The sequence below is a fragment of the Vigna umbellata genome, chromosome 4, assembly GCF_029865625.1.
Source record: "Vigna umbellata cultivar VRB3 chromosome 4, Vumbellata_1.0, whole genome shotgun sequence".
Lineage (NCBI taxonomy): Eukaryota > Viridiplantae > Streptophyta > Magnoliopsida > Fabales > Fabaceae > Vigna > Vigna umbellata.
This window is the reverse complement of record NC_142168.1, coordinates 8,449,423-8,586,125: the sequence shown is the minus strand read 5'-3', so window position 1 is coordinate 8,586,125 and position 136,703 is coordinate 8,449,423. Positions and strand designations below refer to the sequence as shown.

Sequence of the window (136,703 nt, the reverse complement as noted above, 5' to 3'; positions counted from 1 at the left end):
AACTGTTTGTGGGGTTGAATGTATTATGAGGGTACTATTAGTGTCTTCATTGAGTGGTGTTTATCAAAAAAATATATTGTAGTTTAAAAACAAAAACCTTAATTTTATTGGATTAAATCACTTTTTAGAACGGGTTTGTATTTTTTTTAATATTTTTATTTGTCATTTATTTCTAATTGAGAATATTGGAATATTCAACTAATAGTTTGAGTGTTTAATAAGTAATTGTTATTTATAACTCTGTTTTCAAATTTGTCCAATTATATAATTCTTTCCTTAAAAATTGACACTAAGAAAAAAAAATGTTTGTTTTTTAATAGTGAATTATTGATAATATTATATATTTTGTTGTGAATTTTTGGCTTAATATTATTGTTTGGTCTTAATTTTTGTTAGCTCTGTTCGAAATGATTTTAATTTTGTTTAAATGTTTAATGTAATCTTAAACATAGTAATTTATGTTCAATTAAGTTCTTTTTGTAAATGCTGTTTAAAAGGTCAAATCTCCAGCTGTGCAATCAGTAAATGACATGTCATTTAACCGCTGACCTGCCTTGAATGAAACATTATGTAGTCAATGAGAGACTACCACGTGGCAGCCCCTTCCCCACCCAAAAAAGTAGGGTTTCTAAATGTAAAGCTTCCTAATGGTTGCTTGTCTGCGATTTGGTTTCTTTCTACTTGTAGGTTTGAAGAGCAGCTTCGTGATGGCTGAAGAAGATGAAGATTGATGAAGAATGGCACTTTTGTGGTGGCGATTCTGCTTCAATTAGCTTTTTCGTTCTCTGTATTTCCCTTTGCAGGTTGAAGACTTGATGGAGAAGATGAGCTCGCGCATGGCTCACTGTCTTGTTGCAGCGGTCATGGTTGTCGTGACAAGATGTTGTTGGCGATTCACGGTGGAGGAAGGAGAAGATAAGATGGTCATGGTTGGGTGGTTGCTGGATGGAGAAGATGAACAACAGTGGTGGCGTGACCATCTGATTAGGGTTTCGAAATGTCTGATGATGGAGGTGCGAAAATGGTGGCTGGTCGTGAGCGTGGCGGGGGCGGTTAGGGTTAGGTGATGGCTAGGGTTTTTGTGTAGGGGGAAATTAGGGTTTCTGGAGGTAGAAGATGATGATGACGTGTCAAGGGTGATGTGTCACTGATTGCACAGCTGGACATTTGGTCACTAACGATTTAAACGGCCTTTGCAAAAAGGATTAAATTGAACTCAAATTACGATATTTAGGATTACATTGAACATTTTAAAAAAATTAGGATCATTTCAAATAAAGCTGACAAAAATTGGGACTAAGAGTAGTATTAAATCCTGAATTTTTTTAAACAATGTGAGAACTAGTTTAAATGAAGGCAAAATACAAAACTAATGAAGTTATACCTAATATAAACATAGCATTATATTATATAAATTAAGATGGTAAGCATATAGTTCTATCTACCGATGTTGAATGTAATAAAAACATTGAGTCGTAATATCAAGTTATACTTGATATAAGCATAATATATAAATTAAAAAAAGTGTAAACATCAAACTTCATTTAAATAAACACACTCTAAACAAATCAAACTTCATTTAAATAAACACACTGAAATAAAATATTTGGTGTAATAAATCTTCTTCATTATAAGTGTCTTTATCTATAATTAGAGCTATCAGTTTTTTTTTTAAGCCCTGAGGCTGACCCTAGCCTCTTTTATACTTAGTCCATTTTTATTGACCCACATCTTAGGGGGCTTTTTTAAAGCCCCTAGCCCCAAAGCCCTATTAGATGGGGGTTGTGAATGAATTAGGGCCGGGTTAGCCCCCTAGCCCCAAAACATCATAAACTCTCACCGAAATCCAACGTCTTTGCTCCCTCCCTCTCCCTCGCCTCATCAACAACTCCCACTTCGCCTCTCCGCCTCCCTTCACCGCCCTCTATGTTGACTCCTCCGTTGCATCCAAAAAAGAACGCTCCCGGAGCACCCGCCAGCTCTCCTGGGTATGCCTTCTCAAATGCCAGCAGTTCGTCGCCTCGCTTGTTTGGCTCTACGGCGGCGTCTTCCACCTAGCCTACACGGAGCACCGCTAGATCGCAGACTCAGCGTTACTGCGGGGCGACTCGTCGCGGCTCTACCATGCGATCTGCGTCTTCCTCGTGGTGTTGATTGTGCTCTTGGGGTTCGAGCTCGTCGCATATGTATATAGCTGCATGTAAATTATTATAAAACAATAATTAGAAAAAGTTAGCAGTAAGAGGGCAAAGAAAACAAAAACAAGAATAACATATTTATAGAATTAGAAACTGTATTATCATCTAAGACAAACATAATCTCTTGATACTGATGAATTTATAATAGTAATACAAAATTTTCCCTTGATTCCTTTTTTATATGACACAACTCAACAACAAGCTGAAATAGAATAAACCTATATTCTAGAAGATCATAATGGAGCCATATTTTTTCCTCTTTCTAAGATCTTGTGACATACAATATAGGGTAGAAAAGTCACAGGAAAAAGATTAATCAATGCCTTACATTTTACACCAAGTCCATATTCAAACACATTCCTTAATTTTGAAGTCCCCACTTTCTCTCATCACATAACAAACAAAAACATTGAATATAATTTCAAATTTCAGAACAGATATTTGTGTATGTGTAGGCCCTGCACTATCACCTCAAAAGCAACACTGATTAGAAGAGTATCCATGAAATACCTCTTTATGTTAACCTTCAATATCAGCCAAATCAATCACCATTCCAACACATCCAATGTTAAATTTAAACATAAAACATAATGTCACATTGAATCATGAAACACATTAAACATTAAAAGACACAAACCTTAAATTAACTATGGAGCAGACCTAGTTGTTATATGTTGAAGAAAATATGGTTGAGTTGTTTAGCAGTAAAAGGATTTTGAATTCAAGAATTTGTCATACAAGTAAGTTTCACTGTTTTGATCATACAAGTAAGTTAATACTGAAACAAAGCACACATAAAAACTAAATTGTTGTAACTCATAATTAACCAAGAATCAAGAATGTGAAATGGCAAAGTTATATGTTCTTGTGAAGAGGATGTTACATATGCATTATGCTAATATGAAAAGTTGTGCCTGCTTTCTGATTTTGTCAGGAAGGAGATTGTCCTCCATTTCCTAATCCTGTCTCAGGGGAAATTAGAGCTAACAATTCAGTGGCTTTCTAACAAGTGAAAACAACGACCGAACCAAACAAGAAAATATGTTCTATGGATTCATGTCTACATAATACCGCTCAGAAAGACCCTCATAATATAAAGCACCCAAGCCACAATAGCAGAAACATTCTCATCACTAAAATCTACATCAGTTGAGCACATAATTTAAACAAGACACCAGATCACAAACAGATAACAAAACTGACATTGAGTCAGTATTCACAGATTCAGACGTTCCAAAAGGACAAAGTTAGGGATGGCAATGGGTCGGGTCGGGCACGGATAGTGCCTACCCGCAACCCGACCCGACAAAAAAAAATTCACCCGCTACCCGCACGGATATCCACTTAAAAAATATCCGCAGGTATTTTAAAACCCGCGGATACCCGCAAATATTTTAAAAATATATATTTTAATAAATTATTAAAATAATTTAAATAGAATTACAAAAAATATATAAAATATAATATAATATAAATTAAATATAAATTTAAATTCAATTTTAATTAAATTTAATCTTGTAAAATATAAATTAATGTTAATTTTAATTAAATTTAACTTAATAAAATATAAATTATATTTTTATTTTTATTTGTTGCGGGTAGCGGGTATCCGCGGGTACGGATAGTATAATACTCGCACCCGATCCGTTTATAAGCGGGTATTAAAATATCCGCTACCCGCAGGTTGCGAGTAGTAACTATTCGCGGATATCAACTATCCGTCGCGGATTTTATCCGCGGATATCCGCGGGCGCAGATTTTTTTGCCATCCCTAGACAAAGCAACCTACGTCTTCTTACCTCCCTCTCGTTGCACATGGGAATCTGAACCAACACCATCGGGAAATCCTCCGAGCTAATACCCACAACATCGTAATCCACACTTGCCACAGACTTGAGCCTCCGAAACTTGATCCAGAAGCACCTCAAGATCAAAACAAAAACGCTGCACAAATTCGCCAGGCTTTGCAACGGTGGCGACAGGTACCGGGCACAGATGTCGACCCACACGGCGTAAACGAAGAGCGTGCCCAGGACGTCGCTGGGACCAGGGTGCCTAAAATTCCACCCCTTGAAATATGTGACGAGCTGGAACCCCAAGAGCACAATCACCACCACGAGGAAGACGCAGATCGCGTGGTAGAGCCGCGAGGAGTCGCCCTGCAGTGACGCTAAGTCCGCGATCCGGCAATGCGCCATGCAGGCAAGGTGGAAGATGTCGTCGTAGAGCCAAACATGCGAGGCGACAAACTACTGGCATTTGAGAAGGCATACCCAAGAGAGCTGGCAGGCGCTCCGGGAGCGTTCTTTTTTGGATGCGACGGAGGAGTCAACGTCGAGGGCGGTGAAGGAAGGTGGAGAGGCGAAGTGGGAGTTGTTGATGAGGCAAGGGAGAGGGAGGGAGCGGAGGCGTTGGATTTCGGTGAGAGTTTATGATGTTTTGGAGCTAGGGGGCTAACCCGACCCTAATTCATTCACAGCCCCCATCTGATGGGGCTTTGGGGCTAGGGGCTTTAAAAAGCCTCCTAAGATGTGGGTCGATAAAAATGGGCTAAGTATAAAAGAAGTCAGGGTCAGCCTTAGGGCTTATAAAAAAAAACGGTCAGCTCTATATAATACAAAGTAGTTGATAATTAAGTTCTTTCTAAAAGCCAATTTGGAAAAAAAATGGGTGTTACTATATGTTTCAAATAATTTTGTAATATTCATGTTATAAGTCTTTAGTTTCGTTCTTTCTGGTAGGTATTTAGGGTTAGAGAATTATTACAAATCATACATAAAATTTTGTAAAAAAGAAAGTCCATGGATTGGCCTAACCATAGGACTTGGGAGTATTTAGTCCTGTGAACTTTTTTAAGAAAGGATTTTTTTTTGCCCCAACCCACATGTACTAGGGCCAAATCCCATTATGTGAGCTTGTTTGATAGTTCTATCTATAATAATATATACAGAAAATTCTCTTATTTTACTTCTTAAATTATTATTTTTTTATCTTACGTAATATTTTTAATTACAATGAAAAACTGGTAATAACAAACGTCAATGTAAAAATAAATTAAAGAACCAACAAAAAACTAAAATACAGTTGAAAGAATGTCCTACATGGATTAAAAAACAGAGTAACTTCTCATATTCTACTTGATAAGATTAGGCTATAATGATTTAGGATTTTTATTTCATAAAATCAAACCTTTTATTACAACATAATTTTAATATAATGTATAATAAATAATATATTTAATTATCTCATTTTTCATTGAATATAAATTTATATAAAATAGAAAAGAATAATATATGTTTTAATTTATAAATTTTTAAAATAATTCTGATACATCATACTATAAAATGTTTAAAGAATAATTATAATGTATTATTCAAAAATATATATAATTCTTCATATGAAAAATTTCAATTTACAAGAAAACATTATAATTAACAAAGATCTGAATCTTTCAATTCACAAGAAAACATTATAATTAACAAAGACCAAGACTAATATAACTTTGAAGTTTTGTCGAAATTATAAGAAAAATACATAAATAAACACCAAATTTCACAGTATCTTCACTCCATTCAGAAATGAGCTGTTTTTAATACAAGCCCACCATAATAAGAATTATTGTTCATTAATTTTATATTTTGGCCTTTTCAGTTATCTTTTTATCAATTAATTTCAAACTTTGATATGATAAGATAAAATAACCACATATTAAAGAGAATAAAAGAATGCATATATGACAATATATATTAAGTTGAATAGATTTATATCTGATATTAATTCTTTTTTTTTTGGATCTATATCAATTCAAAGAAAATGTATATACAAAACACTTAAGTTCTAACTGAATTTTCTTTTTCTTGGAAATAAATTGAAAAGCTTTATACGTGTTTACTACAACCCTATTTGGTACATATCCAGGTTTTCTCCCCCAAAGAAAATCTTTTACTACATAAATTGAAGTCTATTACAAGGATTTTTACAATTTAACAAGAAAAAATAAATTACAACAGTTTCGGCCAGATCCATAAAAAATCACCTGGTTCCAGGTTTTGGGAGAAGATGCGCAGCCAAAAAGTAACTTTAGTGGGTGATGTAACTAAGGTGATGGAGCTTCATCATCTGAAGAGGTATTGTTATTATTATTATATTGGTGGCTCTCATGTAATCCAGGAAGGGGTTGTGGAAGCATTGGATTAACTGGCACAGGGAATTTATGAGCTGAACTAACCATGGTTCTCTCATTTATCATTCCAACTTCTTTGCAGACACGGTCAAGAACTGCTAGAAAGTCTCTTACAACCATGAAGAGCCTGAATGGATGAGCTTCTTCTTTTGACAAGTTCCCATGAAAATACTCTGTAATCTCCTTCACAAGGGAGGAAGCAACACTTTCTTGGGCTTGAATTTTTGGAATTTCTTCCTCAGCCATTCTGATGAATTTCTTCACTGATTCAGTAAAATTCTGACTGCTTTCATCTGACCCCATTGTTTGGTTTAACCGCACAACCTCTGCTATGTTTGCAATTCCTTTGGAAAGCTTTAACACATCACTGCTGAGAACTTCGGAATCCATAGTAGCAGCCTTCTTCACATTTGATAGCTCTGAACTCAGGCTTGATACAACTTGTAGACCAAGCCTCCTACACTTGACATCTTCGTTCAAAGTAGTAGAGCTTGGAGTTTGATTAGTGTCAAAGAGACGTGCACCTTCGGTTCGAATTATTTCTTGTACAACAAAATGCAGTAGAGTGGTTTTTCCATCTGCGCCTTTGACATCAGCCAGCTTCAGAAGAGTATCAAGTTTGAATGCCTCTGCATCCCCACGGTTGGTCCCCACGTTCATGCGGTTCCCAGTTTTAAGTACAGCCTCCAACAGCTTCAAGAACATTCTAGAATGTCGCAGCTCTTCACAGGCAGCCTGGAAAAACACCGATCAGAACATGAAGACCATAACATAATCCAATGTAAACTTTCTAAGTATACTCGGAACATAACTGAATTCTTCTTGGCCTCTTATGAACAAACTATATTGAAATAAATAACAAATTGTAAACATATTTTGCTGGAATTGACATTTCAAATTAGAGTTGTTGAAGTACACTCTATATGTGCATCAAATTCTAGGTTCCTACCAACAAAGACTCGTATCAAATTCAGAACAAGAATGTCCTAAGATACTCCTGAAGAAATGAATAATCAGTGTGAGATTGATTACCTCTAGTGTTTGAAAGGATGTCCTAAGATAATCCACTTCAGACTCAAAACTGGCTATGAAAAGCATTGCCTCAATCCTTTTAAATGCGAAAGGTACATCAAGCACTGCCTTCAAAAATTTCTCAGCGAGACCAAGCTTGGTTGGTGAGTCATCTTTATGTTCCCTCAACTTACGTTCTTCTTCCTTGCTTGGTGCCATTCTTAACAAGCTTTCGAGTAATTCTGTTCCAAGTGTATCAGTAGTACCTGTAGAGAGATGCATTGAATTAGGTGCATCATCAGTACACAAGTACATAATCGACAGTGGTGATTAGAATTATGTTCAATTAAGCAAACTAATCCTTCTGTTGTCCATTTTTATCATTACAAATCCATTATTAGGAAAAGGCGGCTGGCAAATGCTCTTGATAATGAATTGACTACTGAAATTATTCTCTTCAGGGTTAATTTAATGGGTCCGATATATCAATCAATATCTATCGGCCTACCAAAAAAAACTACAGAAAACTATGTCATAACTGAAGGGGTGATGAGAAAATATACCTTGTAAAAGTGCTTCACACACTTCTTCTACAGTGACGTTAAGCGCTTTCAGCAAGATACAAATATTTTGAGACTTTTTAGGATCGAGTACTCTTTCCTCCTGATTTGGCGGGTGAGAAATAGAGTTTGTAGTTGCATCCTTGGCCTTAGGGTTTGGTGTGTTCACTACAAACAACGTTTCAATCATTTTCTCATTCAATCTGCAGCCAACCCAATTCAATGTTACTCAATTCAAGAAAACCAATTGCAACATAAACAACCATTATCAACCACTAAATGTCATCCACACAACCAGGTAAGGGAATTAAGAAATTTTAAAACGAAACAGAATCTTGAAATCTTCGCATCCAATTTGGGTAAAATAGCAAACTGAAATAAAGAACTAGAAGGCTAAAAATCTAACAACCGTTAGAGTTGGAAGCTTACTTAAACGAACTGGACTTCATCTGATCCCACACCATTTCACGTTCAGAGCTTGTTCTCACTTTGTCCCAATGCAGGGCCTTCAGTTTTGGTTTACCAGTCTCTTCAATTTCCCTCAAACTCACCGGCAACTCAACATTGGTTGCTTGGTTTTGCAACACAAAAGGCCTCGAAGGAGGCACCAATTCTGGTGGCCTTGACACCGGTTGACCAACCGGTGTTGACGGACCCGGCGCTGGAACTCCCCACTGCTTCCGCTGCCGTGGCAACGGCGGTGGTGGTGGCGGAGCAGGGCCTGGAATCTCCCAGTGCTTCCTCTGTGGCAAAGGTGGAGGACCTGGAACGGTTCCAATTTCATCAAACGGTGTTGTTATTGGCATTGACAGTGCTGGAATGCTCCAGTGTTTTCTCTGCGCACCAAAAGAACCTGTTCTCAATTCACTGAAAGCTCCTCTTTCGGTTTCCGGCGATGAAAGCAGGGCGGGTGATAAAGGAACCGATGACAAGCCAGGTAACATCAGTCCGTCGGAAACACTCGACATTCTCGGAGACTGATCGAAAGTATGATGACGTGTCACCTTCTCCGGCGAAGAGGGAAGAGAAAAAGCGGAAGACGAAGAAGCATCAGATAATCTCGGTGGTGGAGATGAGGGTAATGTATTTTCATTTTTCTCCAACGTTCCCTCATGCGATGATGATGGTGCTGCATGTGCATGTACACATGCACTTAACACCTCGTTATCACGTTCAGCAAAAACCCTATCTGGTGTTGAGCACATCGAAGAAGAAGAATGCACGTGCTGGTGGTTGTAATTTTCCGGTGATTTCGGCAGCGTGTTCCGATAACCCGAACTCGCCGGCGGCGGCATGTTCAGGACAGACCTTTCCGGCGATCCCGAAGAAGAGGAAGAACACGAGCTAGAGGTCACGCTTCGATCGACGGCGAACACTCGCCTGGAAACTGATCCGGTTCCACCGGAGCCTCCCAACGACGAACCTCTCGGCGAGTAAAATTCGTCTTCGTCCTCCTCCGCTGTCGTGAAACCCGCCTCGTCGCGGGGTGGAGGAGGAGGCGGAACTGAAGCCTGTCGCGCGAGCGGCGGAAGTGGCCGGAGCTCCGGGGATTCCATTTTCCGGTCTCCGTCGCCAACGTCGGCGTCCTCGATCATGTGAGAGTTCGCGACAGTGCCGAGGTAGAGAAACTCGGAGCTTGTGGAGGACGTGTGCCGGAGCTTGCGTGTTTCGACGGAAGTTTCGGCATTGCGGCGGAGTGGGAGGAGGTCAGTGTTGGAACGGAGAACTTTGCCTGCTGGGGAGGGGGGAGGGTTCCGTCGGCGGCGGTAACAGACGAAGGCAGAGATAGAGACGGCGAGTGCGGCAGCGACAACGGCTGCGAGAGCGACGGGAAGAAGTTTGTTGGGGGAGGAATTGGGTTTTGGGGAGTGAGGGAGAATGAGGGAGGAGATATTGGCAGGAAAGGAGGCAAAGGTGATCGGAGAAGGAGGAGGAGGAGAAGAGGGGTATAACGGGAAAAATGGTGATTGTGTTGTTAATGGGGTTGGTGTTGTGGTTGTAGTGGTTGTTGGTACTGGTGTGGAGGAAATGGTGGTGGTGGGGATGATGGATGATGAAGGGTATTTGGGTTTTGGTTTTGAGGTTGAAGGAGAAGGATGAGGAGGTGGTGGTTTTGGTGGTTCAGAAGGAGGAAGAGAGGTCAAAGGAATAAAGGGTTCATGGAGGACCCTTCTGTTGAACAACAAGAGTTGTGAAGAAGACAATGCACATGACAAAAACAGCAACAACAAGAAGAAAGAGGAGGACGCTTGCATTCTGTGATTCTGTGTGTTGTGGTTGTTGTGTGAAGTGAATGGTGAGTGAGAGAGAGAGAGAAAGTAAGATATGTAGTAATGGCAGTGGGGGACTTTTGGTGCAGAGAAGAAAAGAAGAGTGTGTGAAAAGGTTGAATTTATGAAGAGATGAAAAGAGTGTTGCATACAGCTAAGATTCTCTTGGTGGTTCTTCTGTTTCACTACTTGAAGGTTTTGCATTTGCATTTGCACTGTTCCATACTCTATGCAAATGCAACTTCTTCAAAGTGTGGTTGGATTGGGGGGTTTAACTTGAGTGCATGCCACTACAACACAACCCAATCATTGTTTCACCTTTCTCTTTGTCTTTTTTTTTCTATCTTTTTCTTTCCTTTTCACCTTTTGACATTTTTGGTTAATTGGTACATGGGAACAGAGTGACAGGCCACGTTGATGAATATTTTTGCAGGTATTTTTGGTATGCAACATTCAAAATTATCCCCACAATCTACTCAGTATCTCTTACTTTCAATATGAAGACAACCAAAAGCAGTTTTCTAATCTTGAAATTAGTAGCTTTTAGAATGAGTGTTGGGTAGTGTAGAACACAAACAAATATTAGGTATGTACTTAATGCTACACTGGAAATTTAATATATCTAAAATTTTATGATTAGATTTTACATTTTTAATCTAAAATAAACACGAACAGTTTAAGTCATCAGATTATGACCTAAAGGGTTGTTCATTAATTGCTCCCTTCATTTAAAAATAAAATAAGAAATACGATGATGGATAAAGTTAAAGGAAGGTTCCATCATATTTTAATGGTCTTGTTTTGGTACGTGTAAATTAGTATCGTGAATTCAAGCGTTAGAATCTCTACAAACATGTTGAATACGGAAACGAAAATCCAGTAACACGATAATTGATGTTAGTTTTAAAATGGTTATCATAATGGTAATGCAGGGATTATATTAAGAAAGAGAAATGAAATGTGTGAAATTGTAATTTGATTTGACATGGTTGGTTGGTCATATCTCGAAAAACTTGGACTTTCGGTGTTTCTCTGACGCGGCGCATGAATTAAATAAATCTACGCTCCTTAAAAAGAATAGATGGAGGAACAGTTTCTGGTTTGACAAAAAGACAAGGAAAAGAGCCAAAAATATACAAACTTCCCTAAAGTCCGGGGAAACATGTTTCATTAACCATGATAAGGATAGTGCGGTGAAAACTTATGATTTTAAAATAACCATTTTTTTCACTATTTTTCATTACTGGTCTGAGGAAGTAAAGTTTTGAGGCAGTGTGGAGCTAACCAAATGATTAATATTATAAAGTGGCAATTAAAAGTTGGAGTATTTTAATAGGAAGTTTGAAAGAAGGTCATAAAAAGGTAATATTAACATCTTTTAAGAAAGCTTTGGTCCCTTTATTTTTCCTTTAAACAATGAAAATCTAATCAAACAAAATGCGTGTGGATTATAGTGTTTTCTTTTTACATGTGGGGTAGCAGTAATCGTACCTCGTTCTTGTGTGAAGACCAATAACCTTGTGCTATGTTCACCCTTTTGCTTCAAGCTTTAAACACAAGGTGGAAAAAAGATTACCTACTGTTGAAAGTTGCCTCGTCCTATGAAGATAACGACATAGAGGAATGAATGTTGTAAAGCACAGAATATACAGAGTAAAACGTCTTTTCTCTTACTGGTAAAATCCATTTCTGTTTAATTATAATTAAGGATATCTTTCACAAATTTTTAAATCAGTCCTTTTAAGGGGAAAAATGTGAAGAAAAATATATAAGCATCTTCATATATTAAAATTAAGTTGCACACAAGTTAGAAATGAAAGTTGAAAAACTACATAAGAAACTTATACGTTAGTTATTTTAACTCAAAAATTTAATTTTTTTCACTTATAGAATAAAATTATGGAAAAAATTCATTCAAACAATTACATGTAATCATTATAGCCAATATAAGTAATATATTAACCAACCTCTATATCAAAACGTTTAAAACGGAATAGCAATTGATTAAAATAGAGAGGAGAATTCATATAATTAAATACATCGCATTAGTCCCATAAACCGTTTTCTATATATTAGTATTTCTGCCATACAGATGTCAGTGCAACAAAACTATTGTGGCTTTGATGGAGTTGGAGATGATGGTGGCTTCAAATCCGGGTACTGCAAAAGGGAAAGAAAAAAATGATGAGAATTTTTATTTATAAGACATAAAATGTAAAAGAATAGTAGTACACACACTTCACAAGTATTGACGTTTACAGTGGCTCTGTTTCATGTTTTCAAATAATGCAAGCAAATATGTTGATAACAAATGTACTGACAAAGTTGGAATCACTATAGTGTATTCTCCAATGGACCTTTCCATCAGAAGTCACCTAAATCAAGTTCATTCTTAAATTTACATATTGACACCACCAACTGAGGTACAAAATGTTCTGTGCATGTGATTATTTGAGATACAATTTCTATAAATATTCAACACTTGAATGTAACGTACGATTTCTCATTATTTAAAAATATTGCATAACTGTTAACTAGATAGTCATAACTTCCGCAGCTTGAAAGTGGTTGTGAACTTGAATCAGAATAGAAAGAAAATTGAAGAACGGATCAAAAGCACGCAAATGATTCCTCTTTTATTTTTATAGCCAGTAAGATTGCTATAATTGATATGATATCAAACCATCAGATTTACAGTGTTCTTTCCAACTATCATATGCACCCATATGCTCAGAACTGGCTTGGAACTTTTGTATTTCCTTTGTAAATATCTAACACAATTTTTAGACGGTTGGGTAGGGTACTCTGAAATTTGAATTATGACCTTAAATGATAAATAAAGTTGCTGCCACTGCCATAATACCAGTGAGTTGTAGCATAACCGGGTGCAGCTTAAAGGTAAAAAGAACAGGTCAATAAGTTACTCCATCATTACTACCAAAATCAGGGTGGTAAAAGCATGGTTGGAATCCTAGAGGAGTACGAAAAGGCCCATCAAGAGAATCACTTCCTAGGATTCTTTTAAATTCCTGGAAGGAGGGTATTCACTAGTCGATTAGCCTCAAGACACCAGGAGCAACTTCATCAATTCTGTGTCTTTTAAGTTATTCATATCTGTTTTGTTTTGATTTTTTTTTACATTCCTCAATAGCCCACGTGGTTTTGTTTAATGTAAATAGAGGATATGCTAGTATTTGACAGAATGCGCAGGAGAAAAATTCACATTATCATTGAAGAGATTAGAATGATACAAAGCGGAAGCAATACAGGGTTTATATACAAATCAAAGAATGGTAAAGCTAACTCTAACAGTGACAACTGAAAAACAAAACAAGATATCTGTTAGGTTTCATATAAAGAAACCTAATCGATATCCCTCTCAACACACAAGAACAGCCAAAAATACTGTATAACCTCCGAAATATTATTGAACAGAGAAAGAATACAAGAAGAGTCAAAGTATGGGAGCCTAACCTCCCCCAACAGGAAATAACTATCCTGTTCAGACAAACAATAACGAATCCAAAAGCCCTCTCTCCAACTACCAAACTCCTATTTATACAATAACATTCCCGCCCCTTATCTAACTGTAAAACAGTTAGATAACTAACGTTTCTTTCTTCTCTCATACACCAATAACCTCCTATCATTACTCCCCCCCTTTTCAGCAACCTTGTCCCCAAGGTTGAACTCAGGATATTGATCCTGAATAGTTGCTACATCTTCCCATGTAGCTCCCTCCTTACCTCCTTGCTGCCACTCGATCAAAACTTGATGTAATACCTCCCCTGCTTGTTGTATTTGCCTCTGATCCAGTACACGTATGGGCCAGAAGTTCGGTCCCTCAACTTGTAACTCCTCAGGCAACTCCTTTTGTCCCCTTTTGTCCCCCACCGCTTTCTTTAATTGTGAAACGTGGAACACCGAGTGAATTCTGGCTGTTTCTAGTAGCTTTAGCCTAAATGCCACTTGTCCCACTTGTAACACTTGAAAAGGGCCAAAGTATCTCGCCGATAGCTTCAGATGTAATCGGGTGGGCATAGAAACTTGTCGGTGCGGTCTAATTTTTAGATAGACCCAATCATCTACTTTTATGTCTACCACTCTTCTTTTCTTATTGGCCTGCTGCTTCATTAAATCTTGGGCCCTACTCAAGTGAAATCGCAGCTGCTTAAGAGCTTCGTCCCGTGTCATCAGATCCTGCGCCACGGCTTCCACAGGGGTTTCCCCTGGAACAAATCTACTAAATGATGGAGGACTTCTTCCATATACCGTTTCGAATGGTGTGCATCTTGCAGACCCCTGGTAGCTGGTGTTGTACCAGAATTCTGCCCAGGGTAAGACACCATACCAGTTCTTCGGCTGTTCCGAACAAAAACAGCGTAAGTATCCTTCAATAATCCTATTAACCACCTCTGTTTGACCATCCGTTTCCGGATGATAAGCAGTACTCATTTTAAGTTGAGTACCTTGTGCCTTGAATATCTCTTTCCAAAATATGCTCAAGAACAATGGGTCCCGGTCACTGACAATGGAAACTGGGATACCATGTAGTTTAATAACCTCCCTTGTAAATATTTCAGCCACGGTTTTAGCAGAGAAAGGGTGTTTGAGAGCTATAAAATGGGCATATTTGCTCAATCTATCCACAACCACCAAGATAGCATCATGTCCCTGCGACTTGGGCAGCTTTACAATAAAATCTAAACTTATCTCTTCCCATACTGCTTGAGGTATGGGCAACGGCTGTAATAACCCCTGAGGCGACGCAGCCACATATTTATGCTGCTGACAAACGGCACAGCTAGCAACATACTCCGTTATCATCTTCTTCATCCCTAACCAATACAAAGATTGTGCTATCCTCCTGTACGTCCTATATACCCCTGAGTGCCCTCCTGTTTTGGTTTCGTGAAATTCAGCAAGCAGCTTTGGAATCCATATCGACCCCACGGACAACACCAGTCTCCCTTTATAATGTAATCTATCATTCTCCAAGGTGTATGGTGCATGTGAGTTAGGATCCCACTGTAAGTCAGCTATCCGCTTCCGTAATGTCTCGTCCTCCTCTACCTCCCTCAAAAGGTCTTGAAAATTTGGCCAGAATAACCTGGATATTGCCTGTAACTCCTTCTCCTCCGTCTCCCCCTCTTCTCTCCTGGACAGTGCATCTGCTGCCCGGTTGGTTGCCCCTTTTTTATAGACAATCTCGAAGTCGTACCCCATGAGTTTGGCCAGCCAGTTTTGCTGGTTCTGTGTGGTAATCCTTTGCTCCATTAAGTACTTCAAACTCCGTTGATCCGTATACACCTTGAACCTCCTCCCTACTAAGTAGGGCCTCCAATGTTGGATGGCTAGAACTAAGGCCATTAATTCCTTCTCGTATACTGATTTGCTCAAGGAATTCTCCGACAAAGCCTTGCTGTAGAATGCAATCGGACGTCTATTTTGGGTTAGGACAGCCCCTACCCCCCCTCCAGATGCATCGCATTCAATACTGAATTTCGTGTTAAAATCCGACAAAGCTAAAACTGGTGCTGAAGTAATTGCAGCCTTCAACTTATTTATGGCTACCCGCGCCTCCAATGACCATTCGAACCTCCCCTTCTTAAGTAGCTCGGTCAGAGGTTTCGCCAATTTACCATACCCTTCTACAAAACGTCTATAGTAGCCCGCCAATCCGAGAAAACCTCTCAAAGCTTTCAAAGTTCTCGGCTCCCCCCATTCCACGACTGCCTTCGTCTTCTCACTATCCATCTCTACCCCAAGTTCTGAGATCTGATGACCCAGATAGCGTATCTTTTTTCTCCCGAATTCACACTTCTTCTGATTTGCGACCCACCCATCCTGTTCCAACACCTGCAACACCATTTCCAGCTGCTCCAAATGATCTTTCCATGTCGGGCTGTAAACTATGATGTCATCGAAAAATACCAACACCCATTTTCTTAGATACGGCCGCAACAAATTATTCATGGTACTTTGAAAAGTGGCCGGTGCATTCATAAGGCCAAAAGGCATCACCAGAAATTCAAATTGACCTTGGTGAATTCGAAACGCCGTCTTGTGCACATCCCTTTCCTCCATTCTGATCTGGTGGTAACCAGATTTCAGATCAATCTTCGAAAAATATCGTGCCCCCTTCAATTCATCCAGCAGCTCCTCAATTACGGGTATAGGAAACTTGTCCGGGACGGTGGCTTTATTTAAAGCGCGGTAATCAACGCAAAATCTCCAACTCCCATCCTTCTTCTTCACAAGGATGACGGGGCTGGAAAAAGGGCTGGAACTGGGTCTGATGATACCCGCTTTAAGCATGTCCTCCACTTGACGCTCGATCTCGTCCTTCATTAGATGCGGGTACCGATAGGGACGAACATTTACCGGGTCACTTCCTTCCTTCAGCTGTATGCGGTGCTCCTTGCTACGTGTCGGGGGAAGGCTTTGCATGTCACGAAATACCCCATAGTGCGTTTGCAGCAGGCGCACTAATTCCCCTCTCTGTTGTTCCGTCAAATCAGTTCCCCACTCAGGATTTCCCTCTGCCTCCACTACGCACAAACTCCAAACTACCGCCCATGACTCAGCATCCACCATCTTCAAGAGACTTTTTGGCTTTACCAGCTGGCGCGCTAGAGTTGGATCTCCTCTAATCTGAATCTTTTTATCCCCCATTACATATTCCATCGTCATTTTACCCCAGTTCGTTCTCACCTCTCCCAGTTTCGCCAGCCATGCAACTCCCAATATCACGTCAACGCCTCCTAACTCAAACACGTAGAAATCCTCCTCAACGTCAACATTTTCCAGTCGTAGTGTCACTCCCTCGCTAAGCTGACATTATACACGGGTGTATCTGCCACCGATAAGTGTAACTCCTCCGTCAACCCTTTACTGATGTAGTTGTGGCTAGCCCCACTATCTATTAATACCACTACCTCCTTATCTCCAATCTTACCCTTCAGCTTCAGGGTCTTCGTGGATGTTAATCCTTCTGCCGAACAAGCCGAGAGTTCCATCGGCTTCTCTTCCAGATTGGCCACCCCCTCACCATCGTCCTCCTCCTCGTCCTCAGCCAACAAGAGGACTCTCAAACTTTTCTCAGGACAGCGGTGTCCCGGTGCAAATGGACCCCCGCACCTATAACAACGCCCCTCTTCCTTTCGTTTTAGGAACTCCGGGTACGGCAAATTCCTCACTAATCTCCCTCTATTCTCTCCTCCATTCACATTACTTCCCCTAGTCATCGAGTTCGCCGTGACGGCGTCTCTCCGTACTGACCCCGCGACCTCTGTTCTTCCATTCGGCGTCGTCGTCGACCTATTCAAGTCTGCCCGTGTCACGTTTCCCATGGGCCGTGTACCGAACGGGTTAATCTTGAACCCACCCAAGAAACTCCCCTGCGCTCTCATTATCGCATCCTCCACATCTCTCGCAATCCGCATAGCTTCCATCAAATCGGGCGGATTCTGGATTCTCACTTGCCCTTTTACATCTTCCCTCAATCCCGCAAGGAAATAACCAAGCACTTGCTCCTCCGGTATTTCCTTGGTTTGTCCCGTTAGAACTTCAAAATTGCGGACGAACTCCTCCACCGTACCGTCCTGTCTCAGTGTCGATAATCTTTCGTAAACTGATCCTCTAAACCCTCCACCGAAACGATTGATCATCGCTGCCTTCAGACCGACCCAAGAACGGTTCTTCGCTTTCGCTTTCCAAAATGTAAACCAATATGCCGCACTCCCCTCCATACTAACGTAAGCGATTTCCACCTTATCCTCGTCACTCGTCACTTTTTGGATGTCGAAAAATCTCTCGGCCCTGTTTAGCCAACCGAGAGGCTCTTCCCCCTCGAATGTCGGTAATTCTACCTTCTTCCGCCATGGTTTCTGTTCCGTCCCTCTATCGCCGGTTCTCCCATTTTTGTTTCCTCCTCCAACGCGATTCTGATTATCGTTCACCGAACTGTCATCCGAGCTCCCTTCCGCTTGATTTCCACGCGTACCCAAGATCCTCATAATCTGTTGCAGGTCTCGTCTTACTGCTGCCGATTCAGCCTTCATACCTTCCATCGTAATCTCAATAGCCTCCAATCTTGCCTCCGTAGCCTCCTCCATTTTCTCACGCCCCGTCAAACTCCCCACGATTTGGATCCGGCAGGTCGGACCAAATTGTTAGGTTTCATATAAAGAAACCTAATCGATATCCCTCTCAACACACAAGAACAGCCAAAAATACTGTATAACCTCCGAAATATTATTGAACAGAGAAAGAATACAAGAAGAGTCAAAGTATGGGAGCCTAACCTCCCCCAACAGGAAATAACTATCCTGTTCAGACAAACAATAACGAATCCAAAAGCCCTCTCTCCAACTACCAAACTCCTATTTATACAATAACATTCCCGCCCCTTATCTAACTGTAAAACAGTTAGATAACTAACGTTTCTTTCTTCTCTCATACACCAATAACCTCCTATCAATATCTGTAATATCTCTATCAGGATAAGACTCCCAAAGTTGGAAAAAAAGTAAAATAGGTTTCTCAGACATCATACTCATTAGCCATAAGAAAACTTGAGTACTCGGAAAGTTAAAATTTTGGGATTGCGTCACTTCTCCACTCGATTGATAGTGAAACTACTTCTTGACAGTATTTCAACACTACATCAACATACCTCAACTATGTTTTCCTACGATCAGTTGTCATGTTAATCAGTATAACAAAACAATGGACATAAAACACCAGTTGCACCATGCAGTGAGAATAAGCACAGAAGCTTAAACGATTGTTTGGGAAGAGAAATAGAGAGAGATGCATTGAAGTGAAACAATAACAGAGGTATTCTAAGGTTTACAAACCTCTAAGATCTAAACTTTTTATAATACAACTAAAAGATGCTGAATACAGATCCTTAATACTATATATACCTGGGCTACTTGCACACTACTAAACCTAGTCTAATCTTTCAAAGCCTAAATAACCTTAAGGTCAACACCTCATTAAAATATTTTATTCTTGTCATACTGCAACTAATTATTCAGATATCACGATAAATTCAAAACAAAATAAACTGCAACAAATATGTATAACTAGATTAGTGAAGGAGTTGCTCCTGCACCCACCAACGGTGCATTTAAGCCAACCTGATAGATATGGAGACAAACACATCAAACCAAAGTGTGAAATTTGTGAATAAATTTCTGAATAGAATGAAAACTATTGGCATAATTAATATGGCCTGAACATTTATCAGTGTGAACCCAAATACAATACACTTTCGCTACAGTAATAATTTCATAAAACACATGAGCTAAATAACAGTGATGTGGAACAAATTTCAGAAGCATAACCCATCGATAAAGATTAACTAATAGACAATTCCTACTTTAACTATTAAACATACCCTTTTAGAACATGAAGACACGTGATATGAGAGGGTTGAGGATAACATACATTGGGATAAGGAGAGGAGGACACTACAGCATCAGTTTTCACTTCTGGAGTAGACTCTACAGAGCTTTTCACATTACCATTGTCCATCTTTTGGTTTCCAACAGGGGAGATCTCTTGGGATAAGGAACTCTTATTGTTACTATCTTTTTGCTGGATGGCACCATTTCCATTTTTATTGAGTTCCTTTGAAGATTTTACCCTTTTCCTTATATGCACAGAAGGGGGCAAAAAGGAATCCTGTATAGCCTGCAACCATGAACACTCTTTTTCATTTACTTTGAACAAATTTTCTGCAACCAGATTTGTAAACTCCTTTTTGGGCTTCAAGTTTAACTGACAAACTGAATTACCGAAAAATTGATTTCTGAATCCACTACTTAGATCTTTCTAATACTCTATCTTTTATAGCTTTTTAGGTTTTTTGATAGAGACAATGAAGAAACCAACTTAAATACAATTTAAAAGGTTTCCCTAATGTGAAGAAAAAATTTATAGAAGGTAGGCAGATGTTTGTTCTGCACTTTCTGCTCAACAAAAGCAAGTGAAAGAGAAGATAATGGGCATACCATCCAACCTTGCTCGCCTCTAACCCCACCTTTGATTGCATAGGCCTCTTTGAAACCATTCTTAAAGAGTAATTCGGCAACTTTCAGGGAATTATCATCAAAACTACCTTACACTCAAAAGAAAATCAGGTGAGGAATTTTGCAGACATGTATGGTATGGCAGTTAAAGAAATTATATTATTCTCATTAACAATAAGATTCCTTTGTTCTTAGTCAGAGCCATATTGTCAGCAGATTTTTTTCCCCAATCTTTAGTAAAATGTAAAATATGAAGAAAAAGACAACATAAGTGAAATGTACAGACAAAAGCTTTAATTAAAAGAAATCAGCCAATTGAAGGAAAATGAAAAATGAAAAGTTGCAGATGGGCTAAAGATCTCCAGGCACTTTCCCAGCCAGATAACCATGGTTTGAATCGGTCCTCTATTCATTCCACAACAGTATGAGGTAGATAGTAGCTATCAATCAAGTGCAAAGTGAACAGAAATTTTTCTCATTAAAATGAAACCAAGACAAGAGAATAATGGTAAGGAAACTGGATTGCTACCACTCCAAATTGTATGCCCACAGCATTACATGGCACTATAATGTATCTTATTCAAATGGAAAAATTAAAATATTGTTTAGACATTTATTATATCCCGATTTGGGGAAAGCAAAACACAATGTTGTTAATTCATTCACAACCTTAATTGCCCTTTTCAGTTAAATTCAGTACATACTCACTTAAATCATATTCAATCACTTTCACTTAGCATATCTTAAGCTGAATGGACATTTACAGGAAAACACCAGAGCTATTCCAGTATATGCCAAATTAAACAATCCAGAATATACACTTTTGCTCTACACTTCAAAACGCAAACATCGATTTCTTTCCCCTTTACTGTGAAACAGAACTATTAACTAGTTTCCTTTTTCTACTTCAATTATGGTTCAGAATTCAACTTCGCAGAGAAAACAATGTTTCAAACCGCGTGTTCGAGATTTCAAATACCAAATTCTAAGATAATTGCAACATGCAATACTATTCTCTCTCTCTCTCTCTCATTTTCTCTATTTTTAGTTACCTGTCCAAAACACAGAGAACAGTGCTCGACGCGTCCTTGAACCTCCCCAATACCTTCTTCAAAAACTCATCTTCATTCCCACCATCAGTGAACTCAACCTGCACCACTTCCTTCTCAAAAAATTTCAAATTCGGCGACCTCAGAAACCTCAAGCTCTTCCCATCCCTTATGTCCAACAGCTGCGAGTTCGGATCATCGCGGAGCCTCCTGAAGGCGTCAATCGCCGACACGAACTTGCACTTCTTGAAATACTCCTCCGCCAGCGGAATCGCCACCAGCCAAATGAAGGCGCACCCGCCCACGAAAAACGGGTACCGGTTGAAGAAGCCGTCGATGGAAACCAGAACTGACTCAACGTTGATTTTTCCGGCGTCTTCGGCGGCGACGTCAGCTATGCAGGGAAACTGAGTGAAAAGGTTGAAGAGGGTGAATGAGAAGAAGGGTTTTGCTAATGCTTTGGGAGAAGGTCTTTGGGGTGAAGAGAGTGAGATTGAAGAATATGATTGAAAAGGTTGAATAGTGGAGTGTTGAGGATTCTGGCTTGAGAAATGGGAGAAGGTTTTGAAGGTTTTGGGTTTGTGGGGTTTTGGGGATAATGGATAAGGAGAGAGAAGAAGAGAGAGGGAATCCATGAGAGGGTGCTTTTGCAGAGAGACCAACACACACAGATAGTGTGCTCTTTTAGAAGGTTTTCACTATATTCGCATATCATGTTTATAATTTGTATTCAATTTTTACTTATAATGATGTACCGCAAAATGTTAAAAACCCTTTCTTAACAACATTTTCCGAAATATTCTAATATGAGATGTGCTGGAAAAGGAGATTTTCATAAAGTTATATATAACTAAAAACTTTAATTATAAATTTTAATCATATAAATATATATATAATTAATTATTATTATTTTGTTATTATTATTATTTATATTACTATTATTATTATTAGGGTTAAATATGTTTTTGGTCCCTTAACTTTCAGCGAAAATTGGAATTAGTCCCTCTTCAAAACTTTGGACTAATTTAGTCCCCAAACTCTAAAAATGTGTGAATTTAGTCCTTTTAACCAAATTTTGTTAACTTTATTTGATGTTTCAAGTGCGTTTCATGATAGCATTTGAGTTGTTTACACTGTTTGACACATTTTTGCTTCAACGTTCACTGATAAATGCGTTTGAAACATCAAATAAAGTTAACAAAATTTGGTTAAAAGGATTAAATTCACACATTTTTAAAGTTTGGGGACTAAATTAGTCCAAAGTTTTGAAGAGGGACTAATTCCAATTTTCGCTGAAAGTTAAGGGACCAAAAACATATTTAACCCTTATTATTATTAAGATAATCCATTACTATTATTAATATTGATATTATTAGTTGTATTTCCTATAATCCATTAATTTAGTTATCATGATATCAATATCAAAGTGTTATATTTATTTTTGTATGAATTCATACTGCACAATATAATTATATATCGAACAAAATATATTCGTCAATAAATTTGAATTACCAACAAATTTAGAAATTGTTTCTACTTATGAATTTTATCAATAGAAAAATTCATCAAAAAATTAATGATAATGCATATTTCATTTATTGACGGATTATCATCGATAAAATCTATCAATAATATATATTTCACTTATGAACAGATTTTTCTGTCAATAAAATTCATAGATAATGCATATTTCACTTACCAACGGATTTTTTGTCAGTAATTCATCGATAAGAGCTGAAATTTTTCGTTCATTTTTTACTTATGGACAAATTTTTCCGTCAATAATGCATATTTTACTTACTAACGGAAAAAATTGTTGATAAATAAAATATACATTACCAACAGAATATTTGTCAGTAAATCATTTTTCCTCTTTGTCCGCGACACAAGGTTATTTATTTTCTCTCTCCTATGTCTTCTTCATTTTGTGCGAGACAGCAGTTTCCTTCTTCTCCTACATATCAGCAACAATAGAAATCAGCAACGCACTTAATCTTGAAACACGACACACCCGGTAACTCCTTGCAACTCTTTGCCAGTCGTTGTGACATTTCGCACTCAGGCGTTGTCAGATTTGAGCTCACGTTCATCATTGCAAGTTGCTTTAAAGGAGAAGACTCTAAAATCCCAATGTTGTGAGGACACCCACAAACAAAGATCTTCATGTTGTTGAGGTGTCGCTCCAAACCTAGTCCCTCCTTCTTGTGAATAAGGAGGAACGAGGAGTGTCATCTCCACTCCTCGCATAGAGAGTGAGAAAAGAGAAGAGAAAGGAAGAATATGAGGGCTTCCTATAGAACCAAACCTTCAACTGAGAAGAGGAAGAATGCCCCTTGCTCGAGTTGGACCCCAAATGCTAGGGATTTTGATTCGAGAAAAAAAAAACAAGAATATCGACCTTGGATAAAATTAAAAGAAAGAAGAAGGAGAGCAAGGAAGAAGATGAATCAGTTTGCGTTATTTACCGATGAATTTTTCTATCGGTAATTATCGATGGATTTTTCTGTCGGTAATTACCAACAAATTGTTCTGTAGGTAATTACCAAAAGATTTTATCGATAGATTTATCGACAAATTTTTCCATCGATAATTATCAATGGACTTACCAACAATTTTTCCTTCTGTAATTCCCAACATATCAAAAAAATTTGTCAATAAAATTTACCGACAATTCTTTTATTGACGAATTCTTGACTGTTGATAAACCGTCAATAATTTTAATTTATCGAAGGATTTTATGCATTACTAACAGATTTTGGCCCTTAATAATATCAATTTTCTTATAGTGATAAAATATGTTTTAGAAAAAGTTTTTCGTTGTATTTTATCTTTTCTTCTTACTTTATGGCAGTAATAATAATAACGATACTAACAAAGTAATGATGGTGTGATATAATATTAAGTCTTTTCCTTATAAAGGGATAAATGCATATAATGATTTTAAGAATGCAGATAACAGTTAAGAATATCTGAAACCAAACCAATAAGCCCTAACACATATTTACATTAATTTGAAGGGAACGAACTTCACAACCAACTTTTAACTAATTTTAAAAAATATCAGGTTTAAATTTTTAACTAATTTAAATTAGTCAATTATAATAAACACAATTTCTTATGAGTTACCTTTTTCTTTGTCAATTGAGATATTCCAAATTGTTTTAACATGTTCATTCATTAGAGTTGAGTAGCTTTTCTATTAACTTAGTTTTGCATAATTTTTTTACCATTCCAGAACTTTACATACACGTATACAAGGTGTTGTCCATGTTTACCCTTATGTTTCTCTTATAGAGAAGAATAAGAATCTTTGACTAAGATTATCTTCTTTCAAATTTAAAAATTTCACAAACTCTACACCCCTTCTGTGCCTCCTTCTCTCTTGTTTCCCTTCATATTTCATTCTCCATCTCCTTATTTCATTCTTCCTTGCGCCTCCTCTTTCATATTTCATTCTGACCCAAGCTATTATATCATCTGGGATGTCTTCAGACAATATTATGTTCTACAAGATCCTGACAACTCGCCTTATGGAACCCTGAAATAACGGTAACAAACAACATAAATAAACCATCGTAAATATCATCTAAGACAAAAATAATTAGTTTGATTGCATACAACATGTCGAAATTGGATGAAGACCTACAACGAACTGGCATTGGGACCTCATCAGGGATGTGTCGCCGTAGTCGCGAGGCGAGACTAGGTAGGTCATTGCAAGGGTTGGAATGATGTATGGATGGGATACCCTCATAAACCACAGTTGGTATCCCACAACACATGCAGATGGATCATCTACTTCAACGACACCAGCTATAACATGCTCAACATATCGCATCCAACACAAATCCATGGCTTAAATGTCTGGCATTGGAAGACTTTCTGGTGGTCGTGGTATGATCTGCTGAAAACCAAACTATCTCAACACACATTCAGGCAAATGTCGATGAAGCATGTCACTGTGTCGGATCCACCCGAAAAACATACAAATTGCAATGAATGGGGAATAGGCATGTGTGAAATGTATGGGCACCGGATGACCGCATCATACGTCAGCCCATCTAGATATGACCTCCCCTCCATAAGACCCCAATCATGTGTAAGAGGTATGAATCGCGAAGTCTAAGGATCGCTTTCGTTGTAGTTGTCCAACATTTGCCCCCTTCCCATGTTAGGAAGGTGCTTATAGATCCAACTCTACAAAAACATTAGTTAAATTATGTTATACATTCCCAAAATATATCAAAACAAATTTCTAAAATAAATATATACGTCTAGAAGAATGCAATATCCAACTATTTGCTTTGTGTCGGTAAAGCTAGCATCCCCCAATTACCGGGAGATTGTTGATCATTGATGATGTCAAGTGCATCAAAACACAATTTACCCCACTCAATTATGGACAAAATAGTTCATATAGGTGTTTAAACCAAGGTAGGTGAAGTCCATATAAGTGTTTGGCTTGTGCTAGTAGAATCATATAACACCTTAATTATACTACTATTTTACCTTGAATTATGGACATTTTATAAAGAAATAAAATAAATTAGAATTATATAAGAAACATGAGACAATAACTTGAAAGTAAACTTGTTTGGGAAGCTTAGAAAAACGTTGTTTTTGGGACAGCGTAATCGATTACCACGACATGTGTTGGCTAAAATGCGGTAGGACTTCACCTACATGCTGAAAACACTCAAATTGGGTTTTTCATCCACAATGAAGTGGGCAACAAGAAACATGACCAAGAAGTTTCATCTATTAAGAAAATTTTAAAAAGGCACCCTTAAGGACACAACAATGGTGAGGGACTTCACCTACGTTCGTCCAAACACTCATATGGACTCTTTCCTTTTAAGTGCAATGTACTATGATCTTCTCTATGCAATAAACAACACAATTGATGATTAAAATCGCTTATCAATTACTTCAACAATTATTTGCACAAATTATCATAATCATCAATTCAAATCAATTTCTCCATATTTATTATAATTGTCAATATTACTTACAATCAATTTACATCTACAAAATGTTCAAAAATCTTCTTCTATTCTTAATAAACATTGAATATAAACATCATTATTGTTTCAGACCAGTTCCTTTGTACAAAGTTCTTAGTGCACGACTCTTGAAATGTCTGCGTCCAGCTTCCTTCATTCGCGTGGACATATTGTTCTGGTTCATGGGAATGCCTCCCTCGCCTTCAAAGATAGTGTTGATGTTGGCTGCTTCATAAGGGATACTTCCACCAAATTTGGTTTTGAATAAATGACGCACATTCAACTGCATGAAAAATAAAACAATAACCAACTGCCGAACTCAAAATGGAGATAGGTACATCCAAAACAAATGAAAATGGAGTAAGGGGAAAGGAAAAAAGGGTAAATGGAAAATGAGAAACGGAAAATGAAAAGGGAAAAGAAAATACTTTTTTTACCGGAGCTTCCCATTGCTTCACCGGAGTCTCACCAGATTGTCTCACTGGAGAAAACGAAGCTTGCTTCATGAGAGAGAAAGGAGAGAAAGTACAAACAAAATGAAAACCAAAATGCACAGTTAAGAAAGAATGAAAACAAAAATGAGAAAGGTATTTTTAGAAGCGAAATTCATTAACTCAATAGTCTTTTGACACATATACTCGAATTATTGTTAAAATTATGTTGTGAACCTATCGCGCGGTCCGAGGGATAATGCCTCATAATTATATTTGGCTACTGTAAATGTCGTTTGAATGATTTGGGGAAAGCCTACGTGGAACGTTCTACATTTCTAATATTTTCTTCACAAAAAAGAAATAATGGTTTTAGAACGTCACGGCAAATAAACTCTATCCACGCTTATTTTTTTAACCTGTCTTGATTTTCACGTTAAATCTTTACATGCATATTACATATTTCTTCATACGTGTGGTAATACTTATAGTTATTCTCGTATTTATACTTATTTTAAATTATTAAATTATATTTAATTTATTAAAAATATAAATCATTTTACTAAACTAAGTTATTTTTACAATATATCTAATTGCTTTTATCCTTTTATATAATTATTTAATTTTATCTAATTATTATTTAATATTTTTATTTTGTAAATTTCTTCATATTTGACATTGAAAAAAAATAATAATATAATTTTTTAGCTGCAATTTTTATTTTATATAAAAAATATATAGCTAATATTTGAAAAGAGTAAATAACCAATATAAATATAGATATATTTGTCGACCAACAAAGATGAGACATGAATTTCAAGAAAAGAAATGATAAAAGGAAACAAAAATGTTGAAATTGATCCCATAAGAGTGCTTTACACAGTCTTCATTGATTCATAAATAATACATACACTAACCTTGTGTAAGCTTAACAAAAACGAACTCGGAAAATTGCTTGGCCCAAAAACCAACATGCGAAATCTTGTTTATTATAAGTTCTACAGCTGACTCCTGCTTCAGATTCAATGAAAATTTCATCGCATATTACCCTCTCGCAAGACATCGATCATATTATACAATCTCTTCTCGTCCTTTGCTTCAATCTGCATTACATCAAGTAACCCAATAAAGGATCGTATACAGAGAATGGTTAAAGAAAGAACAACTGTTGGTAGTTAAAATTGTTTTAACTCATCAAGGAAATATAAGTACCTTCTTAGCGAGAAACAATACAGCATCCACAGTGCCTTCTGCATATATTGATCTACCACAAACATTATGTTGGAATTCAAAAGAAACCCTGCAACAATGTTTTAAAGGAACATAATATAAGAAGGATAAGTAGTTAGTGACAAGTAGAAATATGTCAAAACATATAATAAAGGAAAGTGAAAATATTAATCCATACGTGTCATCTGGTGATGTCAAATGATACATATGAAATGCATGACCAGACAAATGCTCCTCTGGGACTCCAACCATTTCAAGTTGTTGCCTGGGATCCCTGATCAGTTTTATCTAAAGATATTCATTCACGAAAGGAAAGAAAAAAAATCCAATAAGAATTTGTAGTTCCTATAATATGAAGATCACAATAGGCAACTTGTTGGCAATATAACTGAGAGTTCACGTAATAAGACAACTTAGAAATGGAAATTCACTGACAAGTAGAAAGTGATTAGAAACTAGAAAAAATTCCCATTGAACTACACCGGTAATACCAAGATACATGTTAGTCTACTAAACTCAAACCACACAGAGACGCATACAGTTCAGCCAGAAAGGAGTTTATCTATAGTAAAGAGTATACATGGCTATACAGGGACGAACCATGCAATTTCACCTAACATACCTGATCCATATCAAAAGACACCCCCAGTTTGTTGAAGCAAGAAATTACAGCCTTCGCAGTTCCAGATGCATCAACTTTGCTTGCTTGATGGGACTCCAGTACCTACAATTTTTGACGATTGCATCAGATTTTAAACTTAGAATGTGATATACCAACTTTTGTTCAGAGATAAATCTGTTTGAATACTTTTGTATCATCAATACAGATGATTGTAACTTCAACTTTACTGTAACTCTCTTTCCAATTGCAGACAGCAGCACAATACTCTCTAGAACAAGCATTACCAGTTCTACTAATTAGCAGTTTAAGCACCTAATTTAGTTGCAGCACAGTCATTTCAAGTTTTAATTATTTTAAAAGCATTGCCATTTTATTTGTACAATATGACTATTTGAACCTCTTTTGGTGACGTTAGTGATTTAGTTTCACTAAAAACAGAATAGAAAGATACACGTGGAGGAAAACCATGAATGCCCCCTCCCCCCAAAATAATAATATTTTTGTACTTCCACGTTAGGCTGAACAGAGACAATTCAAACATGGTGAACAGGGGTATCTAAGTGTTCCGAACCAAGCCTTTCCAAACCCCAAAATGTCAATGCAAGTGTTACCTGTAAGGAATACCCTGAGAAGGCTCCAGGAAATTGCTCTGCCATAATTTCCATAGCTGCAAGAAAAGCAACAACCTAAAGGGAACAAATATAGCAACATAAGGATGACAAAATACATGACTGTTAAAGACATGGAAGTTCGATCAAGGTTCTCTCCTTATAATACGTATACACACACACACACACACACACACATATATATATATATATATATACACATACACACACACCTGCTTTCCCATTTGCGGGGATATCACTGCATAATTCTTTGAGTCTTCAACAGTCTTATGCAACAAGTCCCGATCTCCACCGGTGGTTCCCATCACGAAGGGCACTCCAACCTTACAGTATAGCTCAGCATTGCCTTCATATGAAAATGTATTAAAAATAGCTCCAATACTATTACAATCTTCGTAAAACATTCCCAATCATAGATCATAAAATCACAAACAATCCACATTAATGTTATCCATTTCACTCCAATTATAAATATGCTTCAAGATACAATTACATACCATTAACCGCATTAGGTACAGTATAGTCCACAACAATCAAATTTGGATATCTTTCAAGGGCAGATACAAGAGCACTCTCCCTGTCAGAAGGACCATGCACCAAAAACTCCTTTCCACCTATCTCAAAAGTCTGTCCAGACTCCTCGTCACACCCAAATGACACAGGAACAACATTCAGTCCAGCAGCTTCCCCTGCATTAATCACGGCCTTTCCCATTTTTCCAGTACATGCATTAACCTAAACAAAATTGAATTAAGTGCGTGTAAGCTAATTCCACTGTGTTTTGCAACTAACCCCAGTTCAGATAAACTTATCCGCGTCCAATTACAATAGATAAAATATATCCTCATCCCGATTGTTTTAAACTGGAGAATCAGTAACTTAATAAAGCAATGCAAATTGCAAAAGTCGTCATAGTGAATTACCATAATCGGAATACCCGTGTTTTGGGACGAAGGTGGAGACTTTACTAGAGAAGTTTCAACGGGTGTGGCTGACATCGACACTAGAGCGAAAGAACGAGATCTCCTCTTTTGAGAAATAGGAACACTTGTTCTCGCACTTATGCTATTGGCGACGAATGCGAGAGGATTTTGGTGTCTTTGAAACACGTTGGGTGTAGTTTTCAGAATAGATGTTGCCATTGAAGACGAAGAGTGAGAACCTGAGCTCAATTTGGGAATTTAGGTTTTCACTTTTTCCTGCGCTTTCTGAGAAACGATCCTGGTTAGGTTTTACAGAGTTTTTCTCATTTGTCCACCATTGTTGAGGGAGGTGAATGATGAGTAAAATAAAAACATCTGAGAAGTTAAGAAGGCTTTTACTTCATGCAACCCCACACTTTCATTGTGAACCTTCTTAGAATTTTCATAAAGGTCATCTTATCATCACTAAAATAATTGTTGGATTATATGTTCTAGAAAGTTATTGGAATTTCTAAAACAATATTTTCAAAACAAGAATTTTGGAAAGTATAAATTACATTTTAAAATAAGTGTTTTTCGAATGTGATTTCAAAAATAAACCTTTTGAAAGGTTGTAACATATAATGTTTCTAAATGATTTTTCTGAAATATTCTTATATGAAATGTGCTTGAAAAAGAGATTTTCATAATACATAAAATATGTTTTAGAAAAAAAAATTCCCTGTAAACATTATAATAATAATAATAATAAATTTATTATATTTTTTGCTTTTATTTCATTTTTTGTTTTTACATATCTTATTTAAATAAGAAAATTTGTTACATTATAAATCATCACTAAATATAAGAATTACTATTTCATTCTACAAATGAACAAAATGTCAAGAAAAAGTAATTACCATATACTTTAAGTGATGAAATATAATTGATATCGACTTCCATTGTGTTTGGATCGGGGAAGGAATTGTTTATACGATGGAAGAGAGAGTGCAGATTCATCATACGACACTCCCTGAAGTGAGAAGAATTAGAGGGAAAGTCACGTATTACTTTTTTTTTTTCTCCCTATGATTTTAACGTATTTATGGAGGTAAATGATGATGGCTTTGTAGTTTAGTTTGGCTTAGAGAGAGGTTAAGAAGGTGATAAATGATGAAAATGAAGTGTGGGAATCGATTAATCGATTTTAGGAACGAGAGAATTGATTCTCTCACAGTGAAACATTCTTCCAAAATACACAAGCAAATCGATTTCCCTCTCTTATCACAACCACAAAATCAATTCCCTTTATCAATTCACATTACACCTCCAACCTCCATAATCGATTCACCACAACATTAGTGGTTATTTATTAGCAACGTTACATTTATTATAATTAAAATTTTGAATTACAAATTAATATAAATCAGGATAATTTTATTTTAATATACATTCTTAATTTTTATTTTTATATACAAAGTTACGTTTCATCATACAAACATAATTTTATAATAATAACACTCATAATAAATCTGAATAATATTTGTAATTATAAAATATTAATAAATAATAAAATAAATCATAATTATTATTATTATACTAATAATAATAATAATAATAATAATATTATTATTATTATTAACAACTACTCACATCTCATTTAAATATAATCAATATTAATTATATTTTACTTTTACGTTATTTTATGATCAAAACAAAATATAATATTTTACTTTTATCAATTAATTTTTTTTTTTAATTTACCAAATTTCAATCACTAACTTTTATAAACTTTCACCACAAATCTATTAATTTCTCATCATTTTTTTCTTAATTTAAATAATCTCAACTTCACTTACTTTTTCCTTCAAATTCACTCTCTCAAATTCATCTTAAAATTTAAAAACAACATAAAAAAATTTACATCAACATAAGTGAAGAAAGTACTTATAAATATCAAATAAGAAATAATTTATTTTATATTTACATATATCTAATCAATTTTGACTTTATCCATTTAAAAAATGTTTTATTGACCTTGATAAAAAGTCTAATACAAAAATTTTGAGAAATTATCCATTGACCTTTATAGAAAGTCTGATATAAAAAAATAATCATGTAAATATTAATTGAGAAACAATTTTGAATTATATTTTAATCAAAAGAATACCAGCAAATTTAATTGAAAATAATTTATTGATATTAAGAAAAGAAATCATATTTCACATGAAAAACAAAAGAAAAAAACATTGTTAATATTAATGAAAATTAATAGCTACTAAGATGAAGAATAACTGACGTGTATCTAAATCATATAAACTATAAAGCACCTATTTGGATCTAGAAATTCCACTCTTTTGACTCATCATTTAAACACAGATACAGAAGTTCAATAATATGGAAACCAGAAAAGAAAACCCCAAGATTAGAGTGGGAGTAGCTTTGTTTTACAGAATAATAGAAGTAGTGGAAACCTGCTCTTATAAAATTTACAGAAAATTACCAAAACAAAATTCAACACCAGATGTTTTCTACAATATACACTTTTCTGAACTTCTTTCCTGTACAAGATCTGAGTTCTGTACTTCTAGAAACTGTATTTGAGATTCCTGTATATCAAGGTTCTTTCTTCAAATTACCTAGGACTTCTTCCATGCATGCTCTGTAAGCTTCCATGCCTGGAACATGCTTTGCAATGTCCAAGCCGACAGTCATCCATTTCTTCCCTTCTTCAATCTGGCCCAACTTCACTGGCACTGCTGCTCGGTTCCATGAAGTCATGGCAAGCCACTTTCCTTCTTCAATTGGATATTCATCTTCCTTTAAGCCAACCATTATTCTATAGGCTTGCCTGTACATGCCATACACAAGATCATCATCAGTGTCACCCTTGTAAACGCTAGCCATGGATATAAGCTTGCGCATCACAAGAGCAACATTTTGGTAATCTGGAACTGGCGATGCTAGGAAAGATGAGAGGCATTCATTTAGAGCAAAGGATGCTACTTCGTGATTCAACCGTGCTGCCTGTGAGGCAGAGAGACCAATTTGGAGGAGGTGGTAGGGTTTGCAAGCCTTTGAACTGGCAAAGTTTCTCACGTTGAGAAATTGCGACCCTGGGTCATTCAGCCTGCCTTGTATATCATAAGCACAGAAAGTGTATATGAAAAGAAGTTCAGGCTCAATGGTACTAATTTGGTCATTGTCAACTGAGTTCCTGGCCGAATTTGATTTTAGCATCTGCATCCACACAATATGGAAGCAAGAAAATGCTCAAGGGCATTGAAAACTAAAATATAATCTAAAAAATTACTTTGATAGCACATTATGCATCATGTCAATCTAAAAGAGAAATGCATATAGCAAAATGAATGTGGTGCTACATTTTCATACCTGCCCTGCTCTATCTAGCAAGTGTAAAGCTTGCTTGACTTCAGTTTCTGACATTGAAGTCTTCCTTTCAAACTCTAAAGCTATCATTGATGATACAGAAAGCACTAATGATTTGCAAACCATGACATTGCTGTCATCCGACCCGTCGATTAGTGCATAATAATCTGATGCCAGTTTTAAGAACTCAGCTGATAATTCATAATTCTTATCCTGCCCCGCTTTTGTACCGTAGTTCCATGAAGTCACAGCAAACCAATTCCGCTCCCGTCTGCCAACCTCCTCTTTCCCAAAGAAGAAATCGGGACCAATCTCTGATGCTCGAGTATAGGCATGTTTTAAGAATTTGACAACTTGCTGTTCGTTACCTGGTTCTTGAGAGAGGACTGTCAGCAAGGTGCGCACAACTGTTACTTCGGCAGTGGGCATGGACTTTCCCGATGCGTAGAAGTTTAGCATACTTGATAGAGAGGCAACAGCAACAGGTAGAGCATGACATGCAACAGCTTCATGCGCTGAAAGTGAGAGAAAATCGGGTTGAAAGTCAAGGCATGTTGTCATGGCTTCTATTTGATCAATAGCACCTTTGTGGTCATTCTTTTGGAGATAAATTTTGAACTGGGTTAAAACAAATAAATGTCAATGTAAGTTCGCATGTCATTCCTGTTGCAAAAGTGTTTCTATCATCCTAATGAGATGCAAGTGGGGTTAGTTGCAACAAGCTTAAAGCATTACATGTTTGCAAAATAAATTTTAATTAAAATAGATCTTGAATTAAATATATTATGCTAATTCAAACTTCACAGTAAAACAAGACAAGAAGTTAGTTAAGATTTTTTAACTCAAATTCAATTTTATCAATTCATCCAATATTATTTTAGCTGATATTTTAAAATGTTTTTTTATTATTTAAAATAAATCCAAACGTGTAGGATAGCATTATAAATTTGTGCATTCTATGATGTATGCATATACGCAAGCACCAACAAACGATTATTAATCATATTTCAATGTGATTTTGGATAGCTCAACGTGAACTCAAGCATAGGATAGCCTTATAAATTTATCTGCTGCTTTATATACATGCGATACTGAAGCACCAACACATTCTCGGTTAGAAGAAAGTGTACCTTAAGAAAAGCAGAGACAACGTTAGGCTCAAGCTGCAGAGATAGAAAAACGCCGATAATATTTCATATTGACTGAAAATTAATGCAACAAATTCAAAACTGTCAATAACAATACCTTTCCAGCCTCATTGATGTATTCTTGGGCACGATCTAGCTGCAGGAGACCAAGGTGGCAGAGACACAGAACTCTATAGCCCTTTGCTCGAAGTATTCTGTTCTCTGTATCATGTGCAATATACAGCATTGATTTTTCAAAGAGTTCCGCACTGGTCTCATAATCTTTTGATTGAAAGCTATCGGCACCACTGTAGGTCACATTAAAATACGGAGATCAGTAGGTTCATTTGGAGAGAACTTCCTAGTTATTGCAAAACATTACGGAACGCAAATCTGGATCAGGCAAACGGTAAATCCCTCAGCGTGTACATTTTATTATTTACCAAGGTAAAGTCAATAATAATCAAGCCATGAAATATCATATCTAAGAATCAAAGTATAACAACTTGCTTATGTTCCTATTTTGAGTTTGCTATAGGAACTCAACATTAAAGGCAATCTTGCTTGAAGTGCAATCAAGCATGAAACGGGGCCACCTCTTCCAACAAAAATTCAAACCGTAATTAACCAACAACTACTAATCTCCAATGCCATGGTGTCTATTATGTCCTTTAACATAAGATCAACCTCGAAAGCTATGGCACTTAGTTGGCAATTTGACCACCAACAATAACTTCTATTCCATTATATTCAACCACGCTCACTATATATTTTCTTGAGAATACATTTTAGAAGATAAAACAGAAAGATAGCACAGCCAAACTGCTCTAAGTTTGAAGTTTGCACACCCCACGGTGCCACATTGCAAAATTCACAAACTTAAGTATTCAAAGCAGATTAGGAATGAAAGGTTCCAGAAGCTATACCAATTCCACAGAACAGCATGCATTGCCACCCTATCCTTAGCAGCATCCTGTCCTGCAAAGAGGGCCACCACCCTCTCATCAGACACAAGTTCGGCAACAACCTTAGCCCTCACTCTCCCCCCTTCCCCGCCACCACCCGCCACCCTATGCGCCACCCTCACCGCCGCCCCAGCACTAACATGACACCTTCCCAACAGCCCCAAGAACACCCCCTTCGCCGTCTCCGCCCCAGCTGTCCCCGCCGCCACAAAATACGCCTCCACTGCCGAAACCCAAACTCCCTCCGGAATCCCTCTGTCAATCACCATACCCCGCAACTCCCTCTCCGCCTCACCATGCCTCCCCAACCCTAACCACGCCTTCATCGCCAACACCGAAAGACTCGGATGCTCATCACCGCCATCAGCCGAGTCTCTCAAAACCTTCACACACTTTATCACGCTCTCATATTCCTCTTTTTGCAAATGAATCGCAGCAATAAACCTAAGTGCCTTCCACCTCAACCCTCGGATCTCCACCTTCTCTTCCCGTGTTCGCGCTGTATCGAATCCCTTCTCACAAGTCTCCAACGCCTCGTTCATCAGCTTCAGCGCCTCGCGACTCGCGTCCGCGCCGCTGTTCGACAGCACGCGTTTCCCGAACGCCATGAACTGCTTCGCGAGATCCGCGTAGTGGTCGCACGAACCGAAGAGGAAGCTCTTGCTCCGGTTAAGCAGCGCCACCGACAAGCTTGGGTCCTGAACCTCCCACGCTGTTCGGGACCGTGCCAGGTTCAGATCCAGCAACAGTTTTCTCTCTCCAGCGTCGACGATTGAATTGATGTCAAGCTTCGAAACCAGATCAGTGGCGCGCTCGAAGCACTTCGCCGCGAGATCAAATTTCCGAAGGTTGTGCCATATCAGACCGGTCTTGTGGTAGAACGACGCCGATTTTATCGCCGGAGATGGAACGCCGGCGACTTCTCCGGCTATAGAGAGAAGGTCAGCGGCGATGTGTCGGAGTTCGGCTTGACTTTCGGTGGTGGCGGAGGATGAGGAGCGGATGGCGGTGGTGTTGGAAATGTCGACGCATGCGTTCCAGAGGCGGTAACTGAGCTTCCAGATCTGAAGCTTCAACGAATTCGGAAACGGAGCGAGTTGACTTAGCTGAGTCAGACATTGTCGGAGATCCGAGGTGGTAGTTTCCGGAGGTGGTTTATGGGCGGTGAGCGTTTCGAGTTGCTTGACGATTGCTTCGATGTGGGAGAGGCTACGGTTGTTAGCCTCTGTGTCTCGCTGAAGTGGACGGAGCTCCGGCGAGGATATCTCTGCAATTCTCATTTTTTTTGGCGGGCAAATTTGAAAGGCTGGTTTTTCAGTTTTGCCTTTCGTTGTTTTCTTTTTTCGTGAAATTTAACTTTCATTTTGAAATTGCACTACATAGGCAACATTTTTTATTTAATAGAATATCAATGGACGCTAAATTTATTAAAATATATTTTTTAAATTAATTTTTAACTAGTCATAATATAGAAAAACTTAATACATACAGTAATAGCATGTAGAAACTAAAATGCTACTGTTTTACAAATAATGAAAACATTTATTTTCAAGGATGGAGTTTTTAGAGATTTCAGTTTTACTTTGCATTTTAAATCAAACAATCACTTGAGTGCCTGAAACCAAATTTCAATAAATTGTATATGCTATCATATATATATCATCTTTGTTTAATTTTGAAAAAATGAATGAAATAGACACATATGCTTAATTTAATTTATTGTTTTAATGTGTATTGATAGGATGTTATGTTTTACTAAAAAAATGTTGTTACAATGTTTAAATAATACAACATAATCTCAAAATACAAAATTGATTTATTCTATTTATTATTTTATTAAGATAATGGATTATTTATATATTGACCATTTTATCAAATTATAAGATAATCAATTATATTAATTAATGATTAGGGAACTATATCACATTGGTTGAAAGCATAGCTTAGTAAAATTAATTGTGATTCATTCAATGTAGTTTGTATGTAAAATTCATTTAACATACACATATAATAGATTATTCCATATGTTGTATGATTAAGATAGAAGATTCATTTATAAGCTAAAATTATCTAATCAAATATGCATGTTTTAAGTAAGCACTACAAAACATCAACATATAAGAAATTTAAAATAATGCACACAAGGTAAATTATTTTTAATTCATCATATTGTCTTATATGTTGACTCAACATTTAAAAAGATATTAGAAAAAGTTTTTATTAGATATTTCCTTAAATGTCTTGGTGCGTGTTACGTGACCCGATCATATTTTATTGCTATTTTATAATTAAGCTTAAATAGTATTTTGGTTTTGTTTTTTTTTTCAGTTTTTTTAATGTAGTTTTACTTTTATTTTTATTTTTTTAATTTTTATTAATTTAGTTATTTTTTCTAACAAGAGTTAAATAGTTAATATAGTGTGAATAATGTATGTTATATGTTGTTGTCTTATATTCATATTTTGATTTATTTTATTTTTATTTTTTTAAATGAAATTAATTTGTTTGTTTTTAAATTAATAGCAAATTTAATTTTTATATAAATTTTATATTGATATTTTTATTAAAATTTACATTTTTATTAAATATTTCTGAAATTATTTTTAAACCAATTATAATTATATTATTATAATATAATTATTAGATTTATGTGTGATTTCTTTTACTTGTAAAAAACAAGATTAAAGTTGGTTTAAAATAAGGTTTAACTTAAAAATTAGGATTTAATTTTTATAGATGTTAAAAATATGGTTAGAATATAAAAAAAAATCTTTTAATTTTAAACTAACTCTAACTCTATTTGATAATATAATTAGGATTAGTTTAAAAGCAAACATAAAAATATTCAATAAAAATTGTTAATTTTAATAAAAATATTAATATAACAGTTATATAAAAATTAATTTTAGTCTTAGTTAAGAGATTAACAAAAATTGGTCTTTTAAAAAAAATAACTAAATTACTTCTTTTATTTTAATTATGATACTCTTTACCCTTGTATCCTAGTGAGATCAATTTGAGTCACTTGATGGGGTAAGCCTAGGAAATAACATGTTCGTTTCAATTTGCCTTTTGTAAAATGTCTTTTTATTTCTCCTAAACGAGTGATTTGTGGGCAATAACCTATAATGGCAGACAAACCAATAATTTTTCCAACCATAACTTAATAAGAATGTCTTAGTGTGCTCCATGCAATGTGACAACTAATCTACCATGCGTGCTCCAACTGGATAACACGCCATATGTAGGAAAGTCATTAATAGTCCACATCAAAGTTGTCCTTATAAGGAAATTTTGTGTTCTTAAAACATCATATGTCAAACTATCACTTCACAACTTCTTCAAATTATCAATCAAAGGCTATAAATAAACATTAATCATTGACTTGGGATTGGATGAACATGGTATTAGACATGTTAAAAACATGTAAGGTTTTGTCATACACATCTAAGGTGGAATATTGTATGGAGTGACAATCACAGGCCAACAAGAATATGGTGATGAGGATGCCTGAATGTATGGATTAAATTCATCTGAACATAAACCAAGTCGCACATTACGAGGATCATTGACAAATGGTAAATGTTTTCGATTGAAGTGTTTCCAAACTTCCCCATCAAAATGATGACGTAACATTCATTGAGTTTTGTTACTATCATGTCATGTCATGTGTTTTGTTGTTTACATTGAAGCAAACATTATTCGTAATCTTGGAATTATCGGCAAGTAGAACATGAACTTTAATGGAATCAGTTTTTTTTTGCCTTCGATCTACATGCATTGTATGATACCGAGGTTGCCCACAAAATTTGCATTTTTGGTACTATCATTGTCATGAAAAAACATATAGTCATTCATACAACAATCAATCTTCTTGACTTCTAATCCCAACTTATAAACACATATCTTCGCTTCATAACAATTCTTTGGCAATGAATTATTTGGTGGTGCCAGATCTAAAAAGATTCTTGAAATGAAATTCAATGTTTGATTGGGAATGTTTTAATTAAATTTACAAGCCATAAGTCTAATGCATACAGACAATTTCAAATCTGATGACCCTTCAAATACAGACTCACTTGCTTTATTGTAAAACCTACGTGTGTTTTGACTAAGAACATTATTGACCATCTCTTGCATATGCATAAATTGAACCATCTTAGAGGTCTGTACAAAAGTGTTCGAACCTGACGGCTGCTAATTTTCACAAGCAGTTGAGATGGAGGAAATTTTTTCACCATAAAATGTCTAAATGTTGTAATTTGGCATGAACCCTTTTTTGTATAGGTGAACTTTGACCACTCAATCTTTCAAAAATCTTGTACATTTGCACTTAATGCATATGCATCTAATCCTTTTATTAAAAGCATAATATTTATATTGTCGAGCCGTCCGAACAAACTCTTCAACTCCTTTGACAAAAATTTTCTTCAAACCTCTGCTTCCACTATAACAATGGTCGTACATTCACTCACGGTTGTTGGAAACTTCGGTCATGTTCTGTTAGCCCATTAACTAGTTACTCCCAGTAGGATAAACTAGTTATTGTTAGCCCTAGTCTTTATAACTTTACTACAATTTATTCTTCTCAATGAAGAATTGTGTTCATAATACAAATATAATTAAATAAAAAGGGATAATACATTAATAGCATTAAAAAGCTAAGGCCTAACTTGAAAAATTTGTTGTTTAACTTGAAAACCTACTATCTACGTGTTAGGTTTAGGTACTTTAGTTAATTAAACCAATATGTTTCCTATTTCACTAGTTCTAGGCAGTAAAAAGTGACTTGTAATTATTTGTTTTTCTAGGTTATTGGTTGCTATATAACAACCAAAATCTGAAAGGTACATGTCAAAGTTTTTAAAACAAACCAACTACAAAACCTACTAACTAAATGGTAAGAACTTAAAAATGAGAATTAAAACTAAAATTTCATGTAGAAACATGAATCTAACCTGGAAATAATCATGAAACAGTAAATCAAACTTGTGTCCTCATTATATATATATATATATATATATATATATATATATATATATATATAGTTTTGCCAAACGCATTAAACAACATATAGAAGTGGTAAAAAATTCAAGCAAATTAAATGGCCATATATTTTAAATGGACAACACATATAATTTAAATGGATATCTTAAATTCATTCAAATCTGATAGTCAACACACACAAGGTCAGAAACATCATGAGCCTCCTTAACCACATACCAAAATGGTCATAAACTGTACATTTTGAACTTAAAGCCACCTTTATAATCTGAACCGATTTCACACTATAATATAAGCCTAAATTGCTACCACACTGAATAATTTTATCAAAGTTAAATTTGATCTTCAAACTGCATAAACAACCCTTAAAAATTATCACTAGAAATGACCATAATTACTGTTACTTTGGCCAGACCAAACATTGCAACCCAAGGGCTAGACACTTACCCTTTGATTATCCTTTTAGTGCTACCTAAAACCTTGTTGGAAGTTGTAGGAACAAGCCAGAAAATGATCAACACTTTAAACCATGCTAATGCTACTAGAACAACTTTAGAGGCTACAAAAACACTCAAGGATCCCTCTCAAAATGGACAATTAGGTGCCAAAATAAAAAGAAGGATGGAATGAAAGTCAACGACCAAACCAACTCATGCACATATCCATGATGAGGACACAAAACTAGAAATGAGGAAAAGAAGCTACACTATATGTACCAACCTCAACATGAATCTATACAATTAAATACACTTGTACATTGCTGATTAAAGGAAAATTAAGGGAGATTTCTAGTAGTTAATTAAACTACTGTAAATACGCATACTTACAAACTCTTTTGTCTTGGTTCCTTATGAATAAACTATTATTGTTAACATTATGACCAAAACCAAATCAACAAAATGCAACACTTTTCCTTGTACATAAGCAAAGGTTTCACAAGAACTAATCTATGGACCGTTCATCCCAAAAATACGAAGACAACCACAAGGTTCGTAAGCATATGGTTCTACTTAGGAAGAAGCCGAGAGATACACATTCAAAGTGGGAACATGGATAGTCAAACAATTTTTAATCAAAATAAACATATTAAAATCATTGAACACAACCAAACATAATTTTGAAATGCAATCCAAAAAATAGGGTCACGAGATAACTCATTCGCAAAATGGAAGAACGAGAGACTTACCAAATACAAAACTACGACAACCAATAAGGGAGGGGACATACTAAAGGTGGCTATGTAAAGGAGGCTCTGTTATGAATGAGGGAAAGAGGCTCTACGAATAAGGGAAGGAGACGCTCAAGCTAGCTGTGTGAAGGAGGCTATGCGACTGGGTGAGGGAACAAGGCTCTCAATGGAGGAATGAGACTCTATGAGAAAATGGATAAGAGGGAAACTAAAAGATGCGAGAGAGTCAAAATAATGAATATAGACGAGAAAAATTGGGAGGCTGCGAGGGAGTTGAAAGAAGAAGAGAAAAGTGTGGAAAACTAGGAGACTTTCAATGAAATTGATAAGAGGAAAACTAATTTCGCAAATTTATAATCAATTTCACGTAGGTTCTTACCGACAAACATTATCACCATTAATTAAATCGATACCTATAATTAAATCGATAGAATTCGTTAATAAATTTGTCGATAATGAATAATTATTAACAAATATATTTGTTGTAATTTAAATCACAAATTTTATTAAAAAATCTGTTAATAATTATTAATTATCAATGAATTTACTTTCGTTGGTAAATATTAATTGATATATTCAATTATTTTTGTGGCTAAATAAAGTTAACAAACATAAAAATAATTTTAAATTTTTTCTTTTCACATAAAATTTAAAATTTTTCAACTCTTTTAAAATTTAAGAATTTCAATTTTTCTATTTCTACTCAAATAACATACTTTGTCATATAATATTTATTTTTTCTGTAAAAATAAATTATCGTATTTAAATCATATTTCCCAAACACATATTTCTTTAGCGTGATGAAAACTTATCCGATATAAAAGAATTTAAAAGTGATTAAAAAGTTATTTCGTTTTATATGTCTAAATATATATTTTTTTTCTTAGAACCAACTATATAGCGTCATCTATCACATTTAGATACCAATTGAAGTTAAATTTTGAAATAAATTATTTAAACATTATTATATTACTTACTATAAATTAATATATAATAAAATTATTTATCATGATACCATAATGCAAGATGAATAAGATTGAATAAATATATTAATAGAAAAATATACTGTAAAATTACAAATTTAAAATTTGGTTTTAGGTTGAATTTTATTTTATTTCATATTAAAATCAAACATATATAAGTTTTATGTTTGATTTAGACAACTTTTTATTTTAAAATTAAAAAAAAAGTTACATATACCTTATCCATTATCTTATTAGAAAGAAAGTAGAGGATAAATATTTAATATTTTTAATTCTTAATATAATTTAACTTGTAAAAGTATATGATAATGAGTTATAATTGTGTCACGTCTATCAAATATCAGGTTTTTATAGCGGATTATAGGACAATATAACTAATGTTATTTAAGTTATGATAATATATTATTTTAGCTAAAAGAAATAGTTTTTTTTTTCTTTTCTGTTTTTCTTATATATATTTTTAAATGAAACAAATTATTTCACATAGTTTTTAACATAAATGAACAAAAATATGTTTTAAATGATTTTTTAGGCTGAATATTTGAAAATAAGACGAAAACAATGATTTTTCCTAGTTTTTCAAATATTTATATTTTATTCTATTTTTCCTCTTGTATTGTTGTAGTTTAGTGGTAGAGGGTATTTTGGGTACTAAAAAGTGTATAAACCTAATTCTGTGGTTTCTTCTTCCCCCTCACTCTCTTCCTAGCCAAACAGCTGTGTCGCTTCATCACCCGAGCTGGGTGGCGCGTGGAGCACAATTGTCAATGGAAGGCTTGAAGGTCTCGAAAGCGAATTTAACTGTATACATTCACCCTTCAAAGAGCAATCAGGTTTCCCAAGCTGTTCTCCGTGAACTCAGCTCCTTGCTTTTCACGTACGCTTCCAAACCCAAACAAAACGTCACAATCCTTGTCGTCGTTTTGTCTTTAACTTCTCCTATTTCAGGTTTAGCGAAATCGTCGACGGCGTCGTTCTGGCTTACGATGTCAACTCGCTCGACACATGCGCTAAGATCCTCTCCGGCGTTCACCCTTACTTCGGCGTCAAACTCAAGGTCAATTTTTTGCTCTTTTCTCCCAAGCCAAACACGCTTTTAGGTATTTTTTTCTTTTCTACCATCTTTTTTTTTTTAAATTTAAGGAATAAATTAATGAAAAATCAATGCCTCGCGTGAACTGGTAGGATTTGTTTTGTTGGTTTCAGAAGGGAAGGTGGTTAAGCTTACGGAGGATTCCATTCACGTTGTTGTGCTTGGCTTTTCCGCTGCGGTTATAGCAGAGAAAGACATCAGGGAAGAGTTTGTGTGGAAAATGGTGAGTCTGGTTTGGTTCTTGGTTTCAACTTGTTTGAGTGATTAATTATCTGATCACTCTTGCTGATATGGTTTGTGTGGTTCGGATATTGTAGATTAATGAAGGATTATTTAGTGTTTCTGATGTGGTTTAGTGATTAATCAATTAGAGGTGTGTTGATATGGTTTAGCGATCAATTAAATGTGTGTTTGGGTGCATGTTAATTCAATGTTTAATTATTCATCTACCTTCCGTACTCACACTATCTTTATTATTTAGTCTCTCTATATACACAAAAGCTACTGGCAGTAGTCTCTGAATGCACATTTTTTAATTCATTGTAGTCTTTACACACATATTTTGTCCCTATGGTTGTGGATGACAGGGACCGAAACAAGTAGTTTTAGGTTTCGGGACTAAAACGCAAAGATAACAGTGGTTCAGGAACATACTACGTAATTAAAGTTTTATTCATCATTGATGTGGATCAAGTGAAGCTAGAATAACTACCTTTTTGTGTGTTTCGTTCAAATTTGACGCTGGACTATTGGAATGTGTAATTTTGAAAATTGAATCCGGACATTCTTTATTGTGGCAATGATGAATTTATTAGTTCTATTTGTTTTAGTGATTAATCAATGGTGCTGATACGGTTTATGTGATTCCTCTTCCTCTTTGTAGAAAAAAGGGCATGAGGTGTACGCAAGCAGGTCTAACAAGCGACATGTGATAAAGGTCGGGACCATGATACGGTTTTTAGTCAAGAGGTGACATACTGTTAATTTGCCTGGTTAAGACTAATTGTGTAGAACGTATATTCTTTGGAATTGAGTGTGATTTCAAATCTTAGTGAACATTTGTATCAATAAATAGTATTACCTATCCTAGTTGATACAATGAAGACATGCCAAACTGTGCCGGAACGTGTCTCTCGCTTGGTTGGGGTTTACTGCAATGAAGAAACATCATATTTGCAGACTTATATAGGTAGTAATTAGGTAATAGTCATAAGTTTGCACGACTGTTTATAATTGTATGATTTACTGTATCTGAATTTATCAGAAACTCCACAGTTTTGACATATTCATTGTATGAGATTATGTATTTTGGTTTTTGTTTTTGTTGAATGGATTAAAGTGGGCATTGATAGCATCTTATGCATATGCAGTGGGTATCATATAATTGTTCCATGTTAAGTCTTTGCTATTGTTTTTAGGCACATGTATTCCGTATTTGGTTGTTTCTACAGTAGTGCAGATAATAGGAGTACTGTGAAGATTTTTGTTCACAGTAATGAAATTTGTTAGAGACCAGATACTGATAACCTCCTGATGATGAAATTTGTATGAATTGATGGTAATAACTGTGAGTTGAACATTTCATCACATGATAAATTTCAATGATTTATCCTTTTGCAGTTTTGATGAAGAAATACTTCATGTTTATGGATCTCTAATTCCTGATCACACAGGCAGCATTCATTGGTTGGACAAGAACTTAGAAGTTGTTTCCCATGCTGACAGGTTTTTCTTTTATAATGTATTTGTCCAGTCAAAACAATACTTTAAGATTATACTTTCATAGCTGTCTTAAAAATATGCAGGAGTGAAAAGAAGAAAAGAATTCAGCCAGAACGAATAATGCTTGAACAAGATGCTGTGGACGGGGAACTGTCAACCTTGGACATTGTCGAAAAGAGAACAAGTGCAAAAAGGCAAAAATACTTGGAGGAATCTTGAATGTAGAATTGGAATCTTATGTTGAGTGCATTTTATCCACAGGTAAATTTTCATTTTTTAATTGTGGATTATATATTAAGTGTCTAATGCCAAGAAATTTTATGTGAGATGTCAAAGTGAGTCAATTTAGTTTACATGGGTGAGGTCTCCACAGGTGAGCTAAAGATGGGCTTGCTCAGCCCTACTCACTCGCGTGGGTTGACTCACTGAATTTAAAAGAATATGAAAATGATGTTTTTTTATTAATTGTCTTCTATGTATATATGTCTGTGTATAATAACATTGAATATTTAAATAGCTAACCAATATTAAGAGTTCTAATACTTTGAAATTGTAATTATTTTTTATCATGAAAACAGGTCAACCCACTTGTAACCTGGCTCAAACCTGTTTGACTCATGTTAAATGAGGCGAGTTAATTTTGATCCGTAATTTAAAACTCTTCAATTTTCCAACTCTCAACGTAGTTCAAACCCATGCTGAGCTTGGTTAACTCAATGATTGCAATTCATTCTGACACCTTTAATTTTATGGTTTATGTTCTGATGAACGTGTTCCTGCATTAAGTTTTGTACTATTTAAGTTTTTATTTTGTAGTACGGCTATACTTAAAAGTAGAGAGCCATGTTATGTTGAACAAATGCCAGACTCCAGTGTGCTCATTATGACACATTACACTTCTCACCTCCTTTGGAAAGCTGCCCATTCTTTTAACGTCTGAAATAGCAAACATTCTGGAAGATAACGAAAGAGAAGCTAAAATTTATATTTGATCTCAGCAAATTATAAGGCTGTAGTGACACCATTGAAGTTGCGAGCATCCGGCTCCAACCAACTGTACCCAAGGGCAGCAAACATCTTTACTTTTACCAAAGCCTTTAATTTTTCCTAGAAAAATGTCATTTACTGTGTTTTTTTCCATGGAGAATTTTTTTAAAAAATGACTTCAAACTCTTAAAGCTAACATGCTTGAATCAATTTAAAGCTTACATACAAAATTCCAGTCATCTAATGCAAAAAAATAGTTTGCATATTTTTATCAACTCAGTCTGAATAAGAGATCGGATATAAGGTATTGATGAGTCACTTTCAAATCTCTTCTCTTAATACTTAAATACATGAAAATAAACAGATCAAGGGAAGATATAGTGCAGGGATGACATATTGCATTTCCCTACTTTGGAAGTGTATAAAGAGAAAAGTAAAGGGAAAATCAAATATTGAATTCCTTAAATGAACTTGAAATTTGTCTTAGGGGAGGATACGACAATTTTCCTTTATATATTATATTTTTAGTGTTTCAGATTGATTTATGTTTTTATTTTTGTTCTCTTGAGGCCTAAAGGAGATCATTTGTCATTTTATTGGAAATGTAAACTATGTTTCTCCGTATGTCTGCTTTAATGTTGTAACATTGAATATTTTTTTAGCCTTAGTAAAATAATTCAATGTTAAATATAATTTATGCCACACGAGGATGTTGCGCTTTCCTTAGCAGTTCTCTACTTTGTTCATTTTAGAACACCGCTTTGTTGTTCCATTTGCGTTGACCTATTGAAACATTGGTTTGTGGAGTTTCAGCTCAGTATTTTTTACGTTAGTGTTGGCTGCATCTGAATCATAGCTTGGGAACAAGGTTTTATAATTTTGTATAAATATCTAATATCTAATATTTCACTCAATAGATGACTTTAGATTTCCCGTGTTTATGTTTGTGCAACTTTATCTAATATCTACTTTCTTCTCAGTGACTATACTCGTGTGATTGGCATTGCACAATAGCTAAATGTATGAATGCAAGTGTTTGGACCTATCATCTGATGTGAAATGTGTTTCATTCTTTTTTTCAGGACTGGTAACGCAAATTGGCGTCTTAATTACATTGGGATGCTTCAGCATTTAGACTTCTGAAAGGATTCCCGAAGTTTCCTTGGACATAGGTGCACTTGTTTCATTTAGGTCATAATTTTTGAAGATTCTGATGATAATTTACTGTATGATTAAGAAGTCAAAGGAAGTTTTGCAGTATTTTTCTATTGGTAACATAGCTTATTAATTGAATCCTATAGGAAGTGGGACCTATCCATGTATATCACCGAGTCTCGTAATTAGATAGGATGGCATGAATTACGTGGGAAGAAAGGTTGAATGTTTTTCTTGGTTTGATCACATCAATATTATATGCTGAAATTATCCTAAGCTTTTTTTCTACTGGTTTGTAAATTACCATGTTCTCTACTAGCACAAATTCTTCATAGTCTTTTACTTCTACTGCAAATATGATTGCTAATTGTTTTTTTAAACCAACAAATTATAAGTGGTCGAGGAAACTCTGAAATGGATTAGTATTTTAAGACAAAGGATTTATGAGAAAGTTTATGGTCCCGAGTCCTGAATCAACGACTTTCTTTTTCTTTTCCTATTTTTATTTTTGCGTGTCCAAACAATGTTCCCTTCCACCTACTGCGAACTTTCAATTTTCTTGTTTCTACTCTTTTTTCATCTGCCGTGTGAAATGAAAATTAAACAATACTACGAACAATTATTTGAGTGAGCTTTACCTTTTGAGGAAGAAGTTTTCTTTATTCAGTCATGAAGAGAGCATCGTCGATTACTGCTTTAGTGGTCTCCGTTTACTCTCTCTTTGGTTAAAAAGTAATCTAACAATGAAATCGTTTTCTCTTATTAATCACTAAAGAATCTGTTAATATGAATATTATAAAACTGATTACATGTACAATAATGTTAATGGGGATACATAATTTTTAAATGAGTAGTACTATTATCAATTCCGTATCTTTGAATCGTGTTCTTTATTGAAATGAAAACCAGCCTGCAGCTACATAGATTTGACTATGGTTATTTGGTCATGTAACTATTTTTAAATAATATTGATTTAAAAAGGTTATGAAATTAGCACTGTAATAATCTATGAAGTTAGATTTGACAGATAAAACGTGTTTGTGGAATACCTGTTAATATTTGAATTTGATTTGTAAAATAATCATGTCTAAGCTTTTTATTGTCTTAATGTCTTCGTCCTTATTGGGCTAACCATCTTTTACGTTTCTTCTTGCACTTTCATATTTTATATAAAAAGAATTTTCATTTTTCTTAAATTGTGTAATCTGAAAGATAAAGAAAAAATTAAAATATTTTCGGATCTCATATAGCATAATTTCAAAATTATTTGATTTTCAGATTGCATGAGCAGTATGAAAGTTATTTGATTTTCGTTCTGCATAATCTAAAAATTATTTTTAGCTATTAAAGTGTATAATTTAGATGTTATTTTTTTATTCAGATTATAACTTTGAAAAAAAGTAAAGTTTATTTTTTTTGGTAATGGTAGACAAAAACCTAATTTTTTATTCAATAACTGTCCAACATAAACAAAATAATATTTTTATTTTAAAATATAAAGTAATTTAGAATGAATGAACTAAAAAAAGTGTGAAATAAGGTAAAATATTTAAAATGTGCACATGAAAGTTGGTTTTTATATAGAGGAAGAAACTGCTTTGTTGTGTCTAAATGCATGTCGTTGTGAGGAATAATGTGAAAACCCAACACAATGGAGAAGTCAAATAACTTTTGAGTAAGTTAAGATAATCGGTTTGAAAATTGGCATGGTGCCTCAGAGTTCTATGATGCCCTTTTTCCTTTCTATGGATAAACTTAATTAAACATTTATTAAATACTTTTCCTACATTTATTATAAATTATAAGACTAATAAATTGTTATAAATGTAATTGGGTTTAGGAAAAATTCTTCTAAACAAACTCAAACTAAAAACCCTAAATTGTGCTTGTCGAACTCCCGATCCCACACGTCTCTCTATCAATGGTAAGCGATAATTTAACATTATCTAAAATAATGCTCTTAACTTCAAATCAGAGATAGATATGACATCATCAATCTTTACAAAAAGTAAAAATGCCAAATTTTCAACAAAAAGTTTAAGTCAGAAAAAGTTGTCAAATCAAAATTAATGCAAATATATAGAATATGAATACATATTTACATTACATTAAATTCATACTTCAACATTTGATTGATACTTTTGAACATGGAGATTCATCTTCAAAAGCTACAAATTTTTCTTGCCTAAAACACCAAAAATTGTAATTATTAAAAGAGTATAACTTAGCTCAATAATAACTTATTATTTTTTCAAAAGAGGATTTTTTTTTTTTTGGAAGAAAAGAAATTAAAAACAAAAATATATCTTAACTCACTAGTTCCAAATGTAAAAATATTGTCACCCCTTAATGTAAAATTGATATTTTAAATTCTAGAATTTAAACATACTTTTTTAGTTTTCCTTATCGCAAATTATTTTTTTGGTTCACAAAATTAAAAATAATTATTTTATGTTTTCCAATTTTGAAATGATTTATTTTTTTAAAGTTGACATTGTTAAAAAATATGTTGGCCAACTAGCACATTTATAAGGGACTAAATATATTAGTTTTAAAATTTAAGTGAGTAAAATAAATTTTGACTTAAATCTGAAGATTAGAAATATATTTTAGTAATTAAATTAAAAAAATACGTCATTATTTTATGATTAACGTAGCCAAAATTTATCGTGTTAGCTATCATTATGACACCAACAATATTAAGGAGCTAAAAATAGCATTTATGAACGAGGAGAACTAAACATAATTTTTAATTTTGTGAATAAAAAGAAAAAAGAAGACCCAATTTTGAAAGACTTACAATAATTTATGTATACATAACATATTATAGGATTTTAATGTTAATAAAAAATATAATTGAAATATCCTCAAAATATATTTTAACAATACATAATATCGTTAAAACATATCTAATTCTTATTTACTTTTATATATTATTTAGCTAATAATTCTTTTACATTTATAATTTAATGAGTTAGTTTGACAGTTTAAGCTATTAAATAATTTTTCAGTAGTAAAAAATAAAGGAAAAAAAAATATTTAACACTTTCGAAAATAGCTTCTGATTAAAGCTTTTAAAAACTGGCTTATAAGCCAAATTTGGTATTCTAGTTTGATACGCCTCTCCAACACTTTTTTAAATGATTGGTTCCATAAAGTTTTTGAAAAAAAGTAAAAGAAAAATTTGAATTCCACTTTTTTTCTTTTGCTTTTAATTAATTATTTCGTACCTAACTTTACGTCTAGTTTTTGCAATATCTAATTCATTGGTGTTACAAAAATAATAAGAATTAAATAAATAATAATTTTGAAAATTAAAATTAAAACAAAAACATTAATTTTACAAAACAAAAAGCATATTTAAACATTAAGGAAACCAATACTATCACTAAATTTTCTTGAAGGTATTAGTTAAGGAATTAAGAGTTATTATTTTTGCCTAGTGCTTAAAATGTCCTATCCTATGATTTTTTTAATAAAAATATTCTCATAATTTCTTAACGAATGTGCTAACAATATTACTTTCAGACTGACCTTACACTGATGATACATACTTTTATATTTGTTTTATAATTTTTTCCATTTTTGAAATATCATCGTTTCAATTTTAATTAATGAAATTAACTATCTAAAATACTCTTTAAGACAAAACCGCGTTCCACTTATAGAACTCAAAACAATAATTCTTTAATAATTGATACAAAAATATTTAAAATATTTTAATAAGAAAATAAGTCCAGAATGAGAAGAAATGAAAATATATTTGAATCCTAATACACGTCAATTGTTATCATACATATTTATTACTAGAATAAATAGTCTCTTCACTGAAATATTACAATAAAAAATTAATCTAAATATAAAAACTTTATTTTTTTTGAATTATAATAATTTAAGATAATTGAATATATATTTCAATTTTAATAATTATCACCTCCCTGTATTTATTAAAGAGGTAATTTAACTTTTATTCTTTATTTTGTAGATTTAATATAATCCTATTTTCTTCAAGATTAATTGTATATTTCGTATTAATATTACTTTCTGATAATTATTAAAAACCACTAAATACATATTTAATTAATTCAATAATCAATAAAATTCAACATTTTCGTACTAAAAGTTTAATCTTATTTAAAAACAAAATATGAATACTTATCACGCCTGTTTACCTTATCATTAAAATAAAAAATTAATTTTATTATATTTATATATTCGCAGTCTCTTTCATTTTATTTTTGCCTTATGTTTTTTATATATATACCATGCATAAAATCTATAGATATATTTTCCCAATTTTTGATTAGATAAAATTGAAAAAAAATATCATAAAGTTTTGTCACTGAATATTTTTTTGCCCTTCATTCTCAGCAAAAAGCGAAATAGTCAAAGAAAGAAACTCGTTAAGTCTTCGTCTTCATCAATAGTCTACACCTCTCTGAACTTGTACCCCAAAAAAAAAAACTTAGCGTGTTATTCGTTTGACTCGTGAATATCTTCTCTTTCGTGTTCTCATCACAGTTCCTGAAACGCATTCTCACTCTCTTCTTTCCCATCATCACTATATACCGATTCTCTCTCTACATAATTCTTGGTCTAGTCTTCCTTTTGTTCTGTTCCATGTGCCTTGCCCTTTCCTTTGGGCAAAGTGATTATTCCCTGCTATTTCTGAGTTGACTTGTTCAATATCCCAGGTGGGTATTTCAGTGCTCCTGGGCAAAATTCACGTGATTTCTGAATCTGGGTTCCTTCTATTTATGTTTGTGTTGATTTGTGTCAAAAGGGATTTTTTAAAAATGTATTTTTTATGTAAGTTCAGTGGGTTTTGGCGAAGACTGTGAATTTTGTTCTTAAAGGGGGGTGGGGAATAGTTTCCCTTTTTTCCTCTCTCTTTTTTTTTTCTATTCGTGGGTTGGTTGATTTGGTCGGTGTGAATTGTGGACTGCTGAATTGAGTTCATGGTGTTTGTTTTATTGTGTTTCAGGGCATGTATGTGCACTTGTGAGGATTCAAGTGCTATGGCGTGTATAAATTTTACGCTACAGCTTCATTAGTTACCAATTTTGGTGAATTATCTCAATACCTTGTTCTTGGATTTTTGGTAAAGATGGTTGAGGGTAGCCAAGTTTTCAGTTCTCATGTTATTGTTAGTTTCTTTTTGCTGGTTTTCTGTGGCATGGTTTGTGGGACTGATAGTGATATATCCTGCTTGAGAAGTGTAAAGGCAGCATTTGAGGACCCTTTCAAGTATTTGCAATCCTGGGATTTCAGCAACAGAACAGAAGGGAGTATATGCAAGTTCACCGGGGTTGAGTGTTGGCACCCTGATGAGAACAGGGTCTTGAATCTGAAACTGTCAAACATGGGACTCAAGGGTGAGTTTCCACGCGGCATTAAAAATTGCTCAAGCATGACAGGATTAGATTTTTCACTTAACAGACTCTCTAACACCATTCCAGCAGATATATCCACACTTCTTACCTATGCGACAACCATTGATCTATCCTCAAATGATTTTACCGGGGAAATACCTGCTTCCCTCTCAAACTGTACCTATCTTAATACTCTCAGACTTGATCAAAACCAACTCTCTGGTCAAATTCCTTCAAACTTGAGCCAGCTCCCGCGGCTTAAGGCTTTTAGTGTTTCCAATAATCTTTTGACAGGGCCGGTTCCAGCCTTTAAAGCAGGTGTGGCTGATGCAGGAAGTTATGCAAATAATTCTGGCCTGTGTGGTGGTCCCTTGGATGCTTGCCATGCCAACTCTGCAAAGAGTAACACTGCTGTTATAGCTGGAGCAGCTGTTGGTGGTGTGACAGTTGCAGCATTAGGTTTGGGCATTGGAATGTTCTTCTACGTGCGCCGTATTTCTTATAGGAAGAAGGAAGAGGACCCTGAAGGAAACAAGTGGGCAAGAAGTCTAAAGGGAACCAAAACAATAAAGGTAAGCTATATCAATATTATACATGGAGCTGAAAATTCCTTTTATTTCTAGGATTGATCCGTGTTTTAGAAGATTGCTTAGTTATAGAAAGTTTATCACGCATGATGATTTCTTTTTGTATATTTCCATTTAAATTTATGCAGCCAAAGTTAATGTGATTTGAACTCTTGCGTATTATGTGTAACTGTGCTGAATTTGTACACCAGGTTTCTATGTTTGAGAAGGAAATTTCAAAAATGAACTTGAATGATCTCATGAAGGCAACTAATAACTTCAGTAATAGCAATATTATTGGGTCTGGAAGATCAGGAACTGTTTACAAAGCTGTCCTTCCTGATGGCACATCACTCATGGTTAAGAGGTTGCAGGAATCTCAACACTCAGAGAAAGAATTTATGTCTGAGATGGCTATACTAGGGACTGTCAAACATCGTAACCTGGTTCCTCTTTTAGGTTTTTGTCTGGCTAAAAAGGAGAGGCTTTTGGTCTATAAAAATATGCCAAATGGTACCCTCCATGATCAACTTCATCCTGAGGCAGGCGTGTGCACCATGGATTGGGCTGTAAGGCTCAAAATTGCAATTGGCGCAGCCAAAGGGTTGGCATGGCTTCATCATAGCTGCAATCCCCGTATTCTCCATCGAAACATAAGCTCTAAGTGCATCTTGTTGGATGCTGATTTTGAGCCCAAAATTTCTGATTTTGGTCTTGCTAGATTGATGAACCCAATTGATACACATTTGAGTACTTTTGTGAATGGGGAGTTTGGGGATTTGGGTTATGTTGCTCCTGAATATGCAAAAACTTTGGTGGCTACTCCTAAAGGGGATATTTATAGCTTTGGGACCGTGCTTCTTGAGCTGGTGACAGGTGAAAGACCTACTCATGTGGCTAAAGCTCCTGAAACTTTCAAGGGAAATTTGGTTGAATGGATTTCACAGCAATCTGGCAATGCAAAACTCCATGCTGTCATTGATGAATCATTACTTGGGAATGGAGTAGACCAGGAAGTTTTCCAATTTCTGAAGGTTGCATGCAATTGTGTTTCAGAAATGCCAAAGGAGAGGCCTACCATGTTTGAAGTATACCAGCTTCTAAGAGCCATTGGCTTGAATTATAATTTCACAGTTGAGGATGAGATAATGCTGCCTGTAGACTCTGGTGACGCTGAGAACTTAGAAGAACTTATTGTAGCTCGAGAAGGACATAACTGAAAAGGTATGTGTATGTGAGATATAACTAGGCTATGCAATCAATTTTATTATGTAAGTATCTCTTTCCTTGTGGCCCTAAAATAAATGTTAGTGTTATATATATATAGGTTTTATGGTCTAGATCCACTAGTGTCCTATCAATGTTGAAACATCAATTGTTATAATCCTTATTTTTCTCAATTTCCTTGTTCTTCCCCTCATGTTGGCAGATTTTCTTTCCCCTTGAGTATTTTATGAGTTCAATGTATTGAGTTGTGAGTTACTGTCATTATTAGCTATGCCCTCATCTGGATTAAGCATCCAAACCATAAGAGGGTCATCATGCTAAATTTCGTTTTAGATTGCATTATGTGTGCATAGTTGACCAATTATGCATTTAATACCCTTTCTGTTTGTTCCACAATCCCATGTGCATGAGTGGATTTTCGTGTAGGACGTGGGCCAATAGGTACATTCTTGGTCACATTATGTTTTGGCCCGTTGAAGCATGGATGCGTAGATACTACAATGCTTGCAAATGTAAAGAATTAAAAGTGTATGGAATCAGTTATTATTGTGAGAGGTAAAGTCAGAAGAAAAAAATGCTGTATGTTTGAGACTAAAAATTCTATCCAGCTTGGTTCAGCATATGGGAGTATTTGGAAGAAAAACACTTAGAATTGAGCTTGTGAAAATGCTTTATAACTTTCTTAAGTTTTTCTTAAGTTGTTTCATAAAGCTTATTGACATAAAAATAAGCCTTTTTTAGCTTATTGTACTGAGTTTCATGGTTAAATTTATGGCGAAAAGTCTCATGATGAGAGCTTATTGATGAGAAATTAATTAAGCTGTTTAAACAGCTTATTTTGACAACAAGTTTCACAAAATAATTTATTGAAATAGATGAAAACAGTTTGTTGGAGTTCTAACACAGTTTCACTAGTCCAAATAAATTCCTGTACTTTCCTCCTTATCCTATCAAAAAGCATTAGTTGAATCTTGAAACACACACACACAAACACATAAAAGAAGGCCTTAAAAGCAACTAAATTTTGAATTGGCAATCATTGAAATAAAACAAAGAAATAATCTTTATCAAGAATTTGCAGATATTGCAGTGAGAAGAAAGAAAAGAGTATCTATACAGATTCGTTTCTGTCAGGTATCTAACCAAACTTCTCTTCCTTTCTTCCAAGCAATTTCCCCATAACTTTAAAAATCTTCCGTAAGAAAATTCACTGTGTTATGGTTAATTTTTGCTGCATTCTACAAGCCAAATCTGAATCATATCTTGTACACTCCCCACCATTGCTTAAAGCTATCGCAAAAGTCTTCAAAACATCAGTGAATTCATTGTGGATAAACAAACACTTTGTATAAAAAGTATCCTTGCTACAAAGTTAATCACACTTGCAAATAATACGTGTCAGTGCAAAGTTTATCTCATTTGCACAAAATTAGAAGAAATTTCTAATTTCAACAGATTCTTCAAACCATTCTATGCGTGTAGGGATTCAAATTAACTGCACCAATTTGAGCCTAACGGGCATATGTAGATTTCATCAATGTTCCTAACATAACACTACTTTTGAAAAGAAGGCTAACTAACCACTATGCTTTTCTTTGAAATAAGAATAATAAATTATAGTAGCATTTTAAAAGGGCAATCATAACATGTAATTAAAAAAAGAAATCAAAGTGAATGTTGGTCTTGATTTCACACCATTTTCCATGACCAAACAAAGCATATAAATCCAAATGTTTCGATTGTTATGTTTTATTTGCAACTTTCACTATAAAAATGTTCGCTAAGGTTGAATATTTACATACCTATTTCAGACGAGAAAAAGACACATTAGAGCCAAAACAAGCACTTTGGCGCATGAAAACGACCTGAAAATTGGGTGCAAGCAACTATTACTTGACTTTCGTTAAAAACCTTTTAGTTTAACATATATTCAAGGAATGTGACCAGTATACCCTTAATTATCTGCATCATTAAAAGCTTAATTGGGTGATTAACGACTAATTCTACTTTTGGTGGGTCCTCACAATCAATAATAAACATAATGCTCAATGAACATGTGGCTTAAATGATACATGAATAAATAACCTGTGAGGAATATCCATAAAAAAAGTGGTGTTTTCAGGGATTAAAAAAAATCAATTAAAAATGTTTATAGGGTTAGACTAGTTATCTACAAAATGTTTGAATATAAATGAATTATCTTCTGTTAAATGTAGTAAAATATTCAATCCATAACAAGAATTGAATCTGCTGAAAAAAATATATAATCAATTTTAAAGATAATATTTTATCTTTTAAATACAGAACATCATAAACTTCACTCATGATATTTAGAACAAAAAGTTGAACAATGATCATAATATGTTACATCAAATACAATAATTTAAACCTAAACAAAAACGGATTAAAATAGACTTTCAAAGTTCTTTCTAGTAAAAGCTTTTAAAGAAAAGAAAATTGAATAAAAAAATCTAAAATTATTCAATTATTATAAAGAATGAAAGAAAAAGGTAATGTATGAAATCCAATGAAAGGAATAAGAACGTTTCATTATTTGTACACAACAATTAAAAATAAAAGAAAAAATAAGAATAGAAAATAAATCTAATTAAAAAATCTTAAAAATCTTAAAAATCACCAATTCATTTCATAAATAACTCCTTTATCTATGTTTAATCTTGTCCATGAATTTTGTAATACCACTCCATTAATAGTGAGACCACTTCTTAGAATCTATTTACTAATAAACTCTTTTTATACATTGTTTTTTCTTTGTGAAAATCACTTCTATATAGATCCACAGTGTTCATTTTTGATAAAAAAAATTCATTTTATTGATTCATAAATATATTATATCATATCTAGCCCATTCTTAATATTTTTAATTTAAATCAAATCAATTGACCCTTAAAACATTGTTTTCCATTAATTGTTTATAATATTAATTAAACTCATTCTAAAATAGTTTCTCTTGGATGTCGAAAAAACCGACGTAATAACAATCATCGAATGATACTTTTTAAAAGTTTGCCGTTTGCCGAATAATTCTTAATAAAACTATTTATTTGGGTCATTCAATGGAGAGTGCACAAGAAAATATACAAGTAAGGGAAACAAAAACCAACATTATTTTAAGTGACCCCGCAATAATAGCCATTCAATTCGCCAATAAAAATTTATAAAAATTGACCTAAACGTCAATTTAAAAGATATCATTTTATACTAATACACGATAATTTGTAAACATTAATAATTTAAATTATAATTATTTTCAAATAATATTGTTATGAAGTATATTCAGGCTTTAACTCAATCCCACAATTAAATCCACTTATATATTCTAAATCAGTCTTATTTACAGTCGATGTGGAACTTTCAACACACTTCTTTCATGACGAGGTATATACATCTCGAACCGAGACTAGACATTAATGAATGATCGATGAGACAATATACCCACAAATATCATTAAAATAGACTCTAATTTAGCTTGGCTAAATATGATAAAAACAATATATGGGAATGATCTCCCCTATTCTCCAAATCACATTATCAACATTAACTTGACTAAGAAGTTATCTGTGTTTCTCGTTTGACAATTTCAACTTTTTTCTCAATTCTATAATTAAACTTCTTTCTCCCAAATTCAGCAGCTTGAGCAAAAATCTTATTATTTAGTTCTAAGAACTTTAAAACTCAAGCTGATACCATTATTTGAGAGAAAGAAAGTTTAATTATAAAGTTGAGAAAAAAAATGAGATTATCGAATGAAAAATACAAAAAACTTCTTCGTCGAGTTAATGCCGATGATGTGATCCGGAGAACAAGGAAGATTATTTCCATATATTATTTTCACACCAGATATAATATTCAATAGATATAATATGTAAATATTAATTTTAATTTTAAAAATAAGTTAATGGATTACCTGAAGTCAAATTTTGATACGCTGAGGAGCAGCCCGACAAACAAGACCCTTTTGACACCTTCACCAATTACATCATTAACCAACCAACCACAAACCATAATATACCTTTTAAGTAATCATAATAAAGCCAATAAATGTAATCCTTTCATGCAAACTTACTTAATTTTTAATATGAATATGGTATAATACATATGCGTATATAATATAAACATTTTCACATTGACCGATTAGAAAAATACAGCTTAATTCAACCCGGTGACAGAGTTGGGTGACCATTGAGTCACTTCCAGCATAGTATCTGAATGTTCTAACCATTCCCCTCCAAATCCAAAACATATCTATTACTCATCTTACCAAGAACTATGCACTCAATCAACCATCCAAATCTTTAGATGCTATTGTTTTTAAAATCCACAGACAATAAATCTCAAGGAAAATCACCTATTGTGTTGGAAAATAAGTTCTCTCCTCAATTATTTCAAAATATTCAACTACTTTTCTATCTCTCTTTCTCTGCATTCTTACTAAAAGATGATCACTAAAAATACTTTTATTTGTGTAAATAGTCTACCATTTAATTTTATAATCAACTAAATGATGTAGCCATTATTTCCATCTACATCTAGTTATTCAAGTCATCCTTTAATCTCCTCTAACTAGCAAGTACCCCCCTTGAAGAGGAAAAAACAGTGATTAGTAAGTTGGAGACTCTCGCAGATAAAAACAATGTGATTATTAGTTAGAGACTAAAAGACACAAGTAACATGTACTATCACGTTATCTTACAAAAATCACCTAACAAAATAATTAAAACGAAAATGAACAAAATAATTTAAAATAATAACTCAATTAAAAATCCTTACATTTAAATAAAGTCCTTAAAACTTAACCTAAATTAAATTCACCCATCAACCAACTCCATAAAATGACTAGAAGACATGTAGCAAATAAAGTAATAGCTCCATAAAATGACCAGATGACCTGTAGCAAATAAACTAATGGCTCCATAAAACGACTAGAAGACATGTAGCAAATAAACTAAAGCCAACTGACCGATTTCATCATTGAAACTAAACAATAAAATGCAAGAATTGTTCGGCTCAAATTTATCCAGGGCTAACTGACAATGGAACAAAATCTCTCACTATACCACTCCAGCTCAAGATTGGGCCAACACTCTCCTTTGGCATATCATGACCTAGATAATTGTAGTTAAAGTATGCATTTCATTCAGCTAAGTAAACTACATAAATTATACGACTTGAAAAAACACTTGTGCAACAAAGGTAGACCAAATTGTCCTTCTAGAAAATTAAATATCAGCAACAATGTTTCAACTTTCAACTGCTAAATTAATTGGGTATTAACCCATATATTGCAAATTCTTAAAAAGCAATGCAAAATGAACAAAATAGCATTGCAAACAAATCAGGTCTACTTTATTTGTTGATACAGTACTTCCTGTACCACATAATTAAATGTCTGAAAATTTAAATCTCCGGAACTTCGAATGAACAATGCGTAACTGTATGTATGAAAGTTTAATCCTTATGCAGTGGATTCTTTAAGATAAGCAATAAGATCCGCACGATCCTGAGGTTTCTTAAGACCGGGAAACACCATCTTCGTCCCTGGAATATACTGCATAAGGGGATAAATGAAAGCACAAATCAGTAACATGGTGGTGGAAACAAGTTCTCAATGTTGCCCTGCATTGCAATATTATTATCATAAAACTTAATAGCACAATACCCTGACTACATAAGATAACCATCTCAAGATGAAAACAATATATAAAGTGACATGAAATGATTCACATACAGGTTACATAAGCAAATCTCACATTTGTATAATTAATGATTAATTATTAATTAATCTATCGTCTCTTACATTAGAAAAAATTATTTTCAATGTCACCTTACAACATTACCAACTTAACAGCACAATGCCCCAAAGAAAAAAATTTATACATCAATACGACGGTTATACAAGTAGCATGAAGTGATAACTATGTAGGTTAGTGAAGTACATTTGAAATCAAAATATTAATTTACGCTGTACCTTTTTGGGATTGAGCAAGTAATCATACAAGGTCTTTTCCTCCCAAATCACAGCCATGTTTTTGTTAGCGGTAGAATAGGAATATCCAGCGGTTGTGCCAGATTGCCTTCCAAACAAACCATTCAGATTGGGTCCTAAAATGATCAAGTAAATATTTTTATCTTCAGAATATTGCATAATGACATTATTCATGGAGAGGAGACTTCTAAGCCTTCCCTACCTTTTCTCTAAAACAAATGTGTGTAAACGATATACCCTATAACAAAATAAAAGTAAAACAGAATAATTCCGATAAGATAGGAACATTAGATCAGGGAAACCTTCTGTATAGAATATTCAAAGTATATGATTTCTTATCGGTTATAAAAAGGTTTCACCCAAAACGTACACAAATTAAATTCTTATTGCATTCCCAATAATTTCAAACATAACCAATTCATTCGCCTCTTGCTTCTCTCCAGTCAAATCTTTAATAAACAAACCACCTAATTAGAAAAATAAAAATAATTGACACTGGTTGACAGATCAGACTTCAAAAAAACAATTTCAAGATTCCAAAAACCAATCACACATCAAAATAACCTTCAGATTTAACAACGAATTTCTAACACATAAGGCTATGCACGGATTGAAGTCAATAGAGTAATTTTCAAATTCCAACAACAAAACGAAGTTGCTTTGAGCGTAAAAGTATTTTAAAACTCTTACAACCGAAAGCCAAACATACAATAGAATGTTTGAGTCAATATCAATACACAGGAACTCTGAAACCTAAACAATGAAAAATAAAATCCAAATCCTGAGAGTATGGAGCGTTGAGGGCGATGCAAAAAGTGATGAAAAAGTAACAGTGGAACGATAGATCTGAGTGCTAATTAAGACAAAAAGGGAAGAACTAATACGATACCTTGTTTGTGACCGGCACCTTTATCGACGGTGTGACACTGAGCGCACTTAGTCTTGAAGATCTTCTCGCCGCTCTTGGAGTTTCCGGGAGGAGCTTCATCGAACGACGCCATGGATCTCTGCGTGCCGAAGCTTCCAGAAAGAAAACGTCAAATGAAATGCAAATGAAACGAAATGAAGCTGAAATGAGACGATAGCACCACACGCTACACCACAAGGCGGTCACATAAAATCTTTTTAAAACCCCTCACGTTGGAAACAACCTGGCACTTGCCACCTAACCCCATTCTCGAATATAAGAGTAGCTTTTTGAAAACTAAATTAAATAAATCTTAAAATAAATCACAGTTAAATTAATCCCTAAGTTTTTAAATTTCTTGAAAAACTTTTAATTAATTCTTATTTTAAATTAGTTTTATATTATTAAATGAGATTTTTGTTTTTTTATGCGGGTTATTAAAATGAAGTCCGTTAGGTCAAAACGGATAGATCCAATACATATTCAACATGCTAAAAGATTAGGATGGGCTGGGCCATTTTTAAATTAAATTGCATAAAATAGAATTGGCTGTTGCTTCCTGCACCCCTACTATTTTGGATTTTATTTTCCAAAATGTATTAAATAATTTCCTGAAAGATTTTTCTGAAAGACACTCATTTCACTTTTTCCAGAAGCTTTGAAGGGTGCAATAAGAAAATTAATAGGGTATAGAATGTAAAATCCAAAAATATCACAAGCAATCTAATGAGGGTGTTACTCCCTCCACCACCACAACAACTTGCTTCCTCCACCACCCCATTCCCCTTTTACCCTTTTCTTTATTTTTCCATTCCTATTTTACCCTTATTAAAATTTTAGGGTTAATATTATTTAAAATCTCACATGGACATTCATTCTCTTTATCATTCTTCCCTCTTTCTCTTTATTATTTTTCCCAGGTTGTCTCTTACGTTCCACTACCCTTGGGTTGTCTCTCATGTTTCACTTCTTCTTCTCTTTTAAAGATTGAAAGTGGGGAAAGCAATTCATCTTCAGACGTGAGTGTGGTGATGCTTCAAGGTGCTGGTTCAGAGGCGTGAGAGGTTCAGAGGTGTGAAGGTGCGTAATAAAACCCTAAAATATAAACCGTATAATCTTTAATTAAACGGATGTGAGCATCCGTCAACGGATGTCAACATCTGTTTAAAGATTATACAGTTTATATTTTACAGTTTTTTTATATTAATTTTGAAGATATTTAAATAATATAATTTATATTTTTTGATATATTATTTTTGAATAATGGATATAGAGGAAAGATGGAAGATGAGAAACAGATGTGATGGAGTTTGGGTGAGAATCTGAGAGGGTAGGGAGGTGGGTGAGAAGGGGTAAAAAGATAGATTTTAGGGTTAAAGTAAATAATTAGGATTAAAAAGTAAAAAGGTTATTTTTGTAATTATAAAAGATTAGTTTTTTAATTCAAAAAATATGTAATAAAATTGGGGAGGTGGATAGAGAAAATGTGTGGTGGAGGGAGTAACCTGGGCCGGATATGTAATAAAATCCGGCCCGGATTTGTCCACTGGATACAGAAAATTCAAACACAAATATAATATCAACTCATATTGCATTGACATATATGCCCTTTAGCTATTCCCAAGTTAAATAAATATAATGTAAAAAAACATTAAATTCATAATAACCTACAAAATATTCAATAAAATACTATTTCTCCTAAAATTTTATTAAAATATAAAAAATACATAAATTAACCTAGTATAACTTATTATTTTACTCATCAAGTTGACACTTTATAGACAGAATCATATAAACAATCCAATTAACATTTAAAGGTTAATTGACTTATCAAATTCAATCTATTTTTCAAATGAAAACAATACTAAATTTTCTAAAATACTATAATTTTTTTTTTAAATTTTCATTTATAACTTGGACTTGGTAAGCTTAGCTTGTGTTTTGTTTTGTCATTTCCAAAACATCAAAAACAAACTCTCATACATTTCAAAGTTGTAAGGAATCTTTAATACATTGAACCTCCTTTCTCCAAACACACACTTTTATGTCTCTGTCTAAACTTTTGTTTTCCCATAAATATATATAGTATTGGCTATAGTAATATCCTAGAATGTTATATTTCAATTCATTGCACCTATATTTGATAACCAAAACACATTTTAAGAACTTTTTAATGATGCAATTTAATTCAGTTTATGAATGGATTTGGTTCCCCCAAAGAATTTGCTTGTCCTAGATAAGTTAATTGGTAGTTTTTTTTTTTTACGTTTTTAGCATTTTAGAAATAAATTGGTAAAAATAGATAGTCGTGTCATAAATTAGGGATCTAGATTCCTTTGAAAAAAATATAGATAAGTCATCTTTTACAATGATCCCTAATTATTTTTTTTATTTCAAATATAACCTATTTATTCTGTTTAGTATACTTGAAAATGACTTAGTATTGTAATTTTGTTTTAAATTAACCCTGTATATGAAAATAGTCATATGTCTGTTTAAAGGTAAGTTTTTAAATTTCAAAAATACTATAGTAGCAGAAGATAACTGTTATGTCATATATATAAGCAAAAATTTAACTTAAAAAATATTTATAACAAAAGCTTGATTTTTCTAATATGTATAGCCTTCTATATATAAGCCTTCTTTGAACGAGTTTCTTTTGTAAGTATTTCTATGATAAAGAAAAATAAGAAAAAAAATTAAAATTAATTTCTCTATAAAATAAAATAAATCCCGAATTTAATTTGTAAAGTTTTTTTTTGGGCTTTTTTACTTTTATATTTTAAATCACCCTTTAAACGTTCGACTCTCGAATATCCAACGTAAAAAATAATCGGTGACATTTTTCCTAAATAAAACAACCATATAGATATTTGATGTGGGAAACATACTTCTATATACTCATTATTGAAATCTAACAAGTCACTTTTTAACTCCATTTAGACATCATATCCCACCAATCCGACTTTTACAGCCATATAGACGTCCGATGTGGGCGAAACCGACTTCTATATACTCATTTTTGAAATCTAAAAGGTCACTTTTTTAACTTCATTTAGACGTCAGATTCTGCCAATCCGACTTTTACAGCCATATAGACGTCCCATGTGGGGGGAACCGACTTCTATATACTCATTTTTTAAATCTAAAAAGTTACTTTTTAACTCTATTTAGACGTCAGATCCCGTCAATCCGACTTCTACAGCCATATAGACGTCTGATGTGGGGGGAACCGACTTCTATATGGCGGCATTAAAACACCGCGAACACGAGACAACAGTTACGCGCACTTAATGTTCATCATTTTCCTCGCGTTTTCTCTCTATGGGTTACGCTTTTCAGGTTCGTTTTCTCACTTTTGCACCGTTTTAAATTAATTTTACTCCGATTACAACACTCTTTGATGCATTATCTTTCATTTGAACAGATTAAAATGCATTTTCTGTTGGGTTTTGATGTAGTTTTGCTCGTATCCTTGGGCGGCGTTCTTGGGCAACGATTTCTTGCGTTTTGCACTCTCCAATTCTCTCCATTATGTTTTTAAAACCATCCAATACAAAAAAGTACAATACATTCTCTTCAACTAAAATATAAAGTTGTAAACTCGGAACACAGAGCCAGGAGCAACCCGAGAGGCCTTAAGCGAAAAAAGATTCGACGACGTTTTAGATGTCTAATCTATAGTGTCAAACGTCTATATAAACGTCTGACCTATTGGGTCCGACGTCTCATTAACGTCATCCATATAGACGTTGGACAAATATCAGACGTTAAAAGCCCAAAATAACAAACGTCTAAAGTCCAAAATAACATACGTCTAAAGTCTTTTCTGCTGATTGTTTCGAAATTTTCTTTATATTTTTCTCTTCCAAAAGTAATTATATATAAGTTTGTTTATACCCAAAATCATTAAAGAGGGGCTCGTTGCATTAATATTATTGGATTCTTTTTAATATAACTGAAATTTGTGTTTATACAGTAGTGCATGTTAGAAATTCAAGATAAGTTGAAATTTTACGTTTAAATTAAAAATAGTATTATAACTTTTTATTTAGATTTATTTATTATTTGTTGGGGTCAAATATTCTAGTATCTTTTATCAGAAGAAAAAAACAATACACCATATTGTTGGTTTAGAATAGGCATTGATTTAATTTGAAAATTATAAATTCTGATTTAAAAGCTAATTCGCAATTAAGATAGGTAGTTTCTTCTATTTATATACATAATTTAGGTATTATCTCTAATATATCTGAATTGATTAAAAAGAGTGGTACAAGTGAAAGACAAAGAGTAAAAATAGAACAGATAAAGTGAAGTAATAAAATAAATAAATTTAAATTTTGAAAAATAGTTATTCAAATTAAAAGCATAAAGTCAAACTTAATTTAAATATAATTAGACCACTTGTATAAGTTTAACAATGCAAAAAGTTGGATTATCTTTCTATGGTGGTAGATCTATAGCCTACACATAGCCAAGTGAATTTTTTTTTAGTATACCTACTAATTGTACCACAAAATAATATTTAATGAGATCTTCTTGAATTGATGACATGTTCCTCTCCAAGGAACCTCAATAATTGTTTCAAACAAATTACTATGTATTATAATTTCTTTAAGTACGATGAGTCTTATGACAAGACAAGACAGCTATTATCTCACTACATTTGTTTGCAGAAAGTCACCACATATAATACCAGGCTAAAACAATTAGGGTTTGAAGGTTACATATTGCGTCTTCTTTTTTATTTGTTTATGGCATAAACAGTTTCTTCGTTAGAAGCTAAGTTTTACATCAATTACTAAAAAATTATATGTTACCCTTCCAAAGCCTTGAGCCACTACTCCCAACATTTCCATTCGTTTGTGCTTATGCCACCATCATCAACCCCTTTATTTATCTTAATCTAAGTTATCTTTTAATTGATAACAACATTGGTAATGGGCATGGGGTTTTTAATCAAGGAAAATTTCTATTGTTTTTTTAAAGTTCATATTTTAGATATTATGTATTCGAAATTTTGGAAAAAATTATGTGATGTTAAAATAGTTTTGTAATGTGATAAATTTGTGAGAGTTTACATATAATTGTAATTCCATAATAATATATGATGTTGTTAGTGGCAGATAAAAAATTTAGCAGTGTTAAATTAGATTTTTTTGTATGTAAATTATTTTTTCTAATTAAAAAAAGTTTTTATTTTCTCTACTCAAAATAAGTACACATGATAGTAGAATTCAAAAATATATGATTATAATTCACAATCATATCATAAAATAACTATAAAAAACTATCACTAAAATCTTAAAGATGAAACAAACTCAAGTAGTTAAAGTAATTTTTAAGATAAGTTGTACACAAAATAACATACTAATACTAATATAGATCAAGCTACTAGCATTATTCACAAAATAGCACACTAATATAGGTTTAGATAGTAGTATTATGTATAATGACTTGCATGTGCAATGCAAGTCAAGCAAAAAGTCATCTGATTTTAGCTGAATTTTGAGTGTGGACTTTACGAACAGGTAGAAAGATCCTAATGATGCTTTGATTGCTCCTTCTATTTGAAGGGGGTCTCCTCTTTGATGAGAATAAAAGATTCACCTACAAAAACTCTCTAACACTCAAGTTAGTAAGAAAGTTAGGATCTATTATATGAAAGTGATTATCAAGTATCAGGTGTGTAAAACCCCAGAAAATAAAATTTTAGAAGTGATGATGGTTTAAAAATAGCGAGAATAAATTATTTTAATATTAAATGGTTTTAATATAAATAGTTTCATTATGAACGAGTTTTATTATTTCAAAACACAACATCTCCTTATAAATCACTTTTATACAATTCTCTGACTTTTTTTAAAAGGATTCTTGCTCTTTGTTCGTTTGTTTGAAGATAAGAGACTGCTTGAGCAATCCTCGCGACAAGATCTTCAAGTCTAGCCGATCAATTTTTTCTATAAAAGAATAAGTTGGTTTCTTCTCTTTTCTTTAGTTTATTTCTCTTTCATTGCATCCACACCATTTGTGGTTGCATGTGTCATATGAGTTTCCTATGTGACTATCTGATGATCAGTGGCTCTAATGATGTACCTTGATTATGTTTTTATTGTTCGTAGATGCAGATAATATCTTTTGATCTATGAGAGCTGTATGGGGTTCTATTAAGTTGCTCGATTGTTTAATAGGTAAGGAAAGCTAATTATAGTTTTTGATATTGATAATGTTTAAATCAACTAGTTTTGGATCGTCTATAAAGTACTTTGTTGCATTGCTTGATTTGGATTCAAATTCCTGAATTGATTTGCTTATTAGTATCTACATCGTCGATCATGTTTTACTCTCGCACGATTGATCCAGAAATTGAAGAAAAAGTCGACAATGACACCAATGACGACACATCATCAACATACTCTAGATTAGGGATGGAAACGGGTCAGGCACGAATAGTGCCTACCCACAACCCGACCTGCAAAAAAAAAAATCTGACTCGCTATCCGCCCACTACCCGCATGAGTACCCGCTTAGAAAATACCTACAGATATTTTAAAACCTGTGGATACCCCCAAAAAATGAAAAAAATATATTTTATACATTTTTAAATAAAATTACAATATATATATATATATATATATATATATATATATATATATATATATATAACATAAAGTAAGTTAAATATAAATTAAAATTTAATTTCAATTAAATTTTACCTAATAAAATATAAATTAATTTTATTTTTAATTAAATTTAATTTATAAAATTAAAAATTATTATTTTATTATTATTTTTTGCGTGTAGCGGGTACGTGTGGGGCGAATAGTTTCATACCCAACCTGTTTAGAAGCGGGTATTAAAATACTCGCTACCCGTTACCTGTAGGTAGTAACTACCCGTCGCGGATTTTACACGCGGATACTCGTAACCCGTGGAGTTTTTTGTCATCCCTACTCTTGAGCGTCCCTCCCCTTCACAGGTGATGATAAATCAACAGTCGACATTATTACTTGAAAGATAAAGAAGAGTTGGACGATCGGTTGACAGAGAAAAGTTGAAGGCAAAGGTGAAGATGACAGGTGGTAATTAGACTCTGCGAATTTTGATTGGCGCAAGGCTCAAAGTTGCACGCATCTTTCCCTCAACGGTAATAATTCAAAATTTTGAAAATCATTAATCGCTCAATTGAACGGTCCAGAGGCCAACTAGACGAGCGGCCAAGGATGATGTTTCTTCAAAAAAGATTGAACAACAGAAGTTTCATCCCATTACAAACCCCTTTGCTTGTCATGACAGACTCGGGCGTGGGGGCCTATGTATCGTATGACCGTTTAACTGGACGGGCAACCGTCAGTCGAATTCCTCCATGAACCTTCCTTGTGACTAAACAACCATGGAGGCGGACCGAATGGTCAATTGTTAAGAAGATTAACTCTAATGTTGAATACACTAGTAAAAAATAGGGTTTTTAAATCGCGTATTATGTCTCGGTTTTTGAAAACCCGAGACATATAAAAACGCGGTGGCATAAATGTAATTTTGGAGACACTATATGTCTCGGTTCTTTTAAACCCGCGTTTGAAAAGAGTATACTGCACCGGTTGGAAATTAACCGAGGCCTATATTTGCCTCGATTGCTGGGTTTGAGGGTTAAAGTTCAAAACTTTATTCACTTTCACTATTCTTCTTCCCGCAAAACCTCTCAGACTCTCGCTCTCATATCTCGCGCTCTCGCTCTCATCTTTGCCTCCCTCCCTCCGATTTCTCCTCTCCACCAAACCCCATCATCAACGCCGCAAGCACCGCCGTTCAACCACGCCGCCGGCCACCACGCGCAAACCCGCAAGCACCGCCGTTCAACCACGCCGCGACCACCATCTTCATCTTCTCACGCCACCCAAATAAGGTTTTTTCTTCCTCCTCGAGCATCGATAGCTTTCTTCTTCCTTCTCCATGCCACCTTTCGCCTCACCGCCATCGGGAGCCACCACCACCTCGTCGTGTGCGACGGCTTCGAGTGCGGCTTCCACCTCGCCTGCGACTGCATCGCCTCTCGAGTGAAGAGCAAGCGGTGGCCGATCCAGATCCAGATCCAGATCCCGTGCCAGTGGTGGAGTCGTTGGCCTAGCATTCACTTGCCGCTTGCCGTCGGGAGCCGCTTCGCGCTCGCCGCTTGCTGTCGGGAGCCGCTTGCCGTTGACGATTTTCAGAAACTGGGAAATGGGGTTTGAGGCTGGGTTTCAAAAGTATGAATCCTTGGTTTCTTTGATTTTTTTTTCCATTTGTTATATGCTCTGTAATGTATCCGAACTATTATTTTCTGATTTTCTGATGTATCTGAACTTTGATGCTTTGTAATGATTTTCGGATTCTATTTTCTGATTTTGTTTCCATTTGTTATATGCTCTGTAATGAACAACATGAATTCTTTTATCCCAGTGGCTTTTGTTATATGCTCTGTAATGTATCTGAACTTTGATCTCTGTAATGAACTTTGATGCTCTATAATGAATCCCAGCAGGTTCAGCAGTATTTTGAATTTTTTTTATTGAATTTTATAAGATACGGTCTCGGTTCAAAGGAGGACCGAGGCAAAAATTGATCTCTTTTTGACTCGGTTCGCAACCGAGGCATTAAACTTATCCTTTTTACCTCGTCTCTATATGCCTCGGTTGCAGAACCGGTGCCTATAAACGAAATTAACCGGTGCCATTTCCGTTTCCTGTACTAGTGATAACTTAAGATAAAGTGTGATTACCACCAATTGGACTGTAATTAGGTCATTGTTAATCAAAGGCTCACTCCAAGATTTATAAATACAGATTTGAGATAAAGAGATAGGTGATTTGCATTTACTACAACATTAAAATTTCAATTGTCAGATATTGAACTAACATTGGCATCAAAACATCTTTTGCAAATACCCTTCAAACAATACTAGCAAACGAATATAATAGATTTGAAACAAAAGATAACATTTCAGTTCTTTAAACTACCACCTGAACATTGGATGTTGAACTCAATCCTAGACCCAAAATACCAATGAGTCTTATAAAAGGATGATTCTAAAATTGTTGTTAAAAAAAATTAGTTATAGTTATTCTATTTTTCAGCTTAAGTAAGAAATGAGTAAAATTCTATCCTATAATTAAATATTGATAACTATTTTGAAAAAAGAAAACTCCACCGACTCAAATTTATAAAATATAATACAAAATAATTTGTTAAAACATAAATATTCAAATTAAAGCTTATAAATAAAATTTATAATACAAGATATAATTTAGTCAAAAATTTGCTATTGACCTTGAAATGTGGAAAACATAGATTAAATGATAGACAATATTAAACCCTATGGAAATCCATTTTATTTCAATTTTTAAAATTTATTCTTTGGTACTTGTACCACTCCCAGCAACTATACCATTTCAGTAACTCTCTTGGTAGTGCTGAAATCCTTAATTAGCCTCTTATCCTAACAATGGAGGATTCATGGCATAGCTTGGTTTCTCAATGGGTAAACATACTCATTATTATATTATAGTTATTGTATTAGGCTACACTTGAAGCCAATTCTTTTCTCACATTATAGTTTTATGAACTAATTTATGAACAGATTAGCATGGTTCATTTCTTACATACATTATTCACATTTTCTTTTTTCATTTGGTAATTATAGGAAATGGATGATTTCTTCAACCAAAGCCACACGATCCATTGCAATGAAGAAGAGTCTCCGAAAAACATGATTGTTTTCTCTCACGAAAGCAATATTCCATCTTCTTCCTCCCTCCAAAGTAACTTGAACTCGAAAACTTCATCATTTTCTGCTGGCCATGTTTTGGGTTTTGATAACCCTAATTCTGAAGCACATCAGAACCACTCTTCCAAAAGCACGAAACAGAGCCAAAACGCGATTCCAAGAGCAAACAGACAACATCACATATTGGCTGAGAGAAAAAGGAGAGAAGAATTGACGAAGAACATCGTAGAACTTTCCGCCATCATTCCTGGGTTAAAAAAGGTGTGTTCTGTTCCCATTTGAGCTATACTAACTCGACAAAATCCCAAAAAGTCTTTGTTTTTTCAAAAATAATTTCGAGGAATAAAATTTAGGAACACGACATAGTTTATAATATTTCTAAAATACATCCATGAAAATTATTGAAAAATGATATTTTAATATACATAATTTTTTTATTTTTACTTAATATTATTTTCTTATAATCATTTTAGTTATATATATATATATATATATATATATGTGTGTGTGTGTTATGTACCATCCCAAAAATACAGTTTAAAACTATATAAAAGAATAATCACATTAAGTAATTCTTACATTAAAAGAGGAGTATATTTATAGCCGAACGATCTTCCTATACATAACAATACATCACAATGTCATCAACATCAATGTGTGCTTACAAATATTCAAATCATTAAACATAATTAACTTCAAATAATGCTTTACAACACAATATAAATTTTCAAAAACCAACCAAAACACACTGGTAATCGATTACAACAAGCTTGTAATCGCTTACCAGGGTGGTTCTTGCACACTTAAAACACTGGTAATCGATTACCAGTAGCATTTTTGCCTACTACACTGAAGTCGTGCAGGAGGTCATGATTTCAACACTGTGTAATCGATTACCACTATCTTGTAATCGATTACAGGACCCAGAAGTCGTTTTTGGGTGCACGACTTCACCACTGGTCAAATGCACAGTGTGAAATCGTGCAAGCGGAACACGACTTCTTCATTTGAAGTCGTTTTGACCCCTCACGACTTCTCCATTTTAACATTTTGAATTGAATTTGTCTATTCTCGTAATATATGATATATTTTTGTCTATTTTGGTAACAAAGCCATAAGTAGCTTTATGAAGTCAGATTTTTACCCTGATGATTTATACTCATTAAAGTCCAGTTTTTCTAGGTCTAAATTAAAAAAAATTAATAACAAAAGAAAAAAAAGTCAGAGTAATATTTATCAAAATGGGCCCTGCTATCATCAAGAAAATAATAAATGATTTTAAACATAAAGTCTAAACCTACCCCACCTAAATATTGGGCATTTGGAAAAACTACACAAAGTAAATGAGGGAATTCTCAAATCATTTTCAACGTGATAGAAAACCTTTGAGGCACTGTATCGAAAAAGTTATAATAATAATATAAAAAAAATATTTACGTGTTTTCTGGTAACACGGTGTTTGTGCAATCATACATAGCCGACAAGAATGTGGTACTGGAAATTTCTACTACGTGACATTTTTTTGAGTGATTCATGAATTTTAACACGTTTTCAGAGAGACAAGGGCAGTGTGGTACTTGAAGCTGTGGATTATGTGAAACGACTTAAAGAACGAGTGAAAGAGCTGGAAAATAAAAAGAGTGAAATTATGAATTCAAGAAGCCTCACCAAGAAACCAACAAGTGTGGAAGAAGAACTTCCAGAAATGAAGATTTCCGTTTCAGACAGGGAAGTGCTTATAGGAATTTTTTGTCACAATCCAAGCAATACTTTAGTCAAAGTGTTGTCGTTGCTCGATAATCTTCATCTTTCTACGAGATGTTCTAGTGTGTTGCCATTTGGAACTTCAACATTTAAGGTCACTATTATTGCTAAGGTACACAACATTTAATTTTTGAAAGCAACACTGTCTTGTCATGTTTGTTTGTTCACACTTTAAGTTCCCGCTGTTCGCGGACCTTATCCCTGTCTTATATAAAACAAGAAGCATTTAAGACATATATCTTCCCAGTTAAATTGACACATTAAGATGGTAACACGTTGAAGACTTCTTACAATATTCTTCTTTTTCTTTATGATAAACTTTAACCAAAAAGAAAATACTTTAATAAGGTTAAAATTTGTTTTTATTATAAATTTTGATATATTTTAATATTTAAATTTAAATATATATTTAACAGTGGTAATTTTTTTTTTGTATTAAATAATGCTTTGGACTTATATTTAAGTTAGAATGTACCGTCTTAAATGATGTGCCTAATTTAAATATCAGTTTAAAAATTTATTTAACATGTTAAAAAATATTTATACAATTATATTAAAAAAGTTATATTTATTTATTTTTAAAATTTGAAGATTAAGGAAAACTGAAATCTAAATTTACGTTTAATTTTAAAGACTAAAAAAGATATTTAATTATAAAAATAAGTATTTACAATAAAAATGGAATTATTTATATTTGTTATTTGTATTGCAGATGAATGACGAATATAGCATGACCATCGATGACCTAATAAAAGAAGTTGGAGGACGCTTATTGAAGTCACACAAGGTGGTAAAGTGAATCAAGAAGTGGTTTTGGTTGTTAGGAATTGGAAGCTTTTGAAGTGCATTGCCAAGTTTGTAGTTTTTTAGATCTTGAAAGTTGATTTCAGAGGACTATTCAAAATTTGTGGAGTGTTTAAGATTGAAAAATGAAAGAATATGAAACTTTAATTAATTTAAATATTTATAATTCTAATAAAGATAATAATATTTTGATAATATTTTTTTTACAACATTTTAACACTATTTATATGTCATTATGTAATCGGTCTATATTGATGTTTATGATTATTATTATTGATTGTTAAATAATTTTGAACCAATTATAGAATAACATATAAAAAATATTAAAATATTATAAAAAAGTATTCTCAAACTATCATTTTCCTTGATTTAGCTACATTGCTGTAAGCTGGTTCCCACACACCGGAAGAACCCTTCACAAAAGTTTGTACAATTTTCATGTCAGAATTAAATACAACATTGATGGCCACGGAAACTTAACGGGAAATTGACTTCACCGTAGATCCCTTTTCTTCTTTCCTTTTTCAACTGTTTATAAAATATTTTTACTTTTAAAATTTAAGAAAACATTAACTTTTCATGTTTATAATTTATCTAATGTTTAATTAGTATATGTATTTAAACATTTCAAAATTTCAATATTAATAATATTATAATATTCATCACATATTTAATAAACTAAAACACTTAAACAAAATGTATACATAAAAATGTTATAATTATCAAAATATAACTATTATAGGAAAATATATACGAGAAAAAGAAATCCAACAAATCCTTTCACACCTAAGAATTAAAGTATAACCACAAGTTTGTTAAGAGCACATATACATATATTTTCCTATAGAAATATATACAACTAAAATGAAATCTTAATATAAATATTTGCTCTATCTTCTTTTTTTAAAAACTGAGAGAATTCATTATCTGCTGGAAAAAGGTAAGTTAATGTTATTAAATAATATTACATATATAATCATTCACAGACATCAAATTATAATTTACTTTAAATGGACAATTCAGATGTATTGTTATCAAACTATAAAAACCTTACACTTTCCTGATTTTTAAAAATATAAATTAGAACTTGACTGAAGAAAAAACAAGCATCAGAAATTTTAGATAAATGATAAGTATTTTAAGTATAAAACGAATTTCTATTTGTACCTTTTACTTTTGAATATTAAAACAACATGATATTATTATTTAAATACTTTACCAACTTTCAAAATTTTATTTTTAAATTATTATTATTATTATATATATATATATATATAGTGTGTGTGTGTGTGGGGTGATATACAAGTAAAAGAATATCTTATAAATATTGTATTTTAAAATTAAGGAAATTTGTAGGATTAATTGATTCCCAATAAAAAAAATAAAATATATGAAGAATCTTAGACAGTAAAGTTAAAGAAAATACTAAATCAGTGTGGTTTCGCTCTATTCGAAATAGAAAAGTAAAAATGAAAAATAAAAATAAAAGTTGAAATTATTTAATTGAAGAGAAATAAAAAATATACTAGAAACGTTATTTAGTTAAAAGAATTGTTTTTATTATAATTGTTTTTATTATAATATTATACTGTATTACTTTTATTCATATATTATTTTTATCTATTCAGTGTACTTGTATACAGGGTAAAGTAATTTTTTCTTGGTTTAATACTTGGTCCCTCAGTTTGTAAGGTGTGTTTAGAGTTGTCTTTCTTTTTTTCAAAAGTTCACTAATGTTCTATATTTTGCAAAAACGGTTCACGTTAGTTCTTTTTGTTTACGGCGTTAAAAATGCCAACGGCAGACTTGTTCTGCTGGAAAAAACTTGATGATGTATACAATTATTGTTGATGTGGCACTGTGAGGTCATTTGAGGCCAATGAGAAGATGGTACGTGGTAGAACCCTTTCCACCCAAATTTAGGGTTTAACAATTGCAGAATGGACAAGGGCTTTCTCTGCAACTGGAGGTTCTACCACGAATTATCGTGGAAGCAGGATTCAGGTATTCACAACGGCGGCGCGATTGTTGTGCAAAGGAGAACACCATGACACTACGATTCGGTCCTCGTGATGTAAATGAGCTTCTGGATTTATTTTGCGCAAGAACGATGAACTCGCGAGGAGGAATATGCAATTTAGGGTTTCTGTTTCTAGATTTTTGTGTTTAATTTTGCTAAAACTTTTTAACAAAGCATGGAAATATGGTCTTGTGTTATTAAATAATGCAATCAGAGTATAAAGTCCTTTGGGTGAAAATCAAACATGTTTATTTTAGGTGGGGGCAGTAGTTCTTTGTAGGAGCTTGGCGATTGGTTGCTGTAGAAGGGTTTCTCCACTATAATTTTGTTCTTTACAGAAACAATACCCACCATTTTCTTTATTTCATTTAATGATTTCTGTGTTATTACCTATAATGCTTCTTGATTGCATCAAACTTTTCCCATCTACTGGATTTGTTGAGAGGGGAAGTTTGGAGGAACGAGATCAAAATTTTAGGAAAGGGGTAGAGGAATGTCGTATTAAAAAATGGATGCTAAGATTGCCATTTTGGAGAATGAAATGACAAACCTCAAGACAACTTTAGCAACAATGTTGTTGATGGTGGAAGAAAATCAAAAGAAATGGGTGTTAATGCTGGAGTGGAAGAAAATGGATGCTCCAATTGTGAAACCCTAATTTTGAGTGGAAAGAGATATGCCACATGACATCTTTTCATTGACATCAAATGACCTTACACTGTCACGTCAATAATTATACACGTCATCAAGTTTTTGCCAACAGAACAAATTTGTCGTTAGCATTTTTAACGGTGTAAGCAAAAAGGACTAACGTAAATAATTTTTACAAAATATAGGACGTTAGTGAACTTAAAAAAAAAAACAAGTTTAAACACACCTTAAAAATCAAATAACCAAAATAGATATTAAACATTTTTTTCTTTCATGAATTTTCGTACTTTCTTGAGTTTGGAGCCAGACTACTCGGCTCCTTGACCATTGCACGTGATCATCTGCGCCCTCTTGATGTGAAAACATCACTGAAACAAAACAAGTAAACAACACGCCAAGCCAAAGCAATGATTTATAGAATCTTTTATATCCAAATGAATTTTCAATCTTATTTTATTTAAACATTTTTTTATAAATAGCATATCCTCTTCATTCATTTTTGGATATATACGAAAAACCATGTGTTCTAGGAAAGTAATTTTCCTTTTCAATAGTCCTATCACGTTAAATAGTCACATATAATTTAAGAATTGAAATTTAAATTGTTTAAATATTTATTTCCTTTTTTATTCTAACATCTTTTAATAATAAAATCGTAATAAATTTTACATTTCAAAATAAATAATATTTTATATATATAATGATTAATCCTAATAATATAAATTACTACAAAAATAATCATTAATGTTACTTTGTTTATGTTGAATAGAAAAAAAATCAATTTAAAAATGTACTTTTTTTATGAGTATTCAAATATAATATATGTGAAAAACTCCTATTAAATTAGATTTAAAATTTTTAATTTACCGATAGAATTTCCTTATTATAGACGAATATGTAAATCAATTTTTTTTTCTTGTAGTGCACATCTTAATTCTTGTCAAGTCTAATGAGGTTGAAACATCCTATGTATTTTCTTAATGATTTTTAGCAAAAGTTTCCTTTTACTTTTGTCTTATAATGAAACTTACGTTTGAACCTTTTTTCGCAGCTTATAAGGTGAAGAGGATATTCCACTTTTTAACGAACTCCTCTTTTTGTTATTTCTCCCTTTTACTTGATAAAAATCCTTTCGTTTTTTGTCACATAATTAACCGATCGATATAATCTATTGCCATTTATATTTACATTAAATATAAAAATAATTTAATTTAACAAAAATAATTGAAACCCATTTATTGCGTAGATGAAATTTTAATTTTTTTTTTCTCATTTTGTTTTTTTAATATAATTAAGTTTGCAACCCATTTTAACAGCTTTAAATTCAACCCACCACTAGTTAAATTTTCAGTCAACCAAATATATATATATATTCTGAATGGTATACAGTCCGAGAAGATTTTTGATGCACTAGCACGCATCACAAACTAACTTGCTGCATGTCATACACATTCAACAGATATTCTCTCAGATTCTTCACTAACTCATCCATGTTCATTCTGCATTCCTCATCCATCTGCATAATAATAACACAACATTACAGATCATGCATTTGCATGATTAATCATAAGGGTGCATGAAAGGTGTTTGATATATGTACCTGAGCAATGATGTGGATTATAAGAGTACAAGTGCCAAATGGTAATACACTGCTACTGGTTGGAGAGAGATGCAGCTTTTCAAGAAAGGCTAGTATGTTGCAGACTGTGTCCTTTTGCTTCTCACAATGGATTCCAATCAGTATTTCCTCATCTAGGACTCTTGCTTCAACCTCAAACAGTGATTCTTTGTTGCTTTCACTGCTATTGCTCAAGCTTTTCTTTGAGCAAACTTCAGATTTTCTTACCAATGTTGATGAATGATGTACTACTCTTTTCTCACTGTTTTTATTTTCCAATTCTTTCACCCTCTCTTGAAGTTGTCTTGTGTAATTCACTGCTTCACGAAGTACGTAAGCCTTGTCCATCTGTAAAGTTACACACCAAATCTTACCGTTAATACAAACTAACACAATTTTTAAATATTCAACTTCTTTGTTGATATTATATTATATTATATTTTTTTTAAGTGCTTTGCATCTCAAAAAGAACAATAATGCATTTGGGACTTTAATTATGAGGAAAATATTTTTTTAATAATTTTTTTTCACAGCTCTTTTACAACTACGTATATTATATTTTATAATTGATTTATTTTAAATATACGTATCATTAAAATAGTAATAACTGCTCTAAAAAAGTTGTTAAAATATGTAGTACAAGTGTACCATGAAAACTTTATTTTTTTCTTTACTCGGGTCAGGTTTTGAATAAAATATATTTCCCATTTGCAGTGATAATAATAGTGAAAGTGCTCCCCAATTGCCCTATTCTGCCCAATAATTAGTGTAAAATTGTAAATAAATAATTTCAAAATTAAAATTAAAAAGACATTGACAAAATAATGTCGGGACAAGCTGTTGAAAAGGGATTCCATACCTAATCAAGCATGAGCGAAAAGCACAACAATTATTTGGAAAGAACAATAAAATAACCTTTTCATTTGTTTTATTATCCAAAAGTTAATTGATAATACAGGATTACCGTTTTAATGTTAGACAGTAACACATCTGAGTTTATGTACTTTTCTAAGTCTAAAACGTGTTAATAATATTTTTTCCATTCACAAGATGTGTTGAAGATATAAAAGAACATATCAAACTATTTCATTACATATTTTATCAATTTATATTACTTCAATAAAGCTAATTTAATCCCTGCAAAAAGAATACAGAGGAAGATGAAGACAAAACGCAAAGTCCGAGAAATAAGAATTATCTTACTATTTCCTTATTAATATAACAACTAGACTTTTCATTAAATGAGTTGACTCGAAAAGTAACAAAACAAAATAGGTCAATCACACTATATATATATATATATATATATATATATATATATATATATAAAAGAAAATGCATGATGAAACTAATGTTAATTCTTATAAGAAAAATCAGTGTCTTCCATGGATCAAAAGAAGATATTTCTAACCAACACTGGTTGGCAAATAAAAAACAGAATTATTTATTAAAAAATGCAAATAAAAACCCATTAAATGTTTTTAATATGCATTTCAATGAAAGAAAATCAGTTTGAATTTTTAGATAATACTGAATGTTCATGATATAGTAACTGACCCTCTTGAGTCCAGGAATGGTGGCTGAAAGTGCTATGATGCTCCCTGTGAGTTCCTGTCTCCTTTTCCTCTCAGCAATGATGTGATGCTGTGTCTCACGAGACCTTCTAGCCCTCTTTCTTGGCTGAGCCATGACAGGTTCAACCTGAGATCCATCTTTCACCACAGCACCACCCCTTGTACTGCAAGATCCCTGCAGTGTAGAAGGCTTATGTTTTGCGATTGGCTCAGCAGTTGAAGTATCAAAAGAGAGAAGGTATGCTGCTGCTGATGATGATGGTGGTGGTGGTGGTGATGTTTTCAAGGACTTGATGGAGTTGGAACTGTAGCTTTTCTGCAGAGTGTCACCCATTGCTTCATCAAATGACACGCTGCTGTTGCTGGGACTGTTGTTCTCTCCTTCAGGTGACAAATTCTGTGGCTCCTCAAGGATCTCTCTCAGGAACTGTTGCTCATCAAATGCATCATACTCTTCCATTTCCTGTGACAACTATGAACAAAAAGTTCTGAACTTTTTCCCTGGTTTGTTCATGGATATATAGCAGAATGCATACTCAAAAACCCAGAAATTGAAACTAAATGTGGTTGAAGAAGGCTTTACCAGATCGGAAATCCAGTTCTCCAATGAATCCTCCATGTTTTATGGATCTGAGAACTCCTTTTGTGTGAACCTCTGTGTTTCTGTGAAGCTGATAGCAGCACTATTGCAACTTCTGTATCAGATTGCTGTGACTGTAACAAGGTTCAACTTTTATATATACTACTTGTATTCTAGGATGATTTTTTATTTTTTATTTTTTATTTTTTATTTTTATTTTTCTCACACCTTTCATGCGATTATTATGTATTGAGAAATTTATACTCGTTTCAAGCATACTCCAGTTGACTAAACAAGTTGTGCATTTTATTATATTATTTACATGGTTTTCATTTTGTGGCAGGTGGTGTAAAACAAATCCTTAAAGTCAAAAAATTAATATTTTATAACATATTTAGTCTTAAAATAAAAAAAAGTGCTATTTTAATAATTATACTGATTTTTAAATTGTAACAATTTAAAATGTAAATACAATTTTATAAAGGTGTGAATTTATCAGACATTATGATGGAAACAAAATTTATGTATGATGATTTATGTAGAGGTAATGTCACGTGATATAAAATAGAATGAAATCCTTGTAAATCCCTCTTAGTAGTAGAAATTATTTATTGGTTTTATTGGTGACTGATTTCTATGATGCAAATATTTTACTACCTTTATATAGTATCTTGTTCGGTAGTAAAAAAATTAAAAATAAATAAATTTAAAGTATAACCACAAGATAAAAAATAAAAAATATGTTAAGTTTATTATGATTTTTGCACGGTAATATGTTATGTTTAGGTTTATTATCATTCGACAGGTTTTTTTAGAATATAGATAGGTTCTTTAGATTTTTTTTTAACTGGATTTTTATTTTTGTAAAATTTACATGGTACATTGATGTTTGTTTTTTAAATGACGTGGCAAGTTGTTAGATAGCTAAGTTTGATGTAAAATTTTGTTTTTCTTTCAAATTAAAAAAATTGAAAAAAGTTAATTGAATTTAATTGCTTTTTAAAATTAGTGATTTTCACCTTACATCAGTCACAATCCTTCATCCTTAACTCTTTTGTGCCACTATTTTTATCTTGTATCAGTCATCATTAACATCGTTCAATTACCATTTTTATCACCTTCGTCACTAGAACTGCAAAAATCTAAAAAAATAAGGAAGTCACTATCAAACTCGTCTTTTTCCACCAGAATCACGAAACTCAGTTCGTGTCGCCATAAAAATCACCACAACAAACCAAATCAAAACTATGAATTCATCATCCACCTTCACCCAAACCATCGAAACACAACAACCAGTCATCATTAACACCGTTCAACTTGTTGAGGTACAAACAAAGTCTCATATCGGATAAAAAAAGAGTTGGACATGAGTTTATGTACACATAGATACCTCCATTGTTAAGAGACTTTTTGGAGTGGTACCAAAAACAAATCCGTGAAAGCTTGACCCAAAACGGACAATATCTTACCAAGTGTGGAGATCTATGTGTATATCCAACTTTTCCAACACAACTACCATCTTCATCATCCTCGCTACTAGAACTACAAAAATCCGAAAAACAAGAAAATCACTATCAAATTCGTATTTTCCCACATAATCACGAAACTCAGTTCATACCGTCATAAATATCACCATAACAACTCAAATCAAACTATAAATTCATCCTTCACCTTCACCCGAACCACTAAAACAAAACAAGCCAGTTAATATATAGTTTTTTATATATAAAAAATTATTATATTTTTTATGTATTTTAACTCATTTTTTTTACTTTTTGTCTTTTGCAATCTAGTAACTGTAAATGATACTTTATTATTTTTATTTACTTTCAGTCAAATATCTTTAAAAGTTATTTTTTATTTTTATTTATTTTCATCCCATGTATTTGATAAAGAAAAGATTATAGTAATAATGAAAATTACATGAACATTTCACGTGTCAAATATTTCAATAATTTTTCTTTGCATTTTTAAATCAATGACGCCTCACTTATTATATATTTTCTTTTTAAATATTGTCCACTATTTTCTCATAATCACAATGATGATGATATTTTTATATAGTCTGACATCATTAAAATAAAACATAATTAATATAAAATTTATAAAATACTTTTCATTATTTTTCAATTAAATCAGTCATTGTCCCTCTTTTGTTTTTTTCTCCCTTTATTATTGCACAAGATATTATATAAATTTTAGGTACGGACAATGTAGTATGTGAGCTAATCAGTGATAAGAATACATTATTAATCGCCAAAAATGGAACTTGTTGTTGGATCCAAGACTCAGACCACTATGACAATTATTGTGTGCAAAGTGCCAAAAAGTATAGTTTATTTTATTTCTCATAGGAAAATGAGTGAAGCTTTATTTTATTTTATTTTTAACTAAGTTGGTTAAAGTTCACTGTGAATCGAAATTATGAATACGATATATATATATATATATATATATATATATATATATATATATATATATATATATATGGGTTTACTAACACGCGTACGCCTGTTTTTTAGGTGGTATATTTTAGCAATGTGTATCGGGTTTTAGTAAATAAAAATACCCTTATATATAATGGATTCTAAGTTTTAAGATTAAGGATATTTTAATAATTTACATTCTCAAAACTAAAAAAAAATCCAAACACTTACTCACCTCTCTCATTCACTTACTCACCTCTCTCATTCCTCTCAATCCTTTCTTTTTCATCTCTCTCACTCCAACATTTTCTCTGTCATCTCTACGTAGTCCCAATTGAAAAAATCAGAAACATTTGTCCTCAAACAATGCCTTTGTAAAGAGTTGAGTCATTAACATATTAACCTTCGCAAAGGTTCATTCAAGATCTCTTCAATTTCACAATCTTCACTAACCTCTCTAATTTCATCATATGCACATGTTGAATCATCATCTCTAAAAAAAACCCTCCAGGCCAATTACCAGTTCCTTCGGATGTCATTATCCTTGTGAAAATTAAATAAAATTATATACGACAAAAATTATAAAATGAAAATTCATTATAAAATCATTTTTTGTATTAACAACTAGTGTTTCTGATTTTTTTCCAGGCCAATTACCAATTCTTTTGATGTCATTATCCTTGTGAAAATTAGATAAAATTAGATAAGACAAAAATTATAAAATGAAAACTCATTATAAAATCATTTTTTGTAAGAAATTGTTTAACAACGAGTATTTCTGATTTTTTCCAAGTCAATTACCAATTTCTTTATGCTTGTGAAAATTGGATAAAATTATATAAGACAAAAATTATAAAATGAAAACTCATTATAAAATCATTTTTTGTAAGATTGTTTAACAACCAGTGTTTTTTGACTGAGAAAGATGAGAGAGAAAGGGTTGAGAGGAATGAGAGAGGTGAGCAAGGTTTTTGGGGGTTTCTATGTAAATTATTAAAATACCCTTAACCTCAAAACTTAGAATCCATGATATATAAGAATATTTTTGTTTTATTAAAACCCAGTACACATTGCTAAAATATACCAACTAAAAAACAGGCCTACGCGCATTAGCAAACCTCATATATATATATATATATATATATATATATATATATATATATATATATATATATATATATATATATATATATATATATATATATATATATATATATATATATATATAATAGTGGCAGTGGTTTAAAAATAATAAAATTTAATTATTTTAATATTAAATTGTTTTAATGTAAGTAGTTTGTTATAAATAAATTTTATTATTTTAAATATATCATGTTTTAGAAATTAATTTTTTAAAGTTTTTTTACTTCAATATAAAGGTTATATAGCTTTTTATTTATCTATTTATCTATTTGAAGATCTCGTTCGAGTGATCCTTACAGTGAAAATTATAAGTTTAATCGATCAGTTTTTTAAATAGAGTAAGTTGGTTTTTTTTGCTTATTCCTTTGGTCAGTATTCCCTTCATGCTAGTCATTTTTGTTTTGCATGTGTCGTTTGAGTATTTTATAAGACTATATGTTGATCATTGATCATAACGGTATACCCTGATCATGTTTCTGTGGTTCGTAGGAGCATATAGGGCTTCCTGTACGTTTGAAATTGTTTTAGGCTTCTTAGAGATGTTAGCAAAATCAAGAAGTATGGAAGTTTTGGTGATGCCCAAATCAAGTCTTAAATATTCACTTTGCAAGAAGACCTTCATGAATACTTGTTTTTCATTTGTGCATGTATTTGTTTTCTCAAACATGATGCCATGTATTTTTATAACTTTGGGCCTCTATTAAACTATAAAGAGTTGCTTCCTCATCCACCCCAAGTGTTCCCTACATCTCTCCACTATTTTTTTTATTCCAAAAATACCCTAGGTTAATTTAACTTTTACCATTTAATTTTATTTATTTTTTTAAAACTCTAAATCTCCCTACACCCCTTCACTTTTATCTTTTTCTAATTGCACACAAACTACTCTTTGGTATCACAAAGAGTTGTGTTTAAACTGGTATCAACAAAATAAAACTAACTAATGTAAAACTTGTCAACTTTAAAATAATGACTAGTAGCAATAGTTCATTTGTAAGAGAATGACTAATAACAATAGTTATTTGTATCGTAACATATTTTTCTGGTATAAATATATTATCTCTACTGCTCAACCATGTTTCCGTATCCATGACCTTAGCTTTTAAAAAAATCTAAAATTATTTTGTTGGTGCTGCTGCCTAAACCATGGAAGCCTCCGCTGCCTTCTCTCTTTACACGCGAACACCTTTTTGGGGTTTATCCAAGATACCAGTTCTAATACTTATCCCTGCCTATGATAAGCCTTATTCAATATTATATGATATCTTGTTGAGAATTAAGGAGTGCATGTTTGATGGCCATGGAGAGTGCATTTCCGAAACAGATAGAGTGTTTGGAAAAAGGGTTTGATTTCACATGTGATTTCCGATTGAGTGGAGAAATCGTTTGTGAGATGTGGTAGAGATTAATATAAATGAAAATTGGCTTGATGCTCATTATCTATGCAATGACTTCTTAATGAGAATATGCTATATATCTAGTGATTGATGCACCCTTTCTCGTGACTTCTTCATACAATAAAAAAAAGTTTTCGAATCGGATGTCGACATCCGTTTGTCTTTCAACGGATGTCGATATCCGTTCACGGATGTCGATATCCGTTCACGGATGTTGACATCCGTTTAAGAATCTAATGCATATTCAGATCCATTTAAATATTACTAAAGGATAAAATAGGAATGGAGAGGTGCCAGGAGCACTGTGTGGTGGTGTAGGGAGTAACTCTCTAAACTATATTATCAGCTTCATTAATTAAAATGCATTACATAAAATACATTAATATTACAATTACATTAAATGCCCATACAACAAACACATCAACAAACACATCAAGTACTTTACTATTACAATTACACAATTACATTACATTAATTTTTTACAACAAATGATGGAAGTTTAATCAATACAATTACATTAAACACATATAATAAACATCATCCCAAATAACACCTTCAACCATTTTTCCAACATAAAAACATATTTATCTAAATTTGATATTTTCATCCTTTCACCATCCCTTTCTTCCATCTTCACGACGATTCAAGTCATTTCTTTATTTTTCCGACTTTCATAATCCCTTTCTTTTATCTTCACGACAATTACAGTCATTTCTTTATTTTCCAGACTTTCATGATCCCTTTTTTCTATCTTCACGACAGTTCCAGCCATTTCTTTATTTTTGGACTTTCTTCAATTCTTTGTTCATTGTACCATTGAAAATAATTGCAATCAACCAAATCTTAACTCCCACTCTATTGAACAACACAACAAAAACACGCTTCAAAACACACTTCTAGTCCCTGTTGACAACAAAAATAAAAAACAGTGATTTTTGTTTCCATGGATCTTATCTTGAAGTTAGGACAACTCCAAAAAAAAATTTCCTTATTCTTAGGGTTTCTTACAACTTGAAACACTACATTTTTACAACAATAGCAAATGAGTTTTACACTCAACCTCCTTTTGGTGCCACTATTATGTTTCATCCTTTAACCATTGCATGTGCAAAATGAACAAGAACGAGACTAGGACATGTCTCACCTGAACAATGTTTGAAGCCTTCCACAACCTCTTCTTTTACAAACCCACCTCTTATTAAAAGTCACAACTTTAAATGTTAGGACAAACAAACTAATCACTTAGAAGGGGATGAGTTAACATGTTAAATATTAAATTATTTAACAAAATGACACTTCATTCACTAATACAACTCACCACGTCTTGACGTCATTTATGTCATGTTAACGAAAATGATTTATTTGTTTCAATTTAAAAAATACCTTGAGACTACTTAAAATTTAAAAACCCAATTGAAATTTCAATACAAATACAATAATCATCCAAAAGTTTTAACCTATAATAAATAAAAAAAAATCTCAAATACAATGACCTTCCATTAATAAACATTGATGACGACACATTCCTTATATTTTGCTAGTTTTCAATTATAATTATAAGCATGCACCAAACAGTTTTTGTCACACATAAAAAAAAAAGTATATTTATAACGCAAATGGTTTACAATAAAATAACAAATTTTAAAACAACAACTGTAATTTGGTAATTTGCCGAAGGTAAATGATTATATCACGTTACAAACTAAAAATTAAAAACACGCATTTATTAATAAATTATTAGGTTTATTAAAAAAATTGAGATTTATTGAGAAAATACAACTATGAAATTTAAACCCAATCATATAAAAAATTATATTATTAAAAATCTTAAAACAATAAATTAATAATTTTTCATCTTTATATGTTATTCAATTTTTTTATTTCTATGAAATTTATAAGTACGCTTAAAATGTTAACACAAATATTATTAGTTAATATTCACAAATTATGAAAACTTCAACAATATAAAAATGCATTCAAATATTTTTAAATGTAGGCAACTCTAATTCCAACAAAGATTTGTTTTCTATAGGAGGTTTATCATTCACGTTAATTATTTGAGATGACAGTGTTTATTTAGATTAATATTAGATTATTAGATTATTTTATAGAAAATTTGGAGAAAAATGAAATTAAATGTGAAACTACAAGAAAGTAAATTATTTATGGTGATTATTGATCAATTATTAATTTACTTTTATATACAAAGATTGATTTTGAAATGAATTTTAACAATTTTTTTTATTATTGACAATCAATGAACAATACCTTTAAATCATTATTAATTTTTAAGAAATATTTTATTTTCATTTCCTCAACTAAATATTTTTAATCAAATAATATTTATATTTTAAAAAATACATCTAATAAAATTTTAGTATTATATTAAAAAACAATTTATCAACTTTTATAATTTAGTAAAATCAATCACGTATCAATCAATGTTATAATCAAATCTATTTTTTTCATTAAATTACATTATTTCACGTTTCCTTATTTTTAAATCAACCATTCACTCTTCACAGATATTGTGTATAAAATTTCCACGAATGTGATCATGGCAAAATAGACTTACTAAGCCATAGTTGAGAGTTGTATTTTGCATCATCTATTAATATATATATATATATATATATATATATATATATATATATATATATATATATATATATATATATATATATATATATATATATATAAGTATTAGATAATACTGATAATTTTTAACATATTTTTTAGAGAAAAAATAGTTTTAAAATGTTAAATGTTATTAACAAAATTTTAAATTTTTATTTGTAACTAGCATAATTGCAATATTTGGGTAGATAGGACAGTTCATAAACATCTAAAAATCATTTTAGTTTTTCCTTTGGGTGGGATTACTTTGTGTCTGCGTCAAATCATAACCACAATCACAGTACTCAAACTCTACAAATTTTAATCATGAAATTAGGTAGCAAATTAGAATAATCGTACGAGAATAAAACACAGCTTAATTGGCTAGAATTTTGAAAACGTTTATATTGAGTGATAGTAAAATATAAAAAAAAAACAAAAGAAAACAAAAGAAACAAAAGACAAAAAGATAAGGAAAAATATATTAAGTATAACAAGCTATATGTAGATGCTATACTTAGAGTATAACATCACCAAAATATTTTAGAAACATTTTTAGATATGAATTGGACGAAACATGACAAACCGGCAAATGTATTAGAAAAGGAAATAAACGTAAAAAGAAATAAAGACTGACAGAGAAAAAAGAAAAAAAAGAAAAGAAATAGCTAATAGTTAAAAAAAGAACCTGGTGTAAAAGACAAAAATGGTCTACGCCTTCGTAATTATTAAAATGCAGAAAAATGAAACATGAATAATTGCTAAAACGATATCAATGTCCCATGCTACGTTGCAGCCTTGCAGGTGTTACAAGACAAGTTTTTTAATACATCCGAAATAAATTATTTAAAATAGACTTAAATTGTTTACTTAGTCCTAATGTTAAGCGGTTTTTTTTTTTCAGTTTAGTATCTGATTTTAAAAGTGCATAGATTCAGTTCAAATTTGTAAAATTATATGAATGAAGTCATATCCGTTAAGTTGACAGCAAAGATGTTAATTCCTACTGACGTAGCGAATAAATAAGTAATTTTTTTCTTCTCTCCTTTGTTGTGTCGAGCTTTTTCTCTCTCTTCCATATTAATGGTTTTCAAAGTTCAAGGACTTTTCTTCCCAAAAGGACTTTTCTTTGCTCTGATAAAAAAACCCAAAAGGACTTCTCCCTCTTATTCCACATATGGGAGGTTGTATTCTTCATTTGGTAACGTAAGGGGCTTATCCCAAAAGGACTTTTCTTTGCTCTGATAAAAAAAACCCAAAAGGACTTCTCCCTCTTATTCCACATATGGGAGGTTGTATTCTTCATCTGGTAACGTAAGGGGCTTATCCAACCCTGCAACCGAGGTCACAACGTCATCCATGTCGAAAGCGCCATCGTCTCTACGCTCCTCCTTTCGCGCGCATAGGTTTTTTGAATCTTGCATCACAGGTGTTGTCACGGCGACCACTTGTAAATGGGCAGTGGTGATGTTACAACGGTGACGTGTTCGTGACTATAGGTGTTGAGTCCATGAAGATCGAAAATGGAGTAGATCCTCGAGCTGTGATTTAATCTTGATTTGATTTGGGAAACTAGGTTTTCTGATTTCAAATTTTTATGTCTTTTTTTTTTGCTTGAGAAACTGATTTCTTATTTAGTTTTCTTCCTGTGGAGGTGGCTGTAAATAATGAAGGTTTGGCTTGGGGATTTGGCGGAGGTTAGTGAAACAAAAGCAAAAAATGAATGAAGAAGAATTCTTGATTGAAAGAATTGATGATTACAATATGTAGTGAGTCTCCTTGAAGGACAATTGCAAGGGAAGATGATGGAGGGAAGGGGTGATTTGGTTAAAAATGTAGGGATTATGGGCAATTCTCTTTTAGAACAAAAATCAGTGAAAACTAAAGAATTCCTTTTTAAAAAAATCAGTGAAAAATTGGAGAAGCTGTTGGATCTTAGTAAAGGAAGGAAGAACATGTTATGGTGAAAAAAAAAATAAAGATTTGCCCCTATTTGTAGAATTTAGGCACTGCAACATGATGAGGTGTGTCGGTAAGGCTAATTGATTGTTAGAAAAAGGAAAAAAAATGAAATTGAAACCATTAATATGGAAGAGAGAGAGAGAGAGAAAGATGGACACAACGAGGAGAGAAGAGAAAAAGTATTGATTCATTCGCCATGTCAGCATGTAGTTAACCTCGTTGCTGTCAATTTAACGGACAAGACTTCATTCTTACAATTTTTATAACTTTGAGACTCAAAATATGCACTTTTAAAATCGGATACTAAACTAAAAAAAACTCAGTTAACACAGGGACGAAGTAATCATTTAAGCCTTTAAATATGAAAAACACAAAATATATATATATATATATATATATATATATATATATTATACTTAAATATCATCGTATTGACTCACAACTATGTCATATTATTGGGTTAAATATGTTTTTAGTCCCTAAACTATTGGCCGTTTCTGATTTTCGTCCCTCTTTCAAAGTAAGGTACAATTTGGTCCTCATTCTTTTCGAAACGTTCGTTTTAGTCCTCGGAATTTTGGTTTTAGTCCTCATTTGTTGCTAAATGAGGACCAAATTTTTAAACAGTATTTAGTTTTCGAGGACTAAAACGAACGTTTCGAAAAGAATGAGGACCAAATTGTACCTTACTTTGAAACAGGGACGAAAACCATAAACGGCCAATAGTTTAGAGAGTAAAAACATATTTAACCCTATGTATTATTCATATGATGGACTGAAATGTTGGTTAGATTAAGTGTATTGAAGTTCATAATTTGAGTTTTGTAAAATGTTATATTCATGGTAATTTTAATTCATAACACTGTTTTTCAGTAGTATATAAATAATATTTTTTTCTTAGTGATTAGTTGTTAAATTGAAGGAGGAATATGTATGTAAACTTTTATTGATTTTGACTTTAATAGAAAGTTAAGAAAAAATATTTTTGTTTTTACGGTATGTTAGTATTTTGATTCCAAGTTTGTTAAATAATATTTTTGTGATCAATTTTCGTATTTGATGTATTATCTCTTTTAGAATCTAAAATTATATTACGGTAAGTTCAAAATGTAGATTATGTTCTTTTTTTCTTTAGAGGATTGAAGGACGAAGGGATATGTAATTTTTCTTTGGTCTTGATTCCAATGTAAGACTAATGAAAGTTGTTTTTATTTTATAAATAACGTTAATGTTTTGATTTAAAGCTCATTAGATAACATCATTAAACTCGTTTTCTATATTTGAAGTATTATTTGTTTTTAAACCTAAAACTCTGTCACAGTTTTGTTTTTAAAAAACGTTTAAGAGAATTAAATAAAATATTTAATCTTTTCTTAACCTTAACTTCTAAACAATTTGACACCGTTTGAATATAAATAATTTAAAAATAACAATAATTGTCATTTAGTATATAAAAATAGATTTACAAGTAAAATAAAATTAAAATTTTTTAAAAGTAATCTAGAAGACAATTTTTACAAATACCCGCTTAACTTAGTGGATATTTTTCATTTATATTTATATTTTTATTCCTAAAACTTTTTGAGTAAGTTTCTTTATAATCATTGAAAAGAGACAATCGAATTATCTAATTCTTATATAGAATAAAAAAAATGAATGAAAAAATATATATAGAGACAAAAACACGTGTTACCACCTAATGGACATTTATCCCATTAAAGAAAAACATGTGAAAACCAAGACTCGAATAAATCGTTATATCTAAAACTTTAATTTCTACTAGACCCTCAAAATATTTTTAGGATATCCTAAAAACAATAATTTCCATGATCAATAATATTCAAAATATAATTTTGAAATCATATCTTTATCTTACTGAAACGTGTGTGGTCCTACATTCTTGTGTAGATGATGGTTCAAACATATTCTTATAATTTAACTTAGTTTATAGAAGACGACGAGAATGTTTTAAATTACTCTTCAAAACACGCTGTTATTACCTAAGGCGGGCAACCGACCGGGAAGGTTTGGACAAGGCTGAGCGGGTGGAAGCAAGGCTAACAGGGTCCGATCGGGTGTTCCAGCCTGATATGTCCGATCGGAACTCTTTAGCACGACGTGTCCGATCGAGCATATGTATAAAACTGTGGACTGGAGACAACAGTTGAATGCTCATGAATATGTAGTTAATGAAGTAACGGTCATTGTCGAGTATTTAAAGTGTGCATTGAAAGCCATTAAGAGGTAAATTAATGGGTAATATTCTCTGAAATCATATAAATAGCAAAGAAGAAGGTAAACTCTCGGTTCTTTGATAATTATATAGACTTGCAAGAGCCCATTCTGACTTAAGCGTCCGAGTGAGAAGGAGTGTTTCCGGGCAGAAGTAGCAGGAGTTTTCCTTGGTCCCATTCCACAGAAACACAGGCTATTATGACATTGCAATTAGTAATGGTATAAAGTTTAACATACCATGTAACATTTTTTTATATTTTCTTTTTAATAAAATTTACATGTTATTCATTACACTACTATATTCTTTGTAATAGGATTTTAGGGATATTTTTGTTTAAAATAATTGAATATTCTTTTTTTTTCAGCATCACATGATTTTGAAGACGTGATCAGTGCATTGCTTTCAGACAAGTAATTTTAGGATCAATAGATGTTTCGACCAACATGTTCACTGCTTTTCCTGCATATTTGGACTAGCACGTGCATTCATCAGTTATTCATGCTTCAATAAAATATGCATTTCAGCTTCTTTTTTATTTTACACCATAAACATTCGAATTAATTAATCAAAAACTATAATTCAGAATTTTTGTTTCAGTTGAAAATTTCTACGTACATAAGATCGCAATATGTTTCACGACTTATCTCTAAACACAAATAAAAATAACAAAAATGTGTTACCGTGTAGGAATATATTTACATTCTAAAAAGTGAGAATAATAAATAAATATGCCAATTTTAGTAGGTTTATTTATTTTCATTATGAAAAACGTAATCGGAAAAGTAATGAGAAACTAATATGTTAGTCAGTACGTTATATAGAGTTTATGTTAGTGTTAGTAACTTAAAACTGGTAAGTTAACTTATTAAATCATAATTACTTAAAAAAACACTTTCGGGTGTTTTTAATGATTTTTTATCTTTTTATTTGTTTATACATGAATTATTTCAGTTGTAATTTTTAGTTTCAGTTATTATATCTTTTTTTTCATGATATATTCTGCTATTGATCTTATATTATATCTTAAAGTATTTTTAAAAAAGTTTAAAATTAAGTAAAAAATAGTATATACTTAGCGGATGTATACATTTTGGTCATATTATTTAGCGTATTGATTAAAATAAATAGTAAAACATGAAAATACTAAAAAATAATAGAAAAAATAATCTAGTATTATTATTTCTTGAATATTTATTTAGTCAATAAAATAAATATTAAAGTATTAACATAAAAAAAAAGAGAAATGGAAAAAAAACCAAATCAAATATTAAACTTACTTTATATAGAAAAATAACTAGGTAAATTAATAAATACTTTTAAAATATGAAAAGGAATAAATATAAAAAAAATATATGCTACCATTTCTTCAAAATATTATTTCAAGTAGTATCTAAAAATATTTTAGAAGCAAATAAAAAGCTTATTTATTGCTAATTAAACTAAGGTTTAATCCTTTACTACATCCCTATTTATGTACGAATTTTTCAATTGGGTCCTCGTTTTTTAAAGTGTATCAAAATGGTCCCTAATTTTGAAAATTGATATCAATTGAGTCCTTTCCGTTAAGTTGGCTGGACGGCGTTAAAAAAATTGATGAGTGGGATGCTGAGATGACGAACGAGCGCTCGTCCACCAGCGAACGAACGCTCGTCCATCAGCGAACGAACGCTCGTCCATCAGCGAACGAACGCTCGTCGACCACCGAACGAACGGTCGTCCAGTGTGGAACGAACGGTTGTCCAGCAGTAAGAGGTCGACGAGCGTTCGTTCTCTGGTGGATGAGCGTTCGTTCGCTGGTGGACGAGCGCTCGTTTGTCATCTCAGCATCCACTCATCAATTTTTTTAACGCCGTCCAGCCAACTTAACGGAAAGGACTCAATTGATATCAATTTTCAAAATTAGGGACCATTTTGATACACTTTAAAAAACGAGGACCTAATTGAGAAATTCGTAAATAAATAGGGATGTAGTAAAGGATTAAACCTTAAACTAAAGAAACTTTTAGATAGTAAAGAAATATAAACTTAAAGTCTGTAATACATTCATCATATTTCAGTTTGAGCTGATAAGAAAATAAAATTCAAATGAATTTAAATCAGCTTTTAAATTTGGTTAATGATTTCAATATATTTTTTTCTATACCAACTTGGATTGGTTCGTTTAAAAAAAACAACTTCCTTTGAATCTTATGTTTTAATTTCCGTTGTGTGCACAAACTCTTCAAACTAGCAATAAAATCTGTATATCAATAAACTGAAACATTCGTGGTGGGACTAAAAGATACGCAGTTGAAAAAAGTAAGACTAAGATCAATATCTCAGTGAATAATATCATAGATTTAGCATGGCTAAAAAAAGTTTACAGTAGAAATTGTAGTCCTTCAAAAAACCAGTACCAATTTTCATTGACAAATTCCTCTCTGAACAATTCACATTATTCTAAACAACCAGTTCCTTCACTCCAATTCAAAAGAGAAAAAGGAAAAGATGACAAACACCAGATTCCATAAACATCCAGTGAAAGTAAGGAAAGGGTTCAAGGTTGCACTGATACTCAAAAGTTCAACAAGAAGACAAATAGGAAAAAAGGTCATATTAGTTAACCAGCCATGGGATGATTAGCAATATACTCAATAGCAAGATTACAGGAGTCAATTTTATCGGCTTCCTTGTCTGGGATCTCTAACTTGAACTCCTCTTCCAGAGCCATTACAATTTCCACATTGTCCAAGCTATCCAAACCCAGATCCTTCTGAAAATGGACATCTGGAGTTACCTGAGGAGCAGAAGAAACCAATACACACAAGAACATTTCATTAGCAATGCTCACAGTTTTAACTAGATGTGCATCACCAAAATTGCAAAACGGAATAACACTCGGTGCAATCAAATTAAAGAAAATTTTAGCAACTTTGTTACAAAGTGCAAGTGATAAATACTGTTAGAAATCTCACATCGATTAGGAATAAGACGAGTTTATAATATATAAATGGATGCAACCTTCTCCAAACTAATTTTGTAGAATTAAGTTCGGTTTAAAGTCCACTTCTTAACAAATTCAAGATGAAGTAATCTAAGGGCTTGAGATTAACTAATAGTGAAACCTGTATATTTCAAGAGTGGGCTGACTGAGCAAAAGTGTAGTTGCTTCCACCCAGATTTTATCTAAAAGAGTGAGTACAAAAAGAACCAAGAGATATTTAACCATAACCATGCATTTGTTATATTGATGGTAACCCCCGAGGAACCAAAAAAATTGGAATAAAAGTTAATAGATAAAAGTCTACGAGAAACGGGAAATAAAGACCACAACCATATCCAGTTTTACATATTTCTCATGCAATGTCTTCCCCTAGAGCTGAAAACTGAATGCAGGAATCAGGAAAAAAATTGAGGAAATACTTAATCTGATCCTAAAAAATTGAGACATTAATACATAAGTTGCTGAAATTTATTTCATGCAAATGAGTCCCTGAAATTTTTTCTATCTTGCATTTAAGTCAAAGGTATGAAGAGTTATCAACTTGACATGCCCATGAGTCAGTCCTAGTCCACCCTTGAAAAAACCCCTTTTAGGAGGCCTCTTCAAGCAAGGGCCAAAAAAATGCCTCAACCCCCAAAACTCCCTCTCAAGTGGGCTAGGGTCAAGGTTAGGGTGGGTTTAACCCTACTACAAGACTTTAATTAACTCTTAGAAACGATATCATTTATGGTTTATGCATAATTTTCCTATAAAAGCACACAACCAAGTTTATTAAAACTTCTCACAAAATTTATGTTAGTCTAATTAAAATGTTTGTATATAGTTCTTTGACAAATTAAAAACACTTAAATTTGCGACAAATTAGGAATTGCATTTTTTCTTGTATTCAAAATGAATATTTTTTTCTAAATAGAAGACACATGGACTGGCCCTGATGCTAAGGACTTTTGTAAATATTTTGATCCCGTAGGCTTTTTCAATGGGAAGCTTTTTTACCTTGTAAGTTTTTCTAGCCTCAGCCCATGTGAGTTAGGGCCAAACCATGCAAGGAGGGTCAAATTAAGTCCTTCTAACTCCCAAAATATAAAATTCATAATTTAATTCCATACAACCACTCCATATTAGTGAAAAACAAGGAAGCAAGCAAAATCCCAAAGAAGCCTAAATCAATTACAGATAAAAGTTTCATTCTATATAATCCTTCCACGTTAGCAAAAATCAGACATAGTGGATGAACCAACAATAGCCACCAAATGAAATCTAAAGCCATAAACTTTATCTCCATCAACCAATGTAGCCAATAACCTCCGATCCAAACAAAACCTCACACTTCCAATACACCATCTCAAACAAAACCTCACACTTCCAATACACCATCTCAAAATAAGCCCACGCTATTCTTCCTCCACCACCACTACCTACAAAAACAGAAATTATCTGAGACCCTAGCTCATAAATATCTACCATTACTACCCACCAAACCACACCCATAGTCCGACAACTCCAAAATACACTACTTATATGAAATTGGGCATTTACTTAAGAATTCATTGAAGTGAATCAAAAGTGTATTACACAGTTCATATCTAGTTACACCCTATCTTCATCTCTCTCTCATCTCCCACCAAGTGGATTTGAGGAAAACTTAACCAGCCGCCTAGCCCTCCCCCATACACACGAAGCAAGTAAACGGTGAAGAGTCTTAATCACTGAAAAGAAAATCAACAGGGAATATTATTTATATAAACATGCATGCATCATTCCGATCATTAGACTGAATTATAATTTCATAATTTGCTTTGTCTATCACTATTATTTTTAACTCTATTAAGGGGGAGAGAGTTACCTAGAATTTGGATAAAAACAAGACAGAATAAAAAAAGGGAAAAACAGAAAGAAAAAAAATGCTTCAAAGCAAGGGGACAGTCTTCCAAACTCCAATCCATCACGCCTTGGCACGTCAAACTCTAAATGCCTTCATAAAAATGAAAGCCTTTATCATTTTATTTTTCACCTTTTGCTCGGGAATGTGTGCTATAAACAATAAAAAATGCAAACTCTAAAAATATTACTGAAATTGTCAGAATCTTGTTACCTGAATCTTGTTATCAGAAATTATGCTTCATTAAAAGAATCTTGTTATCTGAATCAATATTTTGATAAAAAAAATAACATAGAAGCCAAATATCATACTAGGTAAGGTCTGACACACAACACATAGAGAACAATTCCCCCCATCCAACCCTTCCTCCACTTAGTGATATGAGTCCTGTGGACCAGGCCACCAATTTAGGAAGATATTGACAGAAATCATAATCAAATACACTATAGAAGAAAGTTTGAGTCACACCATGCCCTAGTCCCCCGTAGTTTTTTTGATAAAAACATCACTCTCAGAAGAATGAACAGCTAAAAACAATAACAGAATTTGCTCTTTTACCTAAATTCCCTCATTAAATATTTGAAAAATTCCCCACTAGTGATGTGGACATCATTGATCAGGCTAAAGCTCTTAATTCCCATGAAGCTCAGACCCATAACCAGATGGAAGCCCAAGACCAATACAAGTTTAGGAGGGCCCATGATCAGCGCGAAGAACTATAAATTGGTCCACGAAAGTTTGCAAAAGATGATGACTAATCTAATGAAGGTGCCATTACATGATGGAACCAAAAAAGTGGAGAACCACATGAGGGAGGTGCTACTCACATGTACTTTTTGCTTAGAATGAGAATAGAATGCCTAATTGTTGCTCCGAACAAAAGATTTAGAAACTTAGTTAGGTTGTTTTTTCTTCTGTAAAAGAGGTATAAATAATTTGGAAATGAATGGAATAGACAAAATGTCTAGTTATAATTTAAGGTGAGAGAAACTCTCTGTTAGGGTTCTTCCCTGAACTTTTTTTATCTTATTGAGAATTCCCTAAACTTTGGGAAGAACCTTTTCGGGAAAATCAATAAAATAGTGATTTGTGACTTGCACTTTTCCCAAAATTAAGATTACCAAAAGTAACCGTATGATTACTGAACTAAATTTCCAGACTATGGGAAAATCCATATAGCAAAATAAACGGATCACTATACACAGTCTCACATAACACAACAAAGCACAAAAGCAAGTCAGGTGGTTACGGCAAACTTTCAAATGTTGAGAAGACTTTGTGGGCTCAATAAACAGAATAATGATTTGGAATATCTAATCCTCAATTTCACACTAACTAAGATTACAATCACAACCAAGGTTATTTATAACTGAGCTAAATTCGGGGAACATCAATTGGTTAAATCAACGGAATGACAATTTTTCATTTTCGAATTAACCAAGGCAACAGAATGTAAACACCACCCGGATAGTTACAGGTAAAAAAATGTCATATTCCAGGAAGATGAAAGACCCTTATAGCTAAATCAATCAGAATTCCCATTGACAATTTTTGAAGGCAATTAAGAACCCAAACACCACCCAGATTCCAATTGAGCTAAATTTCCAAGTGTGGGAAAACCCTTTTGCCAAAATATAAAAAAGGCCAGCGACATTCATTCCCCGTTTCCCAAACAATCGGACAACCCATTTGGTGAAATCAGCAGATCACAATTCAGAGTACCCTTTTCTCATATTTCTTATTTGACAATAAGAATACAGAAAAGGATGGAAGAAATGAAAGTAGGGAAGGAAAAGGAAGAGGGAAACCTTGGAAGGATCGACTTTGGGGAAATCTTTGACGACGGCGAGGACTCTTTGGATGACCTCCTCTTTGGAGAGATGGTCGTCGCCGTGTGATGACATGGCGCGCCATGGCTGAAGTCTTGGAACGGCTTGGAGTGGCACACGAATGTGGCGGAGTACGGCGGCCCTCACTGCCATTTCTCTCTCTCTCCTTTCTTTTACAAACAAGTGAAGTGACTCTACCAATAGCTTTGGTGTATTTTAGAGCAAATGTAAATAACTAAACCCTGCACCACCTCTTCTCACTTAAAATTCATTAAAAAAAATTAATATTTTGAAACATAAAAAAATTTTATATTTATTACATATTATTTAAAAAATATACAACATATTTTATTTTTATATTAGGTGTTAAATAAATGTAAAAATATATTACTTTACTATTTCTCTTTGCATAATATTACAACAAAACCTGATTATAATTTGGGTCCTCTTTCTAATTATGATATTTTGTATGATATGAACTTCTTTCAATAATTGCACTTCATGATGCTTGTAAAAAGTTATACTTTATACAGTTAAAAATGAAACAGTTAATCTAACATTAAAAAGTTATCTGTTTCGTCCCTTAATTTTTGTTATAATACTTATTTGCAAGACATATAAATAATTTAATTTATGTTAGAAGATGGCCTTGACCAGTTCTGTAAAAGCTTTTATTTTTTTCAATATAAATACATTGAATTTTAAGTTTAATCTTTAAACTTATTTAAAAGAAAACTGGTTTTGGCTACACTTTAGTGATATGATGTAAGCCAACCGCTTTAAAAATAGCATATAACATGTTATTAGATATAAATATCTACTTGATCACTAAATAATAGGTTATTTTGAAATTTTCTAAATTTATACAGAAAAAAAAACTAAAAAAAAAATTAAGTCCGAGTTAATTATAATTGAGAGACTGTTTAAAATATTAAGAATATTTTAAGCTGCAGGAAAATATTTATTTATCCTTTGTTTTGTTTTTGGAATGAATTTGAAGTATTGAAAAAGAAATACTCGAGGGAAAAAGAGAGAAGAAAATGGTGTTGTTTATATTAATTATTTATTATATTATAAATTTGAAATACATATTTTATTATATTTTAGAATCCTTAAAATAATTTAACATAAAATAAATTTTCAAAATTGAAAATTATAATTAAATATAAAATTATTTTCAAATTTTAATAAATAAAAATTTATATTTCATAAAACATAGTTAATATTATATTAAGAGAAATAACCAAATTGCATCACAACTAACATAATATTTAAACCAATATAATAAATATTATTAGTTTTTGTTTTAAAATTATCAGTTAACAATATAAGATTGATGTTAAAACGAGTAATCCAATTGCATCTAATTTTTTTTTGCCTATAGATATTTTCAATATTTTATTTTAATTGCATCTTACTTAAAAATAAATATTTCTCAAAAGTCAAAAAGTCAGAGTTAACTCTATATTGTATATTATATATATACATTAAACTGCTTCTTGTAAATATAATTTCACATTAAATGACACTTATTCATTCTTAAAAATTATTTTTATCTTACTATATAAAGTAAACATCAATGATCTAAGTAGATTAGGATGATTTTTATTTTAACCTAATCAAGGAGGATCTTAATCTGTTTAAAACAGGGTTTTCTGGTATGGTGATTCTATTATCATTCTCCAAACAGCTCTTAACCTGGTCTTCATAGCTTCCACTGTAACGTGCGATTGAGAATTGTCATTCCACACCCAAACCTTTGAATCTTATTCGATTCATTTAATGACAACTTACTCTCCCATGTTCACTCATTCATGGTACCCATGTTCCCTTTCATCCTCTTCTAATATCTAAACCTTTCTCTCTCTTAACCTCTTCCCTCGTCGCCCACAACCTTCTTCGTTGCTTCTCAACAACATGACGGGTACCTCTTTCTCCTTTTTCGATTCAAAGTCTCATACTTTATAGAAAATAATATGTGGGTTTTGCTTCAATCATAATCTTCCTGGCTATCGGTTTCATGTTTTTTCTTCATTTAGTCTTCAAGGTCAAAGGGTATGCAGTTTTTTTCTTTTTTCCGTTATTGTATTTAGATTGTGCTGTTGTGATGTAATAATCTGGTTGTCATGGAATTGGGATTTCTATTATGTATGTTAATTTTCTCTGTCTCGAGTCTTTTGATTTGAGTGTTGTATTATGCATTGTTATGTCCTGAATAATGGTACATGTTTGATATTTTAAGCTGTGTTATAGTTTTAAATGAGAAGTTTGATGATATACTTTCTGCTGCCACGATATAGAATTCTAAGACAGGGGATTGCTCGAAAATAAGGTTGTTGGCTGGTTAGTGTAATGCTATGTTTTGGGGAATGCTAAGTTTATGCAAGAGGTGCATGTATTTTTAATGGATTGCAAATCTAAGTGCACATTCGTCGTGTTTGATATGATTATATATGTTTTGTTTGATAATGTCTTGGACTGTTTGAAATATGGTGATGACATTGAAAGTTGAAAATTAGAATAGTATGCTATATTTGTGAGAATGGTTGTATGAATGTACGTGTTCTGCTGAGTATATGTGTATTGGTGATGTTTTTGAGTTGTAGTAGTAACTTGCAAAAGTCTGAAAAGGGAAGTATTAGGGATACGCTCTATTGTATGAATGAAATGTTAGAATGTGTTGTGGGGATGAATTGAGTGCCTGAAGAATCTGTAATAAGCAAAGTATGAACTATGCGTGTTTACTGTGAATAGAATGATACATTTTGAAGAGTTTATGCACTGAATCATTGTTTACTTTGTTTTGTAACTGGATTAGCCGGATGTGACACATGTATGAGTTTGCCACACTGATATATGTCAAGGATGCGTTCTGATTGGTTTGATAACAGTATTAAGAGTATTCTGGTTAGTAGATAATCCTACATCAGCTAAAGCTGCATATTGTATGTTTAAATTGACATGTGAGTATCATTGCATTTTGAATTTAGTCGAACTCTGCAGTGGGATATTCCGGGAACCAAATCTTGGATGTAATGCTAGGAAATTATCGATTTGAAATTTGAAAATAGATTGTCTAATTAATCTGAGCATAGTATGTTAGATGAAACAAATGTTTTCCAACTGAATATTGCATACTGAAATGAGGTGTCTTGATAAAATGGTTCTGTGATCAAAATAAAGTAGAGTATGAATGTGTATATGTGGATTGAACCAGTTACATTATTTATATACATATGGACATTGATATAAAATCATTCTTCGATGGGAATGGACATTGATATACCCATATTCAACTACTAACTTGTGTGCAGAGTGCTCTACTGGTGTATTGAGTTTAAATGGGATTGTCTTTTTTCATTTTATGTTATAGAGGTTCTTTTGAAGTACTTAAAAAAAACTAACTTCAATGATGCATCAAATTACAGACAATGAAGAACCGATGATTGCACCTGGAACAATGTCTGAATTAGCATTTAATAAATATAAGCGATGGCAATGGTGGTTTCTTGTGGCACTCAGTATAGGCTTTCTTATCATAGGCCAATCTGCTGCTGTTATCCTTGGAAGATTTTATTATGATCAGGGTGGAAATAGTAAATGGATGGCTACTCTAGTTCAAACTGCTGGCTTCCCACTCTTGTTCATTCCATTATATATAATTCCTTCACCTGCAGAGGCTTCAACTTCTGTTTCACCTTCCATCAAAGTTATTGTTTTGATATATTTTTGTCTAGGAGTCTTAATTGCTGCCGATAATATGCTGTACTCCACTGGCCTGTTGTACCTCTCGGCTTCTACATACTCGCTGATTTGTGCATCACAATTAGCCTTTAATGCAGTTTTCTCATATTTTATCAATGCTCAAAAGTTCACAGCTTTGATTATAAACTCTACAGTGGTTCTCACTTTCTCTGCTTCTCTCCTTGCTATTAACGAAGACTCACAGGAACCATCAGGTCTTTCCCAGGGAAAGTACCTTATTGGTTTCCTATGTACCCTTGGAGCTTCTGCAATGTACTCTCTTTTGCTTTCCCTCATGCAACTGACATTTGAGAAAGTTCTGAAGAAGGAAACTTTTTCTGTTGTTTTGGAAATGCAAATCTACACTTCTCTTGTTGCCACTGGTGCTGCTGTCATAGGCCTATTTGCAAGTGGGGAATGGCGTACTATGCATGGAGAAATGGAGAGTTTTGGGAAAGGACAGGTTGCTTATGTAATGACTTTGGTTTGGACAGCAATAGCCTGGCAGGTATGCTCTGTTGGTGTTGTTGGCTTGATCTTCCTAGTATCTTCTCTCTACTCCAATGTTATCAGCACTGTCTCTTTAGCTGTTACTCCTATTGCTGCAGTTATAGTTTTTCATGATAAGATGAATGGGGTGAAGATAATTTCTATGCTTTTGGCTCTATGGGGTTTTGCCTCTTACATCTATCAGAACTATCTTGATGATGCAAAGACAAGACGTGCACAAGCTGTGCCTAGGTCTCAGCATGATTCTGCTTGTTGAAAACATTGAATTTGGCCATATCTTTGCTATAGTACATATTTTTTTTTCTTTTTATGCTTTGATTCCTTCAGTATAGCGTTTGCCAGCTTAGATTTCATTTCTCCTTATTCTCACTGAAAGAGTGAGATAGTACAGTTAAGGAGGTTTATTGGTTATTCTATAGATTATTGTTCTCTCATTTAGGAAATGAAATATTATAGGTCTGAGCACTGGTTGGAAGTCTCTGATCTTCTTATTCCAAATATTTTTTTGATGGCTTTGTGAACTGTGATAAGTTGAAAATAATTATTGGTTATTCTATAGATTATTTCAAATTGGATATAAGTTTTGTTTGCTTTTTTCTAATTATTGATTAATTGTAATCTCTGTCAGTGTCCAACTTCTTAATCCTATCATATCCAATTGAATTGCTATATACTTATGAGTTCTCCTTTACTGTAACAACCACAAGCTTCTGTTTATGAATCAAATCTCCTTTTAGTAATATAGCAATCATATCATACTGATAGATGATAATAGAACAACTTTTCTCTGGTAGCTGTTCAAAATTTAGTGAGAATTTTCAAATAAGAAAATTAACTTACACGAAATAAATATTTGTTAACCGAAAATAGTTCTTAATCCTAATATAATTTTTGTATTGTTCATACCACATTTAGTAATTTTATATCCTAATTTTATATCGAGATTAGGAGTTGATGTCTAAAACAAGTTAAATATTTTTTTTCTCTTTCCAACGTATATTTTAAAGACAAAAATATGACAGACAAAATTATAATGCAGATGATATTTTATATGTACGGTGATTCGAGAGACTTACGATTAGAACACTTACTATTCATATTTTTTATGATTTTCAGTAGGGTGTTGCTCCCTCCACCTCCCCAACCTTCTTCACCACCTCCTCAAACTTCTGCAAATATTTTTTAATTACAAAAAAACCCTTTTTTTACCTTTTAACCTTATTTTAATTACTATAAATCCTAAATTTCTACCATTTCCAACTCTCCTTCTCTCTTTCCGCAGCGCACCCCTAACTCTCCCAGTCTCAGTTCCTTTCATTCCACATTCTCACCACACTCTCACCTACCCTACTTCACCTTTAGCTACTCTAAATATTTTACACAGAAAATAAATTAAGACAAGTTACTGTTTTTAGTTACTTAAAAAACGCCAAATTGTGATAAGTAGTTTATGTGGTTAATGCTGATCAGAGGTTTATTCTGCCATGGCAATATTGCACAGTCTTGCAGTGGAAAATGGTTGCAATTGTCGGAAGAGGAAAATTTGATTTATGTCGGCCAGTTTTTGGCGGAGCATGGTTTGTTTGGACCGAAGCCACTTGTTTTCGGTTCGTAGACGGTTACAATGGTGAAGGAGAAACTGAAACCCGTTTTTCAGTTCCCGGTTTTCAACCCAAAACAGGTTCATCTGGTTTTGTAAGTTCTCTAGGTGTCTCTGTTTACGCATGTGTGACCTTCGTGCCCAATCCATGTTCGATATCATTCTCATGCGTTTTTGCTCCTCCATGAGGGACACAACCCAGTCAGACTGGTTCGAGGGCGGATTTTGGTCGACAGGCGTTGTTTGGGGGTCGTCCGAAGCGGAACCGGAGGTGACGAGGTTGAGGCTAGTAGGGTTGAAAGCAAAAAATCTAGCCCATCCCACGGCGTGAAATCATAGTCAAACGCGGGGAATGCATTTCCCAACAGAGAATCGGAAGAGGTAAGATCAGAAAGCTTGGTCTGAAACTTGGGAGGGAGAAAGGAAGGAGGGAGAAAGGGAAGAAACGCAGGGTGGTCGTATTTAAGGAGACGCGGTAGGACGAAACTGCGTAATTGGGTTGGATTAATATAACAAAATAATAAACTAATAAAGAAAAACTTAAAATAATCATGAAAACGTTAAACGGATGTTCACATCCGTTAGCGGATGTCAACATCCGTTAGCGGATGTCAACATCCGTTTAAGGCAAAATGGATGTCAACATCCGTTTAAGGCAAAATGGATGTCAACATCTGTTTAAGGCAAAATGGATGTCGATATCCGTTTTAGCTTAAAAGGATGTTGACATCCGCATTCGTTTAAGATTTTCATGTTTATTTTAAGGTTTATTTTAGGGTTTATTACGTATCTGGACGATAAAGTTGCTCTGCACTGCACCTTCACCAGCCCCACCGACCTTTGACATTGATGGATCAATTCCTGAAGAAATGAAACGTTCAAGACAAAGAATATCACAATGAAATAATGAGAGGATAAATTGAAAGAGAGGAAGAAGAATGTGTTTGCCGTCATGCATTCATGTAAAGGATTATAAAATATGAATCCTAAAAATAAAATTTTACTAAGGATAAAATAGGAATAAAGAGGTGAAATGAGGGGTAAAATAGGAATGAGGTGGTGGAAGGAGCAATGGGTGGTGGTGGAGGGAGCAACACCCTTTTCAGTATCACAGAGCTATTAATTCCACTGGCCCATTTAAGCAAATTTCAAGCCACTTTATAGGAAAAATATGGTTAAAAACTTAGAGGCATTTTTCTTCCTGCACCCCCTATAATTTCTTGATCCACCACCCTACTTTTTAAAATTACCGTTTTACTTCTGTAAAAAGCACTTCAAGATTACTTGCCTTTTCCAAAAAACAAAAAATTAGAACACGCTTTCTGTCCTTTTTGGAGCATGATGTCTACAAAGAGGTTTCTTTTTTCGTATATAGGGAAAAAAAGGGGTGGAATTTACGTATATGAGCAAAAGAAATTTAAATTATGTATTTAGGCAAGTTGTGGCGTTCAAACGACTTCTTATGAAGAAGTCGTGTTATCTCTCATCGACTTCATCCTAACATAATAGTCAGAGATGAAGTCATACATCTCCAAAAACGTTTTTAGGCTTTGATAATCGATTATTAGGCTTTGTAATAAATTACAAATTGTTTATGGTTCTTTATTACATTGAGAAACCTATTTACTATATCAATTAATTACTATCAATTATAATTAGAAACATAATTAATATTATGAGTTATAATTAGAAACATAATTAATACTATCAAATATTATAAATTATAATTATTACACAATTTTAGTATTGTAATCGATTACAATGCTAAAATCGTGCAGGGAGGCACAAGTTCACCTGTAATTGATTATCGAAAGTTTAAATGACTCTGGTAATCGATTATTAGAGGGTTTGAATGTTGAAACAATGAGTTTTTTTAGTCGCCATATATATATGGTTTATGGTTCTTGATTACATTGAGAAACATATCTACAATACGTATCTTGTTGTTTTTTATTATATGTTTTTAAATATAATGAAATAAATATATTTGATAGTATTAATTATGTTTCTAATTAAATTATATTTGTTTTCTAATTTTTTCAATTAATTAATTATACACAATAATTATTAAAATTATGTTATTCAAATTATTCTTGATTATATGTTTTAAATATATTTGATTGTATTAATTATATTTCTAATTAAATTATATTTATTTTCTAATTTTATCAATTAATTAATTATACACAATAATTATTAAAAAAAATTATTAAAATTATTCTTAATTATATGTTTTTAAATATAATGAAATAAATATATTTGATAGTATTAATTATGTTTCTAATTATAACTTATAATATTAAGGGTTAAATATGTTTTTAGTCCTTAAACTATTGGTCGTTTCTGGTTTTAGTTCATCTTTCAAAATAAGGTACAATTTGGTCTTCATTCTTTTCGAAACTTTGGTTTTAGTCCTCGAAAACTAACGCCGTTAAAAATGTGCTGATGTGTCTAACGTCTCTGTCCACATGTAATTGCTTTTTTGCTGACATGTGGACAGAGACGTTAGACACATCAGCACATATTTAACGGCGTTAGTTTTCGAGGACTAAAACCAGAGTTTCGAAAATAAAAGAGGAACTAAAACCAGAAACGGCCAATAGTTTAGGGACTAAAAACATATTTAACCCTAATATTAACTATGTTTCTAATTATAATTGATAGTAATTAATTAATATGGTGAATAAGTTTTTGAATGTAATTAAGAACCATAAACAACCTACATACTCAACAACCCAAAAAAGTTTATTGTTTGAACATTCAAACAATCTGGTAATCGATTAACAAAGTCATTTTTGCTATTACACAACTTTGACAAGCAATTATAAGAGAGTTTGTGTCCATTTACACTTTGTGTAATCGATTACAGAAGAGGTGTAATCGATTACAGGTGAATTTGTGCTCTCCTGCACAACTTTAGCATTATATAATTTATTACAATGCTTGATAATCGATTACCAAAACCTAAAAACGTCTTGGGGGTGCACGACTTTCTCATAGGAAGTCGTATGGTCCCCCACGACTTGCCTAAATGCCTAATTTAGTTTTTTTTTTTGCCCATATACGTGAATCCCACCCCATTTTTTCCTATATACATAAAACAAAATCACATAAAGAAGTTCTAAAGAACATATTTTCAGAACAAGATGTTTGGAATGCATTAAGGAATAAGCTTTTTTAGAACTTGAACAGGATTTCTACAATATCTATAATCTCTTTTGGAACAAGATTTCTTAAACCAATACTCTAGAGTAAGGTTTTACGGAGCACATGAAATGTATTTTGCAGTGAGTTTTTTTAACAATGTGTTCTCTGTTTTTCTTTCTCTATAGGTTTATCCCTCTTCTTTTTTCTCTACAGCGACCATGATGAAAACAGTAGTATGATGCAGTAAGAGAGGATATTTTATTCTGTTTACAGTTACTATGGGGTGTAGAAAGAAATATTTTAGTCTTTTCAACACCATAGAGGTGTAAAAAGAAAATAGGGAGGTGGTAAAAGAAATAATTTTTTATCCGTGAATGAACCCATGAGTATGCAATTGCATGAGGTTATATATTTATGAATTAGGATGAATGAGCTGTCGAAATCGAAAAAAAAAAAAATTAGGTCCAATCTTTAATGCACATTTGTGGTAGGCTTAGTTGTCACATGTTGACAACAAATGAAATTTTGAATGCTTAATACACATTCCCATCATTACGTATAATTTTTTAAGTGTTAAAGTCTCCATTCTCAACATTGACCATTATTTTTCTGACTTCTCTCATTAATATCACAACCTTATAATTATATTGATGTGACACTTTCTAATATTAGCCTATTGTCATAAAATATAATTATATCATGATTATTGCATCAAATAACATTTTTTTGCACTGCATACCACGGATAATCATAATTTTTTCTTTCAAATGAGCTCATTATCATTAAGTATTCTTTCATATAAGATTTTTGTTGTTACTATCAACCAGGTTAACGTATACCCTTGGTATAAGAAACTTCTTTCTTTTAAACTGTCTTTTTTTTAATGAGATATTCAAATCTAGAAGTTTCAGGGAATTTTGTAAAATATATCTAATTATGATCTAAATTTGTGTAAAATGTTAATTTGTGTAAAATATATCTAATTATGATCTAAATTTTGTAAAAACTATTTTTACTATTTTTTTACATTTAATTTCACACGTTAAACATGGTGCTGCAGCGAAAAATATATAAAGTATAATTTTCTTTTCATTTTCATCTGCTCAGCTCACCGTGTTTTTCTTTTTCTTCAATTTGCACAAGTTATGATATTGATGTTTGTATCATATGAATATGTGAAATTAATTTTTTTTAATAAATCAGTGTTATTTTATTTTTTACTTTGTCAAAATGGATCATTTAAAAAAATGCGAATACAATTAGTTAAGTGATATTATTTTGATATAAATTTATCACGAAAAAGTTATGTAAGATACACGATTTAAATACACAAGATATTTAAGATATGACTTTAATTCAATATATTTTAAACTAAATGTCAAAGTAATACAAATTTAGTTTAGATTTGGTAGAAGTCAATGATACTATTTTAATTTAAAATATTATAAACTAAAAATGTGACACTTTATATTTTTTTTCATAATAAAATTATGTAATTTTGTCATGACTTGTTCATATTTATAAATTTTTTAATTAAAAATTGCTCATTTGATAAATAAAAAATGTGTTATTTTGGTGAAAAAAAAAAGTCAAAATTAATTTTGAAGGAAAAATATTATTTATCGTTTCTCATAAGTTTATATTTTAAAAAGAAAATAATAACTATAAAAATATCATGTCGAAAAGGTTTTATATATGTTACTTTTCTTTAAAACGTTAACACGTTTATTCAAAATTCAAAAGAATTGCATGCATGTAAATTTTATTTTAAGAAAAAATACATAATATATTTTATTCAAAAGTTTACATAAGTAAACAATATTTTTACATTGTTTTCATTGAGTTGAGTGAATTATGCAATTTGTTGGTTTAAAAAGTAAGAAGTTGTTTTCATTTACTTTTATAGAGAATGAGAATAAGTAGTTGAATTTGACCAACCACAACATTAAAATAAGAGACACTGCTAAATTACTTTACACTGTTAAAACCGACTATTTTACTAAAATTTGTTTAATAAATTATAAAAATGTATAAAATATTTATATATTTCATTCATTTTACTTCTCTTAGATTTTAAGATTGTCTTCTTTAAATCAATATATTTTAGAGTTTTATGTGATTAATTATGCATTGTTTAAAATTTTAAACAGTTTCGCTATCTTAGTTCATATTTTTAGCTTTACCTGAATATATAAATTTTTTTAAAATACTTAATATTTTATGAATGGAAATGAATAGAAATTATAATAGCGATTAAACTGAGTTTGTTTTAATTTTAGTTTTATAAAAAAAAAACTAAAAGTATAAAATCTTACGTTTGGGTCGTAATAAAAAAAATTACGACATATATATATATATACTTTTTATTTTTTGACATAAAATCAATACTCTAAAAAATTGAAAGAACTTTTTAGTATAGTTCTTAGTAACAAAAAAATATTGAAAGAATAAACAAAAAATATTCTAAAAAAGTAATAGATAATTCTTATTTCTTAAAATGAATAGAAGATTCCAGTGGACTGATTCCAGAAATAAATTAGTACTTTTAGGATAAAAAGCTGGCCGAGTTGGATTTGTTAAAAATAATCAAGTTTGACTTATTTTTTAGTTGAATAAAGCAAAACCTGAAAACAATTATGAATTATGTATAATTAGGCAATAAAAAAACATTATTTAGTTATAGATAATATTTTTTACCAAGTCTTTTTATACGATAAATTTTATAAATTTATTTATTTTAGTCTTTGATCTGGTCAAAACAATTATAATTGATACCTATTGAACTTTACACCATAAAAATTTCTTATTATTACAATAAGATAAACTCATGTTTTTAAAACTTTATGAAACCTCGTCTTACAAATATATTAGTCACTATTTAAAATATATTATTATTATTTGTTAAAATAATCTCACTTAAGCGATTAATTTGTTTTGTGTATTCGCTAATAATTAAGGTCTAATTAATAAATGAACTTTAGTCATAAAATTGGAACCCTTAATACCATCATCACTTTTGAAAAAAAGTAAATTGTAATCATAATGCAATCTGGAATGATGTAATGTGTGAAATATAGAATTATAACTCAAGTCAATTATATACGTATAAATCATTAAATATGTGAGAATATATAATATAATCCAGAGTAGTGACTTTTTTATTTTAATAAACTAAAATTGATAATAATAATAATAATAATAATAAGTTTTGATAAATAAAAGAGAGTTAACTGTTTTTAATTTCTAAACTATTCCTTGTGAATTGTTTGATTTATGTTGATTTTTAATTAAGTCTTTTAATTGTGTTGTCCAATTAACTGTTTTTTTTATAGTCTTATTTAGTTATACTTTTATTATTTTTGAGTTTTAAAAAAATTAGAGTTTTGTTTTATTTGGTTTTTTGACTTAATTTTTATATTTCTTAACATTTGTATACCAAATGTTCATTTTTTTTAATCTAACAAAGTTACTTGTCCAATGATAAAAGAAAATTTAAGTGATAAAGAAGGAGAGTATGTATGAGAAAGAACCTATAAATGTAATACACAAGTGATATTTGAGTGAAATACGTAAAAAGTAGTGATGACCTGAATATATTTTGTTATTTGGTGTTACTAACTTTTCTGATAGGAATTAACAATATTGAACAATGCAACATGTTTTCACAAATTCTAAAAATGGTTTAATATATGGTTTAACCTATTCTACTCATCATCGGGATCATTTGGTTAAAGAATTTGAAAGTACCAAGAGAATGACACTAAGAGATACACACAATGTTTACAAGGAGGTCTTGTTACAGGATATGAATTTCTTAGTGTCCAAAATTGAAAAGTTGAATGACAATGTTGCTAATTTTAGAAGGAAACACAAGCACGATAGAAAATTGTTGCCAAGAAAGAAAATAAGTTTTCTAAATTCCACTAAATGTGAAGGCTATTGTCACGAAACTCATTAATGTCTTAATTGGAATGCAACTTTCATGACCAATGAAGACCTCAAGAATTATATGCTATATTTGAAAAAGAAAAAAGAAAAACATTACAAAAATTAGGTGTCTTGAAAAAAGACAAGAGGAGAAGCTAAAGAAAGCACAAGATAAGAAAACATTTATATAAAAGGAAACAAAAGAAATAAGAAAAAGGAAAGACAAAGAAAAGAAAGAAAGACAAAGAAGAGAACAAAAAGATAGAAAAAGAAGAAAAAAAAACAAGTATCTTGATTTGTCATTGAAAAGAAGTACTAACTCATTTTGTTTTGTTGTTTATGAAAGAATTGTTCATTAAGAAATAATGACAACAATGGGGAGAAGAAAGAATAATATTATATACTCGAAAAATTATCCACTCCATGAAAGGATAAGGAGAAATTTAAAAGTAGAGTTGCTTCTAACACTATCAAATATAAAGAGAATGAATCTTCTAATAGTAGACTTTATGACAATTTTCTTATATTGTTAAGCAAAAACAAGGCCACCTAAAACTTATAGCTGAAACATTATCTAGAAAAATCATACATTATTATTAAAATACTTGGATCTTAAATGTTTAAAGAATTGTATGTTGATGATTATGATTGTAGTTATAGTTGAGTTAATTTATTTATCGAATGGTGTTTCAGAATTTAATTATTTATACCGTTTGATACATTATAACTCAAATATTAGTCCAAAATGTTATTTAACGCGTAAAAATAATTTAATATTTTTAAATTTAAAGGAATATATCCATAACTTTTAAGATTTAAGATAAAAATAATTATATTTAGAAAAAACAATAAATTTAAAAATCATATAAAAATTTAGAAATTACAAAGATATATAAGCTTAAATAAAAGAAAAATGAAAGGAAGGGTGTTGTTAGGGGTGGAAAATGCAGTGTGAATGGTTTATAAGAAGTAGAAAAGGGGGTAGAAGAAGAAGAGAGCATTTAAAAGGGTAGAGAAGGAATTAAAGAAGAAATAAAGAAGGGGGGCAGAAAGTGGTTAAATGGGATGGACCCTACCAAACTCTCTTTGTGTGTTCCAATTCATCACCACAAACACCAACTTTCATTTCAGATTCAAGTGCCCACACCACTACTATCTCTCTTTTCTTCTTCTAATTACTGCCTTTTCTTAATTCCTCCAAATCTTATCTTTTCATTTACATTCCTCCTTAAATTATTTTTTTATTGACTTTTTCAATGTCTTTATTCATCGAAAATGTCAACGTTCCATTTTTTTTTTAATTTTATATAACTTTTTCGGAAACAATTAATCAAAATACAATCAAATGCTCAATATAACAATCTCTTTCACACCCACAATTTACCATCACAACTTTACTTTTTGGTAAGCATATAAATGAACATTTAATAAAGATGTAATAAATATATTTTTCACATAAACCTATTCAAATACATTAATTACAATGTTGAGTGGGTGATAAATGATCTAAGTGTAAATTGATTTGGATTTCTCCATCAACATTGAAGTCAATATAATTGAAAAAAAACACACCAATGTGAAATGTATTGTAATTTTTTCTTAACAAAAATCGAACTAGACTTGTGTTTCATGTAGTGAACAATTTGTGTACAAGGAGAATTAGAAAAAAAAAATATCTGTTTTTTTTTTTTCTTTATGCTGAAAGGAAAACGAAGAATGTGCACAATACCGCAAAACGAATAGAATGACAATGAGAATCACGGGTCGGGTCACGAAAAGGTAAAAATCAACGATTGTGGTTGACTCGTCCAAAATCTGCGAGCTTCCTGGAACGGTTTGCGCAAAACGACGCCGCGGCGGAGAGGTGAGGCTTCGCTGCTGCGGCCCTGGCGTCTGCCGCCGCGGCCATCTCCGGCGGCAATCCCTTGTGGTTCCACCTCCGGTTTGGACTCGCCCGAACCAGAGGACTCAGGCAAAGCGCCATACCAGAACCGGACGCGCTCTTTGTGTGTCCAAACCGCGATCGTCGAGCCGAAGGCGCGACCGTCGGAGTCCTCCGCCACCACGGCGAAGCCTCCGAGATGTATCCGCTTCCAGACGGCGACTGATCGCACTCGTCGCCGAAATCCTCGGTCCTCACGGGCGACATTCCGCGATCCGACGGGCGAAACCGCCGACGCGCGGCCGATGAATACTCCTCCGGCGCGCCGGTCCGATCCTTGTTCCTCCGGCGAGCAGGGAAAAGCGAGGAGAACCATGACGGCGACGCGTACGAGGATTTCTCGCACGACGGATCGGATTGAAACTTATCCGATCTGGACCGGAAGAACCTCGCGAATATGCGGAACTTGTTCAGGCGTTTCTTGAACGACCGCGAGTCGCCGTGGTACGCGGAATCACCGCCGCAGAAGGTGGGACCGAGCTGCGGAGTGCTGTAGAAGAGACGCTCGCGGCGGTCGTCGCAGCCCTGCCAGGCGGCGGCGTAGTCGGACTTCCGGCGAGAGACGTAGGGCGAGACGGAGCGAGGGAAAATTAAGGGTGGGGGAGGGTTGGGGTCTGAGGTTCTGGAACAATCGTCGGAGGCGCGTGAGATGACTCGCGTTAATTGGGCCTGAGGATGAAGGAGCTGGGCCTGGGCCTGTGCGGCAACGAGGGCTATGAGGCGTTCCCTGAGACAGGAGGCGCAGACCCCGACGGTGCTGCTAAGGTCTAAGGTATGTTTCTTGCACCTCATTTGGGTGTTGCATACGACGGCGTATTGGTTTGGGTTGCTTTGTTTGGCACCAGCATTCGTGGGTGTGTGAGAGAAGGAGAGAGTATGGTTGGTGCTGCAGAGAGTGAACTGAAAAAGGGAGATCTGATTGAGGATTAAGATGGCTTGGTTTGTCTTCTTAGAAAACAGAGAGAGTGAGGTTGAGTGAGAAAGTGAAAGAGGAGAGAGAAAGCATTCGTTGTCGTTTGAGTGTGTGTATGTCTGTGTGAAGAGTGGAACTTCTGCCCAATTCAATCGAAATGCTGCTAGATTGTATTATATTTCGAGCAGAAAAAGGAGGAGAGAGAATTAGAGACGCAAAAAGGAAGGAGTCAAATTACTTAGAAAAAAACATCTTATCCTTCACACCACAAAACACTCCACTTTAAACTACCTTCTCAAACTACTCACCTAGTATTTTCTCAAAATTATATCTTTCTGTAAATAAATTAATATTGGTATACTTCTTTTTCGTATAATTAATAGAAACCAATTAAACTTTTAAATATTTAATTGGGTCGTAAATCACATTTGGAGAAACGAAAAAGGGAAAATCAACAGTGTGATGAAAATAATTAGATATAAAATATACTTTAAAAATGAGAGTAGGGACAAATTGAATTGTGAAACTTAGATAGGTTGAAGAAAAGGATGGAGAAACAACTCTGGTAGTATGACAGATAAGGAAAGGTTCGAGCTGGACTCGAACACTCCATCATTCATACAACATCTTATTCTATCTAGATTATCTTTTGTTTGTTTTTATATATATGTACACTTTTTAATTATAGGGATAATTCCTTGAAAATAAGTTAATTATTGTACCTCCGATTCACTTTGTCATTGATGTTATTTTTTTGACAATTTTAGTTCTTAATTTTTTTTAATATCTGCATTTTGATCAATAAATATATATTTTTTGTGTATATCAAATGAATAGTTAGGTTAAAGTTGGATTCAACTACAAGAAAAAACAAATTGAAGATAAAATCCTAAAAGAATATCAAGGTCACAAATAAAAAATTAAAAAGTCCAAATTGTACCTCAAAAGAATATTGTAGTGACGGGCTAAGACAAATAACAAAACAGACGGAATGAAAAATATGACATCGTTTTGAATATGCCATATTTAATTTCGTTTTATGCATAATTAGTGAATTGTTGTAATTTTGATACACTACTGTTCAAACTCTACAAACATTATTAATTATCAATAAACTTTCATGCAAAATGCACTTTTTAAATATAAGTATTACACATGTCAACAATTTGTTATGAATGGATGTTTCTCTCTTTAGGTGTCATATAAAATGAAAGTAAAAACTTCGAAAATAAATTCAGAGTTTACAAGTGGTTTGAGTGAGATTGATCTAAAAGAGGAAACAGAATATATATGTATGTATGTATTTGGTCTTGACAGAAATGATTACGAAAAGAAAATACTAGAGCTTAAAGTAAAATAATGTTGTGTGGTATTTACCATTATTATTACTATGTATCTAACGTAATCTGATGTTTTGCTAACGACATATCTTGGTTTGTGGACATATAATTATTGGTTGGTTGAATCTTGAATATGTGGTTTCTTACCGTTCTCAACCCCAAACTTTTTAAAAACCTTTTTTATATTTCAAAATTTTGATTATTCTGTCTCAGACTTTTCCTTAATTATTGGTAATTTATATCAGTAATACGTATTCGTTGAATGACAAATAGAATATGGAAGAGCGTGAATTCCACGCTTCATGGGAGGCCTTGATTCAGTCAACGAGGTCAAACTTTGGCCTTTCGTCATCATGAACCAATCACCCTTTAACGGTAACCATCTTCTTTTTCATTGCACGCTGTAAGAAGTTGTGTCATTTTTTCCCTTTTCTTTTGGCATATGTGGCCCAAACTTTCTTTTAAAATTTAAATTAAAGATTCAAACAGACAAACAAACAAAACTGAAATACCAGTTACTTTGTCCAGAAGATTGAGTCAAACCTTTTTTTTTCATTATCATGAGATTAATGCAAACTATTTATAAGTTTTATCCATTACTATTTTTTTTTATTGAAAGCCTTACCAGTTAATTGCCTATTGTTTACTATCAATAAAATTAAACAAGAAGGCATTTTTAAGTTTAAGAATCCCATTATTAATGGTCTTCCTCGTTTGACTGGGAGTAGAATATTTTAACTAAGGTGTATTAAATTCACCGTTTCACTAATTGAAGCTGAGCAAAATAATATGGGGTGGTTGTTGACGATATTATTCACGTCGTGGTTTTGATTCTGACACATCGTTGGATATGCATATGATCTTCTGGAAAAACTTTAAGGGGTGGTTCGCCCTTACTTCCACGCATTTAGCTTATCAAGCCCTATTCATCCCTCTATCTATTTACATTTAAATTTTACTTCTTCTCACCTTTTCCACCCAATTTACACTGATAGATGTATGCAACCTGTGTCTTTGTTTTTCATATACATGCTTTGAGAAAAACAGAAGGTGCAAAAAATTAACCATGAAAATTATAATGAATGTATTAAATTTTAAAAAAATAATTAAAGAGAAAAAATAATTTAATTGAAAGATACTCACGCCCCCTTGTACTTGACTAATGCATGCATATTGTATATTGTCTCAGTTAAAATAAAAATAGTATGAGGATTTTTTTTAAGAGAGACACCGATAGATTTCATATTAATGAGTTGTGAACCTTTTGCATAAAAACACACTATCAACTCTTATAATAATGTGAAAATCTTTTTTTTAGAGAAAACATCCAAAATTCGATATCAATAAAAGACAAGTAAACTCTAAAAATGAGAGTTTGAATAGAGTTTAAAACTTTTTCACAAATAAGTATTATATTACAAGAGTTAAATGATCTGCAAGTAGTATGAACATTTAGGCTTTGTTCACTTGAATGGATTTGGAGGAAAGTGATTGAATGGATTTGAAAGGATTTGAAAATAATTTTTGTTCTTGTTTATTTGAGTGGATTTGAAAGTAGGTAAACTAAATTTTTTTAATCTGTCACATTAATCAAATCCTACACTAATTCTCACAAATTTTGCTTCCAAATTCACTCTCATTTACCTCCAAATTCACTGAAATAAACAATAAAAAAATTTATCTTCAAATCCTCTCAAATTCACTCAATCACTCTCCCCCAAATCCATTCAAGTGAACAAAGGGTTAAATATCTTGTTAGCGTTAAAAAGTCTTCTAAAACTAAAACAAGTGGAAGACATAATTTTTATATTGGTTCATTTCAGACTGAACTTTATCCAGTTCTCCTTTAAACACTCTTAAAGAGTTTCACTAATCTTTCAAAAAATTACAAATGAGTTTTACCATTCCTAATTTTACAAACTAGCCCAACTAGTTAGATTAGTTTCATCATATTAGTATAACACTAGTGCAATTGACTAAATCGTTAGATTCCACTGATTTAAACTAAGTATTTTGATTCACTTTTGAATCTACAAAATGATATATTTTGAAATACAAGTACAAATGTTTACTCTCTTCAAGAAGATATAAAATTAATACAAAGAAGATTTGAAAACTTGTAATAAAAATTTCTTTTTCAAAGATAAAGTTGAGATGACGTAAGCTTGAGAAAAAAAAATAGCCTAAGTGTAAGCAATAATAAATCTTGATTCTTGTTATCTTCTCTTTATGCAATTTTCTTTGTATATAATTTATCGAAAAAAAATCTTTAAAGCATTGACTTTCTCGTAGATGTTTAACCTTTTAGTACAATACCAAATGTTATGTTGTGTTTTATTGACATAATTGTGTTGCTAGTACAGAAAAGTCAGACAAAAGGCATAAAGGAAATATTCCCATAATATTTTCTCATATCTTAACTTTCTTTTTATCCGATGCAGATGTTGGAAGTCCCACATCGACTAGAGATAAGGCCAAATTATAATATATAAGTGAGGTGCAAACCTCACCCTACAAGCCGGTTTTGTGGGGTTGAGTTAGGCTTAAAAATCCACTTTCTAATAGCAGAACTTTTGAATAAGACTTTGTACCATCTTCACAGAAAAATAAAACACAACACAACAGACAAATAAGTATTTAATAAACCTTATTTTATTATAAGCTTTTGTTAAACTTCAAAACAAGATTTGCTTAGGCGATATTGTCTTAACAACCAAGATACCATTTTTAACTCCAAACCTTAAAACAATATATTTATAAGTTTTTTTTACTTATATATTAATCATTGTAGTTATTTTTATTCAATGTAAAATTTTAATTCATTTTGAATTTCTAACCAATAGAACATATTTATGAGAGAAAAAATATGAAGTAAATTAAATAAACTGAAAATTTTTTATTACAAGTTTTAGAAAAAAATATAGACAATCGATCCAAAAGCATTCAAATTTATAGTAAGAGTAGTTAATAAATACATGTGATTATTATCTTATTTAAGAAAAAAGTGTACCATCTAGCATTATTTGTCTTGTTTAAAGGCTAAGAGTTACAAACAAAATTTGTAGAAGTATAGTTCTTTTTCCCCATTTTAGGTATTTCCATGCTATTAGTATCATTGACTTCGAAGTCTCTTTTTCTGTGTTTTTCGAACTGGACAACTCATTAAGATCATAAAGGTTATGCAATACTTATATTGTTGTTTGGTAATAGTAGGGGAAGGAGACAGTTGTCTCTTTATATTTTAAAAAAATAATTAAATAATATATTATAGATAAGAATATCCCTACATTGCATAATTCTTCTACTATATCTCAATTTATTTTTGTGGACTAGATCACATATTTTTAAGATTTGATTTTGCAAATTTTAATCTAATATAAAAAAAATTAATAAGATCTACATTCTCATTAATGCGTTTAAATAATATTTTATTTTGATATTAGCGTATTTTTTATGAGAAAATCTTATAAGACTTACATTTTTACTTTTATTATTTAATGATAGATATTTAAATATGCAATAGAGTGTTAGAAGAAATAAACACATACCATGTCTATTGTGTTGCTACATAATGGATAACAAGTAATGTAATTACACAAGAAGAAGGCTAAGAGAAATACAACTAAATAAATAAAATAAAGTATTGACTGATATATGGTGGTAGTTAAAGAGGTAAAATAAATTAAATATGTATGCACTGAAACTTATTTATTAAAATAAACTCAATAATATTAGTAATGTCGCACAAATTTGTAAGGAAAATAAAATAAGTAAAATTTTAAATTAACATAAAATATCACATTATCGCATGTCTTGTAAGATTAAAAGAAAACACAACAAACTATTAAACAGCATCAATGCAAATGATAAAACTATTGTTTTGGCATTTGTTCTTACCTAATTTTGATGGGTTTTAAATTTTGCTTTGTTTCATAATTTACTCTCCCTAATACAACACAGACACTCATCATTTTTGGTTGATTTTATACACGTTTCCATTCTAATTCATTTCAACGTATTTAATTATTATTTTTATTTATGAAGTCAAGTTTCATTGGAGGGTAATTTAACAAAAAATAATAATTGAGGCCTGTAAAATTAAATGATATCAAACTCTCGTTTAATTATAATAAAATTAGTTTCTTTTTATGAGTTTGGAAGAAATTTTATATCCTTACACATTATCAATTAATTCCTGATAGGACCAAAACAATCCCCATATTAGACATCACGTTGTTTTCAATAATAATTATTTAAAAAACTACTTCTCATCCTACTCATTTATTTATTTATTCATTTTAATACTTGCAATGAGTAAATAATTGTAACCATTACTATTTGTGAATATATTATTCTATAATTACAATTTTTTTTCATACAATTTTTAATAATAAAAAACTTTTTTTTTATATATATTAGGATTGAAACTAATTCGTTACTGTCATAAAGACAGTAACCTTTTCTGTTATACTAGGTTTCACTGTTAGTGGTTAGTTGTTAGTTTGACAGAGCTCTATAAATAGAGCTCTCCCCTTTGTCTTTTTTTTTCATGATTTTCAACATACAGAAAGAAGATCATTATGCTTTTGTAGAACTATCAAAGTAATCACAGAATAATAAAAGAAGGTATTTTTCTTACCTCTTACGTTGTGCACGTTTCTTTTCCCTTCTACACTGTCGTCCATAGCTGTCTCTGCGACGATCAGCCACGCGGATGCCATCGTTGCTTCTGCCTCTACCGGAACCTTCAAGAAGCTCTGTTCTCTCTCTTCTCACTCTCATATCGCGCACATAATACTGCTTGCGTGGCATCAGTGGTTTATTCTAAACCCCGTAAGCGGCAAACTGATATGGGTTGGGCCACATACCAAACGCAACAGTGCTGGGCCAGTTCTATTATGGTATCAGAGCAGGTCTAGTACCTACTCTGCTTCCGTTGCCTCTGGTTCAAATCTTGGTATCTTCTTGGGTTGTTTCTTGGAATCTCCCTCTCATGGATCAATCAGCCGATCCACCCAGTTCTTGCTACCTACACCCAGCTGAAGCTAACAACCCATCCAGCCCCTACTACCTACATCCTGGTGAGAACCCAGGTCTCACTCTTATTGCCCAGACTCTGAACGAAAACAATTATTCCTCATGGAGCAGAAGCATGAGGAGAGCTTTGCTCTCCAAAAATAAAACAAAATTTATTGATGGGTCCATAAAGAAACCCCAGAAAACAGATCCACTGTTTGATGCATGGGAAAGGTGCAATGTAATGATACTGTCCTGGATTACAAAGACACTCTCCCCACAGATAGCTGAGAGTGTCATATATGTTGAAGAGGCCAAGGAATTATGGGATGAGCTGAAAGAAAGATTCTCCAAAGGAGACTATTTCAAGATTTCTGATTTATTACAGGATATACATTCTATCAAACAGGGAGAAAGGGGGGTGAGCCAGTTCTTTACTGATTTGAAAATCCTATGGGATGAGTTGGAATTCTTAAGACCCATTCCTACTTGCACATGCAAGATTCCATGTAGTTGTGATCTTTCAAGAATCTCCCTGAAATACAGGGAAATGGAACATGTAATATGCTTCTTGAAGGGATTAAATGACTCCTACAGCACTGTTAAGACACAGATTCTACTAATGGATCCTCTACCTAATATCAATCGGGTCTTCTCCCTCATTATGCAGCAAGAGAGACAAGAGAAAAATACCTCTCCCGAGGTCAAGATTCTGGCAAGCACCACTGATAAGAACAGCTAGTGGAAGGGCCAAGGAAGAGGTTTTGGGTTTCGTGGTCAAGGTAGAGGAAGGGGTAGGAATCCTAATCATGGGAAACAATGCTCCTTTTGCAACAAGATGAATCACACCATAGATGAGTGTTATTCTAAACATGGATATCCTCCTTGGTACAAGAAGGGGGACAGCAACCAAAGCAACCAAAACAAGACAGCTGACTGGGGTTCTGCAAATGCCTGCCAGACCAGCACTTCCACTGAACCTGGAGACGCTCAGAGCACAAATCAAGCAAGCAGTAAAGACATTTTCCAGTCCTTCACGGCTGAGCAAATGCATAAACTTCTCAGAATGATGGACAAAATCGATGAGCCCCCTCACAAGGTTAATCAGGTCCAGAGAAGTGACACCCAACACAAACAAGGTACCCTTTCCTGGATTATTGACACTGGTGCCACAGATCATGTGACACATGATAAAACAAATTTCGTGACCTTCTATAAAATCAAACCTATTTCTGTGAAACTGCCAAACAATTCTATCCTAACTGCTGAACACGCTGGAACAGTGCAGTTTTCCAAAGATTTTATTATTTTTAATGTTCTCTATATTCCTGAATTTTGCTTTAATTTGATCTCTGTTCAAAGTCTCATTAAGGACCTAGATTGCAGTCTAACCTTTTCCTCTAAGATCTGCCAGATAAAGCAGAATCATACATTGAAGATGATTGGATGTGCTAATTCCTGGAAGGGACTCTATTACCTGCAAGTTTCTCCTAAATCTGATCAAAGATACACTGCTAAAGCTGTTTTTTCTTTTAAAAATCTTGATGTAAACCTATGGCACTGTAGATTAGGCCATCCAGGTGACAAGGTGATGAAATACATATCTGAGAACTTTCCCTATGTTAAAACTGATACCAATACTGTTTGTGACATTTGCCATTATTCTAAGCAACGAAAGTTATCTTTCCCTAAGAGTATTTCTGCCACCACTGACTGTTTTGACATTGTGCATTGTGATATTTGGGGCCCTCTTAATACTGTTTCTGTGCATGGTCATAAATATTTCCTCACTATAGTAGATGATTACAGTAGACACACATGGATTTTTCTAATGAACAATAAGGGTCAAACTAGAGAATTATTACAAAATTTTGTTACTAAGATTAAGAATCAGTTTAACAAATCAATCAAAACCGTTAGATCTGATAATGGGCCTGAATTTAATTGTGTGGACTTCTACAACATGCATGGGATCAACCATCAAAAGAGTTGTGTTGAGACCCCAGAACAAAACTCTGTTGTTGAAAGAAAGCACCAACATGTCCTAAATGTGACCCGTAGCCTACTCTTTCAATCCAATCTGCCTAACGCTTACTGGTCCTATGCAATTGGGCATGCTGTTTATCTAATAAACAGGCTGCCCACTGTTACTCTTAATCACAAAACACCTCATGAACTTCTCTACAAGTTGCCTCCCACCTACTTAGACCTCAAAACCTTTGGCAGCTTATGTTTTGCCTCAACTCTTGAGAATAACAGGGGTAAGCTTGATCCTAGAGCCAGAAAAGGTATCTTTTTAGGATACAAATATGGTGTAAAAGGGTACATCGTACTTGACATAAATACCAAAGAACTCCTCATAAGCAGAAATGTTATTTTTCATGAGGACATTTTTCCCTACAAGGAGGTGCCAGGCAGCAGAGAAGAATGTAACACTGAAAGAGACAAGGTTGATGCTGTAAATGATCTCCTAAAGGACCAATGTCACATTGGTGATGGCAGACATGACGAGTTGAATGCTGCTGATCCAACAGCAGCAGAACACCCAGGAGAACAGCTCCCTGATGATGATGAAAATGTCAGTGATGATACAGAAACCAGCCAGGAGAATCAACAACAGAGAAGGTCTGACAGACACAGAAGAACTCCTACATACTTGAAAGATTACATCCACCAGGTGAATCAATCCTCATCTATTCAAAACTGCTTTAAAACACCCTATCCTATCTCTGATGTATTATGTTGTGATAATCTTTCAGAGAAACATTTGAGATACACTATGGCAGTCACTGGAAACAAGGAACCCACATCATACAATGATGCGAAAAAGATGAATGAATGGGTAGAGGCCATGCAAAGGGAAATTAAAGCTCTGCAAGACAATGATACATGGGTTCTAACTCAACTGCCCCCAGGGAAAAATACAATAGGCTGCAAGTGGGTGTACAAAACAAAGTACAAAGCAGATGGCAGTATTGAGAGATACAAAGCCCGTTTAGTGGCTAAAGGTTATACGCAACAAGAGGGCATAGATTATCTGGATACATTTTCCCCTGTGGCCAAACTCACCACGGTCAGATTACTTATAGCTCTAGCAGCTTCCAACAGTTGGTTTTTACATCAACTGGATGTAGACAATGCCTTTCTACACGGAGACCTTAATGAAGAGGTCTACATGGAACCACCCCCAGGACTAATCACATACAATGAAGGACAGGTTTGTAGGTTAACCAAGTCATTATATGGCTTAAAACAAGCCAGCAGGCAGTGGTTTGAAAAACTTTCTTCCTTCCTGATAACTGCCAAGTTTGTTCAATCTAAATCAGATCACTCTTTATTTACTAAGAAAACACCTACTAGCTTTACTGCCCTTCTTGTGTATGTAGACGATATTGTGTTAACAGGGAATTCCATGATGGAGATCAACCACATAAAGGAACTTCTCCATAACAAGTTCCGAATAAAGAACCTAGGAGAACTCAAATACTTCCTAGGATTGGAAGTAGCTAGATCTAAAAGAGGGATCCACCTATGCCAAAGGAAATACGCTCTTGATATACTGGAAGACACAGGAATGTTGGGTTGTAAGCCTTCATCTACTCCATTTCTTAGTGATACAAGTTCCTTATACAAATTGGACAGCTATCTAGATGATCCGGGCCCTTACAGAAGGCTAATAGGGAAGTTATTATACTTCACAAACACTAGACCTGACCTGTGCTTTTCTGTTAATTTGCTCAGTCAATTTGTTCAATCACCTACTGATTACCACTTTCGGGCCATCCAACATATTCTCAGGTACATCAAATCTAAGCCATCTGAGGGGTTGTTTTTCCTTGCTGACTCTCCTATGCAACTAAAGGCATTCAGTGATTCAGATTGGGCCACATGTCCCAACACCAGAAGATCCACAACAGGGTTCTGCATCTTTCTTGGATCTTCTCTCATTTCATGGAAATCTAAGAAGTAGAGAACTGTCTCCAGATCATCTACTGAGGCTGAATATAGAGCACTTGTAGCCACTGTATGCGAGATACAGTGACTCAGTTATCTACTACATGACCTTCAAGTAGAAGAGTCAGGAATCCCAGCCCTATATTGCGACAACAAATCAGCCAGACACATTGCTCACAATCAGAGCTTTCATGAACGGACCAAGCATATTGAGCTTGACTGTCATGTGGTTCGTGAAAAGGTACAGGAACAACTCCTCAATCTTCTTCCCGTGCGCTCCGACGAACAGTTAGCTGATATCTTCACAAAGTTTCCTCACCGTGTCAGATTCAGATCGATTATTCCCAAGCTTGGACTGACGAGCATCCATCGTCCAGCTTGAGGGGAGGCTATTAGGATTGAAACTAATTCGTTACTGTCATAAAGACAGTAACCTTTTCTGTTATACTAGGTTTCACTGTTAGTGGTTAGTTGTTAGTTTGACAGAGCTCTATAAATAGAGCTCTCCCCTTTGTCTTTTTTTTTCATGATTTTCAACATACAGAAAGAAGATCATTATGCTTTTGTAGAACTATCAAAGTAATCACAGAATAATAAAAGAAGGTATTTTTCTTACCTCTTACGTTGTGCACGTTTCTTTTCCCTTCTACACTGTCGTCCATAGCTGTCTCTGCGACGATCAGCCACGCGGACGCCATCGTTGCTTCTGCCTCTACCGGAACCTTCAAGAAGCTCTGTTCTCTCTCTTCTCACTCTCATATCGCGCACATAATACTGCTTGCGTGGCATCAGTGGTTTATTCTAAACCCCGTAAGCGGCAAACTGATATGGGCTGGGCCACATACCAAACGCAACAGTGCTGGGCCAGTTCTATTAATATATATAAAAACTCATTTTTAGGTGTTTCAGGTGTACAATGGATGATTTCCACAAAACACTCTCACACTTTTCTCCAAATCAGCTTAGGTAGCTTGTAACCAAAGACACTCTCACCTTGAAATTAGTGATTAATCCGAAAAAATCTTAAGCTCGTAATAAATGTAATTACCTAGCTTCTTACCTTTAATCTCTATTTATAGGTTTTGAGATGGACTTATGATTAGTGGAATCCTAATTATGACACTAAATAATGCTTACTAGTAATTTTGATTAGAAGTAATGTTTATGGATTTTTATTGTTGGAAGTTGTTCCGTTTCTTTGTTTCTACTTCCATAACCATGTTGTAAACTAATATTGACCGGATAGTACCTAATATTGTTCGCAGTCCATTTTGACCAATTGTCCATATTGTCTCTAATAGATCGTTCTATGAATATGTATCATCGTACAATTCATTATATTTTTTATCATTACTAAGAATTTTATGGTATGTGTGTTTGGGAATGCAATATAAACCATAAATGGCGGTGGAAGCGTGGTTTTAGAGTTTGACAAATTAGGGCGTGTTTGGACGAAGGCAAAAAATCATTAATAGTGAGTGGACTGAAGAAGCGAATAAAGAATTGGACGTATGGAGAATTGTATGAGGGTTATTGAGTAGAGAAAGCTGGAAGGTTAATTGATGTACCTAATTTGTTTGTCGAAAAGAACTGGTAATAAATGTTACACTTTTTTTTAATGATTTGGAAATAAAAATGAAATGTGTTGAAATTGGATGTTCAACTTTCTTCTTCAAATAAATGTTTTCAACCATCAAATGAATTGCTTGCTTCAACGGTAATCTAAGAAACCGGATTTGTGGTTCAAACCAAACAACACATTTAAGCTTTCTTAACGTGAAAATCATCATTCCACGTTCATACGCTGCCAAATACTTTTCTTTTTCTCTCTTTTATTTTATTGCCAAAACTCAAAATGAAAACTTTAATATTCTTTTTTACTTTTAGTCAATAATTAAATTAAATATAACTTTTTTTTCTTGTGTTTGGTATCGATGAACTGTGGAGAATATACAGAAAATGTGAGGAAATTAAGAGAAAAGATAAAACTGCATTGTTTAGAATGAATGAAAATGAATTTTCTATATAGCGTATTAGGATTTATTTTTTAATTAAAAATAATGTAGATTTATTAATAATTCCTTAATCAACGTCGGTTATTTATTAGCATTTGGCATTATTAATAAAAGAAATAGAAGGATTGTGGGTCCCACATAAAAAATGTCACTGCTGAAAAGATGGAAAATGTAGAAGTTGGAAATGGTCACCAAAGACTAAACTTGTGAGAAATGAGTGTCGTTTTTATTCAGGTTCTTTTAAATTTCTTATTTTAAAAAAGTTTAGTTTAAAAATAAAAAATAAATATACTTTTAGTTTCTAAATTTAAATTTAGATACAGAAACAAAATGTATTTTCATTTAAAATTTGGATATATTTTAATTTCTAAATTTAGAAATTGAATGAATATTTTCATCTCAATCTAACTGTACTGATTTTTCATCTTATATTAGATATTTTAGTTTAAATATAAACAATTCAAAAATTAGTCTAAAATATAGTTTAATTCGTTCAAAGAATTTAATGCAGTTGTTTTAGAAATACGAATTTTCAAAGTTTAAGAATAAAATTATATCAAATTTAAAATAGAAAATTTTACGTTACAGGTTAAAGATTAAACCATTTAACCTAAAACTAAACATATGTAAAACTATCATGACATATTATCAAAAAATTTAGCTGGTTTTACTTTTGAAGTAATTATTGTAAAGGTTAATATCTTTGGTTTGAGATTATATATGTAAGATTTACTTATAACCTTTTTTTTTAAAATTACTTCGTTTCTCTCTTTTTTATTGGTTTACCTCTCATCAAATGAACCTTGATGAAAACTTTATTAAGAATGAGCCACTATATACATGACAACTTTTTTATTTTGGAAAACAATAAGTCTTTTATAAGCTAAATCTGGGAAAGTATAATTCCTACACATTTAAAATTGACTACGATATGTGATTTCTAAACAGTTTACGTGCTTAGCTTTCTTCCACAAATTTATAGGTAAACATTCTAGAACATAAAGTAGCTTAAAATTGAAATGAAACTTTCGTCACAATAAAATATTTTCCATTTGTGACGATGATAAAAATAAATTTGTAAAACATTGTGTAAAAAAGTATGCTGTCTTAAGATTAAGTAGATATATAAAAACAACAGATTACGTACACATGTAAACGTAATGTAAAGCAGAAGATGCCACGTCATTTAAATATGACGACATAAGAAAACGATGACTCAGGCTCCTTCTCTCTTCAATTTTATGAGTCATTTATTAAAATTAACAAAGAGCTAAACGTGATGATAGAAGTTTAATATAGCAGAAAATAAGATGCTATAATAACATTAGAAACTAGTCAGAGACATATCAACAGAAACAAATGTTACATTTTACACATTCATATTTATGTATAAAAAAAATTATATATACCTTCAACTAACAACAATTGATACAGTACAAGCTGAGAAAAGTTTGAACATCAGCAGCAACTGAACAATCCACTAAAACAAATTATATCCATCAAACACATCTTACTAACACAAATAAACCCCCCAGGTAGCTGGCTGGATTCACAGCAGGAACTACACATTTTGGCTTTCTTGGTGTCATCTCTGGAAGCTGAATAGACCACAAATCTTTTAAATTTTGGTCCTTTCTGATAAAAATTATTCCCTATATTTTACAAACACGCAAGTTTAATCATTATAATACGGTTTCCTGTTGTTTTCAAAGAACTAGTTCGCCTGAATAAAGGAATAGATATTCAACAAAAACTATATAAGATCCAAACAAAACACTACTATAAGAAACAAAATCTCATTAAATATACTTAAACAACAACTTGCTTTGCAGTTTACAGTTGTCTGCTCATTAGTAGGGGCACAAAATTTTAAGACACGTAAAGTTCATTAAAAATTTTGAATCTCAGACTGAAGTAATAAATCACTTAAAAAATAGTTTATTGGTTTTAATCCACAATGCACATTAAAACAATTTTACACTATCAATGAACTATAAAATGCAACCTTTTAGAATAATGGGGATAAAAACTTTTACAGAAAGATCTTAATTATTACAATGGACTAGATATTCCTTGTTTACTGGAAAATTTTACAATTTGAATTGACCCAATTCATATGGAAAATACTTACGCTGACTGTTGGGTGCCAGTCTGTTGTATCAACTGAGAGTAAATATATTCATCAACTCTCTGTTTTGCCAAAGCTACCTGTTCACAAAATTCAAGCTTCAACAAAAAAACTGTAACAGCTTAAAACCAAGAAAAAGGTAGAAAGAGCAAGCGACAGTTTAATTCCATAGTAGGACTTGCATGCTATATAAAATATCGGATTAAATTACTATCTTGATCTGAGCTGATATCAATTTTTGTTTCGGGGAAGATCCCAGACCAGGAAAAAGGAGGCCATGGGCAAATAGAGAAGTTCCCATATTTTGAATTGTTTTGTCTGACGGGTAGCACAGACAGACCTTTCCAAAGTGTTCAGTGTTTCAACAAGGATTACTCATCAAGGACAGGACGAAGCCTAGCATCGTGTTGTTTTATCTCAAGAAGCTTCGACTGCACAACCAAAGATTATATCCAACGCCAAGCACTCTCCCTCCCCCCCAACTGATGACCAGTGCCACTGGATATCTCTCCCACTTTCACAAAAAGAAATAAACAATCCGTAGTATTTCATGGATGTAAGAGACTGGAAATATAGAATAGCTAACTGTGTGATTATTTTTATTCAATGAATGATGAATGATTCTTCTAAGATATACATCACTTGATGGGACCAGAACTAAAACCATGATGGGCTTGGCTACAGAAGTACAGGCAAAATTTGTACAAATTGGTTTAATAGTAGACTGTTGAATCTAAAATCATTTCCCACAGCTAGGGCAAAAAACTCCAAACCAGTGGCAAAGTGATAAAATCCACCAATCAAACTGATAAATAAAAAAAAAAGTGATAATAATAACAAAAACATGTCTCAAACATAAAAAGTATACTGTTCTTTCTTTCGAAACATTAAAAGGCAAAGATCACCTGTTGAGCACTACCACCAAATTGAATTTGTCTATGCTTTTGTTCACCCTTACCGCCATAAACCTGCACAACATTTTCCAATGAAAGATATAAATCAGATGCAAATTAGTTCCGGGAATTTATATAGAACAAAAAAACAATTTATGAACCACAATTTAATATACATTAAAATAACCCAAACTCCTAGATATTTCAAAAATATAAGTATCTTAACAAAATTTGACTTCTCAATATGTTGGAAACGGATCAAGTAAACAAGTACACAAACTACATGCTGTTCAATAAAAATTTAATGTAGTTGGAAATTCGAGGGTTTCCATACTAATTCAAGAAATGTAGAATGCTCAATTCTCTTGGTATTTTGGTAACTAATGTATTTGGTCAAGCTAATGAGAGATCCAAAAATCATTGTCTGACAAATAAGGTAAACCACAAAACTCAGGCCTGGCATCTATTTTGGTATCTTTGGCAATATCCAACAATTGTAAGTCTTCTGTAGTTCTATATGCAAATGTGAGATCCAGGGGTTCTGTTTTAATGCAGAGACTGGTATAATAACTAATAAACATGAATCAGAAAGTGAATTCTTTCGTAGGATGCTTCAAGATAGGAGGAAGTATAAGACTGACCTTGATCATTGCTCCAGATTCATTTCTGATCCTCGATATGTTTGAGCCACATCGGCCAATCAACCCACCAACCATCGTTTCCGAAATCAGCATCTCGAATGTAACATAATCAACTGCAAGATTGGTTGTCCTAGAGATGAAGTGATTGTAAGACAATATTCAAAACAGATATAACTATTAAATGGCAGTCAAATGTTGCTCTAATATAGAAAAACATTAAATAACCTGAAGTTGGGTCAAGATATGGTTGGGATGGTCGAATTGCAGCATAATTGTATGTTGGACTAATTGAAATCACTTGTCTTGGTGGGTTTTCCCTGTGCACAATTTGAGTTCATATATAGGTTAGGCAAAATGACAAACTAATTTTCAACAGTAATTAGAATCAGGTTCAAAATTAATATACAACAGAAGTTCACCAGCACACCTTAGTTGACAACCTATCTCGTCCAAAGCCTTCATTACCGAAGGAAGATCTCCTGATAACTAATTTCAACAAGAGTGAAGATTACAATCCAGGTTTCCAAAGTATTTTTGAAGCAGCATAAAAAAATGCATAATTCAATCCTCAAATCATCTTCATGCTACTTGATACATGTGAATAGAATTTAGAACTATGACTTAAACATGAACATATTAAAACCTGATACACAGAAGAGCAGGTCATTCAACATCATGCAAGCATTATCTTCGGAAAATTAATAACAAATAATAACATTCATATTATGTTGGTCCATCTGTAATCTTAACAGTACATGAAATTTCAAAGAACAAACTAAAATTCCTTGCCATCATGGTTAAAATATCCAAGTCAAAATATATGGTGAAGGCAAAGTGACACTGAGTCACTGATAAAAGTGTTCCCGAAAACCAAAATTCTTTGTTGCAAGAATTGATAAGCATTATTTTAGACATATCACCTGCACTACTCTGTCAGATTCGTGGGCAGAAGCACATAAAGGTAACTGATTTGGTGCAAGAACAGTAATCGAGGCACCGGAAGAGTCCCTCAATTTCTCAATGTTTTGACCAGACATCCCAATTAATCCACCTGCCTGGGACCCAGCAATCAAAAGTCTAATTGTATTGGCAGCCACATGTCCTGCTGCAACTTTTGACAAATCAAGACTGCTATCATCTTCCTGTTATATGGAAGCATTATCAGCGCCTCTCAATAGCATTGACAAAATGAAGTAAGACCCAACAGGGCTACATGAATATTAACATAATACATGATAATCTCAAAAGTGGAAAAAACTAAAGTGGCCAAATACGTATCAGAAGTACAGGATATGCAGGGCAAGACCCCTAACTGAGTTTATAATTATCAAGCATAACAACGTGTTTTAAATCATGATGCACGGATGCAGGACATGTATTGTTTTCAAAATAATACCATACAGGGGGGTGCAGCAATTTATACTAACGATATAGCATATAGGCATATACAGTGACAAGGTATATAAAAATATCATGTTACATTAACTCACTACAAAAATAAATGAATATTTGGCTTGGCGTGTTAAAGTATTTTACAGATAAAGCATTCAGTGTTCTTCTGTATATTTTGTTGAATACCTTCCAAGGATGCTCCAGAACAATGTTACATATTTCAACTTCTTTCTATGTGTTCAAACATCTGCAAAAATGTTCCAATTTTTTTCTAAAACTAAAAGGGATAGCGGCACGGGTAAATTCGAGTTACACAATTCAAGCCTTAGTAATTCAATTTTCAAAGCTAGACAAACAATAAACCATATTATTTTAAAATAAAAATTAAACAGCGCCCACCCTGGTTTTTATAATAAATTATGAAACACAATAAGAACATAATCAGCAATAAAAATCATAACAAAATTCAAAGCTCTAGTCAGATCAAGCATATTACAGAGAAAGCATGTGAGCCAAAAAATTCAATCAGGACCATCTTACCTTTAAAATTAAATGTGCTATTTGCTCAAGAGCTTTCTCTGCATCAGTAACCTTTTCATCATTATCCTTAGAACTAATAATGATAACTCGCTCTTCATGTCTCTGCCCGAAAGGAAAACATTAGATTGGATTTGGTAAAACACCAATTAACCTGAATAATGACTGAACATATTTATTTTAAATGCAAATTTAAGCACTTCAACCAATATACATTAACCCTCACTAATAATCGGCAAACCTGAATGAAGTTTATAGCATTTAACACAGCTGAAAATACAATGTTCAGATAAGATATGGATTTTTTTTTGGATCCTTGAAGGAAAGACTAGTGTGGGGAAAATAATTTACATATCACCTATGCCTTTAACATGGTGGTTTCTGCTGAAAATAATAAATAATAATACAAAAAGCACTTTCCCTTTTAGAATCGTGACAAAAACAGTTTTGACAAGAGCAAACAAAGGCCTGGCATCCCCGGCGAGAAATAATTGACAGTACTGTCAGGGTCAAACAAAGTCCTTACCAGAAAATGTAGAGTTATTCAGTATGCTATAATGCAATAAACAGACTTCAATTAACCACTGACAAAAAGATACTAAAAAAACAGCCGCGGGCAGCTGACTGTGGAGCTTGTGATTGACGCAAAGAACACAGTTGAGGGTAAAGAACACATCTAGGGGCAAGAGTCGATCAACTTTGAAATGCATAATTGTATTTACGAATTACAAGACTACAATATTTTTATATAAAAACTTGTGTTTGTACGTACGATAATTTTCTTAATAAAATAAGGAGGTGGGGCAAGGCCACACTTGCTCCCTTCATACCATCCCTAGTTGACTCTGCCTGCGTAATGCAGAGCTACAAAATCTCCATGGTTGTTGAATGACTTGTAAAACATGGAAACAATATTTATTTGGGTAACAGCTTTTTTTTATTCTTTTTATGTTTTCCTAAATATAAGAATAATTGTAAATATCTTTAAGAAATCTTAAAACTTAGAGAATTTTGATTTGGGACCTAATGTGTTTTTCTTCTACATGATTCCTGATTTATTGGGATTCATTTAGCTGGTACATTTATTGCTTTGAGTGATGACGTAGCATAAACTGACAAGTGACAGTGTAGCATAAAACAGACTATTATAGCAAGTGGTTGTGATTTGTTTTCTATCCAATATCCAATCCATTACATAACAGAAAATATATAATGAGAGACTAAAATATATTTCAATAAAATATAGTTTGAGTAGAATAAAAACTATAGGATTTAAAATAAAAATTGTAGTTTTTAAGTGAATAAAAACCATTGCAACCTTCCAATTTTATATGACCTTTCCAACAAGAGGAGTTGCACTAGCAATACACTACTGATGATAGAGTCACCAAAGAATTACTCGAGACCAAATTTCTAAACGGCAAGTTGATTGTGATGGTTATCAATGGCACAGTTAGAATGAGGGTTTGACTAGGATTTCTACCTTTTTTTTAAAACAGATCAGAGTACAGGATGCTATGAATAGGGCAAGATTTTTCATTGTTTTTCTAGTAGGAACAGTGACACTTTATAAAGATTCCGAACCAAGAAGGAGGAAAGGGTGAGGGTGAAGTGTATGTAACAGTTACATAGTAGTTATCATTTTGAAAATAAAACTCCAGTGCAATAATCATTATATCGTTGTAGGCTTTGCAGTCAAGAGTGGACATACATCAAATTTTAAAATACAAGGCAGCATCACACTTCAAACTTTCGTGAAAAGATTTGTAGCTGAGATATCAACTGCCTCAGATTACAATCCAACCAAAGGGTAGAATGTTTCATCCACACACCAAGCAACGCCCGTTTGTTACAACAACTGAATAGCAACTAAAAATGAAGAAGCAATTTCGCCTATCACAGTACCACTATCTTAATTCAGAAATTTAACTCCTAACAAGCTCCAAAAAAATTATATACTGAAAATACCTCTACCCAAAGTAGTCATCCCGTTTTTTTCTCTCAGCGTAGTAAATTTTTTCCGCATATCAATCAAGTTGAACATTCCAGCCCTTCCCTCCTACACTTTTGCAGTGAAATGCGTAAAAGGTCCGTCAATGGCAGTGTAATGGCTTTCCATACACACCCTAAATGGATGCCAGAAACAAAAAAAAAAAGCACTAATGTACCACAAACCCCAAATCAGATGCAAGAATTAGTGTATTGTTGTATTATTATAATACAACAATTCAATTCAGAAGAACAGTTTTGTTTTCTTTTTTACTCAAGCAGTTTCTCAGCCATCAAACATACACCATAAAATGAAAACATCAACAAGCCCCAAATAAAACACTAACAACTCATATAAACAAGTATTGTGGTATTCAATTAGTATTGTCAGGTTTTCAAAGGAGGGTAACAAAACTCTCTTTGTTGAAGACAGTATAGACTCTCTTAATAACTTCTATTGCGAAGAATGTTGTTTTCATGAGTTTTCAATTGACCCAATAAACTAATTGTAATCTTCAATATTACTATATAACAAAATATCCTAATTTTGTTCAAACTCAGGAACCGACACGAAAAGATGTTAAGGCATGTAGAGCAAGTATTGGTGAACGTTGAAAGCTAAAACCATTTAGCTATGAAAAAATGTATTGATTTTACTTTCTTCTCGAAAACTTTATATTTTCTTATCAACTATGGTAATTTCGAAACCATATAGTTCTACAGATATAAATCCATTAAAGTTCAAACTAAAAAAATCGTACACTGTCTATTAAAATCCACAAAACTCCTTAGTACAGAAATAGGCTATTAAAATTTCAATTCAACTCACTCTCGTAGATCAGTTCTACCGAATATGTGGATTTACATTTAAAACCCCAAAAGTGAAATCCCCTAATTTGTTGTCGCTCTATGCTACCACACAGATTGATTCAACGAGTGAACGAATAAAAGGACTTACGGCGATAGCGTCAGCGATTTTGATGGTTGCTTTGGTGTCTTCTCGAATCCTCTGTATGCGGCACCCCTCCTTCCCGATGACCTTGCCGATCTGGCGCGAGGGCACGACGATCCTGAATATAACGTCCTGTCCCTTGGCGCGCTTCGCCGCAGACTGCTCCGTCGCGGCAGCGGTTCCGGGAGCCTCGTCATCGCGACGGCGCTTACCGGAGGAGGCGGCAGCGTCGTGGATGGAGAAGGGAATCTGGAGCGGCATGGGGAGAGGCATCTGCATCTGCATGGGTAATGGCATGGGCATCTGCATCTGCATGTGCATGGGCATGGGAACCTGCATGGCAGCCATAGGGTTCTGCGGAGGAACCATGGGGTTTATCGGAATTTGACCTTGCTGCGACATCGCTGCTACTTCTTCTCTCGAAGAATCCAATAATCGGAGTAGGAAAGAGAAACAGCTTTTCTTGGGAAGCAAAATATAGGGTTTTGTTACATGAATTACCAAGTTACCCTTGGTTTAAGTTAGCATGAACAGCGTCGAGATAAACATTCTAAATTAAAAGTAGGTTTAACACCCTCTTGGTCTCCACTGGTTGTCTAATTTCAATTTTGTCCACATTTTTAAAAGTGTTTGGAATAAATTTGCCTCTAATTTATTCCTTCAGTTAAGTATCAACAAACGAAGTTAATATATTAATGATATAGTACTAGTTATGTAAAACGTGTCATTGTATTGATTTTGTAAATAATGACGTGTAAGGGAGTAACAAAGAATATGAACCCTATATTAAGTTAGGGTTTTATAATTTGGGGGAATCTGATTTTGGGCATAAATAAAACCAATTAGGGTCTTCTCCTTTGTGTTGCGAACACGGTATAGTGGGTGTTCTTCTTCAAATTTGTCTTGTTCTCTTTCTTTTATTATTCTTTAGCATTTGAATGTTAGTGTTGTCTGTTGGCAATAGAGTTGTGCTTCGTGTTTCGCGAGTTG

The 136,703-nt window shown here is 32.9% G+C and overlaps 15 protein-coding genes, 1 long non-coding RNA gene and 1 pseudogene across 20 annotated transcripts; 5 read left to right on the top strand and 12 right to left on the bottom strand.

Moving 5' to 3' along the window:
- Positions 1-6,013: 6,013 nt before the first annotated feature.
- Positions 6,014-10,581, bottom strand: LOC124843537 (formin-like protein 1). The gene is made up of 4 exons (XM_047320303.2): positions 8,382-10,581; positions 7,956-8,155; positions 7,414-7,658; positions 6,014-7,116 (listed from the first exon to the last, which is right to left on the bottom strand). Exons 1-4 carry the CDS (start codon positions 10,430-10,432, stop codon positions 6,295-6,297), a joined length of 3,318 nt encoding a protein of 1,105 aa, XP_047176259.2. The 5' UTR covers positions 10,433-10,581; the 3' UTR covers positions 6,014-6,294.
- A 1,613-nt stretch (positions 10,582-12,194) lies between these two features.
- Positions 12,195-22,012, bottom strand: LOC124843544 (Rhodanese/Cell cycle control phosphatase superfamily protein). Its single transcript, XM_047320318.2, has 4 exons — positions 21,315-22,012; positions 20,245-20,347; positions 19,679-19,924; positions 12,195-12,382 (listed from the first exon to the last, which is right to left on the bottom strand). The coding sequence occupies exons 1-4, from the start codon at positions 21,944-21,946 to the stop codon at positions 12,332-12,334; spliced, it is 1,032 nt and encodes a 343-aa protein (XP_047176274.1). The 5' UTR covers positions 21,947-22,012; the 3' UTR covers positions 12,195-12,331.
- Positions 17,041-19,670, bottom strand: LOC148199181 (uncharacterized). Its single transcript, XM_088113281.1, has one exon. The coding sequence runs from the start codon at positions 18,337-18,339 to the stop codon at positions 17,041-17,043; it is 1,299 nt and encodes a 432-aa protein (XP_087969407.1). The 5' UTR covers positions 18,340-19,670.
- Positions 22,013-26,276: 4,264 nt separating the features above from the next.
- Positions 26,277-27,326, bottom strand: LOC148199180 (uncharacterized). The gene is made up of 2 exons (XR_015785590.1): positions 26,743-27,326; positions 26,277-26,597 (listed from the first exon to the last, which is right to left on the bottom strand). It is a non-coding gene; the product is annotated as an uncharacterized LOC148199180 (long non-coding RNA).
- Positions 27,327-27,574: 248 nt separating this feature from the next.
- LOC124843552 (4-hydroxy-tetrahydrodipicolinate reductase 2, chloroplastic-like) lies at positions 27,575-30,517 on the bottom strand. Its single transcript, XM_047320328.2, has 8 exons — positions 30,150-30,517; positions 29,724-29,961; positions 29,439-29,572; positions 29,209-29,283; positions 28,598-28,699; positions 28,154-28,263; positions 27,958-28,045; positions 27,575-27,848 (listed from the first exon to the last, which is right to left on the bottom strand). The coding sequence occupies exons 1-8, from the start codon at positions 30,366-30,368 to the stop codon at positions 27,780-27,782; spliced, it is 1,035 nt and encodes a 344-aa protein (XP_047176284.1). The 5' UTR covers positions 30,369-30,517; the 3' UTR covers positions 27,575-27,779.
- Positions 30,518-32,489: 1,972 nt separating this feature from the next.
- Positions 32,490-36,949, bottom strand: ATSPO22 (Tetratricopeptide repeat (TPR)-like superfamily protein). The gene is made up of 5 exons (XM_047320340.2): positions 35,572-36,949; positions 34,764-34,953; positions 34,649-34,681; positions 33,522-34,136; positions 32,490-33,368 (listed from the first exon to the last, which is right to left on the bottom strand). Exons 1-5 carry the CDS (start codon positions 36,888-36,890, stop codon positions 32,745-32,747), a joined length of 2,781 nt encoding a protein of 926 aa, XP_047176296.2. The 5' UTR covers positions 36,891-36,949; the 3' UTR covers positions 32,490-32,744.
- A 6,524-nt stretch (positions 36,950-43,473) lies between these two features.
- LOC124843570 (DNA-directed RNA polymerase) lies at positions 43,474-48,031 on the top strand. The gene is made up of 7 exons (XM_088114614.1): positions 43,474-43,663; positions 43,735-43,886; positions 43,993-44,102; positions 44,763-44,848; positions 45,500-45,604; positions 45,685-45,862; positions 47,671-48,031. Exons 1-6 carry the CDS (start codon positions 43,554-43,556, stop codon positions 45,818-45,820), a joined length of 699 nt encoding a protein of 232 aa, XP_087970740.1. The 5' UTR covers positions 43,474-43,553; the 3' UTR covers positions 45,821-45,862; positions 47,671-48,031.
- A 4,103-nt stretch (positions 48,032-52,134) lies between these two features.
- Positions 52,135-55,081, top strand: BIR1 (BAK1-interacting receptor-like kinase 1). Its single transcript, XM_047320359.2, has 3 exons — positions 52,135-52,437; positions 52,728-53,687; positions 53,894-55,081. Exons 2-3 carry the CDS (start codon positions 52,851-52,853, stop codon positions 54,899-54,901), a joined length of 1,845 nt encoding a protein of 614 aa, XP_047176315.1. The 5' UTR covers positions 52,135-52,437; positions 52,728-52,850; the 3' UTR covers positions 54,902-55,081.
- Positions 55,082-60,123: 5,042 nt separating this feature from the next.
- Positions 60,124-62,056, bottom strand: LOC124843594 (cytochrome c). The gene is made up of 3 exons (XM_047320378.2): positions 61,805-62,056; positions 60,898-61,031; positions 60,124-60,477 (listed from the first exon to the last, which is right to left on the bottom strand). The coding sequence occupies exons 1-3, from the start codon at positions 61,914-61,916 to the stop codon at positions 60,385-60,387; spliced, it is 339 nt and encodes a 112-aa protein (XP_047176334.1). The 5' UTR covers positions 61,917-62,056; the 3' UTR covers positions 60,124-60,384.
- Positions 62,057-71,251: 9,195 nt separating this feature from the next.
- Positions 71,252-74,282, top strand: LOC124843513 (transcription factor bHLH18-like). The gene is made up of 4 exons (XM_047320272.2): positions 71,252-71,342; positions 71,505-71,849; positions 73,144-73,464; positions 74,065-74,282. The coding sequence occupies exons 1-4, from the start codon at positions 71,307-71,309 to the stop codon at positions 74,149-74,151; spliced, it is 789 nt and encodes a 262-aa protein (XP_047176228.2). The 5' UTR covers positions 71,252-71,306; the 3' UTR covers positions 74,152-74,282.
- A 3,780-nt stretch (positions 74,283-78,062) lies between these two features.
- LOC124843523 (transcription factor bHLH25-like) lies at positions 78,063-80,764 on the bottom strand. 2 transcript variants are annotated; one of them, XM_047320292.2, is made up of 4 exons: positions 80,603-80,764; positions 80,003-80,482; positions 78,428-78,793; positions 78,063-78,343 (listed from the first exon to the last, which is right to left on the bottom strand). In XM_047320292.2, the coding sequence occupies exons 1-4, from the start codon at positions 80,636-80,638 to the stop codon at positions 78,248-78,250; spliced, it is 978 nt and encodes a 325-aa protein (XP_047176248.1). In that variant the 5' UTR covers positions 80,639-80,764; the 3' UTR covers positions 78,063-78,247. The 2 variants fall into 2 exon arrangements, with proteins under 2 accessions (XP_047176248.1, XP_047176240.1); XM_047320284.2 differs by having other exon boundaries at positions 80,003-80,491; positions 80,603-80,763.
- Positions 80,765-94,695: 13,931 nt separating this feature from the next.
- On the bottom strand, positions 94,696-99,287 carry MTACP-1 (mitochondrial acyl carrier protein 1). Its single transcript, XM_047320411.2, has 2 exons — positions 99,053-99,287; positions 94,696-95,155 (listed from the first exon to the last, which is right to left on the bottom strand). The coding sequence occupies exons 1-2, from the start codon at positions 99,224-99,226 to the stop codon at positions 94,979-94,981; spliced, it is 351 nt and encodes a 116-aa protein (XP_047176367.1). The 5' UTR covers positions 99,227-99,287; the 3' UTR covers positions 94,696-94,978.
- Positions 99,288-100,743: 1,456 nt separating this feature from the next.
- LOC124843605 (putative purine permease 11) lies at positions 100,744-103,885 on the top strand. 2 transcript variants are annotated; one of them, XM_047320389.2, is made up of 2 exons: positions 100,744-100,997; positions 102,502-103,885. In XM_047320389.2, the coding sequence occupies exons 1-2, from the start codon at positions 100,991-100,993 to the stop codon at positions 103,581-103,583; spliced, it is 1,089 nt and encodes a 362-aa protein (XP_047176345.1). In that variant the 5' UTR covers positions 100,744-100,990; the 3' UTR covers positions 103,584-103,885. The 2 variants fall into 2 exon arrangements, with proteins under 2 accessions (XP_047176345.1, XP_047176354.1); XM_047320398.2 differs by having other exon boundaries at positions 100,991-101,128.
- Positions 103,886-104,638: 753 nt separating this feature from the next.
- LOC148199179 (uncharacterized) lies at positions 104,639-105,663 on the bottom strand (annotated as a pseudogene).
- Positions 105,664-113,435: 7,772 nt separating this feature from the next.
- On the bottom strand, positions 113,436-115,598 carry LOC124843624 (uncharacterized). The gene has a single exon (XM_047320425.2). The coding sequence runs from the start codon at positions 114,733-114,735 to the stop codon at positions 113,788-113,790; it is 948 nt and encodes a 315-aa protein (XP_047176381.1). The 5' UTR covers positions 114,736-115,598; the 3' UTR covers positions 113,436-113,787.
- A 5,591-nt stretch (positions 115,599-121,189) lies between these two features.
- Positions 121,190-121,954, top strand: LOC148199178 (uncharacterized). Its single transcript, XM_088112590.1, has one exon. It carries the CDS (start codon positions 121,190-121,192, stop codon positions 121,952-121,954), a length of 765 nt encoding a protein of 254 aa, XP_087968716.1.
- A 6,571-nt stretch (positions 121,955-128,525) lies between these two features.
- LOC124822617 (flowering locus K homology domain-like) lies at positions 128,526-136,182 on the bottom strand. 3 transcript variants are annotated; one of them, XM_047294647.2, is made up of 9 exons: positions 135,720-136,179; positions 132,776-132,877; positions 131,764-131,985; positions 131,271-131,329; positions 131,069-131,160; positions 130,844-130,956; positions 130,215-130,277; positions 129,313-129,389; positions 128,526-128,779 (listed from the first exon to the last, which is right to left on the bottom strand). In XM_047294647.2, exons 1-9 carry the CDS (start codon positions 136,113-136,115, stop codon positions 128,767-128,769), a joined length of 1,137 nt encoding a protein of 378 aa, XP_047150603.2. In that variant the 5' UTR covers positions 136,116-136,179; the 3' UTR covers positions 128,526-128,766. The 3 variants fall into 3 exon arrangements, 2 of the variants coding, with proteins under 2 accessions (XP_047150603.2, XP_087970032.1); XM_088113906.1 differs by having other exon boundaries at positions 128,526-128,833; positions 135,720-136,175; XR_007027582.1 differs by lacking the exons at positions 128,526-128,779; positions 129,313-129,389 and having other exon boundaries at positions 130,844-130,973; positions 135,720-136,182.
- Between the last annotated feature and the right edge of the window lie 521 nt (positions 136,183-136,703).

Excerpts from the sequence above, each read along its gene's own strand:
- LOC148199178 (XM_088112590.1), top strand. The coding sequence starts at position 121,190 with ATGGATCAATCAGCCGATCCACCCAGTTCTTGCTACCTACACCCAGCT.
- BIR1 (XM_047320359.2), top strand. The coding sequence starts at position 52,851 with ATGGTTGAGGGTAGCCAAGTTTTCAGTTCTCATGTTATTGTTAGTTTC. Across the intron at positions 53,688-53,893 it reads AGGGAACCAAAACAATAAAG|GTTTCTATGTTTGAGAAGGA; the intron begins GTAAGCTATATC and ends TTTGTACACCAG.
- LOC124843523 (XM_047320284.2), bottom strand. The coding sequence starts at position 80,638 with ATGGAGGATTCATTGGAGAACTGGATTTCCGATCTG. Across the intron at positions 80,492-80,602 it reads AGAACTGGATTTCCGATCTG|TTGTCACAGGAAATGGAAGA; the intron begins GTAAAGCCTTCT and ends TTTTGTTCATAG. Across the intron at positions 78,794-80,002 it reads CCATTCCTGGACTCAAGAGG|ATGGACAAGGCTTACGTACT; the intron begins GTCAGTTACTAT and ends GTAACTTTACAG.
- LOC124843552 (XM_047320328.2), bottom strand. The coding sequence starts at position 30,368 with ATGGCAACATCTATTCTGAAAACTACACCCAACGTGTTTCAAAGACAC. Across the intron at positions 29,962-30,149 it reads ACACGGGTATTCCGATTATG|GTTAATGCATGTACTGGAAA; the intron begins GTAATTCACTAT and ends AATTTTGTTTAG. Across the intron at positions 29,284-29,438 it reads CCCCGCAAATGGGAAAGCAG|GTTGTTGCTTTTCTTGCAGC; the intron begins GTGTGTGTGTAT and ends TGTTCCCTTTAG.
- LOC148199181 (XM_088113281.1), bottom strand. The coding sequence starts at position 18,339 with ATGGAGGAGGCTACGGAGGCAAGATTGGAGGCTATTGAGATTACGATG.
- LOC124822617 (XM_047294647.2), bottom strand. The coding sequence starts at position 136,115 with ATGTCGCAGCAAGGTCAAATTCCGATAAACCCCATGGTTCCTCCGCAG. Across the intron at positions 131,330-131,763 it reads AATCTGACAGAGTAGTGCAG|TTATCAGGAGATCTTCCTTC; the intron begins GTGATATGTCTA and ends TGTTGAAATTAG. Across the intron at positions 130,278-130,843 it reads AATCTGGAGCAATGATCAAG|GTTTATGGCGGTAAGGGTGA; the intron begins GTCAGTCTTATA and ends AATGTTGTGCAG.
- LOC124843624 (XM_047320425.2), bottom strand. The coding sequence starts at position 114,735 with ATGAGGTGCAAGAAACATACCTTAGACCTTAGCAGCACCGTCGGGGTC.
- LOC124843594 (XM_047320378.2), bottom strand. The coding sequence starts at position 61,916 with ATGGCGTCGTTCGATGAAGCTCCTCCCGGAAACTCCAAGAGCGGCGAG. Across the intron at positions 61,032-61,804 it reads AGGTGCCGGTCACAAACAAG|GACCCAATCTGAATGGTTTG; the intron begins GTATCGTATTAG and ends TGATCATTTTAG. Across the intron at positions 60,478-60,897 it reads ACTTGCTCAATCCCAAAAAG|TATATTCCAGGGACGAAGAT; the intron begins GTACAGCGTAAA and ends CCCCTTATGCAG.
- ATSPO22 (XM_047320340.2), bottom strand. The coding sequence starts at position 36,890 with ATGAGAATTGCAGAGATATCCTCGCCGGAGCTCCGTCCACTTCAGCGA. Across the intron at positions 34,954-35,571 it reads CATGCTGTTCTGTGGAATTG|TGGTGCCGATAGCTTTCAAT; the intron begins GTATAGCTTCTG and ends TGTGACCTACAG. Across the intron at positions 34,682-34,763 it reads ACATCAATGAGGCTGGAAAG|CTTGAGCCTAACGTTGTCTC; the intron begins GTATTGTTATTG and ends CTATCTCTGCAG.
- LOC124843570 (XM_088114614.1), top strand. The coding sequence starts at position 43,554 with ATGGAAGGCTTGAAGGTCTCGAAAGCGAATTTAACTGTATACATTCAC. Across the intron at positions 43,887-43,992 it reads CAAGCCAAACACGCTTTTAG|AAGGGAAGGTGGTTAAGCTT; the intron begins GTATTTTTTTCT and ends TGTTGGTTTCAG. Across the intron at positions 44,103-44,762 it reads AAGAGTTTGTGTGGAAAATG|AAAAAAGGGCATGAGGTGTA; the intron begins GTGAGTCTGGTT and ends TCCTCTTTGTAG.
- MTACP-1 (XM_047320411.2), bottom strand. The coding sequence starts at position 99,226 with ATGGCAGTGAGGGCCGCCGTACTCCGCCACATTCGTGTGCCACTCCAA. Across the intron at positions 95,156-99,052 it reads CCAAAGTCGATCCTTCCAAG|GTAACTCCAGATGTCCATTT; the intron begins GTTTCCCTCTTC and ends TCTGCTCCTCAG.
- LOC124843544 (XM_047320318.2), bottom strand. The coding sequence starts at position 21,946 with ATGGATTCCCTCTCTCTTCTTCTCTCTCCTTATCCATTATCCCCAAAA. Across the intron at positions 19,925-20,244 it reads GAGGCGAGCAAGGTTGGATG|GCTATACAGGATTCCTTTTT; the intron begins GTATGCCCATTA and ends TCATGGTTGCAG. Across the intron at positions 12,383-19,678 it reads CCTCCTCTCCTTATCCCAAT|TACCCGGATTTGAAGCCACC; the intron begins GTATGTTATCCT and ends TCCCTTTTGCAG.
- LOC124843513 (XM_047320272.2), top strand. The coding sequence starts at position 71,307 with ATGGAGGATTCATGGCATAGCTTGGTTTCTCAATGG. Across the intron at positions 71,343-71,504 it reads ATAGCTTGGTTTCTCAATGG|GAAATGGATGATTTCTTCAA; the intron begins GTAAACATACTC and ends TGGTAATTATAG. Across the intron at positions 71,850-73,143 it reads TCATTCCTGGGTTAAAAAAG|AGAGACAAGGGCAGTGTGGT; the intron begins GTGTGTTCTGTT and ends ACACGTTTTCAG.
- LOC124843537 (XM_047320303.2), bottom strand. The coding sequence starts at position 10,432 with ATGCAAATGCAAAACCTTCAAGTAGTGAAACAGAAGAACCACCAAGAG. Across the intron at positions 8,156-8,381 it reads ATGAAGTCCAGTTCGTTTAA|ATTGAATGAGAAAATGATTG; the intron begins GTAAGCTTCCAA and ends GGTTGGCTGCAG. Across the intron at positions 7,659-7,955 it reads GTGTGAAGCACTTTTACAAG|GTACTACTGATACACTTGGA; the intron begins GTATATTTTCTC and ends ATCTCTCTACAG.